Source organism: Melozone crissalis, unplaced genomic scaffold (assembly GCF_028551555.1).
Source record: "Melozone crissalis strain CALT ecotype California unplaced genomic scaffold, PUWL_Pcris_2 ptg000039l_1, whole genome shotgun sequence".
Lineage (NCBI taxonomy): Eukaryota > Metazoa > Chordata > Aves > Passeriformes > Passerellidae > Melozone > Melozone crissalis.
Genome location: NW_026535817.1, coordinates 785,732 through 894,966, shown reverse-complemented (window position 1 = coordinate 894,966; position 109,235 = coordinate 785,732). Strand labels below are relative to the sequence as shown.

Here is a 109,235-nt window from a genome sequence, read left to right as displayed (position 1 = left end):
GGGAGCGTTTCAAAGCTGAGATTTAAGTTTGGACATTGGATATCACTGCAGATAAGACCTTTCAACGCTTCAGGCCTCACCCATGAGCTTCTTGAAGAAAGAAATGTTTATTTAGCTTTTTGTTTTTGTTGTTTTTAGCTCTGCAGCCTCTGGTCTGGGAAAAGGTGCAGTGCTGGGTCTTTTGGTGGCGCTGAGAAAAGCGTGACAAGGAGACACGTGATTAAAATCTGCATTGCTTTTCCTGGAAGAAAATGCTGGAATTTGCTTTTTTAGATTAAATGATAGGAACTTGGAGTGTGATTGATGGCTGGGCACAGCAAGGGGAATAGTTTATTCCCTGGATCCCATTGCTTGAATTACTCAGGTACAAGAACTTAATCCATTCTTTTTAAGGACTCATTCCTACTGGCCACCTCTCCTGCTGTGGACTGCAAGTGGCTCCTCGTTTTTGCAGACAGATCTCCTTTGTGTGGAGCTGCACCACAAACGAACACGGTGAGAAGATCCAGGTTAAAAATAAGCCAAGGGAATAAACCCCAGGTCATTCCCTGTTTGTTTGTCTCTTTCAGAGCAGCCTCACACCACAGATGGAGCGGTGAAGAAACCAGGGGGTGAGGAATGGCATGTAATGAGGGGCAGGACTCTGTGACTCCATCCTTTTCCAAAGAAGGCAAATGAGTCCACACCTGTGCATGAATCTTGAGATTCCTCAAAGATTCATCAGCTTCTTTAATTTTATTTTTTTTTTGTGTTTTAGTGGATGTAAAGTGAAGAGTATCTCAAGGGAACAATAGGAAACATTCCAGTCTATCCATGGGAGCCTGATGGGATTGCTGTATCAAATTAAGGGGGAGGGGGGTGTATAAAAAAAAGCTTTTAGTTAAGAGGGTTAAAGTAACGTTATAGGTAAAACAACTTTTCAGAAGTAACAAATTGTCATCACTGAACAAATAATGTAAGAGCAACTTTAGGGTAGGTTACCATTCCCAGACCAGTGACCAATTTTCTTGCTACTACTTTCTTAGATAATTTCTTCATCTTCAGGAAATGTCCCAGAGACCTAAACCATTTCACCAGATGTATTGTTATGGATGGGTTCTGGGCAGTCCTGCTGTTCCTGGGTGTGGGAGGAAAGGTTGGGAAAGCTGGGCACTCCTTGTGTATAGGAGTCACCTCATGTCCACCTGGGTGGCTTTCCTGGTGAGGGCACCCCTTGGTGTGCTGGCAGAGAGAAAACACAGAGGGAATCCTTGAGGGGTGGGAGAGGAATGGCAAGAGTGTGACCTTCTCCTTGATTTATCCATCCTATAGCATGAGGAATTTGTTTGTGGAATCTCTCAGGAGCTCATGTCAGGACTGTCCCCCTATGCTGTGTCTCTTCTGCCTCACGCTCCTGCTGTGTCCATGCACCTTTTTCAGGTCATTGCCCTGCCCAAAAAGTGACCCCTGTGGCCTTCCTCTGGCTGGGCTATTTAGTGGTTGTCTTCAGTGCTCTGAGTTTTCCCCATTCTGTTCCAGGACAGGAAGGATTATTCCCAGCACTTGCTGGTTGGTCTTGGGTGATCTGTGTAGGGGCTCCTCATCTCCTGCCCTCTGTGCTCCTGGCTGGGATGCAGGAGAAGGCAGCTACCCTGGGCCATGCAGGAGCCCTCAAGGGATGAGAGGTCCCTTTTCTCACACCACAACTGGGAACATGATCTACATCCCAGTTTTGGGAGTGGGGAATAAAGGAGCTGTGTGGGTGGCAGCCAGAGGGCTGCCAAATATCAGTGTTCAGGCTGGAGGGATTTAAGCCATGTATAATTCTGGTCACTCTTTAAAGGCTGATTTCTCAAGTCTTTAGCCTACAAACTCAATTTGGGCTATATTTGAGGCTGAATTACCTGAACCACCATGATCTGTGTAAAATGGAGGCTGGGTTGTAGCTCCCCTTCAGTGTCCAGGGACAGTCTGGGTGCCAAGGGAGAGTTCCTTCAGCCTCCTGAGTGTGCATGGGTCAGGAACTTCATGGCAGAGAACAATTGCTTCTCAGGGCTGGAGCCATGGAAAGGTATGTCAGGTGTGGTGGGAGAGATCATTATCCATGGCAAGAGACCAGTCATGCGAGCCACAACAGCTCTTACTGACATTTTTGAGGAGGTTCAGTTGAGCTGAACATCAATATTCCTGTAACTACTGAAGCATTGCTGCCCCCCTCACTCTTCTCACTGCCTTTATTTGCATTTTTCTCCTGATGCTTTGCCTCACTCTGTGAGAAATATGAAGACACAACCACCTCCCAGAAAAATCCCTGCTCGACAGGAGTTGCCCTCCTCAGGGCATCATGTCCAGAAGGGTTTGAATATTCCCAGGGAAGGAATCTCCCCAGCCCCTCTCTGGACAGGCTGCTCCAGCACTCAGTTGTTGGAGCTGCTCTTTGCTCTCAGCATCCCTGAACCCCTGGGTTTGTTTGCACCAGATTTCAAGGAAGGAAAAGCCAATTCCCAGCTTGTTCTGTCCCACAGAGGACAGACAAAGGCTGAGAGGAGCTGAGGTTACACAGCAAGGAGTGTGGAAAAGGGCCTGGGAAGGGAGTTTAGCCAAAAAACTCTTCTGTGAGGCCAGACCAGAAAGGTAAAGGGAAAGTTGGGCAGGAGAATATGGAAGTGTCCAAGGCCAGGTTGGATGGGGCTTGGAGCAACTTGGTGTAGTGGAAGGGGTTGGAATCAGATGGGCAGTATGGTCTCTTCCCACCCAAACTGTTCAGTAGTTCCATGATTCATTCTGTGATTTAGGCTGGTGGCTTTCTGATTGTACCACAGGAAGAAAATGCAGCTTAGTTTCACCCTGGAGCTTGATGAACTTGCAGCCAGCCCCTTCTGGCACTCATGCAGACTGGAAAACCCTTTCCATTTCACTTCTGGGCATTTCTGGGCTGGGAAATATCTCAGTTTCCCAGCATCACCTTGGCTTCTCACTCTCTGATTCAAAGGATGGCTTTCCTTAGGAGGTGTGCTCTTTTGCATTTAAAAGGGAGTTTAACAGGCCTAAACCAATCCAAAATCTGCTTCTCATCCTGGCTGATATTTGAACTCGAGATTTGAAATCCCAGTTCATGGCATTATCTGAAATTTACAGTAATTTGTGTTTCTGGTTAAAAATGAGTGGGGATTTTTTTGTTGTTTTTTGAGGGGTTGAGGAAGAATAACAAATGTGTGCACCCCTGTACACGTGTCAACATCCTACAACTGTGTCCATGTATCCCTGCCCTCTGTGCCAGCCCTTTAGCACCTTGGGCTGCCTTTTCTCGGGATTGGAAGCTGGAGCATCCCACTGAAGGTATTCCCACAGTAGAGCGGCTTTCCCTGCAGACACCCTGTTAGACATCTGCCGCTTTTTCCCGTTTTCATTTCTTTCCCTCCCATTTTCCAGTCCCCCCGCCGTTCTCCATAGGTGGGGCTGTGCTGCCACCTGGCGTCATGTTCCCGCAAGCCGGGAAGGAGCCTCCTGCTTCTCGGGAAAAATGTTTTTCTGCTGCCCCTTGGGGCTGTGCGACCATCAGAAAACCCTCAGCAACAAACAAATATTCCCCTCCGGCCCTCCCCCCCCCCCCAAAAAAAAACCCCCAAAACCAACAACAAAAGAAGGGAAGCACAGAGACATTTTTTCCACGTCCCATAGAGCTGCAGCTTCCTCCCTAGGAAGGGTTTTTTTTGGATGTTATGTGCTCTTTATTATAAGTTTTGATTAGATAATGCTGTTGGGATTTGAGCCCTTCTGCAGTATCCTTTTTCTTATCCCCATTCCTTGATCTCTATAATAAGTCAAGTAGAGTCTTTCACATGTTGCTCTTGTCCCAGAGGATCCCTGTGGTTCAGGAGATGTGTTTTCCCACTAATTTCCCATGTTTACACCTCCTGGGTTGTGCAAGGCTCTGAGGGCAGAGCCAGGTGTCAGGAGCAAAAGTCACAGCCATGAATATGCCAGGCTTAGGGATTGAAGGCTGGGGAAACAGAAAGGTAATGTTTATTTTTCCTTAGGACAATGGGAAATTACTATTTTGCAGGGAATCTCCCTAGCAAATACTAATTGCAGGCTTGAAGGATGCCACCACTGCCCAAGTGGAATTTGGTGGACTCAACTGTGGGTGGATCCTGCTCCAGGTCTGCCCTTGCTGTCCTTCCCAGTGCCTTTGGATTTGTGAGAAGCTGGATAGCAGCACCAAGTGCAGTCTGTGCCTGAGCACAAGGGGGTGATTCAGGGATTGGGAGAGGCTCCCATTGGTCCCCCAGCACAAAGGCAGGATTCAGGTGGAGCAGCCCCATCCCAGGATGAAATTGCAGCCCCTGCACTGTGCCGAGGATGGGCCTTGTTTCCCTAATCTGCTGCTGCTCCACAGCTTTAAAGCTGAGGGAAAGAAAATCTGGATGTAAGTGCAGCTGTGAAAGGAGTCAGTGATGGCTGGGAAATGTGAGATAAAATTATAACCAGAATGGGCAGGTAGGGATTTATTTTCGATGTGGGAATAACATCCATGCATGCACTCATAACCCCAAGGCAGCAGTTTGTCTCATCTCAGCCTTGCCAAACACAGGTCACCTTAGGCAGGAATAATTTTAAGGTCTACAAGGTCATGTCTTATCCCTTCATTCTGCTGCATCCTTTCTCTCAAAGATGAATTCGAGAATTGGTAATGTTTTTAAACCCCTGTTTTTTAACAGAGAGGTTTCTCACCTTCCTGGGTGGGAAATGAACACATTTTCTCCACACTTTTTACCTTTCCAGATTCATGTAGATTGTATGGAGTAAATTACATAATCAGTTCCTGAGTACAGAAGAATAGTTGCTAGTTTAAGATTTAACTGTATTCCATTCCTCAGTGCATCCCTAACTCAGGGAAGGTGGGATTGAGTCACAGAGTGGAAATCGGCAGATATCACAAATAATGTTGTTCCTGATGAATTAACACCCTGACCTCCTCAAGATGACTTTGGAGGTTGTTCAGAGCATCCTTGGCATTGTTTAATGGCTTTGCTCTGACATCCATCTTCAACCCAAATGGATTCTGCAATAGCTTAAAAAAGAAATTAAAAAGCAAGTTAGTGCTTGAAAGGTTGAAAAGGAATTCTGCTTGGCTTGACCTTGCTGGTCGTGGGAATGATTCTTCTGAGATTTCAGATGCATTTCAATCCACAAATCAGGGAAAAGACACTCCAAGTTTTATAGCTTGAGCACCTCAGGTCTTTCTTCATCAGCAGAGATGAATCAGCCCCTCAGAGAAGTGAAGGAGCTGAATTCCAACTTCTGTTTCCATGTAAGCCTTGTACAATCCATGGTGTCATATCAGTGCAGTACATGGTGGGATGATTCCTGTGATTCCCCACAGGACCCATTTCCTCCTGATTCTGCTGGTAAATATGTGTCTTTGTTCCAGGAATGCTTTTTGCTTCAGGCCTCCTTAATACAGTGGGATATTTACCTGTATTTACCTGTGTTATTTGACTGCTTATATGTATATAGGAAAAATTATTGCAAGGGAGATGGAAATATATCCTTGGGGATAGCCTGAAGCTCCAGGGGCTGGCTTCCTCTCACAGCAGCATTCAGCTTGTTAGAAAAACTGCCCTGCCAAGGCAGGAGCTGTGAAGCTGCAGGTCTGTGGTGGCATCTGGGAGAGGATAGAAACACAGGGAACTCTCCTGCTGCAGCTGCTTCCAGATATTCCTCAAATCCTCACCCTTCTGAAGCGAATCCCAAGTGTTTTGGGGGCAGGTACGGCGTGTCTATTAAAGCACTGTTACAGGATGTTGTTTACCTACCGTGACAAAGAGAGGGGTTTAGAGCTTTAAATAACTTCTGTATTGTCTGTTGATGTTTTCATAGGCTCCAGGCTGGAAGTGTAATGCATAAAAACGTGTGTCAGGTGGTTGATGAATATAAATTGCTGAGTGCCGTAGGGCTGCGGGGCTGGAGGATGCACGAGGGAGACGGGGCTGTGTTCTGTGTCAGGAAGCTGGACTGTGAAATTCAGCACGTGGCTTTGCAGCCTTGTCATGCTGTGTTTGCTGGAGTTTCACTGCTGCAGACACAGCCAGTTTATGGAGATGCACAAAGAGGTAAGAAATCCCCTGTGGCACAGACACAAATCCTGGAAAAGTTACAGGGATGAGGTTAAAGAGTGTGGGAGCTGGTGTAGCTGGAGAAAAGCCTTGGAGAAATCTGGGTGTTACCCAAGTGGCACAGGGAATGGTGCCACTTCTTCATCTTCAGGAAGGGTAAATACATGAAATAGCCTGCTCCAAGTCTTTTGGTCTGTAGGCTGAAGGAGAGATAGTACAAGACCCAAAGTTTTAAGGGAAGCGAGGCAAGGATAGCCCAAATGGAACGATGTGGATAGGGATGAAGGGTGTGCTTCTGACAAGCCAAATTTGCCTTGCCTGTAGGGAAATGTGGCTTTCACAGATTTTGAACTTGGGTTCAGTAATAGCTGTAGATCAGAGTAAATGAGGTATAATAAACAGCAATGCAGAGGGGCTGTGCTTGCCATTGCTCTGGGCTGGAGAAAAAAGCCTTTCTTACCCTGCTTGACTGAAATCCTGATGTCTTAAATCATTTTACCAGCCAGAAGCTTGGGGAGGAATGATTTGTCAGAATTCCTGATTATAGCAAAGAAGTAGAATGGACTGTGCTCCTCAATTACAGCAGCCATTCCAATCGCTCTTCCTCCCACACAAGGTGTACCAGGAAGGGCAGTTGGCACATAAATAAACAAATAAATCCAAACACAGATCTTGTGCTGCTCTAGGAAGGGGAGCCTGGGGAGTGTTGGTGGCTGAGGGAATGGGGGAGTTTGACTGTGGGGAGATGGTTTTGGTCACGTCCCCATTTACAAAATATTCTGCCACAAAATATTCAGCCTGGAGCCAGAGCAGATGGATTGTAGGAACAAGATCCATTTACTCAGGATGGATGGCACTCTGGAAAGGAAAACACCGACAGGGATTTTTCTCTGCCATAGGTGCTGCCTTGTAGACAAGGCCTTCCCTATGGATGCGGCGGGAGCTCTGAGCCGGAGCTCCCAAGGTGACTGGAATTTCAGATATTGCAGCTGTTTTCCTGCTGCTTTAGCACATTCCACAGCCACTCCATGGGCTCCAGGGGGCGCTGGTGACCTCACAGTTTGTTTGGGGCGAAGTACCCAGTGGTTTTTGGGGAGGATGGGTGAAAACTTCAGGAGTTGTGTGCCCTTTGTGGTGAATACTTACATGCCTGAACTCATTTCAGTTCTTCCTGGAATAGGGTCTAAAGCTTTTTCTTTAGCTAAGATCCTAAAATCTTGGAATAGTATGGGTTGGAAGGGATTTTAAAGCTCATCTTGTTCCAATCCTTGCCATGGTCAGGGACACCTTCCACTCTAGGCCACGTTGCTCCAAGTCTCATCCAGCCTGCCCTTGAAGCCCATGGCAGTGGTCACTGCTGGGATTGTACTGTGGAGTAGCTGTTGGACAGTCAGGATTGACACCTGCAGAGTGCCCTCAGTCAGTGCCTTTATTTGCAGAGAAATGAAGTGGCCAAAACCCAGAGTCAAAGCTTGTGTACAAATGAGGACAAACATGCCCTGTGCACTGACCCACGGCTCATTGCCCAGCCTGCCACCACCCTCTGGAGTGTCACCACCTCCCCCTGCTCCCCGGATCGCTGCCTGCATGACAGCGACTCCTCTGATGGGGACAATCCAGCAGAGCTGGGGATTTGCTGTCAGGCAGGAGGGGGGTGGTGCTGGCTGCTGAGAGCTGTGCTTTCTGTCTGATTCCCATTCCCCAGGGGCAGCTGACAGAGACAGCAGTGACAGGAAGATGACAAAGATGACAGGCTGCCTTATTGCCAGGGGCTCAGCGTGCCTGGAAACAGGAATTGCAGAGAGAGCCAGGGCCTGGGCTGTGGGATGCTTCCCACTGCTCTCCCTTCAGAGCCTGTTTGCTTGTCAGGGGGGCAGGGAAAGCCTGGCAGAGCATCCCTCTGGAATAAACGGGATAGGAGCAGGACTGCCCTGATAGCAAGCATCAGTGCCCATGGTAAAAGCCTGCTGGATACTTCCAGCAGTGCCCAGAGTAGCTTAGGGAACACTCAGCACCCACAGGGCTGCATGTCCTGGGGTGAAGCTGTGCTGTTGGCTTAGGGAAAACAGAAATCCCTCTGCTTCCCAGGATGTTATCCTGCTTAATCAGGGCTCTTCCAGCTGAACTCAGCAAGGGTACTCTCCATCAGATCACTGCCTGAATTCTGGATGTCTTTACTGGAGGTTCCAGAGCAGGACAAACAGTTCTGAGTTAGGCTTTTCCCTCCTGCCCTGTCTCCGAGGGCACTGGGAGCAGCGTGGTGAGCCTGTGAGTTGGGAGTTCTGAGCTGAGCAGACAGGACAGAGCCTGACCAGCCCCAGGGATGAGACCTGGGGCAAAAACAGGGTTATCCCCTCTGGTATTCCCTCTGTGCCCCATCCCTTCAAGTGTCCAAGGCCAAGTTGAATGGAGCTTGGAGCAATCTGGGACAGTGGAAGGTGTCCCTGCCCATGGCAGGGGCTGGAAGCTGGATGGTCTGGAAGGTCCCTTCCAACACAAACCATTTTGGGATTCTCTCTCTGAAGAGATTTTCTTTTTAATAGTGGCTGCACAAATGAGGGAAAGTAATTACTTTGTCCTAATGGATAGCCAAATCACCATCTCTAAGAATAAATATTTACAGAAATGAATAGCAATTCAAAATACAGAGTAATTGCAAAGAAAAATTTATAAATATTTTCAAAATTAATTGCTGTTGCTTCCCAGCAGAGCAGATGGAAAAAATTCTGTTAAAATGTTCCTTTGTTGCTCTTTAAATATGTTAATAAATTAGTCAAGTCTAGGGTTAATGAAGCCTTAACACAGGTTACTGTTTTTCCCCTTTTCCTGTGTGCCCTGAAGATTAAACCAGAATCAATCTTTACATTTGAATTCAATCCCCAGGAGGTGTCCTACTGAGTGTGCTGAGGGCTGTGCTGCAGAAAATGTGCCTGAAACCAACATTTTGACCAAATTGTTGAACTTTGGTGGAAAGGATGAGTAACCTTGTTGGTGCATGGTCTGAAGCAGCTTAATTATGAATCCCACAGATTTATGCAGTGTTTGGATTCCCCCTGTGAGCTTCCATGAATGTGCTCTGTCCATCTTTTTGCATGCTATCTTTACCTTGTGAGTGAAGGGCTCCCGTTCGTCTCCCTTGCTTGCTATTTATTTCCACCTCCTCCTGGAGGGGCTGTTTTATCTGTAAAGGGAGGAAAAAAAAATCAGCATGTTTCAAATAACCTCCATCAAATTAGAAGCTGAGTGGGAAGCGTTCCCACAAATGTCCCTTGGAATTCATAAAAGGCCGGACATCAAAAGTGATGGAATTATTTAAGGTTTTATTTTCTCTGGCTGGAACAACAGGAGATAAATCAGGGGAACGATGTGATGTCTTCCCAGTGTCTGCATCCAAAGCTCTGTGAGCAATTCTGTGAGCATCTGTAGAGCACAGCCTGTCTCTATTTCCCTTTCATTGCCATGCAGATTGCTCTCCCGGGTGCTGGGAGTGGACAGGCTCATGTGTGCCGGGTAAACATTTACAGAACCAAGTGTTACAGTGCCCAGAACGATTCAAAATCGGCCCTGCTGCAAATTGCCATGAATGGGAATCATCTGTGGCCCGAGGGGATCCCTTAGGAGCCCGCAGAGCCGCGGGACAGCGTGAGGGGAGCCCGGGTGTGCCTGGCCCTGCAGGAGGGAAAGGAAGGACAGTCAGAGATCCAGCTCCATCCTGAGCTGTTTCATTCCTCCCTGTCAGGGTGGGGAGGCCCTGGCACAGGGGAGAAGCTGGGGCTGCCCCTGGATCCCTGGAAGTGCCCCAAGTTGGAGCAGCCTGCAGCAGTGGGGGGGGCCCTGCCCGTGGCAGGGCCTTGGCCCTGGGTCATGTTTAAGGTCCCTTCCAGCCCAAACCATTCCAGGGCTCTGTGGTTTGGCAGCAGCTTCCACCTGAAGCCCAGCTGGTCCCAGCCACTGTCTGTGGGTACAAGGGACCTCCCCAGGCTCAGCAGGAGCCAAGGAGCTGGTTTTATTCAGGGAACAATTTACCCATCTCTCACAACACTGGCACGTCCAGCAGCTGTCCTGCAGGGATGGGAGCCTCTTCCCTGCTGCCTTGGCATGGTGGTGTTCAGCTGCTCTCTGTCCTGGGTACCTTTGCAGCTCCTCAGGAGTTCAGGATTTTGGAGCAGTCCCTGGTTTGCTGGGGAATAGTTCAGTTGCGTTTGGACCTTTGTAACTTCCCAAGTGCTCAAGTGTTCTGTGGAACGTGGGCAGCGCTTCCCTGCTGCTGGATCTGTTAATGGAGGCCTTGGGGACAAAAGCATCTTTGGATGAGGTAAATCTGGGTTGTGAAACCCCCAAAATGAGGAGACTCAGTGGGAAATTCAGGGAGCTCTTTCTCTGGGGTGATTGGTGAGGTGGCAGGACACAGAGGAACCCATCTGATCCCACCCTGCTCTCCCAGGCTCTGACAAAGGCAGATGGGGTTTGGATTGGGGTGGAGAACAGGAGCCCTGGAGGCTGCTGCTGCAGCTGTAAATCTGCTGCTTGTCTCCATCCCATTGCTCCTCTAATTCACAGGCACAGCTGAGCTGTCAGCACTTGGCTTCTTTCTGCAAGGATGCTGAAATGGGGTTTATTGGTTCCTTTCTGAGGGTGAAGGGTCTTGGATGATGCTAAAAATCCAGGTCATGACATCCTCCTCACAGGAGGAGGCCAGATACTGCAGTTCTTTATTGCACAGATATATAAAGGAGGGAATATAATAACTAATTAGAAGGAAAATAAGTGTACAGACTTCAATTATTTTTTTCAGAAAATCATCTTTGTTTTCCAGAAGAGCTCCTGATTCAGGTAGGTATTAAACCACCTGCAGTAGGGGACATGGCTCTGCCCAGCACCTCCTGTTTGCTCCCTGGCCGGGCAAGAATTAATACGGAGTTGTGAGGGATGAGAGACAAATGGCCTGACTGCAGAGGGAAGGGAGGAGAAAGAACAGGAGAAGTTCTTTGCTCAGCACCACTGCGCTGATCACTTATTAAATTACATCCATTGTGGGATCTGAAAGAGCTCCTCCTTTTATCTCGACAGCCATCAGGATGGAAACAATAATAAAACTCTGCTGACAGTTGCCACAAAGGCGGCTTTGTTTTCAGAGCCCCTCTTCAATTTCTGCTGGATCAGAGAGCAAACAAAAGAACAAAACCCGAGGAAGTTCTCGCTGGGCCGGTGCAGGGAGAGGAGGAGTGTGGTAAATGCTGGTTTTCGTCCTGGCTAGCTGCTGGAGGAACAAAGGGGAGATGGAACAGCAGGTTCTGGGTGTCACCAGGTCTGACAGCAGCTCTGCAAACACTCCCTGTGCCTGTGCAGCATCACTGGGTGGTTTATCACAGCTCCTGACTCGGTACAAGACATTCTATAATGAGATTAGCAGGTGGCCCTACAAGAGCAAAGCCTCCTACCCAGCACCACGTAATTAATCCATAAAAAATAAAGGCAGGTTCTCTCCTTGGCAGCTTATAAGTATTCCAGGCTTTGCAGTGTCATAGGCTTTGTGACAGCTTTGAGCTTAAGGAATTAAAGAAAAAAATTAAAAACCTAAATTCACTAATTTAATTCTAATTAATTCATTATCCCAGAATCTTCTTTGGATTGCAGCTCATAGCTACAATATTTCTCTGGATTTCTTCCAGATTTTTTTTTCCCAAGCTTTACTGCTTTATTTGTGGGCAGATAAGGAGTGCATAGATACATTTGTGGTCCTCAGGTTGTATATTAATATTCTTTAACCATCCTAAAGTTCACCAATTTAATGCTGTATCATCCAGGAACAGCTTTTTGTTAAGCAAGTTTCAGGATTTTGTGGCTTTTCTGCTCGTGAAATTTTTTTTAAAAGAGCATTAAAAAATTCTCTCTCTTCTCTAGCACTGCCCTGGAGAACTGACATTCCCACCAGGAGCAATCTTTCAGCAGGCAGCATTGGGGCACATCTTTTGTGCCCCTCAGGTTGGTTTTGCTGAGTGCATCCACACAACCCTGGAGCAGGAACAGATTGTTTCAGGTAACCTCAGGTTGGGCCTGGCTGCCCACGTCTGTGTGAGCAGCCTTTGAGTCATTCCTGTGAGCTTTGTCCCCAGGGTGGCACCTGCAGCTGCCTGGTGGTGGCTCTGTGGGCAGGGTGGCAGGAGGTTATGGAGGCTGGAGGGAGCTGAAGTCCATAAACAGGCACATTTCCCACCTGGAGAAGGCACGGAGCCTGCTCCTGGTAAGGTCTTAGGGCATAAACTGCCTGTGGCAGCCTGCCCTGCTGCCTGGAACATTAATTCATTTTAGGAGTGTAGAAATGCTACTCCCAGGAACTCGCTGAGAGCCCCCTGGGTATTTTAGCTCTCTCCCCTCACAGGCCAACAAAGGGAAAGCTGCTGGATGGCAGCACCAGAGAGCTTTATAATCCTGGCAACGCTGCCCAGGAAGCAGATTCCCTGGGCTGGGATAGGGAAGTTTGTCTGCACCAGGGCTGGACAGTGGGAAAATGCCTTTTAGGGGGAATGGGGTGGGTTTGTTTTCTTGTTTTGGGGTTTTTGATGCATTTATACGTTGTGGGGAGCGGTGTGTGTGTGAGTCAGGAGGGAGCTGATGCAGCCCTGCCCTGCCTGGAGCTGCTGCCCGATCAATGAGCCAGGTGGCACTGTGGGGCTGCTCGCCCGGGATGGGAGAGGGGGCACGGGGCTCTGAGCGCCGCTCCTCTGCCTTGCTGGCTGCTGCCTCTCTCATTTACATGAGATGGAGCTGAAACGTTCAGTTCCTCAAAAAAAAAAGAAGAAAAAAAAAAGGAATAAATTCAGTTATGGGAGAAGACGCAGCTCCTTGCTACTGAGAGTATTTAAGCTCTGCAGGGTGGGAGACAAGAGTCTGTGGCCCTTTTGCATCAGCCGTCCTGAAGAGCTGGACTGGCTTTGCCAGGAGAGGGGAGTGGAGGAAAAGCCCTCTTTTGAGAACATTCTTGCCCTCTTTTCTTCTAATAGCCATGGATGCATTCCTGCTGGTTTCTCAGAGGAGGGGAGGGCAGTTTTAAATACCTGAGTTCAGGCATGGTCCCTCCTTTTCCCATATGCATGTGTCCAGGCAGCCTTGGAGTCACCTCCACATTTATTTTAGTGGAGATGCAGTGGGAGAGGGGCTTCCTCTCCAGTGCTGAGGGATTGTCAGGCTGAATTGTCACCCTGTGCACATCACCTAGTGATGAGCCCATCACTGATCAGCCAAGTGCCTCAGCAGTCCTGTCACTGCTCCTGTGTGGGGAGAGGAGATTTTCCACAGCAGGAGACAGACAATTCCTCACACTCCAAACAAAGCCTGCCAGAAAAACATCTGTTTGATACTCAGGCAGCTAAAATGAGCCATAGTATTTATTCCCAGCGCTCTGTCTGCCCTAAATATCAGATCTGTGTGAGTATCAAAGGGGGCTTCCAACTGAAGCACCGTGGCTCTGACAGCAATAAAAGACAGGCACCCATGGATAACTCTTCCCAATGGTTTTACAGCCAGGTAATCAATATATCACAACAGACATGTTGTCTTTTATTTGCTGTTTCTGCACCACCCAGGATCCTTGGATGTGGTGTTGACGCCAGACAAGGGTACAGGAGCTGGGGGATCGATAGCAAACACTTCTTTAAGTGTATTGATTACCCAGAAAGGGATGAGGATAAATTTTTGTGTGTTCCCACTGTGTCTCTGAGCCTGTAAAAAGGATAGAAATGGCCTGGTTTGCTTCTCTATTTCCCTCTTCTGAGGAGCTGAAAAAACCCCCAAACCAACATGGCAAGAGGTTGGGCATGATGGGTCTTCTTTTATTTTTTTAGAGAGTGGGGAAATCTAATATATTTCTCTTTTGACCTTCTGTCCTCTTTTCGCATCTTGGGAGCAGAGAAAACAAGGATGACAGCTAAAAAAAACAGAATGCCAAAACAGGAAATAAACCCCAACCCTGAAAAGACAGCTCCTGACATGCTTCTATTAATCTAATGAGAATTTGGTTTAGTATTGAATTACTGAAAAAAGGAATCTGATTACTTTTCATTGGTATGGGAAACAGAAGCTGTGTTCCAAGGGAGGGGATTTGACCTTTTACTGCAAGCACTCCAGACCTTGCCTTGGCACAACGTTTACCACTCAAAATTCCAGGTGTGCTCAGCATATTCTGGAATTAGAAGAGTTCCTTCTGGGCAGGAAGGAACTCTTCTCCTGAGGACACCCATCCCTGTTTATCTCCTGAGTTCCTGCAGAAGCTGGAATTGTCTCCATCAGCAGCAGGCACCTCTCAGGGTCTGGAGAAGCTTGGTGAGAAGCGAAGGTCGAGAGTGAAACAAATGGAATTCTCCAGCTTGATACCTGGAATTAAATGTAGTTATTGTAGCTGGTGTGGGGAGGTGTGGTGCTGGAAAACAAAAATTCCTGTGAGAAGTTAGTGAGCTCCAGGCCAAATCCCTGAGCTGCAGCCAGCCACACCAATCACTGCAGGGTGATGTGAGATCATTCCATCCCCCCTCCTCCACACCCACCAAAACTAACCAAACAAAAACTGGAGCTCAGACACAAAATACACCTGCTAGTTCATGAGTTTATTTCTGCCTTAAACTCTCTGCTCCCCAGCCATTCCCTGGAATCACCTTTGCAGAGGGCAAATTTCCTTCTAGTAGCTTGGAAGGTTATTATTATTAAGATACAATTGAGAAAAAAGATCTCAAAATAATGTCATCATCAGTGCCGTCAGGATTTTTTTGTGCTTTTGTTTTGCTTGGTGTTTTTGAGGAACAGCCTTTTGTTGTAATGTTGTTTTAAGGATTTTTTTTCTTAGTTTCTTTTTTCCAAGTGATTTGTGAACATCTCTGTCACCCTTTCATCCCTTTTGAAAAAGCTTTGTTTTTGTGAAGAGGCTGCAGCATGTCAGAATGAAGTGCAAATACCCACTTCAAGGCTTTAACAAGTTCTGTGCCATTAAGAGCCTTTGATTCCTGCATTTAATTATGTCACATTGGATTAGAATAATCCTATTCCTCCTTGTTTCTCCAACTCAGTTTTCCATACTTATCTTGCACTTAATTAAAAGTGCCTCCTTCACTGCTGGGCTGGTAGGGAAATGGAGGCTGACACAGGGGGAACTTTGCACTGGAGGGATCTTATTTTTAACCTGCCATACTCTGCACCTATAGACATATATTTATCCCACTTCTCATTCTCCCCTTGCCTAAAGCAATACTCATCTCAAGTCCAGGAAAACGAAAGGTTACTTTGTGAATTTGCTGTTAAACATTTGCAAGATATTCAGAGGTGTGAGGAAAGGAGAAGTTGAATACCATGCTAATTTCTAGCTAAATTTGGCTAAACCTTAGCTAATTTCTTGGCAGAGCTTTCCCCACCTCCCCTTTTTCTTTTAATAGCTGTGTTTGGACTTGATAGTCTTAAAGGTCTCTTCCAACCTTAAGGATTCTCTGATTCCATAATTTTATGGTAGCAATGAATTTGGGATTTTTACCCACTGACAGGAAATGCTGACAGGAGACAAATAAAGCAAATGTGCTTTTGGCACTCTATACGTGATTATTAAATTTTGAGTTGGCAGCTGCTTTGAGGCACAATGCCTGATTTTGAGGTCTGTGTTCTTCATCTCTAACTTTTCTTTCAGCTCCAGGAGCTGAGAAAATTTGTTGGAATTTTCTGAGCACCTGCTCTTATTTCCAGCCCTAATAGCCTTATTTCAGCTCTGTTCTATGCAGCTCCACTCAGCAGAGCAGCTTTTCCTGCATGGTCCTCTTGAGTCGTCCTGGTGTTTTGGGATCAGCCAAAGGATTTTAGGGCATTACGCTTCTTATTCCTGAAGCAGCGATTTGGGATTTTTAAGATTAACATGGCTTTTCCCTTTGATCCCTGTTTTCTCCTTCAATCCCTATTTTCTCCTTCCTTCCTGTGGTGCCGCAAGTGCAGATCTGGCCATGAGCCTCTTCTGCCCTGGCTGTACCTACAGTCATGGGGCTTGGTTTTCCAGAGGCTCCTCCTGAGCGTTCCCAGCCTGGTCGTGGTGCTGGCTGTCATCTCTGTTCCAGTGGATAAGGAAGGTGTTTAAACTCTGCCACCATAACAGGATTATGCTTTTAAACCCTCCACGATTCCAGCTCCAGAGCAGCATTTTGAGATCAGGTTTGGATTCCCATGGCTTTTGATTATTTTGGGAAGCTGGGGAGCGAGGCTGCGATTCGCTGCGCTTATTGTGGCGCCCGGAAGGGGGGAGCTTTGGCTTTCCCAGGCAGTCTGCAGCCAAAAAAAAACCCCTCTGTGAGCTGTCGGGGGGTCAGCACCTCCAGGGCTGTCCCTGTCCCTGGGTGATGCTGTGGTGGACCCCAGGAGCTCCCTCAGCACTGGGAATTCCTGGTGAAGCTGTGCCAGGCTGGTTTGGCTTCCAGCTGCTGGCTCGTGTCTGAAAGCACCTCCAGCACTCCTCCAACACTTAGTAACACTGAGTATTCAAACCTGGTAATTGCTCCTGTGCTCCAGGCCCTGCAGAAGCACCTCTGGAGGCAGCATGTCCAATCCCTGTGCCACTGACATCCCTTGGATGAGGACTCACTCTTTGCGCCGCTGCCAATTTTCTCCTACTCTCACTTGCTAAAATAATACATCTCAGTCACCTCTTAAATTAGATACAAGCTTAACCCTGTGACAGAGTTCATGAAATCTGTGTGCTGTTTCTGGAGAAGAGACTGGAATGTGCTTTTAATTTGGGAAATGCCACAGGTGCCAGGTCAGTCAGCTGGATTTTATATAGCAATTCGTAGGAACATGGATGGGTTTGGTTTGGAAGGGACCCTGCAGAGCATCTTGTGAGCTTGTTTTTCCTGAGGTGGTTTGCCAGGAGCCCCAATTTTCTTTTCTATAGGCAAAGTTCTGCCTCCAAAGAAGTGCTTTCTCCTTCAGGGATGTGTTACTCATTTCCTGTTCCCTGCTTTCGGTGACTTCTCTTTGGCTTTATTACAGTCTCCCCTCCATCCACACATCTCTGAGTGCAGGGATGGCTCTCAGCAGTGCAGCAAACTTCATCTCCAAGCTTTCCCAGCAGACACTTGCCTGCAGTGACCAGCCTGTGATTCATGGGAAAGCCCTCTGTAATCCCAGCACAAGGAGCTGCAGAGTTTTTCTCTGCTCCTTTATTACACAGGAGAGTGGGTGTCTGCCCCACAATTCAGCTCTTCCATTGGAAAAACAACAAAGCTGTAAAGGAATAAATTATTGAGGCTATTAATCAACAGGTGGCAAATGGAAAAGGCAGCCAAAATGGAAGGGAATTGTCTGTGGGCAAAATAGAGTCATTTTAAATGGGCACTAAGGTCTGTAATTGAAGGTGCAAGAGTGCAAAACTTAACATTGGAAGGAAACCAGAAAATGGGTGTACTTATGGTTGGGCACTTATGAAGGGAGTTTTATTGCACATTACCGAATTTTATAATGTCTGCATTGTGTCACTGTTAAGTGTCCAGAATTAATATTCTTTAATGTATAAAATAAAAGTGTGTTTAATATGCCAGGATTAAATAGGCCCACGGCAAAGTCAAGTCTCTAAAGGATATTTCTCCTTTAGCACTCAGTATTTTGTCAAAGAACATTTTATGAAAAAATTCCACACTAAGTGGGCTGCTGGTAAATGCTTCCCTTCCCTCAGAGCTCAGTTCCTCAGGGTGGTCTTTGTGAAAGGGGGCAAAAAAGAGTTTCCCATTTCCAAAGGACTGTGGATGGAAACAGCCTGGACAGGTCCGTGTGCAGGTGAGTCAGCACCTGACATTGGGGAAAGGGGGATGAATTGCCCAGCCTGTGCTTTCCTGACAGAACTGGAGCTGTCAGATTGTCAGAGCTGGAAAAGCACTGAAGTCTTGGTGGAAATTTTCTAAACGCTGCTGAGCTTTCCCAGAGGACTCACAGTTCTCTTCCTTAGGGATTTCCCTATAAACAAGCATCCTAATTTACAGTATTTCCCTGATTCCTGCCTCTGTTCTAGGCCCACTCACGGGCTCACCCTGCACAATTCACCTCATTCCCTGATTAATGCTTGGCTCTGTGAGCGTGCCAAGCCCTAAGTAAAAGCACTTGGGCTTTATAAAAATATGGAGCTATTTTGGAAAAAAGGATCTGCAGTGCTACAGGAATGGTGATTTAGGATCCTCACTAAAACCTTCAGCTGCCGAGCAGGCTTCTGTGACAATAAAAATCCTCTGTTCTACAGATGTTTTGCACACCAGAGCCAAAACACTGTCACAGGATGTCACCAATATAAAACACGTCTGTCAAAATTTTATGTCTTGGCTTGTCCCACATGGAAGGGGGGAAAAATGGCTTGTCATGAGCTGGGCTTTAGAAAGAATGTGACAACGTGGTCTGTGTTAAAGCCCTGACACGACACCTTCCCACAGCAATCCAGGCAAGCCTCCAAATGCTTCTTATTCTGCCACTTCTCTAACGTGGAGGGAAATAAAAAAGGCTTCATGGCTGTGCATCTGACCTTTGGAGAAATGAGCTTTAGTGTTGTGCTGAGGTGCTTGTCCCTTCTGATTGTCCTGGCAGCTTTGGATTGCCTCCCTGTACCTTGCTAAGCTTTCATCCCCAGGTTTGGGATCATATCTTTTAAGAAGATTGAAGGGAATTAAGTCCCCAGGCTCAAGTCTCCTTTTCCAAGCAGCTGACAAATTGTAGTGTGTTCTGTGTGGCAGTTACTGGAAATAGCTGAAGTCTGCAGAGGGTGAGCCAGGATCCATAAAAATGTTCTTCCTAGTTAGGATGACAATTTATAATTTAGCTGCAGCTCCCAGCCTAATGATGGCAGATTTACTCACAGTGCCATCCAGCTCTGCTGTGCTTTACGACCAAGGAGCTTCCCTGCATTGGAACAGAGTGAAAACTGTGGGAATGCTGCAGGAAAGCCACATCAGAGAGATCCTCAGCACTCTCCTAAAACACACTGTCTTAATTAACTAAAAGTAATAACCTAAAATAGGGATAACCTAAAAGTAATTGAAGCCTGTATGGTCTAGGCAATGAAAGGTGATGCTTCCCTGGGAGATCTGCAGTTTTCCTCTGTGGGAGCAGAAGTTAGCCAAGGAAGAAATTGAGTTGGGACTGAAAGTGCAGGTGAATGAATAAATGCTGCTGATGAGAAGTAGCTCCAAGGAGTGTGGATGAGTAGGAAAGGACAAAGGGGGAGCAGGCTACAGCACTTCCTTGTAGGAAGGCAGAAACCCCAAAATCTAAGACACAAAACTTTCTCCTAAAAGAAAAAAGTACCCAAAAGGTGATTTTGTGCCTTTTTTTCTTTTTTAGATCAGATTGCTTATTAAATATTAAATGCTTCACGTTGCAGAACAATTTCTCTTTGCTTACTTGGTGTGATTACACAAAGCTCTGCAGGAAGATGTGCAACAGCTACAATGTCATTAAATAACATTTTCTATTGGTGGGTCTATTCTCTCCTTCACCAGAATATTTAATTGCCACTGATGCTGATGGGAATTGAGAGCCTTTGGAGGGCGTGCAGATTTAATGTGGAGATGATTCCCCAGCTAAGGCAAACACAGTGAAACGCACACACAGAGTTAAAGAAAAACTGTAAATAAATATCTGCCTCAGAGCAAGTTCTGAAAAAACTTATCTCCTCCAACATCCAGCTCTTCCTTGTAGCTCAGCTCTTCCTCTGAAGGGAAGCTAAATTACCAACAGGAGATGTGTGTTACAGATAAGTTCTGCAAGGCAGCAGAACATCCACCAGACTCTGAGAAGTGGCAAGTACAAAGTCAATTGAATGGCATGCAGTTATCTCCCAAATTATAAACCACACTTTTCCACCCCCACAGCATTTTATGGAATTGCAATTCAGATTGAGAAATCCCACTCCACCCGCTGCTGACCTTCTCCTGGCTGAAAATAACCTCTGAGAAAACCCCAGGATGACTCCAACTGCCAGCCCATAAACCCCCCTGACCTTCTGTGATGGAGACAGATTTGTGTATTAACATGTCACATTCCCAGTCCCAAAGAAATAGGAGCACTATAAAACTGGCCCAGGTCTGGTTAGAGGGAGCTGCAGCAGGACAAACAGCTTTGCAAACCCAAAGTGGCAGATCTGGCTTTATTGAGATGTTTTAAATGTTTTTCTCCACACCCAGCAGCTGCAGCTGACTGAAATGCAAATATCAATCTGGTTTCCTGGGAAGTCTTTAATTCCTCATGAGCAGAAATAGGAGTATAAATTATATGCAGGATTCATTTCTGCCATTCTATCAATCAGTTGCTGACTGGGATTTGGATATTTACAGGCCTGACAAAGAGCTCCGCTCCTCTCCTCTCCTCTCCTCTCCTCTCCTCTCCTCTCCTCTCCTCTCCTCTCCTCTCCTCTCCTCTCCTCTCCTCTCCTCTCCCTCCTCACCCTGGACATAGGAAAAGATCTTTACACAAACAGATCACCTCACAAGTTAGTTCAGGTTTCCAGGTTCTAGGAGGGAATAGTCTGATTCATGAATTTTCTGGGAGTAGTAAAATTTTTCAAGAATTCTGCTGTTGTTTTATTAAATAAAACTGAGGCAGGAAATTTGCCTGGACCTGGAAAGCCCGATGGAAAGCCAGCTGATTTTTAGGGCCTACAAGTATAGGGACCCACAAGTTTGGGGTTTTTTGTTTTCCTGGGTTTTTTTAATGGATTTAGACTCCTAAAATACTTTGGAAATTTAGCTACCTTTGAAAATTTGTCTACAAGCACCAGGCAGACCTGGAAAAAAAGGGCAAAACTTGTGGTGAGATATCTGTAATGTCATTTCTAATTTGCTCAATGATAGAAGCTCTAGGGAGGTGGAATTAGCTATTCTGGAAGGTTTGTAGAACGAATCCTCGACTCTGCTATGATTTAACCTCATTCTGACACAGATCAGTAAAACAAATGAATATTTTATAATAAAAAATAGAAGCATTACGAGATTTTAGGGAGAGAAAAAAAGCTGTCTCATACTTCTGAGTGCACAGTTTGAGGAATTTGCAGTAGCTGGAATCAGGGCCTTTCAAGATTCCTCAAACGGAGCAGAAGAAAATTATTTTTAATTAGGGCAAGAGCTTGCTTGGGGCTGCGTGTCCGTCTCCTGTGGGGTGCAGGGAGGCCAAACTTAGGGAGGGCAGGCCCAGATTTTGGCTCAGGAAATGGGAAGGAGGGTTTAAGGGAAGAAGCAAAGCTCTGTCTGTAATACACCATCAGAAGTGTTTATTCTGTGGCAGTGAGAAAAACCCATAATCAGCTGTGAGCACATCAATTATTTAAAACAATTCCAGCAAGTACAGCCCTTGACCTCCCTCACCATCCCCACCCCCCCAACAAAAATACTTTGAGTGATCAAAATTTATTCTCATTCCTTCTGCTTCAACACCAAGTATTTGTTCAACTGGATTTGCTGTCGTCATGTAGGAGGGGAAAGAAAAATTTAAGTAAAAAGAGCTTGGGCAAGACAGTGAAATTTTTCCTCAGCTCTATCAACAGGATGTCCTTTGCTCTGAAATACTGCAGAAATCATAGAAGTCTTATAAAAGTTATCCAGTCACTGGAGCACTGAACACTTCAGAATCTGTGTTGCTTGCAAATCCTGATTTCCTTTTGGCAGCTTTTCTAGATAGGAGAGTGATGGAGGAATCGAGTCCGTGGGCAGGTCCACACCTTTGCAGTCATACTAAAAGGATGAACTGGAACACAAAAAGAGAAATAAAGACAGTGTAAGAAATGTTGTCTGACAGGGAAATTCCTGTCCCATGAACACAGAGTTATGTAGAAGAAACCCCAAACTTAGCCTTAGTTCAGTACAATCAAATCAGCCATTGGTCACTGCTGATTTACGTCCCTGCTTGACACAGATGTCGCACACTCACATTCCTGTTAGAAAAATCAATTTTAAGCCTATTATGAACATAATTTGTTACTGATGGGAGCTAAATGAGTGGTTGATGTCTCCCTTTTGGGTGGCCCAGCAGAGGGGAAAGGAACACCCCTCCCCCTGGTAGTTCAGGGGATGAAAGATCCCCCATGTCCCTGCCTCATGTGGGGAGGGGGAGAAGGAAGAGGAGCAAACACTCAGCTCCTGGTTCTGTATTCAGGGCACATCCCCACTGCCTCATTATCACATCAGAGAGCCTGGACCCATCAGCGCTTTCATTACACAATCTCTTCCTCCCCCAGGAATTTCTAATTCCGCCATTTTAATTTGTTTGGGGGACTCTCGGCAGCCTGCTCCCCTGTCAGAGAGTAAATTTGGTTTATTAGACAACATCTCGGAGCAGTTAATCCTGCAACTTTATTTTAGACCTTGAGAGGTCAATGCATAATTTAGAAGGGTTTGGATTCCGTTCTGATTGCTTCTTGCTCAAAGACAACCTCAGTTATAGGAGCTCAGCTTTCCCAAAGCTCTGCTTTCATCATCAGCTCTGCTGCCACGGGCCCTGACGCCCCTGCCTGCCCCACAGGGTCACGTCCTGGAATTCTCATTACCAGGGCAATGGGAGCAAACTGCAGCTGCAGCCCCCCTGCAGCACTGTGAAACTCTCAATTAAAGCCTGCAGCACAGGAATCCCGTGGCTTACAGACAGAAAGAAGGACCAGCACGGTCTTTCCCAGCCACAGCCCTCTTGCCTTCAATAATTGTTGCATTTTTGCTGCCTTTGTTTTGCTGGTCTGTAAGAATCCCAACAACGATGTGGTCAGTGACATAAAAAGGCATAAGAAAGCAAAGGAGATCATTTCCAGGCAGTTCACAAAGGCTTATCTGTCACACGGTGGTGCAGAGAAATTCTGTGCTGGTGGGTCCTGTTACAAGTGGAGGGAGTGAACCTGGAAATAATGTTATTTCATCTTTGTGACACATAAAGAAGTCAATTCAAACGTCAGTTCTCAATGGAACATGAGATCTCTCGGAAATGTGAGGCCCATTCAAACCTAAAAAATAAGAGTGAGGTATAAAAATATCTGGTGGATTTTCAGGACATGGTGCCATTACAGAGCTGAGAGCTGGAGAGATGGACTTCTTTCTAAACAAAAAGTTAAGAACAATAAATAATTTTCTGGATTCTCTAGTGTTTGTCTCATTTCCTTGAAAAGCTCCTGAAACCAGTGTCATGTTTATTCAGCTTTAAATCAAGAGTGAGGCAGTCCTTTTCTAATTAAAGCTGAGCCAGTTTTAATGCATTTTAACAGCTATAATTCTATCAAATGCTCCGTTTAGATACTCTTGTCTGACCAAGCCTTACTTATCCAGAGCTCTCATTATTCCAGTCATCTGTGGTGTTGCCAGTGCTCTAAGATAAGGGATTGTGGGTTTCTATGTTGCATACAAATACATGTGTTTACCACTTCCAGGTCTGAGGAATGACCTCCATCCAGGACAAGTAAGGAGTTTCTGCCCTGCCTTGCTGACCTTGCCCCCACAGCTCTCAGAACCAAGCACAGTTCATGTCACATTTCTGGTAAACCACCCTTTCATTTCCCTGTGGGCACAAAAAGCAGATATTTAAAAGTGAGTGTGTGTCTGATCTAGAGATACACAAGGCAGATATTCAGGAGTGGAGATATGTATGTCATACATGTTTGTGTGATATACAGGGGCTGTGTTTGTCCTTTCAACTCCATAACAGTCTACAGGAAGGGTTTGTGCTCCAGCACACTGTTTGTGTCCAGAACATTGAAAAAGGTAATTAAAGGTACTGTTCTGCACCAGTTGGCAGACTGAGACCCTAAATGACTCACTCAGTGTCTGAGGTTTCAAAAGCACAGCGCTGCTCAGCAGACAGAAGCTCAGCTGTCAATACCAGGCTGCAGGCAGTGCCCGCTGCACGGCCTGCTGGGAACATGAAAGGATTTGCAAACAAAAGCGGGAAAAGCCCAGCGCATGACCAACCTCCCAGTCCAGAGAGAGACGTTCCCATCCTTTGCCCGTGTCCGGACAGACTGCAGTTTGTCCGTGCGGTGTCCGTCCGTCCCACGCAGAGTTCCTGGTGCCCCCTGAAGGGAGGAGCGAGGCTCGGCGCGGCCCCGGCCGGGATGCAGGAGGAGCGGCCGGGAGCTGCCCGAGGGGCTCGGTGCCGCTCCGCCGGCAGCGCGGCCATTCCAACACTTGTCGGGCTTGGGTTTGGGGCTTTTTATGTATTCTGCTGTGGTTTGTCTGGATTCGCTGGGAAGGGCGCGGTCCGTGAGGTCCTGTCCTGACGATGCCGAGTGAGCCGGAGGAGCGGGAGGGTGTGGGCGGGCAGGGATGCGCCGGGCCGGGCGCCCCCGGCGCTACCTGACCTTCTGCAGCTCCTGCCGCAGCCAGGAGGGCAGCGGCTGGCCCAGCCTGTGCAGCAGCTTGGACAGCTCCACGTTGTGCTCCCGGTAGTAGCTCGACAGAAACGCTCGGGACTGTGAGGGGGGGAGAAACAAACCAAGATCAGGTTAAAGGAGACCCCCCCCCCCCCCCTCAAATTGGCTCTCACAGGGGGAACTCAATGCCCTCTCTTCCAAAGCTCGAGTTTCTGATTTTTAAAAACATCAATCCATTGAAAATACAACAAAGGGGGGAAAGTAATCAGTGTGTTTATTTAAGGTCAGTATTAAAACTGCTCCCATAAATTTCTGAACAGCCCTTACCTCTTGGTCCATTGGTGGGTATTTCCGACCTTTGCTTTTCCCCAGGCACTTTGTTTTCCCTCCTTCCAATAACTGGCACCAGAAGCCTTTCTGAGGGTCAAACCTGTGGAGGATCATATCTTTTAAAAGACCTTGCTACAGAAACATTTCCTGGCTACTGAGACATCAGTGTTACCCCAAAATTATTGCTGCACGCATCTCCCTGGATGACTGGAATTCTGAGGACAGAGGGGGCAACCTGTATAAACTCTGGGGATTCATTTTTTCCCACCAATCTGCCTTGGAAGTGTCTAAAGGCAGGAAGTTTTTCCCACTACCTGCACTGGGTAATTTTTGTTGTCCTTGTCCAGCCCACAGGGTCTGGATGTGCAGGTCACCTGAGGAAGCACTGCTTGGGTGCTGATGATTTAACTTTCCTGAGGAAGAAGCTAGCTGCTCCCTATCACTGCATCTCAATACCATTTTCCTTCCTAGGGTGGCATTGTAGCATAAACACTGTCTTAGCAGCCTTATCTGAGCCATGCCATTTGATTGTGGAGTCTGAAATGCAGAGATAGAAGGGGCTTGGATGAGGGCTTGGAAACAGGCTCGCTGAGGAACGAACGGCACCACGTGGCATCAGGTTTGGAATTTACTGCTCTGGGACTGGAAGCAGCCATAAAACATCCAAACACTGCTCATTCCTGCTGCTCAGCAGATGTTTGAGAGGGATGAAAGATAATTGGCTGGAGCACAGAGTTAATTAGTTACACACTACCTTTCTTCCCCTGCCCTGTCCCTACGATACGGATGCAGAAGAGAGTGAATTTCAGGAGAAGGGTGAACCTTCTCCATGGGTTTTTTCTTGCCCAGCCTATTAATGCAGCCTGACCTTTGTCTCCTAAATTATCTCTGCAGCTGTATCAATTAAAAAGAAATAAATTATTGATTAAATGGGTATATTGATGATAGATTCATTTCTGCTTTGGCCTTTCCCATCTGCTCCCTGCATGGTGAAGTGCTTTAGCTGCCTTGCATTGATTTCCCAAGAGGAGCAGCAACATCATGTGCTGGGTAAAAGGGAAACTGCAAAACTGTGCCCCAAACAATCCTTCTGCCTCAGAAGCAGCTTATTGAACATTATTATGTGCAAATCTGGGAAGGGGAAAAGAGGGTGAGACACTTCAGGCTGAATTCAACCCTCTGTGTTCAGAAATCACAGAACTCTCAGGGCTTCTGTAAATGTAATTGGGCACAGTGGAGGTATTTATTTCAAAATAGTGATAGCCCTAAGGCTGAAGCTACAGGGGAGCGTTTTAGAGCTGTCAGCAGCAAGCCTTGGAGGCCTGGTTATCTTCCCTTCCCTGCAGAGGAAGCCTGGGGGAGAGGCAGGGTTCTGGGAAGGCAGTACCTGATGCCAGAGGCAGGGAATGCCTGGGAGGGCAGAGCCAAGCAATGCCACCATGAGGATCTCTCTCTCACTCTCTGACAGAATGTAGCAGCCCTCCAAGGGAGAACACTTTCCTAAGCACACTCCTCTCATCCTGCCTTTTCCTCCAGCCCTGCCTCTGTGCCTCTCCACTCCCCTCCCATGGCTCCCTTCTGCCTGGCTTGATTTCCCCTTCCTGCAGGACTTTCACACAATTACTCAGGGTGATGGACTTGTTGCCCAGTGCTGTTCACAGGCCTGGCTCCTTAGGCTGCTTCCTGACACCTTTAGGAATGTGTGCTGTGCAGTGGTTAGGCAGTAATGACTAGGAACAATCCTAGGCAATCTTTTCCCCTTTGACAAGCCCTGCCAGAAAGCAGCTACACACTTTAATGCATTTTCCCCTTCCATCCCAAATCCATGCAGAAGTGAGGGCTTCCACAGCACATTTGCATTCTTGATGCCTCTAAACAGGGAGTGCATAATTTTATGGATCTGCTTACAATCCATTTTTCCTGTCCAAACCAGTATGAGAGGCCAAATTTCTTCCTGCTGTGTGACTCCATGATTTTAATTTAGTTCCAGCAAGGAAGATGTATGTCTGTGGGTGTGGATTTTAAAAACCCAGCAGAAGGCACTGCAGATGTGCAGTTGTGAGTTGTTCAAGCATCAATAGCTCAGCTCTGTGATCAGACTCCTCCTCCCCTCCACCCTCTTTGGAAACTAGTGACTTAAAAAATTGCATTCTGAAATCCAAAATTCTTTCTCTAGAAAAAGGTTTTGGCAGAGCAACTTCTTTAAGCACTGAAGTCTTACTTTGAACCTGTGATTATAAATAAGCTGAACCCTGCCAGGAGAGGAAACATTAAATGGAAATTGCAAGCAGAGAGGAGCAGTGTGGGGCAGCTGCAAAGTCTGTGGTTGTGTTTCCCTCAGGACCAGCCTGCAGGGAAGGTGAAGCAGAGGCTTTGCTGCTTCCCACTCCATGTGCTGGCTCAGGGGCTTGGAAAAGCAGTGCCAGGCTTCCCAGGCCACAGATATCCCAGGGCTGGGGCTGTAAGAGATGATGCTCCTCACACAGGGAGGCTCAGGGCAAAAGCCTCTTACAATTTTCTGCTGAACTATGAGGGGAGAGGGGAATTCAGCCCACTCCCTCCCCTGCAGGAGTCTCAGCTGTACATGGAAATGCAGACAGGAAGATGGGATTGGGGAATGAGTGCTTCTCACCCAGCCTCTGCCATCAGGCTCCTTTGGAATGGTGAAGGCAAACTTTCCACACCTGACACTGCAGGCTTCAGCTCCTGGACACTGATGGGAAAGAACCCCAGGCTTCTCCAAGTTAATGTTGTCCTGATGTGTTTGTAATTAGTAATGCAGGGATCCTGGTGGGAGGGGATGTGCCCTGGGACCCCACAGGGCAGATAAGAAAAGGGAATACACTCACGTTAGGGCTTCAGAGTAATTGTAGTGAGGAGAGACTCCCAGAAACTTCTGCACTTCATCCATCACAGTAGCAGGGTCACTTCTCAGCTGCTGTCCATCAATAATGAGCAACTGCAGGGGTAAATATGGCACTGATTTGGAAACAGGACTATGGGTAAACAAAAAATGGCATTATTTCACTTCTGTGACAACCTGGATTTAAATTAGCTTTAAATGACTTTGTACAGTGCTAAAAGCATTCATGTGGATGAACCCCTTTTTAGGTTTGCTTTTTACTTTGTTGAGTTGGATTTGCATAGGTGGGCACCTTGTAACTCTGTGTGTGCACCTTGTTCAAATGCAGGAGTTAACCTCCCAAGCCAAACCTGACACTCAGACAACTCTGAGAAAAGAGATAAGGAAAGGATGTAAAATATTGTTGAGGTTTACGATGTGTCTGTTGGAAGTCCTGAGGAGAGAAGGCAGCAACTCCAGGTGAGGGCAGAGGAGGAGCCCAGGGAGCAGGGCATGGGATGCTCAGCACCCTCTGCATGCTCAGAGTTTGCCAGGACATCCCCCTCTCCTCTGGAAGAATAAGCTGGGATGAGGTGGGCGAGGAGGAGACGTGGCCTGTTTGCTCCCAGGGCAATGCTGCCCTTGCTGCCAGCTCAGCAGCTCTGGGCAGGACTCCTCCCCATTTATCAAAGAGTACAAAGGGCAGAGGAAAGAAAGAAGTAAATGACTGATTTCCTCCCTTCTCGTGGAAACGGGATTGACCTGCTTCTCCTCTCTTTAGTGCAGCTTAGGCTGGATAAAAAGAAAAATCAGGATTGCAAGAAGACAGAGCTTCTAATTCTTTTTGTTGTTTGGTTTGTTTTTTTTTCCCCAGGTCCCTGACAAAGTAGGCAATGCTCAGCTCAGCCTCCTTTCAGCACATTCTGTCCCACCCAGGGCAGACTCTGGGGATCCTTGCTGATGACAGAGCCTTTTCCAGCTTTGCCTGACAGGAGGCACAGACATGAACTGCCATGTGGCCGTGTCCTTGGATAAGGAGTACCCATGCATGTGCTTTGCAGTACTAAAATGTTTGCTTTAGGTTATTTTATTATTTTATTATTATTAGGTTATTATTACTTCAACAATGGAGGTATTCTTTAGATCTATGCATTTAGGTAATTTTTTCATGGCAAAATTATAAAAGACAATGAAATAAAATATCTTCAGGAAGAAGGGGCAAAAGAAGGAATCTGTGCTCCAGCTCTAAGAAAGGCCAATTCCATCTGAGGATCAAAGACATGTGAAGCTTTCTATGATGGGGACTGACTAGGGAGCAGGATGAAATTTATATTTCTTAAAAGCCCTGGCACAAGGTGGGATGCTGCAGCTTTCCCGGGGCGCAGGAGCCTCGGGACAGCTTCGGGCCGTGCCAAGGCCGGCCGAGCCGGGCGGGCTCCCTTACCTGGGCGGGCGGGAAGTGCGAGAGCCACCTGTGGATGTGCAGCGCGTACCAGCCGGGCTCCAGGCAGCGCCGCTGCAGCGCCCGCAGCTCCGGCGGCGCCCGGGGCCCGCCCGCGATCACCTCGTAGAAATCGAACCTCAGGGCGGCGGGGTCCTCGTGGGAGCGCTGGTGCTGCGGGGACGCAGGGAAGGAAATACGTGCAACGGTATGGATGCTGCAGATGAAGCCTGAATTCTTAAAAATCTTAAAAATCACTGTTTTACTGCTTTGCCTCGGCAGCTGGAAAGCTGCCAGTGAGACATGACCCGGTACAAACTGCAGCCCCTGGCCGTGCTTTGCTCCTTGCAGAACTTGCTGGCAGGATCAGAAATGATGTATTTCATGCTGTCCCAGGATTATTAATCCCAGGTTATTTTAACACTGTATTTAGTGTTTCCTTTATGTGTTTGCCTATGCCATTTTCACAAGCATGATTATATATTTCCCTAAAAATAGAATTTTTAAGTAGTGCAGATTTTGTTATGGAAGGGTGTGGGCTCAGTAAAAGGCAAAGAAGAGCATCCTGGAGTTTCCTGGGGAAAACAACAGGCTTGCTTTTGTTTCCAAGCAGAGAAAAAAGCCAGTGTCTCCAGTCACAGCCCTTTTTACCTCCTTGGAAACTTCAGGAGACGCTGGGTGCATCTGAGCACAGCTGCAGACTGCTGAGCACATGCTGGGGGAAGGGGAGTGGGGCCAGGCCTCAGTATCAAGAGCTCTGATTCCCTGGCTGGGCCATGCTCCTCTTCCCAGTGCATCTCCCTGGGCATGGAGCCCTGCTCTCCCTCTGTGCCCTGTCAGCTGTAATTCAGACTGAACTGTTTGTTCCCAGCTGGTGGCAGCTCTGTGCTGGGAACTTCCATCATTCCCAACACCGGTGTCACAGGTGCCAGCTGCACAAGGTGGCATCCAGCACCCTCCTGCTCCCACGGGGTGCCAAGGCTGTGCCACAACTCCCATTATTGCCCAAGGACACAGATTCCCACTGATGCCACCACCATCCCCTGGCAGTAGCCCCACTGTGCATTCCTGGGGCACAGAATTCCATACCTGGTACCAGGAGTAGGCGCGGTCCGACGGGTCAATGAGGATGGTGATGATCTTGGCCTTGGGGATGAGGGAAGCAGCTCTCCTGGGAGCTTCCTCAGAGTGGAAATAGTTGGCACTTTTCTCAAACAGGAGGTCGGTGGTGGTGTTGGAAGGAGTGGGGAAGAATTCCATGTACCTTGGAGGGGAAGAGACTTGTCAGAATGAGCAGCAGCACAACAGGGTCATGGCCCCATGCTTCCCATTTCATGGTGGGTGACAAGGTGAATTTTCAGACATAATTCTCAAGAAGCAAAATTGAATTTTTCAGCTCAGCCCAGACTGGAGTAATGGGAATGCATCTTGGCTCTTAGGTGGTGCTGGTAATAGTTAAAGCCCTCATGAAGTCTGGTAATTAGGTTTTTCCTGTGATGGATGGGATTTTTGCTAATAACTTCAGTGTCAAAGGGATATCTTTCACCAGTTTGAAGTGAGTTCAGTTTTAGCTGCAGAAAAAAATTGGGAAAAGCTTCAAAATGTCAACATTTAATGTCAACATTTAAATGTCAAACTGTTTAATTTTAACATTGTTGAAGTACTTCATTTTGGGACTGACTCATTTTTGCTTTTGGACGCTTTCAGAATTACAAGATTTGAATTTTGGCTTTGAATGGTCTTTTCCATTTAAAATTGATTGGATGGATCCTTGTGAAGAGATAAATGAAACCTCACTTCATGAAAAGCCACTTTGGAAGGAACAGAGTGTAAGTCAGTGCAGCTACAGCTATGACAAGACAGAGATGTTACTCATGACAGAACTGCCTCTTGCATTCATTTGTGTGAAAACTCAGAAAATCCTTACTGTAATATCTAAACAAAATTAGGGGCTTGATTAAATGCCCAATCATTACCAATTAGATTCTCTTTCCATCTGATAATTCCCAGCATAAAAAATTCATCCAGTAATTAAGGAGATGTCATACCCGCTCCTGGAATTGTTCCACTGTGATTTTCCATGCATAAGGATGAACACCTCAATTTTGTCATTCTCCTTACCAGTCAATTCCCTTGTGGTAGTTGTTGCCATTGAAGAATTGAACTTCCTCAAAAGTTTTTGGGCTGGGGAGATTGCTGATAATGGAAGGGTGCATCAGAAGGAATAAATAAAGGGCTGTTGTACCTATGACAATGAAAAGAGGTGCCATTAGGAAATATTAAAAAATTAAAAAAGGACCTTTGACTCTGTAGAAACTTTTAAAAGCTGTCCTTGTGCTCCTTACCTGTTTTCTGGGGTCCTATCACCAGGAATTTGGGCAGGTGGTCACAAGTTTTGTCTCTGGACCAAATATCCCTGTGTCTCTTATCGTCACACGGGTTCTGAAGGACAAAAGGTGGTGGTGCCCATCACACTGGGAATCTGAAATCTCTGCAGGGTCTGAGTGTTCTGCACTAATGCCAGAGCCCTACACTGAGCAGCAACACCCCACAGTGTGTGTACAGTGGTTTTGAATGACTGAGGACAAGGTTCAGTCATTAGCAGAAAAGAAAAAGAAGGGGGAAAAAAATTGGAACATTGATTTAATCAAATTTCCATTTGAGGTTCAGATGGAAGCCTCTGGATGGCTTTGAGGCATTACTTTTTGAGCTGTCAGAGTGGTTCTGGATGCATGGGGCTTAGTGCCAATATTAATTTACGTGAGAATGCAAAAGGGAAGGACAAAATAGAAATGTGGGATATTATTCATCTCCTTATCTTTCTCCTACCTATGAATGCAAAATAAAAACCTATGAACAAAAGGCCCTGCAGAAGAGGTTGGGACTGGCTGCTCTTCAAAGCAGTTACCATACAGATGCTGCTTTTGCAGAGGTAACAGAGGATACACTTTGCTGGTGAATAAAATTAACTAAATAGGTTGGAGAAAATCATCAGCTGAACAGAATTGCTGCAGCCCAGTGAAAATATTGTAGATTTATACTTCCTTTGTAGCTGGGCCAAAAACTATAGGGGAAATTTTCTGCACCTCTTTTGCAAGTGTAAGCCCTAAATAACTGCACAGGTTTCCTTGGTGGCCTCCTGGATTTAACCCTGTGTAACCACAAGCTCAGTGTGGCTCACAGTATTCCAGGTAGAAGAGGCAGGTACAGGTAACCATTAGATGACAGTGTTGAACTCACATTCCCATGCTCGAAAAAGGCTTTTTAGAAGAAAAGATGCTCGTTCCAACGAGGGGATTGCAGCAGGAGGAGGAAAAGGAGGTGCCTTTACCTGCCACAGGGGGTCAGTCTGCTCGGGGAAGAGCTGGAAGTACTTCTGGGCCAGCTGCACGGGGGGCAGTGTCTGCAGCCGCAGGTTCGTGGAGCTCCTGACAAAGCTGGCGAGGTTGGCAAAGGTGTAGAGTCCCAGGCGGTCGTTGCCATAGTTGGACAGGTGGGTCATGAAAATGCTGATCTGGCGGCAAGAGAAGCCTTTCAGGCATGGCACACCACAAATCCAATTTGCTGTCCCCCCCTGGTGCTGGCTGGAATAGCATGGCTGTAAGTAAGGGAATAAATTCTGACTCCCAGGCTTTGTGAAGGATGGTATCTCAGCTAAGTATCTCTGTCTTCATTTTCTCCTTAAAGCTGATATAACTTCTTGTTATCAGCCTTTACGTGGCCACTGCCTTGTAGATCTCATGATTTATTTCAGAGGAATAAAGAGAGTTTATAAGAATAAAGTGACAAATGTATTTCTCAGCATTTTCTTTCCACAAGGTGATTAAACTCAGTTTTGTGGCTGTTTTACCTGTAGATTGTAATTTTTTACTTTTATGAAGATGGCACCAAACTGAATGTTGTCACTTGGCTGTTTTAGTCCGTGCAGTGGCCTGAGCTGGGATGGAATGACAGTGAAATGGGATCACAGCTGCAGGCAGATTTGGGGGACTGAAGCAGCCTCATTCTGAAGAAATGAGCTGTCAGCAGTGGGGACACCTGGCAACAGTGGGCACACCTGGTTCCCAGTAAATGGTTTGCTCTGCACAGAGATAATTGTGTCCAGGTGAGCCTTGTCTGGGATGATTAGGAATGGGAGAAGTTTATAAAGTCACGTGCAGGACAGTGGCTGTGCCTTCTTCTTTTGGAAGCTGCTACAGGAGTAGTGTTTAGGTCAGTGCATTTTGAGTTTGTAAATTCAAAATGAATGGAATTGGTGTGCTGGAGGGTTTCTGGGTGTGTTTTGAGCGATGTCTTGCCCAACCCAGGCCTGAGGGACAGTGCTTATGCAGCACTTCTTTGGAGCCTGGGCTGTGGGTCAGATATGCTTGAGATAGGCTCTGAAATACCTCTGTGTGTGTCTCAGGAGGGTTTTTAGCAGTGATCCACCTGCAGAAAAGCTTTCCCTCCTGCAGGTTCCTGCTCTGCTGTCCCAGGCTTGTCCCTAGTCCATCAGGGGATGAGAAGCCACCAGCTTCCCACTCTCACCCTCTTGCTGTGCCAAGGTGGTGCTTCTTTAAGCACCAGCCCCCAGTGCTTCGTAATGTGTCCATCAGTTTGTTAAATTATTAACAAGGAGCTTTTAGTGCTCCTCCAAGGGGGAGACAGATGGAGCTTAGGAGAAAGTGTCCCTCATGGCTCCTCTGCAGTGGGATGGCATTCTGCACACTTTATGCCACAAAAGGTAATTTATTCTTCCTTTTTATTCTGCTCTGGGCCTGGGCTAAGCAGAGGTTGGAAGCTGTACAAGTTGGTTTTTTCTGTGGATTGATTTGATGGATTCCAGTTCTTGTGCGTTTCATGGCCCCAAGTGTTTGACATAAACAGAGTGACTCTTAAAATTACCCTGAACGTGGTGCATGTCCCTAAGTACTACCCCAGAAACCATAAGGAAGGTAATAAATCATCCTCTCCTCACAAAATAAACCCCAGCCAACGCAAACAGATCCTTGCTAGTTCAACTCCCGCAAATGTGCAAAGTTCTTCCTGTAGACTGTTTTAAAGTGCTGGAAAGGAAAACATTTGTAGGGAATGTTGCTGGAGAATATCACCTTGTTTCTGGAGCATTTGTTTGATGAGTGCTAAATGACATTTGATGTTATTGCACCAAATGAAGTATGCAAGTAAATCTGTGTGTTCCTTGTGCTTTGTTTACACTTGAAAATGGATGAGATTGTTTTCAATGTTAAAATGTACTTGTAGCAGAAGAGTATTAGCTTATTCTAGGAGTTTCATTTTGCTGCAAACCAATTTAAAAGATCCAGTTAATCACTCTTCATGGAGTCAAAAGATCTTGGACACTCTTTTGACTTCTTTTGCTCCAGTGGTCTTTTTGGAAGTGAAAAAGCCCCAGATATGATGCATTATTCATGAAGTAAAATGGGATTTAATTCTTTGCTGTCTACCTCCAAATCACTGGGGATGAAAGGTGATGGGTTTTAACTGCTCACTTTAGAGCATGGATGATCGCAGATTGTTTGCAAACTAATGGCAGGACCATCGCACCATCTCACTGTGTGCTTTTTGTCTCTAGGGCTATTTCACATCACTTACAGAATTATTTCACATCACATCTAGAATTTAGATATACAGTATTTTCTCTATATGGAATCTTGTTTTCTCTATATAGAATGTTTGTATATGCAGGCTTGTGTTATAGAAAATGAAACCTGTAGTAGTTAGTAGAGAGAAACAAAGGGCTTTTAAAAAAACCTATTTGAATAGAAACCAGTGGCTTGAAACTGTATTCTCTACTCAGAGTTTGTGTGCTTGCTCTGGATGCACTGCCCTATTAATTCAGAATAAAGACCTTTTTTTCCTTCTGTAACTGCCAGACTTAGCACAGCTTTACCTAAAAGCACTTGGTTTTGGACAAAGATTAGCCACCTGCCTCTGGAGGGCACAGCTGGAGTGCATCACAATCTCAAGGATGGCAATTCTGTGTTGGGAATAAAAGATTGGCTGATTCCTTTCTGTTGCTATCTGAAACTCTCCCTACCCATCGATCAAGCACTTGCAATGAAAAAATCCATTAGGAAACTTAGGTATAAATGTGTTCCCCCTCATCTTCTCAGCCACTCCACAATTAAATAGGATCAATGTTCCCCTTTAGGTCCTTTCCTCCTGCTGCTTGGCCCATTGCTGGAAAGCCCAGGAGCCAGAGTTGGGTGTCATGTGGGAATTCCACTGTTCTGAGAGGAAATGGATGTTTAGTGTCTTTAGCTTTTTTTAAATAAGGTTTGCCAGAAGGGAGGAATTAATGTGTGGATTCTTCTGCAGCTAGGGGGAGGCTGGGAGGGAGAATTTTGTGTTGACAAAGCACTAATTTTAATAATGACAAATGGCTTCTCTAGAATTCAGCACTATTCATATTCATGACCCTTCTGCTGCTGAAGCAAAATCATTTATATGCCTGAAAATCGCACTTTTTTTTTTTTTTTAGTTTTGCTCTCTTTCCACTCTGCACATCTGTTTATAATTTAATACTCTTGACAGGATAATCAAATATTTTCCAAATATAATATCTCTAAAGAAAGCAACTAAGTCAGTGTTTGGACAGAAATATTTTTGTCTTTGATTGAAGGGGAAACAAAACCATGGAATGGCTTTTTATTTCCTGTGCCCATATTCATTACTGCGTCTGCTCTCCACCTTGAGTGCTCCCAGGATGGGAGTTGGAAGCTGCTGTCCAGCAGTGGTGGGAAGTGGCCTTGGGACAGCTGTACAAATGCTGCAGAGCCTCTATGCTCTTTTAAAATTCCCTATTGGAAGAGCAAAATTGGTTCTCATTTACCCAGGAACGCTTTCTGCTTTTCCATTGTTTAGTTGGCAGGATTAAATGAATTCCTCAGTATTGACAGAACAATCTTGTGCCGTGTTCCTTTCCTTCTGAGAATACAGTTGCTAGGTTTGATATTTTATTTTTTTTCCTGTTATCTCTCCAAGTTTTGCTTCTAAAGTAAAGGCTAAATCATGAGCACATTCCACACAGCCACCACTCCCCTGATCATATACATTTGTGACACCTCATGATGTGTGGGGTCGCAGATGAAGAAAACTGGTTGGGAAGTTCTAATCCATTAGTTATATATATTAGTTATATTTTGTTTTTTTTCAAAGCCTGAAAGTAGAAAAAAGACGGGTTTTAGTTTTTTTCCCCTCTCAGCACATGCTTTGAGAGGCTGTGAAAAAAGTAACTACTGCTTCTGATGAATTTGTGCAATTGGTATGTAGCTGGGTGAGGGTGAAAGATCTGAATGGAAGTTTTATGGCTGTTCATTTGTCACACTTGTGCAAGTGATCAGCAGCACAGCTAATTGTGGCCAAAGCTGCTGCCACTCACATCTGTGGGCCCCAGGAAGCCTTTGCAGAAGTCTACAGCAATTCAGTTCTCTTGTTATTTCCATTTTCTAGTGAAATTCATGATACAGGATTTGTTTTCTTGCCATCTGTGTTTTCTCATTGAAAAGACTTCCTCAGACTATAAACTCTCTCTTAAAAAAGGAAATAAATCTACTCAGTTCAGACTTAAGGACAAACCCAAGTTCAAATTAAGGAAATAAAGCAGATTGCAGGGGTTTTGGATACTGTTGGTTTAGGTCAAGCTGAACATGAGGCAGAGCTGTGGAGGACAAGGGACATGCAGGCAAAAAGAAGCCCAAAGGATGATGACTTTGGATAAGTGCCCATAAATGACAGTTTGTCTGCCATTTCTCTTTAGACATGTGGTAAATGAAAATCTGCTTCTAACTGGGCTTGGAATGATGGGAGGAATGATGCCTCTTATCCCTGACATGACACTCTGTAATCTCCAGGCGGAGGAAGGAAACATTCCCTCGCATTCCCTATGGACCCCAAGTTACAGAACAAGTGTAAATCATTCTGTTTATTCTGAGCACTCCTATAAAAACTAAGAAAGAGTTTTCACCAGGATATTTTCTTTTGAACTGCAAAGAAATGCCTGGCAAGTTACTATAGGCTGGAGATGCAGGAAATTTATCATTTGGTTTTATAGCAGTTCTACTGTCATGTTGCTATCTTAGCAGTTTTCTGACTGCTCTGGGTGATAGAATGTTCATAAATGATGATTAATTAATCCAGTTTGGTGGCCTACTCTGAGCAAACAAACCTCAGAGTTAATTTAATTCTCCACTCTTGGTTTCAGAGAAAAAAAAAGGCAGCATTTTCAGTTCACTAGAGGATATAATATTCTCAAATCAGCCACTTTCCAATTAATTTGAATGGCAAGCACAGTGAGGAAATTTAGTTCTTGGCCATTTACTTCTATTAAGCATTCATTTTCAATAATCAGAGAGTTCTGAGTCAGCTTGTTTTCACCTGGAAGACTTGCTCCTCTCACTTGAATAAATAATTGCATGGTGTGTGCATGAAGGTATCAGATTCTTTCCCTCTCTCTCCAGTACCCCCTTGTTGACATGCAGTTGTTGGCTGCTATTTCTGCCATCACCCAACTTGCTGGGAAGGAATTCTGGTGAAATATCAAAATGTGTGGAGTGGAGCAGCAGCTTTCATAAAGCAGGAAAATGTCATGAAAGAAGGAAAAGAGATGTGCTATCCTTGAAATGTTTTCCTGATCCTCTGGGTTTCAAGCTAATTAGTTTCTAAATGTGCTGCTGAAGGCTTGAGTTTCAATGGGATAGTATTTCCCTGTAGTAGCTCTGTGCAGCCATGTGGGATGAAGGGGGAAAAATAATGATTTACCAGGGGGGGAAAAATATTCAGGACCATGAGGAAGGTCTGGGTTGATTTGTGTGTTTATGAACATTAAGATAAATTCTGATGTAACTTGTTAACAAAACTCCCTTTTAATTTGGTGGAATGAACCTGTCCCTCTTGTCAGGTTGGAGAGGAACACGTGTGTCCTTGTGGGCTGCACCCTGATAACTGCAGCTCCACAAATATTGGCATTTTTTATTGGGAGGTTGCCTGCCTGATTCTTCTGTCCCCAAAATGTGCTGAGATGCTCAGCTCACAGAGCCCTCAACAGAACCGCACTGTGAATTACTTTTGGATTGCAGCACATTTCCTACAATGCCCAAGGTTATTTTTTATTCTTTCTATAACTATGCTCAGAGAAACAAAGCAAATAAAAAGAAAAACATTACCAGCACTCAAGATGTTCCATAATAACATTCCCAAATCTCTTGCGGAAGGTATAAATTAACCCCTCTCTGTATTTGCTTTTAATATGCCAAAGCAATAACGTGTGATTCTCCTGTCTCTGTGATGAGAGGGAGCAGGGAACAAGAATAAAGTCTTCCAAGTGTGGCACATGCAGGATGTGGAGAATGCAGATCCAACAGGCTGGGAATAAGCAAAAGCCCTTTAGTCATGGGGAGAGTTTAAAAATGGAAATGCCTTTAAGTGGCCCTCAGAATTAAAAGCATCCCATGCCACTTCCCAGGGAGTTGGAATAATAATGTCCATTATTATGGGCTGCCTGTAGCTTCTGCTGAGGGGAGTTCAAAGTTACCTTTCAATCACAGGTCTGATTTCGCTCTCGACAACCAAATTCCTGTGAAGAAAAGCTAATCTTCCTGAAATTCATCTGCCACGTTTCACCTCTGCTTAAAGCTTCTTAGGGGTGTTTGATTGAAGTGGGAATAGAAGCCTGAAGTGTTTAACTTCACCTTTATTCTGCTGCTTTTCCATTTTTAACCTGATCTGTCAGTTGCAAATATGTGATACTTTGGTGGCTTTATGGGCCAAATGCTGTGCAGGGTGTGCCTGACTCTACATCCTATGTGGTGAGGCAGGTGTAAACCTAGAATAGGGAGGGTTATGCATATAAAAATAGGGAGAAAAATTACTTGTGCCCATTTTGATGGTGGAACTATGGAAAGGAGTCAGTGGGAGATGGAGTAAAAACACCCTGTGAGAGGAAGGGGAAAGGAAGAGTCAGTCCTGATGAATTCCTGTGTAACAGGGAGAGAAAACAGGGTGCTGCAGGAAAGGGGTGCCAGGATTCTGGGTTATCCAAAAGCTTTTCAAGATGAATGGGTAATGGGAAAACGTGTATCCCATTGGCAAATAAATCCAATTCACTGACTGCTCAACCAAGCCCGTGGGTGTTGCTGCTTCTCCTCAAAGCCCCATACTCTCATTTTTGCTGCAGTGCTCGACTGAGGTGCCTTTTGTGCTGTCACTTGCTGGCTTAATAAAAAGCTCTCCGGTTTAAGGAGGTGTTTTTTAGGAGAAATGACTCTCTCGCTGTTGTTTGTGGAGGCAGTAATATTTAGGGCTGTATTTATTAGCTTATCTTGGCTGTTAAATGTTTATGGCTGTTGTTTATGGCCTGTGGAGCAGGGGAGGAAAGGAAAGGAGCCATCAAACAGATAGTGGGAGACCTTGTGGATACTCAAGAGGTGATAAATAGAACAGTTTGTAAAAGCATTAAACATGTCAGACTCTTCCCGCGAGACTGAATGAAGGGCAGGGTCAGAGAACCCACTCGGTTTTGAGTCTGACATTTGGATGTGGAAAATCTCCCTGAAAACTTCAGAACCAATGGAGCTCTCTAACTTTGCCTATGAGAAATCTGCTCTTTTTTTGTTGTTTTGTTTTGTTTGGGGTTTTCTTTCTTCTTCTTTTTTTTTTTTTTTTTTTTTTTTTTTTTTTTTTTTTTTTTTTCTGCTGCTGAAAGCTTTAACGTTTTGGGGGCTTTGTTACAAATGGGTTGCCTTTAATTCTGAGTTTTCACAGGTTACATTTGGAAGCAGAGAGGGATTTGCTCTGTTCATCCCATTTGCTCTCTCCCCCTCCTGTTCTGTGTTTGGTCATGATAGCAGATGATGGGAGCCTGGGAAAATAGCCCAGCTTCCAAACCAAATTCCCTTTCCAAAAAAAAGAAAAGGGACCTTAAAGCAGGCTGGTTCTACTGCTCGTTTCTCTATGGAGTGTGGCAAAACCAGAAGTGCCTAGAGAGTTGATGGGAAGAGGTTTAAAAGAAAACCAATGTGCACAGCACTGGTGAAATAAACAGTGAGGGAGGGAGATTGTAAGAACATATTCTGTGAGAAGAAAAAGTTATTCTAGAGCACAATTAGGCTAAGCAAATAATGAGCGGTAGAATTTTTAAAAGGCTGAAAATAACTGAAATGTTGAACTCCTTTGAAATGCCATCAGCTTTCTTTTTTCATCTTATATAACCCAATGAAGCAAATGTTAAAAAGATATCTCAAAGCACTGCAAAAAGTTGTAAAGAATTGAGAAGGTTTAGGAAGAGAAAAAAATCACATGATGCTGTTCAACGTGGTTTTAAACAGAAAAAAAATTTTTACAAGTTTCAAGCTGACTTTGCCTCTGCTGCTGGAGCTGTGGGATGCTGCACACCTGCAGAAAACCTAAATATTTTTTTCATAATGCTGATGAGAACCAGAGAATTTTCTAGCATATTTACATAGCTGGGTAGTGTTATTTTCCCATTAAGGACATGGTGATTTTCTTTTAAGATGCTCTTTAATATTGCACTCCTGTCTTTGAACATACATCATGAGCAGCAATGTACTTTTTGGAGTATTAATGTGTTTTCTTGGCTTAAGATCTACCTATACTTAACAGAAATACTTATGCTGTTACAAGAATCATAGTGTTGGGACAAGTTTTATTTTGCTATCAAAATTAGATTGGGCACAAAACCAGTTTTGTAAAGCTTTTTTATATTTTGGTTGGTTGTGGCTTTAGAGGTAATTTTTCCCTCTTCCCTTATTTCTAGTGAGTGTGGTGGTTTTGCTGCTCTCTTTTCACTGCTGCTCTGCAAGTGCTGATGCTACAGCTTTTGGGAGGTCTGTCCTAATTAAGATTTAGTGACTAACTGGGTTTTGATGTTTGTCAAACCACATAGTAAATAACATCAAAGATGATTATAACTTAACTCTGATTGAACAGTCAGCTTTGGTCTGGCAAGGGAGATAGGAAACTTTAAAACTGAAATTTTTCTTACTTGTATCAAATAGTAAAGCAAAAGTCCAAGAAGATAATATTTAATTTTCTGCCCCAAACTGTATTTGTATTTCTTATTTGTACATACATCTGAAGCTCCTTGTTATTGCTCTTAGCCTCCACATGAAGGAAACCCTTCAGAGGGGAGCTGGATTGATACCTTTGAAAGAATTTGGCTATTTGGGTTTATTTCAAGGCCAGTCTGTTTGCTGAGCCTTCCCCACTAACTTCAATGAGCTTTGCTTTGAAGTGTTTATGCAAAGAGTAAGTACCCCAGACTGCAGACTTGAGCAGCCTGCTGCCTTAGCTGGATTCTGGAAAGGTCTGCCTGGGATTCTTGTAACCCTCATTAAAACTCCAAGGAAGTTGGTTTGATTTCTGTCTGTCTTGGTGGAATTTATCCCTCCTCTGCCTACTACTAAATCATCTCTGCCAGACATGACTCATCTTTAGGATTCATAAATTAGACAGTGAAAATATATCTCTGAGCCACAGAGTATTTAGTAGAAGCCATTTAAAAAAATTCCATCAGAAGATCCCCTTGACAATCTCTCTGCAAACTTTATTTCAATGCAGTGTCCCTTGGGCACTTTCTAATTTAACCATCTGTGTGATATTGCTTCATGGAAGCACAAACATTTTTGGTATTTGAGCTTAATAGGTATTTGTAATATATTTGCTGAAATTGCTAACCATGATCTGAGGAAGGGATGGAGTTTGTATATATCTTTTGAAAATCTGTTTAATCAAAAGTTGATCATGGCAGTTTTTTCAAATACCACCACCAATATCTAGGGCACTCTCAAGTTATTGGGACACAGATTGGCTGAGGAATTTGGGCTGTTCTAAGCATTGCTTGTGGGGTTAGGAGTTGTACATGCTCTGCTGCAGGCTGCTGCACTGCCCAAATCTGAGGAAATCTTCACCTCAGTGAGAAATGCACAGGTATTCATCCAAGTATGATAAAGCTCAGTGTGAATTCCAAGCTACAGTTCAGGAAAGCATGGGAAGAAAAGCCAGCCTGAGAGAACTGCAGGTAGTGGGGAGGCAGGATAAAGAAGAAGGATGTTTTATTCCCAAGTGAGGTGTCATGTGTATGGTATAGAAAAATTCCAAAGTTCCATTTCTCTAAGACCACTGAATCCCACTCGGACACCAACTTACTTACCCAGCCAAATGTTCACTCACCAGCATCTAACTGTATAGCACCAAAAATCTATTTTTAGGTGTCTAAATAAAAGTGACCTGGATTTGAGTCAGCTCTACCTGAAGTTGCTTTAGCTCTGCAGAGGAGTCAATGAGTACTGGAGTTTAAACTCACTGAAAATGAGGCCACCTGGAAAGACAGGGACATTCATTTTGTGCCTGGTACAGCTTATTTGGGGGCAATGGGAAGGAGGGAGGACAATGTCAAGAAAAAATAATCAATACATGGGGGGGGTTGGCTCTTTCACTTGCTCCTTGCACCTGTAGGCTCCTGTCTTAAATGGTACCAGGCATTTTTTTAGCAGCTCAAAACCTGTTTTTAGGAGCTGGTGATGGAGGAATGGTATCAGACCTGAGCCCTGGGGTTTCCATTGAGCTATATGAGGAGTGCCTGAGGAGCTAAGCTCATGAAAAAAAGAAAAAAAATGAACAAGATCAGTTTTTTCTACCCTCACAGGTTAGTTTCAGCTTCACACGTCTCTCAGGGGGTCCTGGCTTCAGGCTGGGAAACAATAAGGAGCTGGAATTAATGCATTTCCCAGGAAATTGTTGCAGGTACAGTTGTAGCTGGAAATTGGCAGAAGACACTTTTCTCCTTTGTTCTTAAACTGCTTGTTATGTCTGAGCAAGTGGTCCTGGTTTTGATTTCCCAACCTGATCTCCTTCCCTTTCCCCCTCCCTCCTCCCTGCCAGTCAGCACATCCAAAAACAGCACAAGAAGGTACCTACGGGGTTCAGGAGAACGGTGAGGAACAGTTCCCCTCCTCGGATACTTTTGTCCAGCTCCTGAGGACCACCAGGATATTCCTTGTAAAAAATAGTGTGAGTGAAAAGGCCACAGGTCTGTCGAGGGAGCACCTGGGAACAGAGGAACAGCAGCTTATTCAGGTATTGCAGTGCCATAATCAACCTGGGGAAGGACTTTGGTTTCCCTTAATTCAATATTTTATATAGTTTTACTCAGTTAAAACAACAACCAAAACCTGCATTTGTAGAGCATTTGGGTACATGTGTAAAAATACTGCTGATCTTGAATCTGTTCCAGCAGTAATTGGACTCTGCAGGAATTTGCTTTTGAGCCACTCCCTCTGCCTTGTTTAGGGGATCACAAATTGCACTTGGTATGCACAGGCAATATTCAGAGCAGCTTTTGGGACTTGAAACCATCCCTTGGAATATTTGTCAGTTCACTTTAGAACACCCAGCTTGGTAGGACAGGCCAAAGGGCTTGCTAAGTTTTCCTGTCCTCTGTGCACTTTTAAGTGCATGGGAGGAGACTTCTCTCCCCTGGGTGAGGGGTGTAAGAGTCAGGCAGGTGTCCCAGTCCTGCCTCTGGGAATTTCAGGAGCAGAGCTGAAACTTCAGCTTTGCAGAAGTGCTGGAGGAGATTACTTACACCTGTTCACCTTCCCAGGTGATGGGTTTCTAATCCTTTCATGCATAAAGATGAAGCAGAGCTGGGAACAGAGGTCTTAGGCCATTTAATGATTTCACAGAATGCAGCCACAACTCGGCTGGTAGTGATGGGGCCACGAGCACATTTAGTTTCTGAGGAATACTTCTGCAGTTGCCTGAGTCTGTGTGACTTTTGTCCCCCTCTTTTAAACTGCCTAACAAATGCACTCTTTGGGCATCCTTACAGCTGCTGGATCCTGGGGAATTTTAAGGAATGTTAAGGATGCTGGCAGAGGTGAGGCCTCCAGTAAGAGCAGCCCCCTCTGGAGTCCCTGCAGTAGTATTGCTATGAACATGGAAATGCAGTGTACCATGATGCCATTGTGGATGAAGCCCCGTCTGTACCGTGCAGGTTTCAGGTGTGGGTACTCCTCTGTGCTGGTCACACGGATGTGCCACACCTTCTTCCAGGCCTCGTAGAGCTGCACGTGCACCGGGTACACCCCCGAGTGATGTGGGGCCACCGCGTAGCCCATGCCCGTGGGGATGCCGTGCTCCTGCAGGGTAGGGCACCACAGGGATGGACAAGTTAGGGACACACAGAACACCCTCCCATGTCGTCATTCAGAGCTGTATTCCTGCACGCTGTGGCACTGGAGAAGCTGCTGTCCCTAGACAGAGTTGTACATAGTGTAGCACGAGCTGGAAGGAACTGGAATTACAGTTGGGTGACTGCAGTGAGGAAGGAGTAATCCTTCTGGATTATGTTCCATTGCTGTTGCATGGAATAGATTTGCCTCCTGTTCCATTACATATTGCACATATTTTGCCTGGTTCTTTTTAAAGGTAATCTAGTGAACCACTGCTGCTTATTTACTAAGCTAGTAAACAGACGGAAAAAAATGTTGCAGTGACATATATGGGGTTTTGTTTCCTAGTTCTGGCATAGGAGAAAAATTCCTTCCTAGTTTTATAAGTAAATGTTCCTCATATCTTCTGAATCTCCTGATTTTTTCCATGGTGTTAGAGTATAGCAAAAAATAGCTTGCACTACTTTTACATTTTATCAATATTTATATTTAGCTCAATTCCTCTATGGAAATATATGCGTGTTCATCATATAATCTATAGGTTATCTTGCAAATTTCCTCCAAAGACACAAATTCATCTTGCTCCCAGTACTACCAGACACGTCAGCCCTTTTCTACTCCTTTTAAACTGATCTGCAGAGAGAAATGGCTAAAATATGAGATGATTATTTTATGGGGGGTTTTTTGTCCTTCCTTTTGCCCACATTATCCATTGATTACTTTAATTCCAGGAACAGCAGGTTCTGCTGGGCATCCTCAAGTACTTAACAAAGAAAGGGTTTTGATTCATTGGCAAAAATGAGGTTAAATCTGTAGGGAACATTAATTCCTACATTACATAATGCAACCACTTTAAATGATCCACTCTTTATAGTAAAGACCGCTGGTTACAGACCGATCCTGTAAAAGAGAAACCCAAACTCTCTATTTTGTCATTTATTGAGGACATAAAGTAATTTCAGTTTGTTAATGCTGTTGCCTACTTGAGAGGCATGAGTCAGTTTAAGGGTGGAATGAAGGATAGCTCTATAATGACGGATGGTAAATCACCCTGTTCTCTATTTAATTATTTTTTTTTGCCATGGACATGTAAAAAGGAAAAAGCTGAATCAAAAGATTTCTTTGAATCTGGCCATTTATTGCCATGCCTGGGAGGTCTGTGATGCTCGGACTGTGAAACTGTTAACCTGAATATCCTGTCTCAGCTTTCATGGACAAACCTTCACAAAATGTGGGGTAGGGAGTACACAGAAACAGAGATGTAAGGCAAATGTGTCCTGGGGTTGACAATGAACACTGTTCTGGATGACTTATCCCAAAGTAGGGATCTGGATGAATATGTGTAAGATCCTGTTTATCTCCTGGCTGTTTGATGCTGGAATTGCCATGGCAACACAATGCTGAAATGGTGATCTGCCATTCACAAATCAAATCAGGCAGTTTTTCAGGAGTTCTCAACATAAAACACAAGTTAGTCTCTGAATAAAACCTGCTCACTGCATAGCTCAGCACACAAATACATCCGATAGCCAGTGTGGAGTTAAGGAGAAACAACTATCAAATAATTCTGTTTTCTTTGGGCAGTTCTATTTGCAGTTTACCTGGGAAGATTAAATACTGTGTGTCCCCTTTTAATGATTTTCTGATTTTTTGTTATTAAACTTATTTTGGGAGTGAAAACTCATGTGTTAAAGGAGGAGTATACTGGTGTGTCAAGATATGAGAAATACTGAGTATTTTCCTTGTGTATTCTAAGGAGCAATTGCCTGATTTTTGCCTTGAAAATGTACATTGGGTTTTTTGTTTTCAAAATTTGTGCATGTTGGTTTAGTTTGGAATGTAGGTATGATTTGCCATTGTTAGAGAAAATAAGAATGCTAACTTTTAATTTAATAAATTTTATGTCTACTGTAGGTCTTTGCACACAGTCAGTCAAGGTGCAGATGTGAAGGCTTTTATTAGATGCAAAAGCTAAATTCAACCTCAGCTAAGTCTGCACAACCTTTTGGCTTTGTCTGATAGCAGGTGATGCAGCAAATGAGTATTTCAGAACAAAATAAGGTGAGGCAGAATAAATCTGATCCTGCTGCACAGGATGATTTTATCCTATATTCACAGCCCATTTTTAGAGGCAGTGGGCAGCTCTCCTTCCCCACATGAAGTACAGATATTAATAATGGGCCAAATGAGGCTCTTTTCATCACATGTAGATGCTTTAGCCTTGACTGTGCGGTCACTGAGCCCTCCCATTGTTGGGATTTAATTGGTGTATTAAAAGCTCCTGCTGTACTTGTGGTTTGAGCAGCTCAAGAGGTGCAGGCAGAGGAAGTGCTAATGTGCATCTGCAGTTGGCTGTAAGCAGGAGGTGGGAGCCAAGGAGTCCTGCTAGACAGGTCCTCAATTGATTTGTTTAGTTCTACATCTTTGTTTCTCCTTCCTGTCAGCTCCCAGCTGCCTCGTGGAGCCAGTGACAGTTTTTGCCCTGTCTCTGCTGTGCTTTGGGCTTTGTACTCACAAATGAGCACAGAAGATAATCACTGAGCAAACAAACCAGGGATGGAATAAAGAGCTACAGGCTTTGGATTAGATACATTCTAGTTGTTTTTGTCAGATAAGGATGTACAAAGTGGGAGGAGGAATATCTTGTTATTGATGGCAGGGAAAGCTTGGTTTGTTTTATTTTTGGAATATATGCTATCAGAGATTTCCCCATGAGTAATTTTTTTGCCTCTCTGTGTATCCATTGCATTGTCTATAAACAAGGAGAATAGTACTTGAGGAATTATCAGTTTGTAAAATTTAATCTGAGATTTTGTTCATTAATGTTTTTAATGGATTTTGGGATTCTCTGATAGAGAAAAACCCCAAACCACAAAACATGATCAACTCAAACCCAACTGATAATCAAAATAATTTTAATTTCCCACTTCCTTAGGTAAGCTCTGGAACACACCATCCATATTTGCATAAATAGGATGACATTGGGATAGCAAGGCTTTGGGCAGCCTGTAACTTTAGCACAGTTAAAACCTCTGGCTCTTGCTCCTCTGGGGCTGAGGATCTCATGCTTGATGAGAGATTTGGCTGTGAGGACTTTGGGAATGGGGCTATGCATGGTGCAGCTATGGGGCCATCACTCAGGTACACTTGGATAAGGATTTTGCCAGGCAAATTTCCCCTGCTGCTTACCAGATCCAGAGCAATGGGACAATGACATTTATTGCAGGATGTGAGCAAGTTTCTTCCTCTCACCACGGAGGCAGTGGAAATGATAAATATCTCAGGGATGCATGGAACAATTTGGAGGGCTCTGGGTGAAGGCAGCCTCCTGGTTCACATGCAATGTGCATGGGAGGGAATCCTTGAAGGCAGATGCACAGAGGTGTCCATAACTGCACTGAGATCAAGGCAATTAGATACCTAATTAGCAATTAGTTCTGTGTGTAAAAAGCTGTTTAGGTACCTGATTTCTATCTGTGTGCTGACAGGGCTATTTGAGGCAGGCTGCAATTGTAAGCTCCATTTTACAGAGCTTTGTTAGGGGGTGTGGATAAAGCCATGTGAAACAGAGACAAGGCTTTTATCTACCAGCCAGAGCAGGCAAACGGTCATAATAAACAGAACTTTTGGGAGTTATTTGGCATCTTCAGCAACCTTGAGTATTGTTCTTGGATATAATGGTGTGCTCTCCCTTCCAGAAAACCTTGTTATCTCCTTAGCCATGTTTAAAAAAAGTGAACAAAGAAATAGCACCTTAGGTGAAGAATTAATGTGATCACACTTCCAAATAATTACTGCAGCTTTTCTTGCAGAAGCTGACACAAAGTGTCACCTGTATGTGCAGCCAAAACAGGAGGTAGGGAGATATGGTCAATAAATGAGAAATTCAGGAGAAAATGGCACCAGCATCAAGCTGTGTTCTCCTGAGTATAATATAGTGGACAACAGACAAAACACATGTAACATCAAGCAAATTTTCCATGTATTGATCCAGATGTCTAATTTAAATTTGGATCCACCTTGGACATCAGAGAATAATGGGAAGAGGTTTGCTTTAACTTGGAGGGCTTAGAGAAGTGCAGCTGCGGAACAGGGAATTTGTTTCTCAAGTAAGACATGATGCTGAGGATGAGACAGCCAGGGAGGAATGAAACCACTCTGAAGTCATGGCTGGGACCTCTCTGATAGCTATCAAGGAGGCTGTCATAGAGGGAAGATGAATTTCTCCCACAAGAGAGAATTTCAGAGGAAGCCTTTTGAAAAGAAATGTTCTCATAAGTAAATGGTACAGCTCATATAGATTCAAGGTCAAGGGGTTGATACAACTCCTGTTTAAATGTTAGCAGGAAATAAAAGTGTAATAACAGCAGCTTTTCACTGACATCAGCTCCTTATTTATAGGCACCCTAAGGAGTCTCTACCCTTCAGGACACAGGCTTTATCTTTCTGGAGTGGAAGTTACAAACAGATTCCATTACCAGCTCTGTTTTCAGGCCATGCTATAGATTTTACTCCCAAAGGTGGCTTGACCTGGGTGACTCCATGCTTCCTGAAAATACTAGAATTTCCCCAGAGGTTTAAAGATGAAGGGGTTGTGTATTTTTGATATATGGATTATTTAAAAAATTACTCTTGCATTTCAAGTCTCAGCTCTGTTTGTGTCTCTGGGCCAGGCTACACCAAAGGCATGAACAGGCTGTGCCAGGAAGGCTGACAGGGAAGCAGGAGCGTAGAAAGGAAAGGAAGCCATCCTGCCAAGCAGGAGATGGGAAGGGAGGCAAGTCTGGCATAACAAGTAAACAGTTAAGCCATTTTTAATTAATTTTCTTTAAAGGTTGGTTGGAAGGTATTTCCATAAACAAGGGAATAAATTGCTTCCAACTGCTTGTTCAGGCATTTGCGTCTGCCTTTTTCCTGATGTGCCTTGGCTCATGTGAGGGTTGGGAGGAAGGGGCTTGGCCTTTGGAAGCTGGGAAGGGTTGGGGAACTGCTGTTCCCAAAGCAGCTGAGAAAGCCCCACTGTGTCCCTCAGCTCCTGTGAGCAGCTCTAGTTGCTTGGCATTTCTGTGCCTCACCAAAGACCACACAGCGTCTTTCTAAAGCCAGCATTTATGGATTTCAGGTTCTCTTTGCCATGTGCAATAAGCCAGCAGAATTATCCTGAAAAGGCTGTAAATAGTACAAGTACTGTGAGGTCTGGGCAAGGGGGAGGGTGGCTCATGGAAGTTCAGAGCACAAATGAGGAAAAGGGAAGCACAATTATCTGTCAATATCAGCAAGAGGTTAGCTGTATTCAATGACCTGCATTTTCCAAACAGGTCATTTAAAAAGACACAGTGAAACCCAGAAGCTTCACTTGTCAGCATCAAGATTTGTCCCAAACCACACACCAGGTTTAGAGTTCACTGCAGCTTCCTCCCTGCCTTACTGAGTATTTTGCAGCAGAGTTTGCCAAGCTGATAACCTGTGTACAAAGTGCTGCTTAAAGCTGTTTAGGCCAGCAGCTGTCTGCTGTGTTTGCACTGATTCTGATCCCCATGGTCCTGCCAGGATACTGGGGCAGGGCTGCTCCCTCTGCAGAGAGCCTGCGTCAATGGGAAAGGCCAAGACAAAATTCAGTTTTAGTCACAAACAGGCTGGGTTTGGGATGAGTTTCTAACCTCACTCATGCCTCTGTTCGCATGCCTGAGTAAATTATAGGTATTGTATAGACAAGCATGAAACCAGTGGGGAAGGCATGGCCATGGTAGTGAAGGCATCCCAGTAAATCTCTTGGGAACTCTTCCTCACCATTGCAAACTCTTTGTTGAGGATCATCTGCTCCGCCAGTGAGGACTCGTTGTGGAAGAGGTGTGGCTGCATGTGACTCCACATGTGGGGAAACCACCAGAATTCATCCACAGATCTCAGCAGCAGGTCATCACCCTCATCCTCCTCCTCCGTCCCTGCAGAGGGAAGAAAGGAAAAAAAAAGTTGCTAGAAAGCAAAAAAGGCCCATAATTGCTTTTTTAACACAGAAGAGTCTGCCAAAAACCCTGGTGTCTTTGGCTTGTCTCACTGTACTCCTATTATTTTTAAAAACTATGGGAATATTAAATATAAACAGTAGGACTTTCTTTTTAACATATAATGATCTTCAAAACCACCCCCTCCCCATTTTCTCTATTTGCTTTATTTTAATGCCACACTGTCTTTTTATCCCCATAACCTGGCAGATGGATTTAATATGACAAAACAGTGCCAGGAATGTTAATGCTGTTTTCCAGGTCTTTTGAAAGCTGGACAAATGATGATGTTTGGTATTAAAGAAAAGGTATCAGTTATTTTCCATTTTGTCCTGATAATAATGTCACTGTTAAATACCAAGTACTCTCCATAAAGGCAACATATGGATAAAAATGAAATCTTATCAAAGCTTCCCCTCTATCCTCCTAGTAACTACCCCTTTATTAGCCTTGGTTAATTGAAATCTGATCATTTCTGGTAAAGTGTGAAACAAGTTTTAAAATACAACTAGGTGGAAAGCATGAAGCTGTAATGGCAAAGGCTTCCAAATATTTCTTAGGGTTCAATATTCAATTTTGACCAGATTTAATCTTGAAGGAAACCCAATAAAATCTCCTGTGTTAGTGAAGGGGATCTGCTTCAGGCAGAAGCAAGGTTTTGTGGCTGTAACAAAGAAAACCTTCAATTTGAGAGAGGACCCAATGCTCTGCCACCATTTGCAGACACATCTGCCCTGCTTTTCCAGCCTGGAAAGGCACAGTGACATTCCAGTAACCTCACCTTCAAGCCACCCAAGAATATTTGGTTTTTAGCAAACCAAATATTTTAACATTTCCTTTGTGTTCGTTGCAATTTGAATGCTTTCATTTTGTTTCAGTCTAAGAAATAATTGCCAAAATCAGTCTCCTGATGCAAACACAGAAATCCTGTCTTCTTACAGGCCCTTTAATGTTTTGCAAAACTCATTGGAAGCGAAAGCTCCACGGATGTCACTGTTTACTTGGCAGGAACATCCAGAGATCCCTGTTCAGTGCCTGCACTTCAGCTCTTGGCTTTTATTTTCCATTTCTGCTGTGGTTTTTGAAGAATGCCACTACACAAGGAGAGCAGTACTTTGAACCTTTCTCCCAGAGTCACTGAATTCCTTTGCTTCCCTCTTTGCAGCACTCTGTGAGTTCTAAGGAAGCTGCTCTCCTATGATGGGAGTGCTGCAGGAAAAAGAAAACAACCTTGTTTACTGGAGAATTCCATACTGAAAAGAAAGGCCTGATGGCTGCTCCCTCTGTGCCCTGCATTTTGGGAGTGACTGCTGGCTGGTTTTGGGGTTTGTTATTCACTTGCAGTCACTCAGCCATGGGCAAGTGAAGAAACTTAACCCAGGCCTTCAAAATGGGACAGAGCCGGGAGAAAATGGAGTTTGTGAGGCAGCTGTGGGTCTCTTTGATAAGCCCAAGTTAGGGATGGAGAGGAAACAAGTGAGTATTTGAAATACAAAAAGAACTACAAGAAGAGATTGTAGATTTAGGTCAATTTAGTGCCTTATTAACTTGTGAAGTAGAGTGTGGTTCTTGAAAAAAACCTACTTTTCCCCATTATTTTTTTTGTACATTTAGGTATACACCTAATAAATTTTTGCACTTTTACTATAACAAAACCCAACCAAGATGAAGCATAATCCTTTCTGTTTTAAAGAAGAATAAATAGATGTTCCACCATTTCAGTGTCCAAAGGGGTAAAGACACACTATGGATGAACTGCTCAGGTACACAAGGATGCCCTTGGTGTTTTCCTGAAGGATATGTGGTGGTAAATCTTAGTGTTATAAAGGAGGCAAAGTGGTTGCAGAGATCTCTCTAATTCCTCAGGAGACAGAGTAAGTTTTTTCAGGTGTGATAGGTGTGATGAAATATAAAAGATTGGCAAAATGATGTCTCAGAGCCTCTGATTATTTAGAAAGGGAATGTTTAAAGGTAGATTTAAAATTCTGTCACCTATTTAACTGCATGAAGTTCCTTCTTACCTGTGTGGTAAAATTTTCCTGAAAATCCAAGGTTGAAGGTAAAATTTGCAACCTGAGTGCGCAGTAAATTTTGAGTCTCTAGTAAAGCCTGAAATAAATAAGAAATTAACATGAATTTAGAAAAATTAATATTATTTGGGCTCATCTTTTTTTATAGGACTATTACAGAGAGCTTAATTTGTTCCATGAGAGTTTGATGGGCTAGAAAAGGTAGTGGGAGTGCCTGAGTGTCCAAGGAGGTGATGGTTCTGTGCCTTGGCCAAGGACATTTTCCCCTGGGGCACTGATCCATAGCAGGACTCAAATCCTGCCACTCAGAGGCAGCAATATACTGGCTCACTTCATTAGTGAAGCTTGATAAAATGTGCTTAAACCCCAAAATAAAATTAAGAATACTACTCATCATCTAGGCATGAAGGTGTTGGGATTTGCTTACCTGCAGGACCATTTTGGGCTGTGTCTGAATAGCAAATTCAGGCTTAAGTGTGAATGAGCAAAGCTTCAGGTTTGGCCTGTAGTAGAAGCTGTGTCCATGTCATAAATGCATTTTTAATTTAATTAATGTTTATTTTTATTCTCTCCTCCAAGCTAAGGTAAGCCCACTGGAAATGAAAGGAAGCAAAGGGTGCTTCTTATGGAAAAAATAGTCTTGGCCACTGGTCCAGTTTTTGTTCTGGACGTATTTCTAGCTCCTAGGGAAAGGGAGAAGATGATTAAACCTGTGTGAGCTTTACTTGATGTTTACCACTGGTTGTTAGCTCTGCACTGCACCTGGAGCTGCTCCTTGTGCATAGATCTGCTTTGGGTCCCCAGCCCCTAGAATTTGGGGGTGCTGCATGTGAGATGGGGAGTGCATTTCTCTCCCTGTTGGCCTTGCCAATGCTGAATAGGTTATAAACTCTGTTTTCATCCATTTTCTGTGCCTCCCATTATGTGGCTCTTGAGAACTTTTCCTATTATCTATTAATAACACTCCTATTGATTGGACCTTCATGTTCTTGCAGAGTTCAAAGATAAAATGATTGCAGTGGTTTACACCCTACCCCAGCCCAGCTAATGTCCTTCATTTGAAAAAATTACATTCTGTAGGGTCATAATTTCCTTTAACCTCATAGGAAAATAGTTTTTTGGTCTAATTTAAGCAAGGACCAGAAACCAGAAGTATCTCCTGTGCAGGATAAACCACAAAAGCAGGGTTTAAGCCGCTGAGGTGTGTGAGTGTAATACGACAGACTTCCAGGCAGGGTGCATCTGCCTTGAGTTTTTAAAATAGAAACATACTTAGAGTGACAAGGAAGATGTAAAATTGAGATAGTGTTTATCAGCTGCAACAGTCACCAAGCAAATTCCTCTCCTTGCCGAAGGAAATAAAGCAATCTTATGTCAGTAAATCTTGTGCTTTAGCATTAAATATTAAGGTGGTTGTATGGTTTCCAGCCTATCTTGCCAGACATTTAGTAAGTTGATTATTTCAGTCCTGTGACAATCTCACATGTGGGGCTATATTTACATAATATAAAACAAGTAAACGTTCACTAAAATGCAAAACCTCAGAGATGAACACCACTGTTAGCTGAAACATTGAGGAAAATCCCCAGCTGGTAAAAATCCCCACTAAATTGACGCCATTAAAGTCAGAAGCGTAGAATCAGAGTCGTTATATTTTAGAAGATAATTTTCCAAGCTATCTAGAGCATTTTAGATATGTTGAGAAAGACTGATGGGCTGAGCAAAATCAATTTAATTTTCCTTTGAGGGAAGAACATCTTGAGAAATTATCATCACTTAAGGTGCAGTAGAAGAAGGGGCAGGGAACAAACATCATTTCATCACCTGCTCCTCTCCTGCTCCCCTCACATCTCTGCAAGATGACAGAGCTGCAGGATAGGCAGGAGCTTCCCAGCCCAGCCTGGCCTCATTAAAAACACAGAGTGAGGATTAAGATGTGAATCCTGGAACCTGCAGCGTGTCAAGCATTTTCCTCTGTCTAAAGGGCAAATCTGTCACTCAAACTGGCTTTGGCTTGGTCCTAAAGGCTTTTTTCTTGCCATTTCAATTTCCATATATGCATATTAATTCATATAATAGGCAGCTCAATTTTGTTGTCATGACCTCCCCTCTATTTAATACTAAGAAGATATTGTCAGCTAAGGCAGTCCAAACTCATTTTGTCACTGCTTGTCTGTTTGGAGGAAGGGCACTCATGTCTTCCACACCCTTAATATGGAACAACTTTTTAGGTGATTAGGGTCTGCTTTCCCTATTTTTAATGAAAGAGTGGAGAAGCTGCATATCCCTGGCACCCAGGGCCAGAAACCTTCCTAGGATTTGCACAGGCTCCATGGGAGGCAGCAGGTATTTATTTGATTTGATTCTGAAGGCTCTGCAAGGTGGAGAAGGTCTATTGAATTTTAACAGCTGGAAAGCTGATCCCTTTCCAAGGCCAGGTGCCACACAGCTATTCCCCCTCTGCCTGCTGTCCCTGGCTTCACAGGTATACCCCCTTCCCTGGGGGCTCAGTGATCTCCATCCCACCCCTGTCCCCACTGCATGCCTGTGGAAGTAAAACCAGCATTCCCTGTTGAACCACAGGTGGTTATTTTTGGACGGCTGAACAGATCATGCTTAATGATTATCACTTTCCAAGGAAAGAGCCATGGAGCACACTGTGCAGGGGCAAACAGGCACATCTCTATGCCTGGCTAAGCAAAGACAGGGCTTTTTTTAAGGTAAGCCCTTAATTGCCTGGAATATCTCTAAACTCATCGATTTAACTTTATTAATTGATTCTTTGCTTTGTCAGCGAAGCTTCTCTCTGACACTCACAAGATACAGTTTCTTCATTATATTGCATTCAGTAGCTTTTTACATTAATCCATATAATTACCTTTTCTAGATTTGAAGTTGCTGTGTCTTTATTCTTCATAATTGCTGCATCTATTAGGAAGAAGTTGATATTTCTCTGCTATGTCCTTGTTAATTCTAACTCTATCCCTCATTTACATAATAAACATTTTGGGGTGATTTCTGCAGGAACATTTCATGCCTAATAAGAAGTAATTTGCTTTCCTTCATTAAGTACATTAAGACTTCATGCCCCAGACATCATTGACTGTAAACATTTGATTCTGCTCAAATTTAATGCACCAAGGCATTTTGCTCTGCCATATTAGGTTTATTTATGTGCTATGTTCTGGATTGTTAGCTGCTAATGAGACTTTGGCTCTTATTGCTCTAAGGCCGGAACAGTAACCTCATTTTAATGAGTTCATTATTTGCTGCCTTCTGAGTGGAAGACAATAAATTTTCCTTTTAATTAAAGGTCAAAACACCTGTGGCTGAGGGAAGTGTAGAGGTTATCAAATCCTTAGAGAAGGCAAATGAATGACTTGGTGTGATTATGATGCCAAGCATGGGCTGGCCAGGCTGAGGTAGAAGGTGCCTCTCTGAGGAGCAAAACTCCAAATCTGAGTTAGGCAATAACAATGCTAAAATGCAGTACTGGATTTCTGAAGACATTGTTAAGGCAAAACAGAACTTGAAAATCAGCCAAAGTAATTAAAGAGGCTTTCCTCCCCACCCAAAGGTCTGAGTGGATCAATAGAGCTGGTAAAGCACGAGCCCTTCCTTGCATGGGCAGTGGTGTTTGGGGGGAGGGGGGTAGATGCCACATGGATTGAGCCAGCACTATGGAATCCCATCTTTTTATTGGGGAAAGTGAGGCAAATATTGGGGCTCCATGTTGGGGCTGTCTGTAGGGAGACAGATGTATGTGCAGCTGTGGGTTGGTGTGTGTGCAAGTGCACAGACAGGGACTGGTGATCCCTGAAACTTCAGTTAAACCAAAAATGGATTCATTATGGGAATTGATGCACAGATCCTTGTCCTTTTTCTAGTGTTCTATTAGCCAGTGTTGTTTGTTGTGCCTTCATTCTGTTCCCACAGCAGGTAACAGCATTAGACACAAGAAAGGCTCTTGGGAAAGAAAGGATCAGTGTCTGTGAGATCAGCTGGTGAAAACTTAGTCTAGTTTTGGAGGAAAAATCCTGAAAGTCTCTGAGATGTAGGCATTGTTTAGCTTGAATACTGCAGTTGTCAGAATATCTTTATGACACATCTAAACATTATTTCTGCAAAGCAGAACACAACTCCTGACACTCAGAGGTGTCTCAGGGACATTGCCAGAAACTGAGAGCATCAGGAAAAGCACAGGAGGGACACAAGGTTTGCAGGACTGAACATTTCCCCAGTGTGGAGCAGCCAGCCTGGCATTTCATTAGGGCTCCTGCTCATACATGTGCCCTTCCAGAGGCAATGCTGTGAATGTGAATTTTGGCAAGCAGCAAAACCTCCAGGTCTTGGAGGTCTATGGCAGGGTCTGTGTGGTTGGGTACTCTGGGGCATTCCACGAGGGAGAGCTGCCCAAGGAAACCCCATCCCAATTTACTGCAGAGCCTGCTGGTGAGGATGCTCAGTGGGTAGGGCAGGTGAGGAAGTTCTTCACTCAGTCTGGAAGGCGATCTAGGCAAGGAAGGGAAGTTGGATATCCCTGCTTTGCAGTGGATCTGTAATTTGCTGTCATCCTGAGTTATTTGACTTGCACAGACTGGTTTGAGGAAGTGCTTCTGGCACAGGAGGATGTGCCAGTGCCTGGCTTCCCAGGGGTGCTGGCCACGGTTACACTGTCCCATCACCTTCTGAGGGTATGACTGAGAGTCTTGTCAAAAACGGGCTCACTTGCCGTTACTCAAAAGTCATTATTCATTTGGGGGCAGATCCTAGTGCTGGACAGTGATTGCACTGCTGCAGGTTTCTGCTCTGGTGTGTGTGTATAAAATATGGATATGCTCACCATATACACAATACTTTTTATTTATCTATACTGTGGGCAGAAAATATTTTTGCAAACATTTGCACATATGTAACTTTAACATTACCTCTGCTTTGAGCTGGGGCTTAGATTAGCTCACCTCCAGAAATTCCTTCCAACCAAAATTGTTTTTCACTTCCAGACAGTTTTCTTGGGCTTCTATGGTACATAGTTGTTATTAACACCAAGAACATGGTATTAATAACAATTTTTTAATGCATTTATTCATTTTTGTCCCTAACATCTGTCCTCAGTGCTTGTGCAGCTACGTAGCCCTGAGGTTCATTCCCAAGCTGTTCTGTGCAGCAATTTGCTGCTGGTCTGTGCAAAGTTGGAGGACTACAAAGTAATAGTTTTTACTCTAAATTTCCAGCTGAAAATTTTTGGAAGGAAAAAAGAGAAAGCAAAGAGTACTTCCAGCAATGTTTCTCTGCACTGCAGGCAGCTGCTGTCAGGATGTGATTTTTTGATTGCCTCTTCCTGCTCTTGCTCCCTCCCTGAAATCTATGCTAGGATAAAAAATCTGACTAAGCCTGCTGTGGTCTTGGCAATTTTCAAAGCTGGTGGAATTGGAATTGATAGGAATACCACAAAGCAGTTAAAATCATAGTAATGACTGTAAGGAAGGTGAAATAACTAGCCACTGCTATTTTCTGACAGGAAAGCTGTCAGTAAAAAAGTGATGTCTAGCCTGACATTACTGATGGGGTCACTGCAAGACCGGGATTTTAAGTTCCTTATTTTCAGCTTTCAGATTGGAGCATAAATTTCTGTCATAAGGGGGACAATCAACTCAGCTGTGTCTGCACTTGTTAAAACTAAACTTGCTGAGGAATTTTTAAGCCCAGGGAAGCTGAGTTGATGATTTCTGTGTGGTGAGGATTTTAGCCAACTTCCCATGCTTATAGCAGATAATACCAGAGTGTAGGAATTAGCAAGAATCCACATTATTGACTTAGTGGCTAGAGTTTGAAAGCAGTTTAGGGGTTGGTGTCAGTAAAATCTTTAATGGGATTTTGAAATCACTTGCTCTATACCCTATGCCAAACCTGGCTGAAATAGCAGGGCCTGGATCAGAGGGAAACTGCCAAACCTCACAGACCTGGAGGCACATCTCATCCAGTCCTTCCTGCAAATGGTGCCACTCCCAGTGCTGGCTGCAGAGCACTGGGCACAGCCAGGGCTTTGGCCCTGCCTTCCCTAGGGCTGGGACTGCATTTCCTGGTGCTTTTATTCCTGTGAAGCAGCCTGCTAATCCATAGTGCCGTATAAATAATTAACAGGGAGCTCTCAGCTGGGGCTGAACACAGCCAGCTCTGGCTGCAGATCTATTTTTCATTGTAGAGCTATTACTTGAGCCTGTTCAGCATTTCCCTGGAGTTGGCTGCCTTTGTGTGAGGTCTGACAGGATAGGTGGGTTTCTTAGAAGCAAGAAATAGGTGATGATTTGCAAATATTTGTGTAGTATGTTTATTGGAAACAGGAAAAAAAATCTTTTTATTTCCTGAATGGAATACCCACTTTATCAGATCCATTTCTGTGGCTGTGTTGTAACTCTGTCCTAAAGTCAGACAACTGTCAGGAGTCTACCTGCATTTAATTGGACCTAGAAGAGTGCATCTGTCCCAGTAGAGGTTCAGCCAGTTCCAGCTGAAGGAGATGAATGGGGGGATCCTGCAGCAAATTGACAACTCGCTGATGACTAAGTGGTGAATAACATCCCTGAGAACTCAGGAGGTGGCTCTTGATTCAGTATTAGAAGAGAGATGATGCTGAGTGTGACACAGCCTGGCAGTGAGAGCACCTTGACCAACTGCTCAAGTGTGGGTGCACAGATACATAAAAATACCCATGGCAATCATTCAGTCTCTTGTTGGAAAAAGGAATTCCTGGCCTTGTTAGAGCACCTAGCAGCAAAAAGCTCAAATGAAGAGCAAGGGGACAGTGTAACAGGGCAGAAAATATGAATGGAAAATAGGGAGCATGAATAAGAAGCGGGGTTTATTTTAACAGGGCCACACAGATGAGTTAAGGCAATTGCTCCCATTCTGGGGAGGATCAAAGGCATTAGGCCTGACTGGGAGCATCCACAGGAGCTGCTGCTGAAGCTGCAGGAGCAGGGAGTGGCTGCAGTGGCTCCCTGCCAGCAGTGATTGCTGCTGTGTGTCAGAAGAGAGAAGATTTACAGCCTGTTTGGGCCAGAGCTGAGGGTCTCCGGTATCAATCACTGCTGATGCTGAAGGATTTTCTAGGAATACTAACCAAATGTGCTACCAAGTGCTGGGAGGAGAAAAGCCAGCCTGTGCCCAAGCTGAGAGCAGGAGCAATCTCATGGGCTGTGGGGAGCTGCTGGCACAAGCCCAGGGCTGAGCAGGATCCCTCCCTGCAGGTCCATGCAGCAGGGATAGGAGCTGGTGGCACTTGGAGCAGAGCAGCAAAGGGGCTTAGAGATTATTTCTTATCAGTTCTGACTTTTGAGAAGCTTAAGCATTTCCAGCAAAAGAAATCTCTTGAAGAAAGGCTCTTCAGGCAGGAGAATCAGGGAAGGCAATCTGCCAGTGGGAGATCAAGGATTATTGGTCCAGTTTTTGAAACAACATGATCAGGAATGCTTGTTTTGATTTCAGTGGCTCTGCTCCCTGTGGCTGCAGTTCAGCCTGGCCAGCACAACAGCTCCATGAAATAAAGAAGAGATGCTCTATTTCCCCATATCCAATCTGCATGAGGCAGGTGAGGTTTGTCTCTCTAATTCCACTGTAGAGCTCCCAAGGAAGAGTCCCAAAAGGCAGGGACAGAGAGTCCTCATGTCAGCTCTGATCAATCACAAAATTAATCCCTAAAATAGAAATTGAATGGCAAAACTGTCTCTAGGCTTTACAGGGACAGCATCAAGGTCTAAAGTAGTATGCTAATAAAAAATGGTTGTTGAGCCGTTGTGGTCTTGTGGCAGGAAACTGTGCTGGTGTCAGTCACTGTGCTGCATGTCATCCACATAAAACCCACACTGCTCATTAGTTAGCTCAGGTCATGACTAGGCCATGCCCCAAAGTCTCTCTCTCTCCTTGGTACAATATAAATATAGGGTAAAAGACAAGTAACAGCAACAACTGCATGTTGGTTGAGTTGTATATTCTTTCTTTTTCTTATGTTTTGGTGCTTCAGACTTGTTTTCTTAAGCAAAAAAAAGAAAGAATTACAAATAAACTCTACAATCTGTTACAGGTGGGTACTCAGTTGCTATGAATTATTTAAAGACTAGACTAATGGAGGCTACCTTATCTTCTTTAATTTATGGACTTGGATCTACTAAGGTTTAATCAGAGTGGTTTTCTGTTCCTTCACTGCCCTTGGAAATCATTCACTTGGATAACTTGTCACAGAAATCAAACTTCCTTCAAGTTCTCATCATGTACATTCATCTCAAAATTCTGAGCACCTACCAGCAGTGTCAAATCCCTGCCTTAAATTTACTGCTTAAAAGCTACCTGCTGTATATGCTTTGTGGTGGGGAATTAAGGGTTTTTTTCTGCACACATTCAATCATAGAGGAGAGATTGGAGCAGGTGATACATCCTGAGCTGAGGTGTGTCCTTCAGGGCTCAGAATGGGCATGTTGGCACAAGGATGGATCTGTCCTGTGGCATTAAGAGAGTTTGGGGCTTTTCCCTGTGTGAGTCTGCCCATTGCCCACCCTCTCCATAAAAATCAGCAACCAGGGAAGTCTGGAGAACTGTTTTCCTTGGTTATTGCCAGACTTTGATTTTGCAGAATCTTGATGAGTAAGGGTGTGCTTTAAAAACCACTAGGATTAAGTGTTGCTTTTTAATATTTTTGAGATGCTTGATAATTGTCTGGCAGAGCTTAACTTCTCTGACCTTCCTCCCTTCTTTGTGATGCTGCCTTCCATTATCCAGGGAGCTGGCTTCAGTGTTTTGATAACTAGAATTGGATGTTTCTGTGGAACAAAAAGGGAATTTCAAGATAAATGTTCTTGCTTTACACTGCATTTCTTTCACCAGAGATCAGAGTGCTTCTGCCACCCCCTGTTCCATCAGGTTCAGTGCAGAGAGAGCTAAAGCCTTTGTTGTCCTCCAGAATAGGTTTAAAATCCCTCCATGCCAGAAAATCCTGCTGCTTACCGCTGCTTTATTATCCTTCCCAGCATGAAGACAGCACAGTGAGCTGTCCAGAGGAGGAGGCTGAAGATCCAAAGTTAAATGGCAATGCCCATCTTACATTTCCACTCAGTTCTCTTGAACAGAAACATGAAAGGCCAGTATGTTGTCCAACAAAATCAACCCAGACCACCAACTGAGGCTGGCACATTTGAAATGAACAATTGCAGAAGTTTCAGTAGGCTGCTTCTTCATAAAACTAGGTGATTTCAGGTAAAATTGAGAACAAAGCTCTTTAACAGTCAAAAGAAATGTTTCAGGTTCAAAAGTATCACCACACCTTTCCCATATGTGGGAAAATTACACTCAGAGCAAAACTGAAGTACTGCTGCTCCTCAGATCACTCTGGAATAGAACCGGGCAAAAAACTCAAACTTGCACCTTGAGAAATTCAAGTGGTCCAAGGTAATTGTGGAAAAGTGATGAATTCTTTCAGTCCTTGCAGTAACTTCCTAGGAAGGAAACTTGTGCTAACAGGAAGCCCTTCTACATGGCTTTTCCAGCCTTTTTCCTTGTGTTCTGGAATGCTCTTCCCAGGGAGGTGGTGGAATCACCATCCCTGGATGTGTTTAAAAAAAGATTGGACATGTCACTTGGTGCTGTAGTGCAGTTGAGGTGTTAGGGCATAGGTTGGACTCTGATCTTAGAGGTCTCTTCCAACTTCATTATTCTGTGATTCTGTGTGAGTGCCCACAGCCAGCCAGCTGCTCCCAAGCTCCCTGAGCACACCCTAGAGGAGCAGCATATCTTCCAAGAGTAATAATGGCTGATGGCAATAATGACCCAGTGAAAAATCAGAGTGTGCCATCCTTTCCTGTCTCCTAACTGTTGGATCTCGTGGCTTTCCTCTGTTCTCACATGCAGGAGCACCCTTGTTGTGAGCCCTTGTGGTGATAGGTCTCCAGCACTTGGGAACAGGGAGGAGAGCTGATCTCACCAGCACATGGAATACTTGCACGGCATTGTCTTAAAAAAGACAATGCACATCATTTGAATAATGCCAAGAGTGCTAAATTGAGACAGAAAGGTTGGAGAGGAAGGTTTGGTTTTTGCTTAAAACAGATTGCTATTTCAGAGCCATTCATAGGGATTTTGGTGGCAGCCGAAAGTGGCATTACTGAGGCAGTTAACTTTTAAATCTACTTGCTTTTGATCTTAATCATTAAAGGCAGCACTTTTCCTTCTAAATATTCCCATTGAAAACTCTGTAGCTACTTGCAGTGTAAAGTATGATTTCATGTAACACAGGATCATTAAACTGGGAAACTAGACACTTGATAGTTCAGCAAACTATCAAGCTTTTAATTATAGTTGTTACACTAAATTCCACTCATTTCTGAAGTGAGAGATTCTATTACTCTCACAGCTGAAGGGTAATGCCATAATTTTATTTTATATGGGAATAGCTGTTTAGAAATCACAAATACTGAATTGCTGTGACAGGCTTTGCTTGGGTATTGCTCTGCTAGCCCAACAGGACTGTTTGGCCAGGTGTACATCCAAATCCTGGAAATAATTTGCAGCTGTAAGATGAGAAAGTGCTAAAAGCTGGGTGATATTTTCCATTGTGGAAATCCTTCCTTACACCTCAAGCTCTCCTTTGAGCTGTGCATTCCCCCTTGTTTGCCCCCTCTCTGCCCTGCTGGGGTTCAGCACACCCTATGTGTTAGGTCACCAGTGAAATGAATAATCCAGAATATTTCTGTGCGTGCAATCTCAGCTGGCTTTGAGCAGTTGAAGAGCAGAAAGGTGGTTTTAGCCATCCTACAGTGGGCTCTTTCCAGGCACAGGTTTCCTGCCCAAAATTCCCCCTGGTCTTTAACACTCACCTCGCAATATTTACAGCAGGGATGGTGGGTTTTGTTTCCTGATAATGTACTGGGAGCCTGTGCCCAGTTACAGCAGAAATAAGAGGGAAAGCGTATGGGAAACCATATTCCCTTTCCTAATAACAAATACAGAGGAATTACACTTGATAATACCACAGACATGTTTGTTTATGATGCACATAAATCTTGGGATATGTTACTAGGAAGAGACATGCAGAGCTTTTTCATTAAAGAATTCACATTCTGCAGATGAACCTATTTTTTAAATGTAATGCATTATTGTTGTTATTATTGTTGCTATTAACCATGCAGAGCATAGCCTCAACAGTTCACACTTGTCCCTGTAACTCCTAAAGTAATAAAATTATAGAGTATTTAATCTCTATTAATTATAGATTCATGCATATTAATGCTTATTTATGTATGTATATTCAGTTCCCAAACATTTGTGCTAATTTGTTGAAAAACCTACAGTAAATATTATTACAAAGGAGGTCTCCAGTCTTGTGGCCCTCAGGGATTAAATATTACTGGGAAATGGACAAAGCACTTTGATCCTCATCCCCTGAGCCTGTCTCCCTTGTCCTGCTCTTCGCCAGGCTGCTTTTCCGCAGGTACAACTTGCTGCCCTCTAAAAACAATTGGATCTCCACCAAAGAAAGCACTTGTGCTATCAAGAATCACTGACAGCTTGAAGAGCCAATATTTCATCAGATTTGGACCAGGCAGGCAAATACAGTCTGCTGTCAAAAATGTGAATTCCATCATTTTTTAATACCATTTTTTACTTGAAGGGCTGATGTTTTGGGGTGAAAAACACACAGGTGCTGAAGCCAATGGATTTAATTGATTTTGATTCAATTCCAGCAGTTCAAGTGGAATATTGAGACAGCTTTAAGGAATTGCCTCAGTTGTTGGTATTTTAGATTTAATGTGTAATGTAAAAGCTACGTTAATAATTCTGTCTCTTAAGTAAAATGAAAAGGCAGCAAAAACCTGAAATATCCATTTCCTTGAAATTCTTGTATTAAAGGAATGTCTCAGCAAATTGTGAATTACTTGCATTTTTTAATTTCTGGAAGATCAGCAATTCCAAGACTACATTTAATTATGATCTTTGGAATTTATTTTTTTAATATTCTACAAACTGCCCCCTTTTCCTTTAGTCTGCCAGAGCAGATGAGCTGGCAGAACACAATTTTGTTTGAATCATATTGCAGTGAAACATTGTGCATTTCATAAATCAACATTTTGCCACAGAAAGCTGTTTCAGTGGAGCAATCCAGGTTGATCAAGTAACTGGAGTATAAACTGCATTTTCCTCTGCCTTGTCACTTTGCCATTTTAGAAGGATTTTCCACCCATCTATAAGTATAAGGATAAATGGCTAAACAAGTAGGATGGTAGGAAAATTAAAATCCTAACCTCTCACTCTTTGAATATTTCCATACCTTTGTCAGAAAGCATTGGGAGGGTTGTATTAGCTTTAATAGATTTAGTTTGTGGGGTTTTTTAAAATAAATGTTAAAATTCCAATTAAATTATGGCATCAATTAAAAAATTAAACTCTGAGATAAGAGATTCATCCTTTTCTGATCAGATGTGTTAAAAATAACAGGGATGTGATGTGCCAGAGAAGCTGAGTGTGTCCCACACCACAGATCCCACTTGTGTTTGGGTGTTGTCTGGATGGAAAATGGGAACAGCAGACTAAGAGAGTGCTGGTAATTAGCAGAAAGAACAGAAACATAGACAAGGGTAAGACTTACAAATACTTAGAGAAATTGTCATGGCTTGGTAAAGGACATGTAAAATTTGTGCTTCTGAAGGGGCAAAAATACTTGATCCATGGCTTTGTTTCCTAAGGAAAGCCATGAAGTGTTTTAACTAATACACTGCTTTGCAGGGAATTCTTATTAGCTTGTCCTTTAATTTTCTGGAAAATACTGAAAATGAAATTCTTAATGGAATTGAATAAAAATGGTTTTGTTTTCTCCCTGACATTTCTGGAGAGAAATTGTGAACTAACTTAACTTAATATATTAAGATATTATCTATAAAATGGGTGTGACTATTTAAGTTATAAATTATCGTATTTAACATTAGAAATTTTGTTGACACAAAATGACAAAGTTAAATTCCTAAATAGTCTTATATTAGAATTTCCCATGAGGTGAAAAAAACTCTGTAGTACTTTGTTGGGGTTTTTTTCTGCCTGGATGGGAAGAAGGCAGGTGGAAGTGTAGAACACTGGGAGTAAAAGCAGTAACTGAAAGGATCTTTGGCCATATTCACAGAAAAGACAAAGACTTTAAGACAATTTCTGTGAGCATATGTATGTAAAGTATAGGGATGGATGGATAGGGCTAAGGAGTTGAAGCCAGACATAGTCAAATATTTGGTTTTATACTTGATTGTGACACAGAGGTTGGCAGAAAACTCCTGGTTAATTATTGCTAAGTAATTGAAGTCTCAAATTTCTCATTTTCTCTGGGAGATTTTCTCAGTTTCTCACCTGTTTGTCCATCCCTCCCTGTCCCCACCCTTTTCCTGAGCAGTGCCACTTGCACATCATTTGAATAATGCCAAGAGTGTTAAATTGAGCTTTTGCTCCAAGTGTTCCTGCTGCTCCCATTTAGATGACAAAGGCTTATTTAAAGTCACTTAAGTAACGCTGCTGAAGGAGCTGCATTATAGATGGGCTCCTGCTAATGTGTTTATTGCTGCTTCAAGTGCTTTTAAGGCAATAATTATGACTGCTCTTGCGGTCTGCACTGCCTGGCCCTTCTACAAGGCCATTCCATCATTTCAGAGTGTTGTTTTCTGTGCAGGAAGCAGCTGCTAGGGCTCCTTTTAAACTTTTAAATATGTATTGTTTTAAAGCTCAGGTTAATGCAGGTCTCTGGAGGGGTTGATATTAAGCAGATGTGTTTTTTGGCTCCTATGGATTCCTAAGTGAGGCTAAATTGAGTACCACGTGTATCCTGGAGATATATTCCATTTTGCTATAACCTATGACTTCAGAATTAGTTTGGAGAAAGGATTCAAGAAATAAGTACAAATCCAGGAAATCAGTGCAAGTGTAGAAGAGCAATGTGACACAAGTCAGCTTGCGAGCACCAGAAATGTGAGCACCAGAAATCTGAATTTGACCTGGAAGACCTGCCATTTCTATATTATAAAATGTATTGTGACATTTTTTAAAACATCAAATTTTAAAATGCTTTTCAAAATGAAGTTCTCTTAAGTTCTTATAGCCAGAATGAAGGATGATTTCTCTCACTTTTTCAAATAATTCATTTGTTGTTCTGTGCAGTGTTAGACTTTTTTCCTTGGGGGAAAAAACCCCAAACATCTGAGATTAATTCTGTGTTTAACAGAGATTATTCTGAGATGAATTGCTTGTACAAACAATACCAAATTGAACCCTACAGACCAAACACCAGTGTGTTCCCTGGGACAGAAGAATACCGAGTTTTCAAACATTGAGGAAAATCTTGCTAGGGACATAGTTGTTCAATAAATTCAAGAGGTAGAAAATTTGAGCCACCAGAATCTGTTTTCTGACAAGACTCTATAAAACACTCTGAAGATGACCTAATTTTGAGTGGGAAGGTGGCAGATGAGAAAACCCCAAATCTATTAGAATTCAGGAGGGTCCTTGGATAGACAGTCAATCCATCAGGCTGCCAAGGAGAAGGATACAGGTTCTGCTGGTGCCAAGGGAATTGTGGTGTTTAACTACACTGCTACTGAAGTTGTGAATGAAGGAACAGGCCCTGTTGAAACAAAAGAAGAATGAAACATTCTGTCTGATGTGTCTTGACAAGGCACTTGAGCAGTATTCAACACTCAAGTTATTACAGAAAGAATTGGGTGATTCAAGAGACCTGAACAAGGAAAATATTGAATTAACTGTCATCTCTGATGAAACAAAATGGAGCAGGGACTCCCATTTAAAAAAAAAAAGATTATTAAAGCTTTCATGTAATGCCTCTCAGTTGCTTTTTGAATTAATTTTTAAGGACTTTAAGACTGTCCAAAAGTGGGAGCTGCAGACTCCACTTCATTGTGTCACTCTCAAGTGCTTCAGAAGGTGACAGAAGTGCCACCCAGGCTCAGTGACTAATGCTTGGCTCTGCTCTGGGTTTCTGGGCTCATCTTCTCCCTGGGCTGGCCATGGCCATGGTTCCTTTACTGGAAGGGGCTTATTATGATTAAAAGGGTATCAGGGTGACTGTTTTATCTCACAACTGACCATTCTGCCATGCCTGGTGATGGGGCCCAGACATTTCCAGTAGTTCCACCTGAAAACAGCTGTCCTTGCACAAAAACCAGGGATAATCATATGCTGGAGCGATGGAGAGGTTGAGCTCAGCTCCCTGCTGTTCCAGTACTCTTTAATTTGGAATTGCCAGGAAAGATGCAACTGCAACATGATTTTTGTCTTGAAAACACTAAAATGAGCCAGAAATCACAGGCTTTAAGTGTTCCAGGCATTTTAATGATGATGAAGGTCAAAGACAAAGTGCAGACTGTGGCAGTGAGGGGGTGTCAGAGACAAATTGTTATTTCCACTGAAGGAAGTGGAGCTCAGAGGGGGAAGGCAACAGGAGAAGGCAGACAGGCTGCAGGGAGAAGGGAGGCCTGGAGTCAGTACTAACAGAAATGACATTCCCAAGCATGGCTCCATCATTTACTGCAGCTGAGAAAGTCCCAGGATCCTCCCATCCCTATAGTGACAATTAGAGGGGTTACAGTGAAGGGAAATTGAGCTTTTAGGGAAGGGGGCTTTAGGATATGGTGGTGCTGGGACAGGCAATTTCTCCTTGATTATCTCATCAGCTCCAGCTGGAAGAGTGGGATAAGAGAGGGGAGCAGGTGGTTCTGACTCCACCCAGAAGGAGGTTTGTTGCAGTCTAAATCCTGGGGCTGAGAGGAGGGTACCAAGTGAAAAGCTAAAGCTTTTTGTTTCATTTGGAGTAGGTTTTTGTTTGTTTTATTTATTGAAGGATAAATGCCTTAGCTTGCACTGTGCTCTTGCAGGGCTTTTGAGTTAACAATAGAGGGTGTATTTGTGAAAGGTGCTGGAAAACCCTGGTGGCTGCATGGAGCTCTTCCTGGGTGAGTAAATATTGTACTGGCTCATACTATGGCAACAGGAAAAATAGCAATACTTCAGCAAGCTGTTACTCCTTGTTTGGGAAATGCAGCCCTCTTTGTGCTCAGTTAAAAGCAAACTTTAAGGGTGAAAGCTTTGTGTTTTTTCTGTGTGGCTCTCCCAGAGACAGCATAAAAAGACATTTCCAGGGGTTTTTTGCCAAATCACTGATGCCAATGATACTGGACTCATGTGGCTGGGACCCAGTATCATTTACAAGAACACAAATTCACTGTTTCTGCAAATTAACTGAAGAATTCTTTTGCCTTTGAAAATCAAGCACTGAGATAATGTATTGGCAGGCAGGAGAGGGAGAAATTCATTTGCAGAGGCTCGGTAGGCTCAAGATAGAACTCCACAAAGCTGGGAAAAACAGCTTTCTGTGGCTCTGCTGAGTTCCTGTTAATTACTTAGCCAGACATGACCTTGCACAACTTCTTCAACACCAGGGACTAGGAGATCTTCTGTGGTAAACAGAGCCCATAATAACCCCGTTCTCTAATCTCTGTTTCTGTAGCTGATGCCACCCTTTATAAAAGTGTGTGTGTGTCTATATATATGTTTATCTCCCTGAGGCACCTAATTGACAAATGGCTTTGTGAGGGAATAAGAACATTTGGGTTGCAGGAAGTCATTACACAGGCACAGGTTGACTTGTTTAATTACTGTTTTTGCCAAGATTGCTATCAAGGGACTGGCTGGGTATTAAAGCATTCCTGAGGGGTTTGGGTGGGCATGGCACCTTTAGAGAGCCTAGCAGAGAGTCCCTAAATCTCTGCTCTCTGTGAGCCGCCACAGTCCCTCCTCCCAAAGGCAGGGCAAGGCTTTGCCATCACTGAAATATCAGCCTCCTAAGTAGTTATTTTTGCCTCTCAAGCAAAGCTGCTGTGCCTTACAGGGTGAAGGCAGGTCTGCTGGTTCTTAATTGCCTCCTTCCCCAGTGACTTGGGAGATTGTTCCCTAACTGGCTGTAATTACCCTTTTCTGTAAACTAACCAAAGTGCACTCTGCTTTCAGTGTTATGCTCATTAACAGGATTCTCTTCTGTGGGGTTAATGGATGCTGGGAATGTCCAGTCTGTAGGAGCAGACTGATTTGTGTGGCAAGTGTTTGTGAGTTACCCTGAGGAACAAATCTCTGCCAGGTTTGAAATGAAATCCATAACGTTGAGGACAGAGTATCTGTGGGTGCTCAAGTTGCAGGGCGGATTTATGTGTGAAACATTCATCTAAAAATGGGAGATAAACTTTTTATTGTTCCCAAAAGAGAGCTTGAGGGGAAGGTTCGTTCTGAGCTTGTGCCTGCAGGAGATTTCTCCCTGTGGTTAGTGTTTGTGGTGTGATTACTTGTGTGAGGTGAGGAGGGGATTTATCCCATGAGTGGCACTTCTGGTGTTTTTGTGAGGAAGGTGGGCTGCTAATTTGGCATTGAGAAATGTGGGGAAAATGAAAGCTTCTCTTTGTACCCTGACTCAAACATAATGAATGAAAGAAGGCTCACCATGCATTGCTTGGAAAAAAAATGAAAAATGTCTGAATCCCAGGCAGATGTTTTTCCTTGTTATTGTTTAGTTATTCAGCAGCGTGGACTGAATTTGGTTTTCAGATGAATAAAGGCAAGCAGCACATAAATATAATTCTGAATGCTTTTAACAGCATCCAGCTCTTACCGCAGCCCCTGGATGTGGAGTTTTCTGCCGTGTCTCCTATAATGAGCGCAGAAGTGTGGCTGCTGTGCCAAGCACAGCTGGAAAGGTTTGCCTGGCAATGTTGTTGACTGCTGGACAGTAATGGGGGTGACTTGGGTTTTTTCCTGCATAATGAGGTGATTCCAGTGAGAGCTCAGCTCTGAATCTCCAAGAATCCCTGTGTGGACACTGCTCTGCTGGCAGTGGGGGCTCTTGAACTGCTGCGGAACAGTAACATTAAGGCTTCCTTAGTGCAGCAAACCACATCAGAAAGGTGCTCTCAAAAAGGTGCAGGAAGCTATTGCTGAAAAACTTGTTTCACAAGTGCCTTTGGAGTGAGTTTCCTCTTGTGTACAAGCTCTTGCTCAGAGCATTTCCCCATGTATTTCCAGAGAGAAAGCACTTGATGCACAGTGCTCAGATCTCAAAGGCACCAGGCACTCCAAGTGCTTGGTGCTCAGAATCAGCCCTGATGAGCATTCATACACGTGATGTGGCTAATGGAATTACCCCAACTGTTCTGATGTGCAAAATTGTTTCAATTGTATGTGAGACTACTGCTCCTGCTGGGTGTTTGGCTACCCCAAAGTTCTGGAGAGGAGGCTGAGGAACATAGAAATTGTAGAAATGGAAATAAGGGTTTAGAAATGAAATAGAAATGTGCTTTTGAAAACAAAATGCTTGCTTATTGTTCCTGAAAGCATTGGGTATTTACAGGAAAAACCCTCCAGAATAAATGCTGGAGATTGTGATATTGCATGCTTAGGGATTCAATTACTCTCTATGATTCCCACATGTGGAAAATGACAAGAAATAACTGTCATGCTGTTGAGCTCTGTCTATTCTTTCCAAGCTGCACGCATCTTTGAGAATTACTCTTAACAAATTTAATGGTGTCCCTGGATACAACAAATCAGGAAAATAAGTGTGGAAGAGCCCCCCGTGAGTAGTCTGTGGGCCTTTCACTCTGTCAGATGGTTATGTCACTTGCTCAAGTGCATGATGTGTTTCCACCCTGTAACTGGTAACTTTAAATGCTTACCTGCTAGTCTGTAATGAGAATTATCCTGATAACTCTTAGGAGTCCTGCTGAGGCTGTGACTTCTTCAGGCTCTTTTTTTCCTTTTGCTCTTTGTTTTTTTTGAATGCAGTGATGGTGAGGTTTAAAAAGGCAACCGTCTTGTAGTGTTCTGGCTACTTGACAGCAATAGTGAGAGAAATAATACAGAACAGGCCTCTAGAAGATATTATGTATGTGCAACATGTGTATGCCCCTACATAGACACATCCATAAGTGCATCTCTGTATGTTTGTGGGAAAAATGCCTTTTCATCTCAGGCTGTGGTTTATGCATCTGCTGGCTGCACTTGTGCACTTCCGGCCATTACCAGGAAAAAGGGCTGCTCAGCTTTTATAAGCTTTGCCTCCTTTTAAACTCCCATTAGCATGCACCCATGTCTGGGATGGTATCCCCCCGTTCTTGCCTTACCTTCACATCGTTGACGTTCATCCTCGTCCCCTCCTTCCCCACGAAGATGTCGTCGATGTCCACCAGAATGTACCTCTCCAAGGAGAGTGTCAGCTTCTTCCCCGACAGGAAGGAGATGGCGTCGATGAAGATGAGCTTGTGGAGCCAGAAGGTCAGGTTGTTCCCAAAGAGGACTCTCTGGATGCCGTCGTGCAGGCCCAGGTCCTGGATGACGGTTGCATGGAGAGTGGTGCGGGGCAGCGAGGCTGGGGTGGGCCTGGCGGGCTGCAGCTCGCCCAGCAGCACGGGCTGGTAGGTGGAATGGTTGAACTGGAACACCGTCCAGTCCTGGCCGGGCAGGGGGCCCTGCTCCAGCCTGGGCGCTTTGGTGATGCGCAGCAGGGGCGAGCGAGGGTTCACCACGCAGTCTCGCAGGGCCACGTTGTTGTACAGCTGCAAGGGCAGCCCTTTCAGCCTGCTGCTGGGGGAGCTGTTCTCGTTGGCTTTATGAAAACCAATTATGCTAGCACTGTATTCCACACAGTATTTTTCCAGAAGCTCTCTATTCCATGAGTCCATGGACACATACTTTAAAATATTTTCATATATAATGATGGTGTACTTCCCTCTCCCGTTGTCTGTGAGAGGGGGAATGTCCCCCTTGGCTGGTGCAATGACCATGTGGTACTGAAACTTGCTGGACTCGAGGATGGCTACGATGTCTTGCCCCAGCTGGGAGTACTGGCTTTCCACGAACAGGAGCACAGTGGGATCAGTCCTAGAGGGATCAATTGGCTTAGGTGTTCTCAGCTCCTCAGACCTGTAGGGCAGAAGTTTGAGGTCCTCGCACTCTGCTTGCCCAGTGGTTTCCACAAGGGCCATTTCCTGCTTGTAGCCAGTGTAGAGGAAATAGGCGGAGATGACAATACTTGCTAAGCAGAAGGTGGCCAGGAGAATGACCAGCATTCGGAAGCTTCTGTGGAGCTTCCCGATGAGATTCATCTTTGGCGGGGCTTCCAGTTCCTGCTGGACTTAGCACTCTTCCAGGTGCTCCTCCTAATGTGCCATGGGAATGAGGAGTTGCAGAAGTTCCCTTTCCGAGGTGTTCATGTGACCATTGCAGTGCATTTATGAGGCGTTTGGAGAGGCTGTAAGGATGTTGGAGCGGGAAGTCAAAGGATCAGGAAAGACAAATTGGAAGAGGTTTTCTCACAGAGCAGCAGCTGCCAATAATCAATGAAGAGGACTCTTAACATTATCTGCAACAAGAAGTAAAAGAAGAGTAAGTAAAACAAAATCCATAAAGCAATTAAAACCACACATTAATAAGGCCAGTGATTGATACTGGTAATGTGAGTAAAGAGGGAAGTTCTGAGTAGTTCAAGGAGCACTCAGTGTCGCTTGCTTTCTTGGTGCATTAAGATAAACTGCATTAAACAGTTCCCCTGTGTTCTTAGGATACAGAAATGAACTCTGAAGAAAACTAGTCGAGGATGTGCGTCTCCTTATCTGCTTATCTTATCTAAAATGTGTCGTTACTATTGCAGATGGAACAATGGAAGATTTTAGGGGCAACGTTTGGACCAAGTGAATATTTGTCAAATCTGGGACCATATTCTGCATCAAATTTAAACTGCATAAGGTATAAATTCTGTGTTGGGTTGAAAAACTAATGTTACCAAAGTGAAAGATATGACAGGAGTTTGAGGAGAGAATTTGTAGGGCTTTCTCTCCAGTTTCCATTCTGCACTTAGAGCAATCAGAGTTCATGGTCCGGTTTAGGAACTATAAAGATTCTGTGGGGATTTTCCAAATGAGTGAGCAGGCTGCTACTAATGTGGGATACAGCTGTGCTTGGCTCTGCCTCCCTCAGCAATCAGTGGGAGGTGCTGTGTAGAAGGAGAAGTACCTCAAGGAAGCTGTTTTAGTGCTAGGTGGGCAAGTAGGTGGTGTGTGTGCTGGTCCATGGCACCTCTGGCTGAAGCCCTCAGCCTCTGGTCTGTTCCTGTATGCATCAAGGACAGGGTGCTTAAACCTCATTGCACTGAAGCCCTTGTGCAATTCCTGGCAGTTCTGCCTAAGTTCATGAGAAATTGCCACTGGTAACAATAAACCCCATGATTCAGAGGCAGTTAAAGCTAACTAAATAAATAGCCTTTGCTGCTCTATGAATTTAAGCAGGAATTAACATCTTTGTGAATTATTGATATTGTTTGTTTATTGGAACAATGTGAGACAGTAAACAATGAACTATTTTGGAACTGCTGGGAAGAAATGCTTTTTCCAGGCAGTTCCTTCCCAGTTGATGTGTCCTTTTCCATTAACTCAGATTACATTTTTGACTTGTGTTCTGAAAACTATTCATTCATCTTAAGGTTTGCACCTAAAACTGGAAAATGCTTGTAAGAAGCATTTAGAAAGAAGGAGTTTGTTTTCTGAGACCATTTGTGACGCTGGTGGGTTGAAGCTCTTATCTGATTTACCTTCCTTGGCTGCAAGTTTGGAAGGAGATATTGAGACCCCTGGGTTCTGGGCTGTTCCAGTAGTGACCCTGCTCTGTCACATAACTGGCCAAGAGGGGAGTGAGGTAGGGACAGAAATAGGAAACCTCTTATGCATTTACTCATTTCTTATGTGTAAGAGAACAAATGTAAGAGGAATCACAGCTACCATTAGGAACTTGAAGTCATCCTGATAATCTTAAGAGCATTTGCCCTGCTTTGGTGCTTCCCTTGTTCTACAATTGTCTGCCTGCTGGGATTTCACTTCTTATTAAACCTCCAATTAAGATTCCTTCAAAAGATAACACCGGATCAAGTGAAGCATCCTCGGCAAGATGGTGCTGGAGTTTGGGTGGCATTGAGGACTCCCTCAGGACTTTATCAGATCAGGACTCCTGCTCTCCGTGGGAGGGGCAGTCTCCAGGGCTGGGTCATGTGTCCCCCCAGCAAAGAGCTGACTGCAAAAAGCCTGTTCGGTCAGCACCAGACAGGCAGGTGACTGGGAAAGAACCTTGAGCTCCCGCTCTCCGGGCTGTGCATCCTCGGCTTGCTTTGGGCACTAGAGGGCAATCGCTTCTTGCTTTTGCTAGGCAGCACCGGCTCTCCCTTCGCTCCGCAGCACACTGCCCTGCCTCCGGCCCCGCTCCCGCCAGAAGGCGTCGTAAATCCCCATGGCACGTAAAACACCTTAATTAAGACTCCGATGTTTAAAATTAAATAAAAGCCAGGAGTTCTGCTCGAAAAAATGTGCCGCTGGATCACCCTGGATGGTTTGCAAATGTTTCAGCCTCCACCTGTGACGCAAGGGAATAGCTTGTGAGAAGACCTAAAATGGCAGTTTTTCTTCAGTATTTGGCCCTGCTGGATCTCCTGGGTACTGGTATTGCAAGCTGTCAAAACAATCAACTTCACCAATATTATAGCTTGTGTTACTAAAACAGGAGAAGCCCCTGACTTTATACTAGTCAAAACAAAAGTATGGTCTTCATCGCTAATTATTTCCTCCCAATAACACTGGTAAAATCTCATTGAGACAAAATATGAATAATCAGATTTCATATTAGCTACTATCTGTTGTATGTAGACGTTGTAATTAAGTGCGAGTATTTCCACTTATTGAGATGCATAATTACCTAAAATTGATAAAGAATTTAAACTTGCATAAAGAAACCTGGCATTGGAGTGGACCTTTTTTAGTCTGTCCATTGTTTTTCAACTGCTCTGTTGAACTGATTATACTGTTCAATTAAAAAAAAAAAGGTGTGAAGTAATTTAAGGTTATGAAAAGAAATCAGCTAAATTTGCCATTAGTGGAACTTTCTCCAAGGCATAATTGGAAGTTAAGTGCCATTTGTGCCTTTGAAACTCTCCTCCTTAAAGTTCAACAGCTTTGCATTCACTCCAGAATTCAACTATCTTCGTAGAGTTCCTGTGCTAGATGTATTTGAGCAACATGAAAATAGGCCATATTTCATAATTAGTGTTACTTATAGAGCTTCATTTTGGTAACTGGTATTTGGGGTCCTGTGCTCCTGTGGTCACTGATGAGCCCTCACTGACTCTTCAGAGAGGTAAGGCCAAAGCTGGGTGCATTTGGTTGAGGAATCAAGGCTGCACTCATCCAGGGTTGGTCCTTCAGTAGATCTTGTCCATTCAGCTGATTTCCTTCATGTGGGGCCTTGGCCCAGCAAGAGCAGAACGCTGCAGTACAGCTCTGTTGTGATGTCAGACACATCTGCAGGGACTCTAATTTGTCTTTAATTCAGGCAGCTGAAGAAAAATGGAGGTTTAAAAATTGCTGCCTCCTTGCTAAATAACACTTCCTGCTTGCCTGCAGAAAGGCGTTTGATGGATGACTAAAGCGTGCTACTTCTGAAGATGATTGATTGGGAGATTAGGACTTGACTATTTAAAACTGATGGCACGACAGCCAGGAGAAGCAGCCCCCTGGTAATGCCATGTGGTAGCTGTGCACCAGGAATTCAGGCTGGCTCCTCATGGGCCAGCTCCCATGGGCACAGCTTCCCCCAGGGCTCGGTGCCTGAGCCAGCACACTTGGTGTGTGGGCTGGGGGAGCTCCTCTTGCCTCTGATCGTGGTAGGCAGAGGATCTCTGAGCTCCTTGAGCCTGTGGGAAGTAGAAATATGGATATGAAGCCATCAGCTGTGCTGGCTCACCCTGAGGATGGAGCTAATGGGCTTGACATCTGCAGAGGGTTCAGAGCGTGGCAGTGCTGGCACTGCCCAGCAGAGCAGCAGGACCCTGGTTGTTCCACAGCACTGTGGCCATTCCCAATCTCCTGTCTGCACCACAGTGCACTGCTGGGAGCAATTCACCTGGAGGCAGGCCAGAGCTTCCCCTTCCTTATTCTGTCATAAATCAGAAGTCAGAATGTCTTTATTGTCTGTATATAAAACTTCCCTTTAGGCTAAAAACCTAATGTAAAGCCTTTCCTTTTTCTTTTCTTTCTAAGCTTGTATGACTCCTGTCATTTACTGCCAGCCCAATGAATTATGACAGCTGCCTTGCTGCTCCTTGCATGAGACTCCTCATTCATTACAGAAACAAGCAGCCTGATTTGAGTGATAAATGACTCCTGGTGACCATTTGCAAAAATTCAGGGTTTCTGTTATTTAGGAAGGAGAAAAAGCACATTTTTCTTTTCTTTCCCTCAGAAAAGTTTCCAGGAGATTTTTTGGCTGAGCTCACAAAACTTACTTACATCCTCTTTGAAAGTAATTTTTTTTTCAAACTTAACTAAGCTGCAATGTGTTTTATGTTTGTAAATGTGGCTTTGTTTGAGAGAGGTCTCAATACCAGCTTCTCATAGCTCATCACAAAGTATTAGAAAACTCTTTTTACCTAGCATAAGGCCAGCTTCTGAGCTGATAAGGGCTGGAGAGCTTCTGACTTCTATTTTATTATTTTTGAGTGGAGAGGCTGCTCAGTACTTTCACCTCTTTTGTTTCTTTTATATGCATAATCATGTGTAAGTTGAACACCCAATTTTTCAGTATTTTCACCTGTTTGATCAAGTCTATATTGTACATATAATCTTGTGTGAATTCAGAAAGCTAAATGATGCCAGAGGGTGAAGTCAATAATCAATGAATATAAAGCAAAGAGTTTGAAATACCTCAACTGGTGCACTTGATGAAAGCTGGAGTGATTTTTAGCATGAAACAATACTTGGAAGGGAGCTGTTTGACCCTTCTGACTTCTATTTCTCTTTGACTTTGAGCTTTTCCAGATGATTTCAGAAGGTGGTGAGAAGGCTCCCTGGTGGAGCAGTGGTTGGAGGGTGATTTGCAGATGAGTTTTGCCCATGGGGATCTTCTCACACCTGTGCACATCCTTTGGGTCACAGCCCAAATGTGACATTTCATGTGGCTTAGCTCCTTGTAGAAATGTGTTTTAAGACTTAGCCAGACCACCCTTGTGGTGAATGTTGCCTGATGTTCAGCCTCACCACTTCCTTCTTGTGACCCATTAACTTCCAGCAGTCCCACGGTCATTTGGACCACCCAGAAATTCCATAAATATCCCATCTGGGATGTTTCAGTGAGGCTTCCTCCAAATGGCACCATTAATGGGTCTCTAATGCATTGGTACTTCTGAACATAATGAGTAGTTGCAACATTTTCTCAGGAATTTCTGACTCGTGCTCTCTCTGGAGTGTCAGGAGTGGAAGCTCCCAGCAATCAGTAATTAAGGTATAGTCTGAGGAGAGCCATGCATGAAGAGAGAACCTATATATGTCTTTCCTGTTTCATGACAGAGTGGCTCTAGTGATCATCACAACAGATAAGTGTTAGTGACCACACTCACCATCTGAGCAGCTCCAGATGTTGTGTGGTGGTACCACAATTATCACAATACACATGATATTTTGATGTCACAGGCAAAACAGTTTAACTCTCAAGGCAGACTTAATTTAATGATTATTTTAAATATACCTTCTCAATGCAGTTTCTAATAAATGTGTCTCTCTAGCATGACTGATGGTGTTAAGATCCACCACTTCTCACCAGTAACTCACCAAAAATTTAAAAAGCTAAACAGCATTAAAGGGATCAAGCCTGGCTTTTCCAAGGTCACTCAGACACCCCGTGGCTGAGCTGGAAACAGCAGCCCCTTGCATAATGGCCTTCAGAAGCTGTTTCTTGATGTGTGTAGGATAGCAAAAGGCTGAGAAGGTGGTGTTGAGAGATGATCTGAAGGGCAGCAGCTCAGTGCCAAAGCCATGATGACAGAACCAAAATGTCAGGGCAGGGAGTTGGGGCTGCAGTCACAGAAGTGTGTGCCCTGCAGGATTGAGTCCTTACTTTGCTTTCCTAGTGGGATTACTGGAAAGGGCAAGTGGAATCACCATGCTTTCAGTGCCCCCCCCCCAGGGGAATGGAGGTGAATAAAAACAGGCTTTGCGCAGTGCTCTGAGGCAGCCCACAAAACATTGCCCTGACTTGATGCAGCAAATCTCCTGCTCTCGCTTGGTTAATGGCTCTTCATCACTTTTCAATTCATAGTTTAATGCTCCAATGGAAGCCAATTTGAATTCATTTAACTCTTCAAATAAAACTTTTGTGAGATGCTGTATCAGATGTTTTAATACAGTCCATCTATTCTGGTACTGTTTTCCCCTTTCCTAAGGCTGTCAATTAGCTCTCCAGTTCCAACAGAATGATTTGTGCTGTGAACTCAGCTGAGACACAACATTTGTGCAGTAGAATGACTGCCTAACTAGGACTCCTAAAAGTCAATCAATGTAGTAGCCAAACTCTGTACGTGTTGCCTGAACGGGTAGAAAAGCTAAGCCTTAAAAAAAAAATTGCTAAAAACCTTTCTTATGGTTCTATTAGAACCAAGTAGCTGCAGATTTTCTGTATTGATTTTGACAATTTACCAAGGATTACAGGTTTATGGGTGATTACTAAAACTTTACTTTTACAAAAAAAGAGATATATTCCCAGGCTCTGGAACAGCCTGTTAGAAGCTGAAGTATTTGGTCTTTATGATTTTTTTTTTTTTGTAGTTAATTGTTTCCCACACTTTCTGTTGTCCTATTGCTTTTCTGGGAGCTAAAAATGTTTGCCACCATGTGAGATAATTAAAATGTGTCCACTCTTTTACCAATGCCAATATATTTCACTGAATAACATGTTTTGTGGTGTCTGTATCCTGTCACAGGGATTGTTTGTGAGCAAGTCAGATGTGGTCACATCTGTGCTAGGAACTAAAAGGAGGCCACTAACTTATTTCAGAGGGACTACTGCTGTCACATAGTAGTGATCTATTGCTACTGCAGAGGAAGTCTATTTAAACCCAGATAACAAAGACTTTGTACTTTAATCTCTCATACAGCACATTTGCCACATGAAATTTAAACAGGGCTTTATGCTGAGTTTGCTCAAGCCCAGTTCCAGCCAGTCAGACACAGTTTTCAAACTCTGTGTACGTTGATTCTCATTATAACAGCTTCTCTTTATTTATTCTTTGAGTAATTTCTACTGGAATCCCCTATCTCTATCTTTGTCTTCACTGGCTGAAGGATTTGGTTATTGTTGAGAGGATTTGGTAGAAAAAGAGGGAGAAGACTCAGAGTTTGGTCCCACCAATCTCTGATCAGAGCAGATGTGAGGGCTGGGGCATTACCCAAGCCACCAGTCCTGGTGCCAACCTGGCAGGGCTTGGCAAGTAGTGGCTTCCAAGCAAAATGAAGCAAGGAGAATAGATGAAGCCAGGGTGACCCTCCACGTGTGCCTCCTTTTTTTTTTTTTTTGTGTGTGTGTATGCTTCTTGGACTTCCAAACACCTTCTAAAGGGGAAAATTCAGTCTCTTCCACCTTGCTCATAAATACTTGCATTTAGCACTGCTTCTGTTGCATGGCAGTTGGGGAGCAGCAAGTTAAGTTTATAGTATCTCTCCTGTCTCTTCCTAGTCTTAGTACTACACTAGGTCCTAGGCAGTCCTCCAAGAAAATTTAGAGTCTTAGTACCAGTTCTTTACAGGCAAGATCAGCTTTTTGTGGGGACCACTTAGAGCTGCACACATGACTGCTGTCAGTAAACCTAATCTAGACAGAGAAATGTGGTCATGTAACAAAAATACTACAGTATCCAAGAGACTTTCCCTTTAAGTGTTGCAGACAAACGTATTTTAGTGTTGCAGACAAGACAGTCAGAGGAAGTTTTATGCAAGATGATTAACACAAATTGAAATTCTCACCTTGAAATGACTGGAGGGGTACTGTTTGCCTATCAAGAGGAAAAATGCTTTATGGTGAAAAGATAAGGCAGGGAGTAAAACCTTTAATTTCTGTCTCTGCCACTGTCATGCTTTGCCCTCTGGAGGCCAATGATTTTTTTTTTCAGTATTTAATTTTCCCTGTCTTTGTTGAGGGAATACTGGTCTTTTCTACCTTTACATGGACATTAGCTGTAAAATGCTCTAAGATTATTTGTTTGGTTCGGATGTGTATAGCAGGGATATTGCGAAGTGTGCTTTTGGGAAAGCCAGTGCAAAATTCATGCTTTCGTGTGCAGGCAAATGTGTTTGCTGTGCTTGCTTCCTATTTCTTCTTTTTTGTTGTACCCTGGTTAAATTCCTTTGTGTTTATTCCTGCCACTGCTTTATGGGATTTCTCTGAGAGGAGCCACTTTGTCAGCCAAATGAAAGATCTCTGTAGAGATTTCTGGTATGTCATCTGTGACCTATAGATACTGTTTTGCTCTTGGTTCAAAATACAAACAAATGTTTCCTTTTGAAAGATCTATTCTTTGTTTTGTCTAGATAAAGTTCAATTTGGAAATGCCACTAGTAGGATAAGGGTCCTGCTTGGGAATCCAAGGGATTTTTTTGTTGAGTCACGCTCAGCTCAGAGACTGGAACTAGAACTAATGCCATTAGAGCTCTGTGATGGAATAGAGAGGCTCTGATTAACCTCTTGCTTTCTTGAAAAATCTCTGTTTATTGAACTACTGAGGCATTAACTGATTGTTGAAGGGGGAGAGTGTGGAATAAAAAAAAAAAATCCAAATGGTTGTCAGTCTTTCTGAACATAGTGCCCCTGAATCAGGCTGGAATTGTCTTTACATCCCTGTCCTCCTCTCCTGGAGGCTGAATGTATAACTCCACTTGGTTTTCAAAAACAATCTCCAGGGTGTATCATGGACAAGGAAATCCAGCCTGACTTTCTGGGTTATGGAAGGGGCTGACAAAATTGTGTCTCGTCATTTGACACAATATCTTGTAATCCATAAAGCTCAGTTTTAGGTAACTCTGTATACATAGAGACTTTATTTTCTGCCAAATATTTTTTTTCACGGGGGAGAACACCTTATGGGAGGTCCTTCAGTTAAAAAATCTAAGTGTGCAGAATGATTGCCTGTGGTTGATGCAGGCACATGGATCTTGCACCAAGGCTGATGGGGAGTTAGTCTGATGGGAGCCTGTCAGGTGTTTGGAGGCATGCGTGGCTCACTTTGCTTGCTGTGTGCACACTGGATATCACAAAATTCTCTTAGTCTTTAACTGTGATTTTTGAGGTACAAACAATGGTACCATGCCCTTCTGCAGGTGATTAATTCACCAGGACTGTGCTGATGCACAGTTCCACTCTAAACAGCAGGACTCAAAGGGGCAGAGTAGTGGAGGCATTTAAAATTGCACCCCAAATAGGGCCTATAGAGCAGTAATAACTAAAAATGCCCTATAGTTACACCAGCTATTTAGGGGGGGTGGAGTGCAGGTAGTCTGGCAAAATATCAAGGCAGAGGGCCCTGATATTTTTTTTTGTTAAAATTAAAAAACCCTGAGAAGCTCTGAGGGCTTTAAAATCAAATGTGATCAGTAAGTATAATTTCTGTATCTTACCTAGAAGCCTAGAAGAGTGCCCTTTCCTCTCATTTCCAAACATTTCTCTGTGAATTACTGACCACCTGCCCTCCCTTCTGGTGCTTTAGGGGGTAATCTATACCCCAGTGAGAGAGATTAAATTCAAGAATACTCTGAGGGTCTGAAACTTGAACCCTGGCCTCCTCCTTGCACAATATGGTCCTATGGAAAAGGACAAGATGTTGGCTGGAACAGCCCCTGGAAGTAGAGCACAGAGGAGGTGGGTGCATATTTCATGACAGACTGCTTTAACTTTCCAAACAGCCACCTCTTTTTTGGCCAGTAGCTACTATTAATTATATATCAGAACACTTATTTATACACTAAAAGCTAAATGCAATCCTTTCAGTGGAGCCTGGCAGAGTGTGGGCTGGAATAAGTAGCTGTGGATAGTCCTTCAGGAGGGGAGGTTTCGTGCCGAGCTCTGCTCAGGGGAGAGCCTGTCCACATGATTCTCTCTGCTGTTTGTGCCTGGTACTGATATTTACATGTGGGAGATGAAAACCCAGACATTACTAAGAGTCTAGAACTGTGGGGCATCGGCCTGATCTCCCTTGGCCAGGTTTAGTAAGGGGAGTTCTTATGCCACCAGCATCCAAGGAGGAAGAGGGAATCCCTTCCCTTGTGCTTCCTTCCTCATGAAGGAAGCACACCCTGCCCTGGCTTCTCCTTCTGTGGTTGCTCTGGCTCTGTAAAACCCATCCTTGCAGCAGAGGAGGGAGGATGAATTTGCTCCCTTTGCCTCCACTTGGGGAGAGCAGCTGTGACCCCTTCTGTAGCCAGGGGGAAGGGAATAGGTTTTAATATTTCTGTCTTCCTTTTGAATTGAGTTCAAATGGCCATCCATGACTTGTGGTGCCAATGTGTTTTCCTCATCAAATACTGATATGGTTTCTGTACTGGTGTGCTGTTGCCATGTAATTCTGGTGGCATTGCTGTTTAGGTAAAATATTATTATTTTTCTGTAGCAACTGTAGTTTCAGTAGGAACTCCAATTCCATTGTAATTATTAGAGACCGTAGTTGTAATAAGTGTTTAGGATTGATGTGCATGATTTTCATTTTCTTCCAGCACCTGATACTTTTAATGGCTCAATTTTTTCTAATTTGAATGTTGACATAGATGGAGAATTGATGCTGAATTTCTATCTAGCACTCTTCTGGGTGGCTTACCTTGGTGGGGGGCGTTGCTTTAGCATCTCAATAGGAGAGAGAGACTTGTTGCTGTGAGCTGTGCCTTCTTCAGCCTATCTCAATGTGGGAGGCAGGACTCTGATGTTCTACCCAATTTCCAGCAGAGACCCTCCTTCTCCCTAAGAGTCCAGCCCTTCTACCTCCTCTGACGGTCCTCAACTGCATCCCAGGCCTGAGAACAAGGGCTCTGATGGGCTGCCCCCTTACACTGTGCTCCTTTACATGTGCAAATGGTTTCAACCCAGGCTCCCCTCCCTTTGGGAAGCGTAGAGAGCCCTTGGCTCACCCTAAGCTCAATGGCCTGCTCCTGAAATGAGTCCCCAGGCAAGGCCAAGTGCAGCTGCCTGCACAATTACCAAGGTAACCTTTCCTTCAGCCATCCAGGCCCCAGCTTGCAATGCCTTGCTGCTCTCAGCCCAGGGGTTGCTTTGTTCAGAAAAGCCAATTGTGCGGGTATGGAAAGCAGTTTCTTGGATGCACCTATGGACCTGCAGAAAGAGGGTTGGGATTGGGTGCTCTTTAAGGTCCCTCCCAAGCCAAGCCGTTCTTAGATTCTGGCATTATGGAAGCTTTGCAAGGCAAACATTTGATGAAAGCAAACAGCAGAATATTCATGCAGCTGAAGCTCAGCCAGCCCTATGGTCATAGAGGCAGTCAAAGCAAAATTGTTTGTGGACAAATCAGAATGATTTGGAACAGACAGTATACTTTTTATTTGGGTAGAAGTTCATTATATGGCTTCCTTTACTGCTTGTAGAGAAATGATGAATCTTTTTCTGGGGACATAGAGTTAAATGCAATTTTTTATCTAACTGAAAACTCATAGTCAGAACTAATAGGAACTTATCAGCATTTTCTGTGCTTAGTATTGCCATGGGTTTGCAATATATGGTCACATTTTCCTTAAAGTATCTCATTGTACTGCTGGGATAATTCCTGTACTGCAACCTTAAAAAAGCCCCTCTTTACTATTAGCATATTTTTATCCTGCTCATAATGAGTATGGCAGTTGAACTCTAGAGCAGCTCATAATTCCTGCACAGTGCTAAGGCTGATCATGGGCATTACAGGGAGTGATACAGCAGATATCACAGCCTCTAAACACCCATAAAGTTTTAATAGGACTTGCAGAACTTGATGGTGTGGGTTAATAGGGTGTTCAGGCTGAAAAGGATTTGTATGTGGGGGGTGTGTGTGTGCAAGTGGTCAGTCACTGAAGCATCCTGCTCTCTGCTGAAACGTAACCCTTTGAATTTGATTTACTCTGATTAAAGGCAAGTTAGAGGAGCATTTCCCCAGCCTTGCAGAAAAGAGTGGTGTCAACAAGACATGAAGATACTCTGCTTTCAATTCTGAAGCTTTCAGACATTAGGCATCTATTATGAATCGAAAAAAGGCCATGTTCTGGGGAAATGGCACAAAAGCTGACAGACAGCTGTAAACTTGTGCACAGAGCAATGGCATGAGAACATCCAACCCAACTGAGAAGATCATAGGGTCTTGTTGATAAGATTCTGGAGGGAACTCAAAGCCAAGAATTTCTTTAGTTAAATGGATTGGCAGTTCAGAGCCCACCCCAGCCCCTCCTTTAGGGCAGCATTCCCAAAAGCAATGCAGGCAGTACAGCTTTAGGGAGGGAAAAAGGTGCATGGGGAGAGTGCACAGACAGGATGGGGCAAGAGAGGGAGCACCTGGAAACATGGCCAGCTATTGGAACTTTGTGAACAAGGAGATCCTGCTGTCCTTCCAGGCTGAACATTTAGAGCAGGAGGATCATGATTCAAGCTACTGAAGAAATGGGGTGAAAATGAGTTACTTCTCTTTTTATCTTGTTCTCTGAGAGCATTCAAAGCTAGGAGAGGTGGAGTAACCTGCTACAGGGGGTAGGCCAGATTCTGCAGCATTGATTCACACAGAGAGAAGGAGGGAGGCTTCAGGCAATATGAATGAGAATGTGGAAAACTAATGTTTTACTAACAGGAGTTAGTAAAAAATGACCTGGTAAATTCCCTGGGGAAAAGCGAATTTCCTGAGCCTGGAGTTTTGTTGGTATGTGTGGTTAGGACAGTGCAGGGCTTGTGGGAAGAGACTTCTTCACCTCTGTGCATTTTCTGTGAGTGTTCATTCCCAGCAGCAGTGACTTGGAGCCCCTGTGCCAGCTGTGGGATAAAACCCTTGGGCTGCTGCTGGACTGGGCTCTGGAGCATCTGAAGAGCCCACACTGATTTCTTCAGTTTAGGTCTTACTGCCTCTAACAATCCTTGTTTTCACTCTATAAATGATCATGCTGTTTAAAAAAAAAAAGTTTCTGACACATGTAGTTTGCTATCAAAGTGCTGGAAGAGAGCAGATCTGTAGGTTTTGTCTTCCTCACAGTTCAATTACTCTTGCTTTGGTGCACAATTAATGTATCTCCGTGGAAAGCTTCTACCAAGTAATTTCAGTGCAGTAGTACTGCTGAACTTTGCTGGATGGTAGCAAAAAAGGCAAAGGATGTGGAGAAGACTAAAGAAGCAATTTTATCCTCTTTTCCTCCTCACCTAACTTCCCATGCTCTCCCTTCTGTGATCTTTCATACAGTAGGCAGACAGCTGCTTCCCTTGGGAGCAATATCCCTTGGCATCAGGGGCATGTGGCAAAGACTATTTCATCTCAAACTTTCAAACAATCCTTGGGATGGCAGGCCCCGGGCAGCTTTTGGAAGCACTTACTGTGCAGAGGTTCCAGGCAGATCATTGGGCACGTTCTGGGTATTTGTACCTGCTCTGAGTGTAGGCACTGTCTGTGTGCTGGTATGAATGTATGAATGTGAATGCCCACAAGCAGAGGTTGAGAAGCTGAATAGCTTACCTAGAGAAGAATTTCTTTCCTGGTGTGCAGCAAAGAGAGACTCCTGCTATTCGAAGCTCTTCACAGGGCTCCAGGTGAACCAGGCAGAGTTCTCAGCTGCCAGCAGCTCTCAGCAGCATCCCAGGAAGGCTCCTCTTGCTCCGGCCCCAGTCACTGAACTCCACCGGCGCAGTCACATCTCATTTGTACCCAGCCTGTCCTTTCAGAGCGAGCAGCCAGCTGGAACGATTCAAACCTCTGCTCAGCACAGCGTTCCAAATGCAGCTTCCTTCCTGGGCACGGGGATGACGCCGGGCTCCGGCAGAAAGGCTGCGAGAACTCTGGGATCAGCCCAGGAGCCGCTGCTCGCGGTCCTGGCGCCGGCGTCGCGCTCCGAGCGCCGGAGTCAGGCTCCGGCTCCCGCGGATCTCCGGCAGCAGCGCGGCGGCTTCGCGGGGCTGCGCTTGGCAGCAGCGGCCGATCCCGCCGCTACTCAGCCCGCAGGCTTGCAGGGACTCGGAGCTGCCCTGATGTCATTCCGGCCGAGGGGGGATGCTCGGCGAGGACGCCGCGGCGGGGGCTGGTTCGGAGATGAGCCGCGTTCCTCTCCCGCCGCCCCGATGGATTCCGCGCTCCGCGAGGATTTGCATCATCTGTCACCGTGCGGCTGGACCACCTCCCCTCATGCCCGCCCCGAATGCGGGAGGGAAGTGCCTCTTCCAGCTCCCGGTTTTACACCTGGAGCCTGCAGCGGAAAGCCTTGGAGCAAGGCAAAGTTGGCAGAATCATTTTTCTGGCAGGAGGATGCTTGTGCCCCCAGTGCCCCCCATCACTTCTCACTGTCTCCAGGTGCTAAAAAAGAGGCTTAACAAAATCCCAGCGCTGGAAGGTTTTTGGTTCCTTCTCTTGTTAGGTCACTGATAGGATCATCTGATACAATAAAAGGTGGGTTTTAGTGCATGACCAAAATCAAGGAGGAGTCACCCAGCAAACATTCCGTGGCACCAGCAAATATTCGGTGCTCGGAGGTGAAAAGTATTTTCTTGCTGTATGTGACACAAGTTCCACCTATTTGCTGCATAATTTCTTATTAAAATCCTTCATTTCATCCAGCTGGATACAAAACCAGCCTCCACAGCCAAGAAACATGATTGCTATGTGATTTCAAATTATATTACAGAGGCAAAACTAAACACTTTGTATATTAAAAGAATTAGATTTCATTCCAATCTAATTTTCAGTTTTTGCCAGCTTGACATCTTTCACTCCAAACCTGTTCTTTGTACAATGCACCTTGGAATTGAAATTCAGCCAGTTCTGTGCAGCAAATGTGAGGAGAAAATAGTTTTGTTCAAGGAGACTGGAACAGACCCAGTCTGAGATGATGAATGACACTGTAAACTCAGATTTGAATCATAGGAGGGTCAGCTCAACCTTTGAGTTTCCAAAGCAGCGGGAATAAATGGCATTCCATGCAGTTCAGCATTTACATCCTTCAGCTGGGACCTTCTACATGAAGAGCTGTTTGCTCTCTGTGAATATCCAAGTTTCAGAGACGGTAGAGATTCTGAACTGGGGGCTTATTGATTCCTTCTGGCTAAATTAGAAACTGAGGGAAAATTAAGATTCAAACTACTGAGTAATTTCCTGCAATTCCTAATTACAAAGCACTTGCTGAGAGATCTTTAAAAAATGCCTTACACCTATTGCCTGGCTCTAGATTTGGGCTTTGTTTTCCAAAGACTGTTGGGAATGCTGGGCATGGAGATCCCGTTGCAGCTGCATGGTAAGCAAGTGCCTCCTTGCATTCTGTGTGAAGGTCAGAGCTTTGGTCAGGCTGCAAACTAAAACAGCCAAACTGAGTTACAGAGTCTCTTCCCAACATGAGGAAATCTTCTGCAGTTTGTCTGAAAAGTGCCAGAGGTTCCATTGCTTATCTGATAGTATGAAAAGTCCAGTTTGTTGCTCTTGGTACTGCTGTCCTTGGCTCCTGGCTGCACTTGGAGCACTGCAGAGGTGCCTGTGAGCAGGAGGGTTTGGCTGAGGGACAGCTGTGCTGCTCCAGGTATGGTGGGAGCAGCGCTCTGCCCCCTGGAAGCCACCACTGCGCTGTGGATGTTCCTGGGTGGGCCAGTGGCCAAGTGCTTGCGCAAACTGTTGAGAGTGTTTTAATTCAGATGCTAAAGTCACTCTTTGAACTGAAATCCTTGGCTTAAGCCCTGCTGTGCCGGGTGAATTCAACATGAAGGAGCAGGGCTGTGGATTCACAGGGCTGCCTCCGGAGCTGTTTGCTCTGCTGGTGATTCATTTCAAGTGCGGGATCAGGACAATGACTGTGCCAGGGTCTGCCCTCATGAGAAACATGGGGGAATCTGTTGGAAGAATTGCTCCAACTCTGTAGCAGAAAGAGCACACCAACCCTTGGGAGACGAGAGTGCAGTTTGAGTTTTTGCTTCCCTCTCCTTTGGGTAGTAGAGAGAATTGAACTCTTCCAGTTCAGTCACAGATGCACTTGAGGTACTTGGAATGTCCTTCTGGTCATGACATAATTCTCAAGCTCTGCTTGAGGGGAAAATAGACAAGAAAGAAAACAGGACAGCAAGAAACAGAAATTGAGTGTGGATGGAGAGAAACAAGAAAATAAGAGAAATCCTAGTAATAAAGCAGTCTATTAATGAGGCAGCACACTTATGCTGAGATCCTTGCCCCAGGATATAAGTTTTTCTGGCTCTTACCCTGCAGCACAGATTTTGCATTGGGTGCTGTACATTATTCTGTAGCTGTTAATCCTCATGTGGTTTGCTTCCTCCCTGTACAGGCAGACAATCACAACAGCTTATTTTACTTATTTTGGTAGCACAAAACCTAGAGATTGAACCTACCACTGCTTTGCCCAAAACTTTGTGGAAAACGTGACTTTCTGGTTCTGAACTGTAGGTTTGACAGTGGTTGGGGTTTTTGAGTTTTGGTGGGGTTTTTTAGGTGGCTGTTTGTTGTTGTGCTTTGTTGGTCAGGTGAAAGTGAGTGTTGCTGTGTTCTGTCCAAATCTTCTTGCAATTTACACACCTCTCACTGCAATGTCTGTACACATTTTAAAGTATTCATCTTCACACCAGCAGATGTGGAAAACACAACTCCTGCAGTTTTGTGGTTGGAAACACAGCATCCTAGAACATTTATGTTGGAATGCACCTTTAAGGTTATGGAGTCTGGCTATTAACACAGCACTGCCAAGCCTACCACTAAATGATGTTCCTAAATGCGCTGCAGAGCGAGCAAATCCTCTCAGAAGTCAGTGTGTGAACACGTGGTATCTCGTTGGTTCACTCTCCAGACTGTCTGGAAACTGTCACAGGAATGTCTGGATTGACGTTCTGCTGCTCCTATGTTGAGTTTCTGTGGTCTGGCTGCTCCCAGTCTCCCCACCTGTTATTCCAGTGCTCTGAGGACACTGGAATAGGCACTCCCTTCTTCTCCTCTCAAAAACCCCCTCACAGCACCAAGGCCACGCTTCAAAGCTGCCTGCAGGACACAGAACCTTTTCTTTCAGCTCAAGACACATCTATGGCCTTTAGTGAAAGATGGCTTTCAACACTGAAGTTCAGAATAAGTTTAAGAGAACAAAAAAATGACTCTTCCTGGCCAAACCAGCTTTTTCTGGAGCTGTGGAGATTCCTTCTGAACCTGCCTGTAATTAAACAGCAGTGTGTCTTGTTAGACACACAGAGCAGTTCCTCAGATGGTGCAAATTGTCAAAACCTCCCTTGATTTCAGAGGAACTATGGCAACTTCATAAGAGTTATAGATTAGTCGTAGTTTTCCAGCAGCAGTTTGAGATATGCAGAACTTAATTAACATCAAAAGTGCGAGAAACACAAAGGCATAGTGGAATGTGGGGTTTTGAGTATTCATATATTTCATTAAGAAAAGTCTATTTTGTTGTCTTGATGTCTCAATAAATTGTTGGAGTTTTTCATCTGACTATTTTGGCTCTGGCTCAAAACATGTCAGAGGTTTTACAGAAGCAGAAATGCAGGGATGAAATGTGGATACACTTGGAGCTGAGTTTTGTGCATTAGAACTCAGTTAAGGCATTCATGTCTTCTACTGGCAGTACCTGCCTTGTTCTGGACTGTTCTTGTTTCCCAGATGTCAGGGGAGAACATGCTGCTGGTGGTGCTCTTAAGCATGAAGTGCTGATTTGCAACAACATCAACAGCAAAAATGCTGCTCAGTCCTCAAGTAAAACTAAAGAATGTAAAAAATAGCTGGATTTCCTGACTGCTGACTTTTTCCAGCTACACAATCTCTTTTCCAGCTTCTACGATCCCCTCTTTATATCTGGACAGACTTGTACAGATGATAAAGGCAAATCAGTGCATACCAGTTCTGTAATAAGCTTTATCTTATGCTTTTATTCCTCTCTAAGGTTACTTTGATATCCTAGTGTGGCTTTGTTCCTGTATGGCTTTGGATGTATTAGTTTCAGAGAGGGTGCTGATAGAAACTGATGTGGAAATATCTGTTAAACCAACAGACATTCATTTACATCCAGCATTAGAGCTGCTCCACATATCTCTAATTACATTACTGTTTTATGTCTTAGGTGCTTACTCAGCTATGAAAATATAAACTGCAGTTTTAAGTGCTCCTATTGAGATACCATCAAAGCAAAAATTGGGTTTGTGCTTAATCCACAGCCTGACCTTTGTCACTACTTGTGACACTGAGCCAAGGGCTCCTGATGTGTGAGAGAGATGGATGTCTGTGTGTATCCATGGAGCCTTCTGGGCTCTGCCCCACAATTTCCTTACAGAATCCCCCCCAGGTTCTGCTTTGGCCTGAAGCAGCTGACTGTTCCTGGGAAGTGAAAGGGGGCAGGACTGGAGCTTGGAGAGAGAAGAGCTTTTTTCCCAGGCCACACTTGAGTATAGCAGGAGAGACTAAAGCAGCGAGCAGGGTTAAGCTCTGCTCAGCCCCCTTGGGTTTGTTGTTTGTCCCTGTAGCATGTGACACTGTCTAAGAGTTGTGTCCCCTTTGCTCTGTTTTCATGATGACTCCTTTTGTGACCTCCCTGCTGGTAAGCAAGTCAGTCTGGTTTTGTAAATCCTTGCAAGAACAGGACTAAAAGCAGCTGCAGGTCCCATTCACCCGACTGCTTCACCCAGAAAAGCTGGCTGCTGCCCCCCTGCATGGCAAACTGTCACAAAACCAGATCTAGGAACTTTGACAGTGCCCCCATGTCCCCTTCCTGTGAAAGCTCAGGGAATCCTTTGCTGTGTGACTCACAAAGGTTGTGCTTCCCCAGAGACTACCACAGGGTTTCTCTGGTCCCCAGTGCTGCAGACAGAAGTGGGGTCACCCCGTTGTGCAGCTGCTCTCAGCCCCAGTTCAGGCTGCCCAGGGTCTGGTTTAGGTGGTGACACATTTTGTACAGCTCCGCTCACAGCACCTGCAAGGGACTCCTGACAGGGTGGGCAGGGCTCTGCTGTTCCCTGCAGGAACTTCAGCAGGGCCCTTCCAGCTCCCGCTGATCTCCAGCCAAGCCAGCACCAAAAGCTGACTGATGATCTCCATGGGTTGGGACAATGATCTCTGTGTGACAGCAGCACTCTGCTGCCATATCTGAGCTGTGGCAGGGCTGTTGACAGACAGCAATGCAGGCCAGCTGCTGGCACAGCAATTATCATAGGGAGTGTCATCCATAACATGAAGTGATGGCTTACAAATCTCAAACCCAAGCATTTCTTCTTTGATTATTAAAAACAAAGGGGCTTGAACTCTTGGTTTGATGTATTAAGTGATTACTTTTTAAAAGAAATTGAGTTAGTCAAACTGGAATGATTCCTAAAGTAGCTTAATTAGACCAGAGCTCCAGTGGGAGTCCCCTTGAACTTGCCTACAGAGACTCTTTTAATACTCTAATCCACCTCTGAATTAAAGGTGAAACCAGGAATGGTAGTTTCAAAGAAGGAACTACAAAGAACATTTATCTTTCTCTTTTTGCTCTTCTGTCCTTGCCATCTAGATATCAAGCTTCCATTGCTTTCTAAGGATGACTCTTTTCTAGGTTAGCTCACACAAGCAGAGCTTTTTATATCCCATAATTTAAAACTTAAAAAACACTTAAAGTGAAAAATCCGTTACTGACACACTCTTAAACTGGTATTTAGGAACTGCTCTAATAAATGATCCTGTTGTGCAGAGGTTTGTTTCCCCTCCTAGCAATTTTTAATTTTTTAGGTAACCCTATTATAATTTGTTTTCTGCTTTATCTGGTGCTATAGGAGGAGGCCTCGTGCTCATGCTCCAGTAGGGTGGGAAATCCTGAAATGGGAAATGGAAGTGTGCCCTAAGGTCTCTTTTTAGACTGATGTGACTAGGTTTGCTTGAAAATAAAATTTAAAAAACCCACACAGACCTGGGTTCAGCAAAAGGGAGGCTAAAGACTTGAAAATGCTCTAGTCTGACAAGGGAAATCAAGATCATGATGTTATAATTACTTTGAACTGGCCTTCTCTAGAGATGTGAAATGTCTCTGCAACATCTGCTAGAACAGAGTTAATAAGCTAAAGAAATACTTTTAATGTCTCACTGCTATTGCTTCCCATTGCTGGAGGTAGGAATTGCTTACAGACTTCCAGCACTAACCCTAAAATATCAGGATGGCAGCATAAGGAATGGTTGGGTTTTTGTTTTGGGTATGCAATACAGTTCAGTGTGAACAAGGCCCAGTGATCATTGCTCTCCAGCCATCTTTTAACTGAGGTTTCTTTTTAAAATACATTTTTCTCATGGAAAGAAAACAAGGGTGACTTAATTAAAATAAGCAAAGGAAAATATGGATGGAATAATCCCGAGAGCACTCCGAGTGAATAAGAACTTGATACTTAACCGTTGTACTTCTTTATCATGCTCATTCCTGCTTTACTTGTGGCTCTAATGTTCAGCAGGTTACATTTGAAAATATCTGTAATGATATTCTGATGTTGCATCTTGGCTCTCTGAAGAGTTTGGGGCACTTTAGAAATAATATTCCACATGTTGTTTGCCTGTTCATACCAGTGCTGAGGCTACTGCCCTGTGTGCACTTGGGTTTAATTTTTGTTTATTCATTGTCTTTGTGTGACAGAAATGCTGACACACATGGAGCAGGGCTTCTGTGAACTGAAATTATCACATAAAAGCTAAATGCCAGTAATGGAGATATCTGTTACAATTTGAAGGATAGGCTTGAAAGAAATAAATTACATGATAAGAGGATAGTAGGTTGATTTCTCCTGGTGGCATGAAGCTTTTATGTTCACCAGAAGTGTTTTAGGAAAATAGATACTATGCTAAAAAAATGAACGGGACCAGAGAGCAGCAGTGCCATGTTTCTGTTGTAAATCTGTTACACCTTGGGCTGCCATAGAGGGCAATGTTGTATCACAGATGGTTTTAAGCCCTGGATTAGGGGTCTGCCAATTCATCTGTGCTGATGTACCTTAAGGAAAATTGCTGTTACAGTAAATTTGATGGTGCATTTCTCTTCAGCCAGGCTGTGACTAACACACACAGTAATGCACGCCAAACCACATCACAGAGCCTCATTAGACGTGAAGGAAATTAATTTTGTAGATTACCTATTGTAGGTTGTAGGGGGAAAGTCCCATTTTAGCTTACAGTGTTCTGTTCAGTAACCAGGTCACAGCAAGTGTGAACCCTCCTTTAATACAGGTGCTTGGACAAACCCGTAAGAAAAAGGACCCAAGTTGGTGGTGTCTGTTGTGGACACAGGGTTTGTAGAGATGTGTCTGGGGTGCATGGAATCCTCTGCATTTCTGATTGCATCCCCTGTTTCCTGCCTGTGGGACACATGGGCACAGTTATAGTTATGCTTTCCTTTTGTGCTTCTCTGGTTTTGCTGTGTGGTTCAGCACAAGGCTCTGATTTCCATCTGTCTCAACCCCCTGGGTAGTTGGAACACTGAAAGGTCCATGCCCCTTTAAAACAAGTTCATATCCTAAATTTCTCTCCTATACTTATTTACTGTGTGAAATCTCTGCTATGTTATCCTGCCTAAGCTGTGGAAGTACAGAGATGGTTAAATTATTTTTATTACATCTCTATTCCAGCAGTGACACTAAGGACAAGCCCCACTGTAAATGTTGTACTCAGCCCTGGAGCTCAGTCAGTGAAGCTGAAATCCGTGGTACTCCTTGTTTCACTGTTTCCCAGCAGAACTGATCCAGGGAGCCTCACAGCAGCTTCTTGTTGCTGGCATCTTGGAATTCTTCACAGAATAGGAAATAAAAGTAACCAATAGGAGCAGAAACCAGAGATACAAAAAGGAGTAGAAAAAGCCCCAAGCTTTTGTCCAGGACATGAATGTGGGCTATCAAACAGTTGGGTGTATGAGTGAGTTTGGGTTTTTACTCTGAATTCAATTTTCCATCCAGGTTTTTTACCTGAAGCCAGGTCCCCTCCTGGGCATCCAGATGCATCCCTAGGAGCTCTCTTGTTGCTGATGTGGCAGTCTGTGCTGGAAGCCATGGCCTCCTCTCTGGGGCCATGAGTCTCATTTTCTGCTCTCTGCTACTTCAGAAATCTGGAGAGAGTGGGAAAGAGCAGGTTGTGGCTGACTGTACTAGCCAGGGTCCCAAAATAGGTGGATGCAATGAAAGAGAAGAATTACAGGCAGCTCACAGTTAATGCAGGGGTCTGTGCTCTGTAAATGACAATTTCCAGCTCTTAACTCATGTGAGATTTGGCAGAGTGGGTTTCTCTGCACTTCTGTGCAGTTTACATCTCATTAATTCACACATTCAGGGGTTATTTAAAAGTGAGTTGATGACACCTCATGGCATTTGTAGCCATCAATCTGTATGAGCACATAGTAGGGAAAAGCAACACTTCCCAACACCACCCCTATGTTGGTGAATACAAGAATACTTAGATTAGACCCAAAATAACAGTTAGAAGGGAGCTCTGATAAATCTATTTGAGGCTTTCTAGAATGACATGGACACTTGACATTTTTAATAACACATTTTTCAATAATCAATAACTATCCAACACAGCTGTTCTTTGTGTTGCTGTTGTTATTTTGCTGCTAATAAGTCATTGGCAATGACATTCCAATGCAGAATGTTAATGGAAAATGAAGATGAGTAAGCAGCATATATTGAAAGTTGATGTCAGTCATAAATAAGAGCACTAATTATGGCAGTGGATCTGTCTCCCATCAAACAGGAATGAGGTGTGGAGTAAGGACATGAGTATGTTCTCCAGAGCTCTGCTCTGCATAACTGCAGTCAATTTGCATAACCTCGGGGGTTTGGATAATCCCCTGTAACCCTGATGTAAGAATTTTAGGTTCTTTGTAAGCTCTGTAATTTGAGAGGCTTTGCACATGTTGGTGAGAAGAATTATAACACCACTTCTAGAACGACTGAAATGCTGCCAGCAGAGTTATTGTTGGAAGAGGAAAGCTTAGTGTTTGGGTTAGAAATGGAAAACTCCATAGTAAAGTGCATCCTAGAAGTTTAGTCATGCAAAAGATTGACTGGAGTTACAAGTTTTGAGGTTTTATGTCTAAGTGGTAGCAGCTTGCTGCTTCTCAGTGGTGGGGTTCTCTTCAAGAACTTCTCACTTTGACTTTTTGTGGAGCACTGGGTACGGAACAGGCAGGAGTGGAAGTGAAGATTTGCGTGCAGGGTGTAAGAGTAGGGAATTATTTCATTGTGCACAAGCCTGGAGGTGGAAACTTGTTTGAGGGCACTCCAGCAGCTCTCCATCCTGCCTCATGGCCCTGCCATCCAACCCTTGCCTTTCCCAGGCACCGCAGTGGGACTGACAGGATCCAGGTGCCCTGGGCACCTCTGTGCCACCTCTGGCATTCCCAGAGGATCACACCCAGCTGCACAATCTGCACTGGTGTGTTTGGAATCAATTTTAGCTATTAGAGGTTTAGAGTCTTCCTGTGTGTGTCTGTGGGGCAGACTGCCCAGGAGGGAGAGCCAGGTGAAAATGCACTGACCCAAGATCCTCTGTCAGTAACTGCAGTGTGGGGATAGGGAGATTGCAGTGGGGTAGAAATTGTTTCATTCCAGGATAAATCCAAGCTGGAGGGTGTGCCTGGTGTGAGATACCTCCCATGGGATCGTCTGTGTCCATTGCAGTTAATACATCAGCAGGAAAAATCACCCTCATTAAGAAAATAATGGAGAAGGCAAAAGGCTTCAAGCTAACAAAGATGCAGAATTGGAGTTTAAAAATGTTCATTGATTATTATCCACTGCTTTTCTGGCTGTGTGCCTGCATGGGCATGCAGATGTTACCAGCTGGAGATGCTCTTTAAATCAGCATTTCACATCCACTTCTCCAGGCACCAAGACCTTTTCAAACAAAGGTGCAAAGCCAAGGCCAGTCACAGTTTTAAACTCAGTTCAGGTGAACAGGAGAAGTCGCCGAGGTGCCAAAACTCTGAACTCTTGGTCCCTCAGCTGTTCTGACAGACTTCACATAATTGTGCAGACAGGGCACATCTATAACCTTAAAACTGATTTTTAAAATCACAGTGGTGAATGTTTGGGTTTATTTGGTTTTCCTGAGTCAGCAGGAAAAAGTAGATTTATTCTTGTGCCCACTCTGGGAACCAATTCTGCTTCATGCAAAAAGCCACCCTTCTTCTGCTTCAAGGAAATGATAATTTAATTTAAAAATGAAATTAGTTCCTCACCATTGACAATTCGGTTTTCTGTTTGTCCATGACCAAAGAATATTAACATAAACCAGGTTCATTTAATGGCAGTTCAGTAATGCCATGCAGCTTTCTGTACTGATAGAATGAACCTAGTCAGCTGAAATAGACACAGGTGTTTCAAAGCCAGCAAGAAGATATGAATATGAAAGCTCTGCTATTAGAAAGCTAAAAGCTCATTTTCTCCATGTTTAAACTCACTTTGTGGTGGTTGCTATGCTACCATCTCTGCACCTACTTCATGGAACTTTGAACTACAGCAAAAGAAGTCTCTGAAAATGACAGACCTGAACTAAATGGAAATCGAATGTGAGACCATCCTGTGAAGTTTTTACAGTGGATAAAACTTTATATTTAGCAATATTTAAATTGATTACTATGAGGATTCAGCTAGCCTTTTCTTCCAAACGTACTGAACTCATTTTGGTTTTCCAACACGTTTTGGTAAGTTTTATCTGTTACTAAGCTTATACTACCAGCATTAACAGTGTTAGTTTCAGGATGTGTGTAATTTGCAGCTACTGCTAAGAGCACCAGCTGTTACCCTCTTTAATGTACATGGAAATGGATCAAAATCTCAGTAAAAAATGTATTTCCATAATGGGAAAAAGTAGCCTGCATTCAGATGATCCATCAGAAAACTGCTAGCCAGGTACTCTGGTGTTCAGGAGGTAGAAAGGTAATACCAGGTAAAGGGTCTGAAGATATTCAAAAGCTGTAACAAGCAGATTGCTGAGAGAAGGAACATGGCAAAGAAAGTTTTCCCTTTGGAAAACCAGGAAATGCAGTCAGCTGTGAGTGTAAAACGTTGTGGTAGATTTCTTTCAAGATGACATCTGCAAAGCCCTTTTAGGGAAAACACAGGTACCATTACACCAGGAGGAAGCAGGGCCACATTTGGGTGATGAATTCCACCTAAGGGAAGTGGTGGTGGATAACTTGTGTGTTGCAGCTGGAGAAGACCTAGAGGGAAAGGGGATGAAGCTCCTGCTGGGCACTGGCAGGTCTCTGCTCCTGGTCCAGCCAGTGAGGAAGCATGGTGTGGCTAAACTTCAGGTGCTAATACAGGCAAGCAAGGAGAGCCTCCTGTTTAAGGCTTGGGCAGCTAAATTCAGGAAACATGAGGCTTTATTCTGCAGAGCCTAATGGCAAAGAGATGGATGGGATCCCCTCATGTGACCTATTTCACCCCCAGAGTGATTGTTTCTGTGAAGTGGAAATAGATGAAATTGCATCCCAGGAGATCCATCTGACTGCTCTGAAAGCACCTTCAGAGAGCCATTCCTGGAGGAGGAATATTGGTCATGCAGCAAATCCCTGCTCTCTTTGCTTCTTCCTTGGCACACCTGTGTGTGTGCACATGCTGGCACTGGGGATTGGCAATTCCTCTTCATGGCTCTGAAAGGCTCCCACGTGGTTCCTCAGCTTGGCTGTTTGTCACATGGCTGTCACTTCTGTGCCTCCATACTGGAGCAGAGAGTGAGGGATGTGCTTATCTATGAAAACCTGCACTATAGGGACTCAAAAGATGCGGAGGAATTATTGAGTATTTAAAAGATGTAATGGATGGAAACCAAACCAAATAAAGTTATTTCTGTGCTTTAGGAGCAAAAGGCCCTCTTGAGGGAAGGTCAGTCCGACAATAACCTAGGTAGAGAAAGTTGACTGTGACTGTAGAGGTGATGATGTGAGTAGTTGATAAGGTACAGGAGAAAACAGAGAGGCATAGAAAAGTAAATAGGAAGTAGTTTGTTGTAGTAAATAGCTTGTAGAAAATGTTAATGCACTAATGAGCAGCTGGAGGGGAGAGCCTGGCATTCCTTCCCCATCCCTGGGCTGTTTAGGGTTCTGCTCCAGTGACAGCAGCAGCTGTTCATGGCCAGGGGAAGGGAGGCACACCAAGATGATCTAGGAGGCCCCTCTCAACTTTAACATCCCCAGGATTCATTTGGCTCCCTCTTGGCACAGGAGTGAACTCACCCTACTCTGATTTATATATCCAAGGTTTTCATTTTAGTACTCTTGCATGGAGGGGAAAATATTGCAGCCTGACAGGAACTTGGAAAAGTTACTTGCCATGGGAAGAAGTGCATTTCTGCTGTTGTCACCAGGGATTGCTCATTTTCTGGCCACAAGTGCATTAAAGGCTCAGGAATGGTAGCACCAGTAATAAATAATTATTCTAAGCTGCAATATGTGCTGTGCAGAGACTTTCCGCCATCATAAAGATTCCTTTCTGTACTGTCAGATTTCTGTAGTGTGGAATTACAAAGATTTATTTTACTGAAAAGAAAAAGCTGTCTGCTGATAAGATCCCATATCAAAAAGATGCAAAAATGTTCCCTTTACATTGGCTAAGGCAGGGACTGCATCCTTCTTTTGCATCCTAATTTGGAGACCCAGAAAGTATAGTGCTAATATTGAGTGTCTCAGCAGTGTTTTCCCTCTGTTCAACTCCACAGCACCCACATCTCATTCCTCCATCAGAAAGTACAGGGAGAAGGGGGTGGTGGTTCTGTAGGAGCAGAGTGCAACTTCTGTAAGGCTGCTGTGCAGTCCTGGGTGCTTGCTCCTCTCTGGAACATCAGGAAGGAATAGAACTCAGCCTCTTTTCTTACTGAGGTGCACAGAGAGCCCAATGCAGCAGAGAGGGAGGTGGAGAGCACATGGCACATCCCTCTGCCTTTCCTTGAACAGCTGGAGGTACCTGTTCTCACTCAGACTTCAGCAATTAAATGGAGTGGACAATTTCCTTGCTCTCCTCATTTTAAGATTGCCATATCTGGGAAAAGCTGAGCTTTGGTCACCAGGGGAGGCATCTCATCAGGGGTTCTAAGTGATCACAGCTTTGTTGAGTACACTCCATGAAAAGGAGGGGAATGCTCTGAGGATTATGATCTCCCTCCCCTGCTTTCCTGGCTTTCCCCATGGATGGTAAACAGCAATTATTTGTCCAGGGCAGGCAGATGCATCCAAGATGTTCAAGTTCCACCAACTGCAAGGCAGCAGGTGGGGATAATTTTTTTTTTCTGTTTATCACTCGATTTCAGTCTTTATTTTTCCCAGAAGAACTTTGTTTTGTGTTTTGATTTTCTCAGTTATACACAACATTTTGGGAGCTTTGTCTGTACAAAACAGACTGGAGTCTATTCCACTTTGCAACTTGAGTGTGCTTCTCTTCCCTTTTAGAACTGAGATAGCCAAGAAAGCACCCAATACAGAGTTGGCAAGGTGCTTGCACAGGGACCTTTGTATCTTAACTCTTCATCCACCCCTCTCTAGTTTTTAAACTCTCTGCTGCTGAGTTGCTTTACTACATGTTCCTTTCAAGTCTGTGCAGGCTGCCCAGACTTCCTCCCAAGCATTCTATAGAAAAGCACAGGCAAATACGCTCAGTCTTCATGTCTTGCCATGTCTTGCATCACTGACTAAGTGTTCATACTTGGGACTATTCTATGATTTTTGGCTTTTCCACTGCTTTTGACCCCAGGTTTTAGAGTTGCTGCATTTCAGGTGACCTGGCTGCTTTCTGAACTCCCAGTCTCCATCTTTGAATCTCTTCTTCCTCTTCCAAAGCCCTTAGTATTGATGGATTCAGGCAGGTGATCCCATGACACCTGGACATAATTTATCCTGAGGTTTCTCTGCAAACAGGACTCCTGTTTGTTTGGTGCTCTTAGTGACAGCACCTTCCTGCCCAGAGCCATGCCCGGGTAGTTAATTCCAGCAGTCTGCTGCCAGGGAGGGATGCTGCTGGGCTGTGCTGAGGAGGTCACTCCCAAGCAAGCTCCTCCTCTGTCAGTCCTGCTCCTCTCAGCTGATGATGAGGATTGGAGAAATTTAAGAGCCAGTCAGGAGAAATGGTAGAACACCAAAGAGGGATGAGTAAGGCAGAGGCCAAGTCTGCATTACCAGAGGAGAAGCAGAGACACTGTCAGTCTTTGCAGTGAGATGCACATTCAAAGGCATGGCAGGTTCAGTGAATTTTGTAATCTGTTCATTTTACAGGATTTGAAAAGTCTCTTTTGTGAATTAGACAAGTTCCAAATGGAGTATCAACATTCCCATTTCACTGCCTTTCCAAGGAATTTGGTTTGAGACAGTCAGCTTTTCTCTCCATATTAACCATGGTCAGGTACTGAGCAGGGCTGTGAGCACAGAATCTCTGACGTAGCAGCCACGGCACGGCTGAGCCAGGATCGGAGTCAGCTGCATTGAACTCGGTGCTGCCACACCCAGCCAGTGGCAGCTGCCACTTGCAGGCCCAGGGGACGGCAGAGCTCAGGACTGCCACGCTCCCTCTGCAGAAGCACATGTGGCTACAGGGGCAGTGAACTTCCCTCTTGGGAATGCCACCGTGCCCAGGAGCCCATTGAGCCTCTGGTGGCTGTGTCAGGGACAGGGCTGAGCTCAGACAGGGACTGGGTCCAAGCTTTGCAGCTGCTTCCTCTCTTAATTCTGGGATTTACAGTCCAGAACCAAAGGGAGATGGGAGCACAGAGGTAGGGTGGGAATTACCAACATGGTGGCTATCCCAGAAAGGAGGAGCAGCCTGGGCACATCCCGTGGCTCCCTGCTCTGCAGAGGGACTGAGGGCTGCTGAGCCCCTGCTGCCAGGCTGCCCTGGCCAGGCTGGCAGAGCTGGCTCAGGTGCCAGCACACTGGAGCTGAAGGCAGCCATTCCCTCAGCCGGTGCAGGGCAGGAATCTTGCCAGAATGGCCACAGCACAGGCGAGGGAGTTGAAGGGAGCAGACATGACAGCTCATGTGTGCTGTTCCTTAGCTGTAGTCACTCTAAGTAGGTGTAAATTGCTGCATTTTAAGAACAACTTTCTTGTTTTCACTGACATGCCAGCAAAGTTCTGGCAGTTTTCTTAAACATGATAATTTTGTATAAAATACAAAAAGGGCCTTCAAGGGCACATGTAAATCAAATGCAGCCGGTTTTAAAAATGTAGCTGGCCTTTATCACTCTTGTTCTTCTGTGTCCTGAGAGCAATGGCCAAATTAACTGAGCTGCATCCCAGTAAAGGTAACCAGTGCCTGATGTAATTCAGCCCAGGCATTGTCATGACCCTTCATTTTATACCAAGTTCCTCTAGCCCAGCATCTTGCTTGCATGTTCAAGTTCAGATCTGAAATGAGCTGATGCTTCTTTCAAGATTTTTCTTCTGCTCACTCCTCAGAGCCCTTGCCAGCCGACCTTCAGCAGTAACAGGTATGACAAGGGTTTGATTTTTTATTCTTAGGCCCTGCTTAACTTACTCCACATTGCATGAAAGAATCCCAAACCAGGCCCAGAGAGTCAGGAAAATCCTTCAGAATCTCTGGGGTTTGTTCCCATTTTTCTTTGTAACATCTTTCAGTCAATTAGAACAAAATTGTCAAATGAAGTAAAAATCTGGTCTTCATTATAATGACCTCAGCAAGGAGCAGCAAACAGAGAAGGAAAAATCTCCAGCACTGTGGGAGCATCCTGCAGCACCTGTGATCTAGCCTTTGATGAACACAGAGAGAATGTGAGGTGCTAATGATACATTGGACACAGAAAACAGGTGCCAGCAGGGGATTTTTTTACCTGTGTTATTCCCACAGAGCTTTTGAAAATAATTATGCCTTTTTATACTATTTCAATAGCTCCTCACACCTACTGTATTCCAATTGCACAATTCCAGCTATGAAATCACTAATTAAAATGTATTCACAGCAAGGTCATTTATTGCAGCGAAATAGATGGGGTGGATGCAGAGCACTCTTGAGACTGAATTAGCCTTTCACCTATCAGTAAAGCACAATGAAGAGAAAGGGGGAAAAAGAAAATAAAAACAAGGGATCTCTGTTCCAAATACTTCTGCTTTACTCCAAATACTTCTGCTTTACTTGCATGATTGAAGAGTGACAGGTGAGAGAAGTGTGGTTGATTGCCAGCCAGTAAAATTATTTAATGAGATTTGACTTTTCTGATAGCCAACAGAAGTCCTGTTGTACTGGAAATCTCACAATGCAGGAAAGGTAGATGGAAAAATGATAGAAACAGAATTGAAAAGCTGTTAAGCAGAGAAGCTGCTGCTGTCCCAGTCATGAGACAGAGCAGCTCCCAGTGCAGAAGGACACATCAGCTGGGTGCCTTCCCTGTCTGAGCAAAAGGCGAACACAAGTGGGAAACAGAGCTAGGGAAAGTGCAGGGGGTGCACTGCAGGGGAGATGAGCCTGTCCTTGGAACTGTGGGAGGGGATTTCCTGTGCTAGCCCTGGTGCCTGTGACCCTTGGACTTTGATTGTAGAAATCTGTCATGAAAATGGATGGAGAGAGCTTTTGTGCCCCATCCTCCATCACCAAGGTCTTTTGTGTTTGAACTTGCTAGTTCATTTGTGGGACTATGAGCATTGGTCAAACCAGAGCCTTTAAAGCAACAATTGCAGAAGAGTTACAGCAATTAAATTTGGAATTGTGAATGAAAGCACCATGGCTCTGATTTTCTAAGGGCTTGCATACAATCAAGAAGCAACCTATATTGAGAGCACCAAATGTTCCATCAAAATGTTCTTCATGTCAAATGTTGGTTGCTCAGGAATAATCTGAAGCCAAGAAATTAAAAGTTTTACCCAAGAAATAAGCAGAATATTAAATATCTAACTTGTAATGAGCCTGGAAATAGTAGAGATGCTGTGTTTTCTCAGTGTGTGATTTAGCACAGCTTACACATGGAGTAAATCAGGGCTTGGTTTTTAGCTGGTTTCTGTGTTCTACAGGCTCTCCAAAGCTTGTAATACAATATAACAGGGAAAAAATCCTTGTGAAGACTGGAAAAGCTTTGTGTTTGACATTCTCCATGACAAACCTGATGTGTTAAGACAGGTGTGGTTTTGGCTCCTCAACTTGGAGCACTTTCCAAGTAGCTGGTTTTCAAGAAATGAACACTCAGCACTTGGGAAAGGCTTCCCCAGCATCAATACCTGTGGGACTCCAAGCCACCCCTTGCTGCAGGCAGTGTCAGTTCTGTAAAATGAGCCAGAACGTGTCCCAGCAGTGGGGAAATGCTGTGTCTCTAAGGAGGGTTGTGCTTTCATTGGCAGGGTCTCTCTCTTTTGTCCTGGCACTCCTTGGGAAGCTCGTTCCTGGCTCAGCTAGCTGCAGTAGGATGCGCTAAGGTCTGCTCAGCCTGTAGGTGTCCTTGCCCTAAAGGCAGTCGACTCATCCATTTTTCCCAGAGAAACTGGGACTACAGTAAATCTCCTCTGGTGTAGGAGGAGCTCCAGCTTAAATTCCAGCTGAGGCCACAGCTTCAACTCAGCCAATGCTGTTATTTTGGATGAAACAGTATTTTAAACAGCTTGAGGCACAGAGCTAGGTGGGAGGGGTTCCTGACAGCTCACAGCTCCAGCAATTAGGGAAATGCTAATCCAAACTGTCAGTGTTTTTTCTTGGACACATTTGAAACCTGTTACAACATCCTGTTCTTCTGCTCATGTGTTTTCTGGTAGCAGTGCCTCTCATAATTAGTCTGAATAGGTCCCTAAAAGTGGATAAAAATTACTTTGGTCATACTCATAATCTGTTATAGGTAATGCAAGCACTTCTAACTTTCCATTTCATCTTGTTCTAGCTAATAAATTTTTGATGGGCACTGTGAAATTTTTTTGCAGACTACCAAGGCATTTCAGGTAACAATGATGTTTTATAAGTGCCCCTTACTGACTCTGGCGAGCAAGAAAAAGGAGTCACTCTTTGTACACTACATATTATCCTTTGCTTGTAGGTGTTTTGCCAGGCACTCATAACAAAATGCCACTTCCCACCTCCAAAATTCCTGTGAAACAGACTGAGATGAAATCCCTTGGATTACATAGGTGGCTAAGATACAGCACATCACTCTTGTGCTGTATGGCTTGTTCAAAAAATAGTTGATATTAAATAGGATCCAATGGGGCTGTGCTTTCTTCCCACCACATTTTTATATTTCCATTAACCAAATGCTGATAACCACAGGATCCAGCAGTCTCATCCCATGGCAGGAAATCAACATCCCTGAATACAATACCTGTGTGCATGAACAAAACTTCAGAGCAAGTGTTCAAAGATAATTGAAAGACTACTTTTTGTCATCAGAATTTCTGAGCAGTAGCTGTGTTGTTTACAATGATTGAGATGTTTTGGCTGCCTGCAATGGTTTTTTTTACACCAGAAATTTTGGTCCTTGACCTTACCAAAAGGAAAATTGTAGTCAGTGTCCCACATGTGTTCAGGCAGTTGTGCTTCTGCCCAGCCACAAGGTGCTGTTACCAAGCATCACCCGAAATGGCAGCTGAAAAGCTGCTCCTGGAGAATTTGTATCCACACTTAGGGCTGCACACATCCATTTAGCAGGCAAATGGGCATTCCCATGGATGCTTTAGTACCCTATTATTCTGCAAAACCAGACACCACAGCGCTTTTATGGGGGAAGCTCGGAGTGGCTCCTTAATTGTTTTGCTAGATGCTCACATAAAGTCCTGTAAACTTCAAGAAATATATATAATGTTCAATCATGTGGCAGTAATCCTGGTGTTCTGGTGACAGAAAAGGCTATTGGTATCCATCTGGGAATGTAATTTTCAGCTTATTTACAGGCTCAGAGCAGAGTCTCTTCTTTTCTCTCCTTCTCATTTTCTCTCTCCTGTCTTTGTTTCTTCTTTATGGGTATTAATTTGCTCTTTGGTGCTTGAACCCTTTTTCTGTGTCCACCTTTCTACTGCTCTTGCTTTGAATTTGTTCTTAATTAGCATTCTTAAATGTGCATTTATGGGTGTGCCATGGTAGGTGGGGAGGACTGAGGGAAAAAGGGCATAGTTCTTTTCAAAGGAAAGAAAAGAAAAAGTGAAACTTCAAATCTTCTCACTTTCCATTAGGTTTTACCATTGATTTCTGCATTAGCTCATTCACAGTGATCCTGAGTGTAAAGTTACATTACGTTTTCCATTATAAGTAGGGAGCTTTAGACCCCAGTTCAGCAAAACAAGGCCACTTAAATGTTTACAGCTAAGCCTGGGCTAAATTTTGCATTCAGCTGGGATTTTAATAGGCTTATAGAATTTCCTCCTTTGTTTACAGCCTGTCATGGCTTTCCCTGGCCTGAATCAAGAGTGTCTTGTCTTAGAAAAAACTGGAAGGAATCAGCAAACAAAGGTGTAGGCAGGAATATTTCCCTTTTGGAGCTGGTTTTGGAGTCAAGAGTGCAAAGGGCTGAGTGGCTGTGCCACTAAGGCATTCTAAACTTGGAAAATGATGGAAAATAACTGCAGGTTAAAGGAATACCAAAAAATCAGAGCATGTACCAAATTCTGATTTGGATTATGGGAGTTTGCTCTGACACTACAAAAAAGCAGAAAGATAGAAGAGAAAGTGTCTGTGGTTTACTGGCTGTCCTGCCTAAATATAAACTTCAGTTAATTTTTCATGTGGTATTTGGAACAGAAATATTCTGAACATTTCACGAAGTAAACCTTACAGGAATCCAGGTGGTAGCTGGATTTCAATATGGATGTGATGAAGGATTGATAAATTTAGATGTCCAGAGTAGGCTGGAATGTGATGTCTCCTAGACAGAAACATATTTAATGTGGGTGTTGACAGAAGCACTAATACAATTGATGCTGCTAACTTACCTTCCAGCAAAGCAGGAAAATCACAAGAAACAAACCTGCTGCTTTGAGTCAGTTGAAAGAATGAATCTTATTATTACCAGATACTAAGGCTAAGAGGAAGAAATAACAGATGTGTCTTATTTTATCTGTCTGGGCCTAAAGCTGTTATTTAAACAACATAACTTTTCACAAAGGGATGTTTGAGAAAGAATTCCTTGGTTACTTAGGCTCTGGCATAGAAACAAGGCACAGTAGACAGCCTCTTGTCCAGCTACAGGTGTTGAGTTCCATTCACTTCAGAATCCCAGATGAGCCTTGCCTTAGAAAGCATAAACAAGGCTTAATAACAGTTAGGCTGAGCTGGAAAGTTTTATCACCTAGCACTTTAATCACAGTTAGTGTGGAGCAAGTTCTCAGCTGACAGGTTCCACAGTGCAGAGATCTGCAGCATTTAAGGTTATTGACACTGCCAGAAGGAAATCTCTGACTGGCCAATATGGACTACTAAAACTCAAAACCTTGTCCTTTGAAATCTGGAACTTTCTAGAGCAGCACTGTCTTTGTTCATTAGGCAACATGGCAACACAATGAAATTCTCTGGTGATTTTCCTTTCAGTTAAAGAAACTGTTCACAACCACCAAAATTAGATCAGGGCCTGGACTCTAAAAGCTGAATGCAGCCAGGAGTGAGAAATAATAAATCAAATCCTGTAGTTCATGGATTCTTTGTAAGAGCAAACTTAGAGACAAAAGAGCACCAAGGAAGATCTATTGCAAACCTGTGGACTTGAACTTCTCAGAAGGATTTAGAGCTCATCTTTCCAGTCATGTACATGCTGACAGGGCTGTGTGGATGTAATGGAAGGTAGATCTGGTTTCAGGTGACAAAAATTGCAGTGTTTAGAGAAGGTCAGATATTCTTTCCTCCTCCCTCATAATCCTATTTTTCAGTTCTTGACCAGGAAAACAAAACACATCTTGTTGCAAACACCCAAATGCTTGTAAGGCCTGAGGAGTACTAAAACAATTCCACCTCCCCTGAAATCTTTAACTCTTTATGAACAGCATGCATCAAATTTTAAGGAAGTCTGATCTTTCCTAACACTTTAGGGGTACATTCAAGGGTGAATGCAGGAATAGTGCAAATAGAGAATGAAGAGTGTGGGCTTACCTTGCATTAGGCACTGCCTGTGTGAGAATCCTTGCTCAGGGGTAGATGTGAGGTTGTACAGATCATTTTGGAGAACCTTATTGCCCGTGAGATTAAAATTGTTGTATGAAAGCAAAATCATAAAATATTTATAAACTTGTTTTAAAAGCATAACTTAAACCAACATATTTCCAAAAGCTGTAATTACTCAATAATGAGAATTCATGAGGAAAAGGCCAAGGGATGGTTTCTGTTTAGCCATGTCAGTCCCTTGGGAAGGTCACAGAGTCCCAGAATGGTTTGGGGTGGAAGGGACCATTAAAGGGCACCTGGAGCAGCTCCCTGCACTGAGCAGGGACATCTGCAGCCACATCAGGGTGCTCAGAACTCTGCCCAGCCTGGAATGGTTGCAGGGTGGGACATGTGCCACCTGCCAGGCAGCTTCTCAGGCAGGCAGGGCAAGAGGAGAGCACCACATCTATTTGCTTTAACAATCAGCTGGTTCCAAACTGACCTAAATACAATTTGTAGCTTTTTTGTAGGGAACTTTTGCCTGAGCTTTGGCTGACTTATGGCTCGTTTACACATTCCTTTAGGGAAAAACAACATTGGACTTGTTGATTTGCTGCAGACATTTCTTTTCAGGAACCCCTCACTAATATCCCTAAATGATTATCTGGGAGAAGTGTATGCACATGGGACAAGTTGGAACAAGGCACAATATTTGTGTCTTGGCAAAGTAGGGGGGTTGTTTGCTGGCTAAACCTGTGAGGTCATGCAATGCTCAAAATAAACTCTCCCTACAGCATTAAATAGAATTGTTATGTGACTGATACAATATCCTAATCAACATCTTATTTTGGGTGTATAGAGGCGTTGTCATAAACAGGCAGCTTTAACCTTCATTGATTTCAAGGACTCTGTCATTATCCATTTTCCAGGGTGAGGTCTCTGATTACTGAGCATTCTGGTGCCTAATTTCATGTGATAGGCCTGAAACTCATGGATAAATTGTCTCACATCATTCTGAAGGCAAAATCCTTTCTAGGGAAAGCACCTTTGAAAGGAAAATCTACAGGCAATAGCTAAAAACACACATTTCACATGGCAGAATATCATTTAAGCAAGGCTTGTCTGCTGTTAGGCCACCAAGAAGTTTCTTCTGTCTCACTTTTCTGGCACTGTGCTAATACAGCTCCACCAAAGAAGGTGATTTTTTCACCCTTTCAGCCAAACCTCTGACCACAAGGCATGCTGCACTAACAGGAGTTCATGATTCATTGAGGAGTTGTCTTTGTGCCCTTGACTGTTTGCTTTGAAGAAAGCATGTGGGCTGTAATTTCCAAATGCCATTTTTCTCTCTAAGAGCACTGCACCTGCTAATGAGAGCTTCTCACCTGCTCACAGAATGAATACTTGGGGTTTTGCGGCTCACATCAAACTCATTTCATACCTTTTTTTTTTCCCCCCAATATTTTGCTATGGTGTTTTAAGTACACAAGCTAAGTGGCTTTCCCCACTCTGGAAAGATTAGGCAGGGGCAGACATCCCTACAACTGGGCTCTCAGTGGGAAATGGGCAGGAAATAAGCCTTTATCTCATTGGAAACACATGCAAACTCTCATTTTTTTTCATAACCAAGAGGATCTTCCAAACATTTATTTATTCCTGGTTCCATTTTGAAGCACATGCTCAGGCAGAAAAGCGCTCTGTCCATGAATTCATCAATGAAGCAGTTCCCCTCCACCAGTGCCATTCCACAGGCAGGTGTCAGGTCCTTGGCTCAGGCACTACTTGCCACTCCTAGGCACAGATTTCCACCAGTGAGAAGTGGAGGCAG

The 109,235-nt window shown here is 44.1% G+C and overlaps 1 protein-coding gene across 2 annotated transcripts; it reads right to left on the bottom strand.

Annotated features, from left to right (window-relative positions):
• Window positions 1-21,344: 21,344 nt before the first annotated feature.
• On the bottom strand, window positions 21,345-86,499 carry LOC128941881 (bifunctional heparan sulfate N-deacetylase/N-sulfotransferase 4). Of its 2 annotated transcripts, XM_054283885.1 has the most exons (15): window positions 85,900-86,499; window positions 71,483-72,720; window positions 52,272-52,359; window positions 50,036-50,190; window positions 44,027-44,212; window positions 42,990-43,118; window positions 32,386-32,568; window positions 31,400-31,496; window positions 31,176-31,299; window positions 30,144-30,318; window positions 29,058-29,228; window positions 27,621-27,730; window positions 24,769-24,871; window positions 24,041-24,540; window positions 21,345-21,839 (listed from the first exon to the last, which is right to left on the bottom strand). In XM_054283885.1, exons 2-14 carry the CDS (start codon window positions 72,461-72,463, stop codon window positions 24,421-24,423), a joined length of 2,622 nt encoding a protein of 873 aa, XP_054139860.1. In that variant the 5' UTR covers window positions 72,464-72,720; window positions 85,900-86,499; the 3' UTR covers window positions 21,345-21,839; window positions 24,041-24,420. The 2 variants fall into 2 exon arrangements, with proteins under 2 accessions (XP_054139860.1, XP_054139861.1); XM_054283886.1 differs by lacking the exon at window positions 44,027-44,212.
• Between the last annotated feature and the right edge of the window lie 22,736 nt (window positions 86,500-109,235).

Coding starts and splice junctions, on each gene's coding strand:
- LOC128941881 (XM_054283885.1), bottom strand. CDS start 72,463: ATGAATCTCATCGGGAAGCTCCACAGAAGCTTCCGAATGCTGGTCATT. Junction 52,360..71,482: donor TGAACGTCAACGATGTGAAG/GTAAGGCAAGAA, acceptor TATTTATTTCAG/GCTTTACTAGAGACTCAAAA. Junction 50,191..52,271: donor AGGAAAATTTTACCACACAG/GTAAGAAGGAAC, acceptor TTCCCTCTGCAG/GGACGGAGGAGGAGGATGAG.